The sequence below is a fragment of the Mirounga angustirostris genome, unplaced genomic scaffold (genome assembly GCF_029215605.1).
Source record: "Mirounga angustirostris isolate CCGP_5_RB_7025 unplaced genomic scaffold, mMirAng1.0.hap1 SCAF_16, whole genome shotgun sequence".
Lineage (NCBI taxonomy): Eukaryota > Metazoa > Chordata > Mammalia > Carnivora > Phocidae > Mirounga > Mirounga angustirostris.
Window position 1 is genome coordinate 26386911 of NW_026991724.1, and position 139818 is coordinate 26526728.

The 139818-nt window shown below is 52.2% G+C and overlaps 4 protein-coding genes across 8 annotated transcripts; 2 read left to right on the plus strand and 2 right to left on the minus strand.

Moving 5' to 3' along the window:
* Positions 1 to 7905: 7905 nt before the first annotated feature.
* Positions 7906 to 21652, minus strand: USB1 (U6 snRNA biogenesis phosphodiesterase 1). Of its 4 annotated transcripts, none has more exons than XM_064581118.1 (7): positions 21460 to 21649; positions 20422 to 20588; positions 17326 to 17509; positions 12655 to 12708; positions 11378 to 11483; positions 10046 to 10131; positions 7906 to 9001 (listed from the first exon to the last, which is right to left on the minus strand). In XM_064581118.1, exons 1-7 carry the CDS (start codon positions 21561 to 21563, stop codon positions 8983 to 8985), a joined length of 720 nt encoding a protein of 239 aa, XP_064437188.1. In that variant the 5' UTR covers positions 21564 to 21649; the 3' UTR covers positions 7906 to 8982. The 4 variants fall into 4 exon arrangements, with proteins under 4 accessions (XP_064437188.1, XP_045746987.1, XP_064437189.1 ...); XM_045891031.3 differs by having other exon boundaries at positions 7906 to 8996; positions 10048 to 10131; positions 21460 to 21645; XM_064581119.1 differs by having other exon boundaries at positions 8918 to 9055; positions 10048 to 10131.
* Positions 21562 to 26682, plus strand: ZNF319 (zinc finger protein 319). Its single transcript, XM_064581589.1, has 3 exons — positions 21562 to 21798; positions 22307 to 22397; positions 24641 to 26682. Exons 1-3 carry the CDS (start codon positions 21562 to 21564, stop codon positions 26680 to 26682), a joined length of 2370 nt encoding a protein of 789 aa, XP_064437659.1.
* Positions 26683 to 35059: 8377 nt separating this feature from the next.
* On the minus strand, positions 35060 to 41707 carry SPMIP8 (sperm microtubule inner protein 8). Of its 2 annotated transcripts, none has more exons than XM_045891036.2 (7): positions 41364 to 41707; positions 37801 to 37862; positions 37359 to 37533; positions 36875 to 36936; positions 36586 to 36650; positions 36198 to 36230; positions 35060 to 35090 (listed from the first exon to the last, which is right to left on the minus strand). In XM_045891036.2, the coding sequence occupies exons 1-7, from the start codon at positions 41584 to 41586 to the stop codon at positions 35060 to 35062; spliced, it is 651 nt and encodes a 216-aa protein (XP_045746992.1). In that variant the 5' UTR covers positions 41587 to 41707. The 2 variants fall into 2 exon arrangements, with proteins under 2 accessions (XP_045746992.1, XP_064437190.1); XM_064581120.1 differs by having other exon boundaries at positions 36586 to 36740.
* On the plus strand, positions 37408 to 111314 carry CNGB1 (cyclic nucleotide gated channel subunit beta 1). Its single transcript, XM_045891037.3, has 34 exons — positions 37408 to 37546; positions 38245 to 38313; positions 47585 to 47760; positions 49719 to 49776; positions 50070 to 50142; positions 50950 to 51070; positions 51160 to 51202; positions 51401 to 51437; positions 53218 to 53293; positions 53580 to 53619; positions 54009 to 54168; positions 54965 to 55040; positions 56490 to 56526; positions 62045 to 62204; positions 62986 to 63066; positions 68704 to 68791; positions 69692 to 69728; positions 74737 to 74896; positions 77646 to 77753; positions 79830 to 79987; positions 81058 to 81213; positions 82136 to 82344; positions 83373 to 83423; positions 83692 to 83778; positions 85599 to 85663; positions 86477 to 86599; positions 91347 to 91488; positions 92223 to 92382; positions 94341 to 94438; positions 94538 to 94621; positions 97986 to 98104; positions 98369 to 98515; positions 105083 to 105302; positions 107918 to 111314. The coding sequence occupies exons 3-34, from the start codon at positions 47593 to 47595 to the stop codon at positions 108158 to 108160; spliced, it is 3585 nt and encodes a 1194-aa protein (XP_045746993.1). The 5' UTR covers positions 37408 to 37546; positions 38245 to 38313; positions 47585 to 47592; the 3' UTR covers positions 108161 to 111314.
* Positions 111315 to 139818: the final 28504 nt, after the last annotated feature.

Below are 139818 nucleotides of genomic sequence, written 5' to 3' on the forward strand. Positions count from 1 at the left end.
GAGGCAAGGGGCAACGGCTTGGTCCAAATAAAAGCCAAAGAGTCCAAACTACCGTTTGTCTCCTATACTCTGCATTTTGTCCTTTTCCATGGGAGTCGTGTTGAATAAGCCCCACACTCTAGAGATGAACTTGGGGACTGTGGAGCAGCCATCTTGGTGTTTCCAAAGTCTATCTGAATGGCTTAAACCTCCAGCTTTCCCCATCCAGTTCTTCCTGAGTCTGAAGCTACCATTTGGGCCATGTGGATTTCTTTTATGATTGCCTGAGGAGTCGTCCTAAAATAGTGCTCTCTCAGGGGCAGGTGAATAATCTCACCAGGGGTCTAGGCCCTGAAAGCAGGATGCAAGGGCGTAGTCCCAAGGCTTGGAAACCCTTGGATTTCTGGGGTGGGCAGAGGGGAGCCTGCCGATGTAGCATACTTACCAGTCAGTTTGTTTCTTTAGGTCGCGTCTGAGTTTGTTGTGCCGTGTCCCTCAGTTTTTACCATAGTAGTCTTCTGGGATAATAACAGTGCCTCTAGAAGTTCTGCGATTTGGGGTCTGTTTTTGACTGGGGGGACTGGCTGCTGTCAGAATCCTCTCTGTTTTACGTGCCCAAGTCACGTTCTACCCCAAAGGCATAGCAGCTTCAGTATATACGTTAACCTTTATTCCTTCTGCTCTTACCGGAAGCCCAAGTAAGAGCAATTAACTCAGCAACCAGGGCTGATTTGACATTTGGCAGGACTCAATATTCTAGAGGGTTGTTTTGATCAGTGGTGGCATATCCATCCTAGAAGGCTCCACCCTCCTTTCAGAGGTAGGAGCCATTGACATGAAGAGTGAGGTCAGTATGTGGGGGGGTGAGGTGAGGTGAGGGGTGGGGGGTTCTGATGAATCTAGCCTAAGACAGGATCGTGGACTAGTGTTAGGGACACAATGGTGGGGCATCCCATTAGTGGGTAAGGGAAGCAAGGTGGCAGGGTTTTGACAGTGACATACGGCAATGTGAGGGGAGAGAGTAGTAAGATTTCATGAGAGGTAAGTCAAGATGCAGAAAAATACTATGTGTTTCCATCAAGCGATAGGGTCCGTACAGCAGATGACCTCTGCTAAAGCAGAGGCAGCTGGGACAAGTTTGGTGGTTGTAGCCATGACTCATGGGCAAGGGGGATTATGCCTTAGCCACTGGGCTGAGATCTCCAGTGAGCAATAAGTTTCTGAGAGCATGACCCTTGTGTTCATGCACAAAGAAAAAGGCAGGGAGTAATTGGTCAGTCTAAGTGTGGGAAGTGAAAGTGGAGAGAGAGCCCTTAAGGTTCTCAAAAGCATCTTTGGATAGGGGGCCCCAGATTCCCGCATCTGGGGAGGCCTCCTTAGTCATGGCACAGAGGGGTGAGGCAATCAGAGAGAATGTAGGTCTAGCCACATCCTACAGTATCCTCCAAGACCCAAATGCCTATCGGTCGTCCTCTTCTTTCAGGGAGGGGAAAATGTCAAACAGGGGAGCCTTGGTCTGTGAAGATAGTTTTATGTGCAGCCGAAGTACCGTGACCCAGATATCAGACATACAGCTTAGCTGAATTTTGTCTTCGGCCACTTTGTGGCCCTTTCTTGCTAAAAAGCCTTAGGAAGGTAGTCCGTGTCCAAGAGAAGTTGCCATAACTGTCAGAACATAGAAGAAGGTCATCTACGCATCAGATTAAAGTGGAGTCTCCTGGGAATTTTAAGCCCCTCAAGCTGACATTTAGGGTGTGTGGGAAGTGCCTCAGTGAAGCCTGGGGGTAGGGCAGTGCAGGTGTGTTGGTGGTTATCCCAGGGGAGGAGAACACGTACTGGGATTCCTTATGAAGGGGAATTCTACACAAGGTGAAACACAGATGGAGGACTGGGAGGTACTGGGGTTGGAAGGAGTGGCAGACAAGATAGTGTTAGGATTAGGTGCCAAGGCAAGTCTGGATTTAATAATTTTGTTAACAGGTTCTCAGATCTTGGGCTGATGTTTTTGCCTGTTTGGTTTTTTTAATGGCCAAAATGGGAGTATTGCATGGATTAGAAGTCTAATATCTAATCCATGTCTAATAAACCTTGGATTATCGGGTGGGGCCCCTCCAGTCCTGGCTTTAAATGATCCTGAGAAATCCTGGGGAGGCGCATGGAAACATCTATTTATACCTTAAGGGGTTCTGTATCTCTGTGTCCATATTAGTGGAGGGGTTTTTTGTCCATAAAGAAGAGGGAATCCTGTCTAATAGTTGATTTAAATATTCAGTGAGGAAGGTGTTAATTGAAGGGGGCAGAGGACCTCAGGGAAGTCAGAGCCGTTAGGGGAGGTAGATGTGGAGGGGAGGAGTCAGGGACCTGTAGAAGGAGACTTTCCAGGGCATGATAAACTTTTATCTCCTACTCATGGGAAGATTCCTTCCAAACAGGCTTCTGGATCAGCAGAACTGGCAAGGAAGTTGTGCTGAGCTTCAAGAGGTCCCATGGAAATATTAAGGGGTGGAAACAGAGGCAGGCAGATCATGAAGTAAATTATCGAAACTCACCACTGGTAAAGTTCAGTGATTCGAGGAAGGGGGCCAGGAAACAAGGTGGGACTAAGGGTAGAACACATTGCCCTGGAGTCAGTGAGAAGCGTGGTGGGGTGCCCTTGAAAAGTGTAAGGTTATTTCCCCTTGAGAATTTGGTGGCAGTTGAGGGCACCGGCCACTTATTCCTAGGAGGAGAGTCAAGAATTTTCTGGTGAGGACGCGACTCAGGATTTTTCCCTCCTCTTGAGGCCTGGCACTCCTAGGCCCAACATCCTTCTTTCTTCAATTTCAGCAAGTGTCTCGATTGATGGAAGACGGTGATTTTGGAATTTGCCATAGATGAAAATTCTCAGGTCCTCCTAGCTGTTTTAACTGCAACGCCATCAGCTTGCATTCTTTATTCCCAATGGTTTTGAAATACCATCTTCGTAACGCTGGGCTAATGTCTGGCGCTTAGACATGTCTGCGTTTTGCCAGTTAATATTATTTCTTTGGAATGTGTCAGGAAGCTCTGCTCTGAGACCATTTCCAAAGCTTGTGGCCAGAGCTGCGGCTGTTTGGAAGGTCAGTTCCAGCCCCGAGAGCTCCTTCCTGTTGTTTCTAATTGATGGTGATCATTAGACACATTTCATCTTTGTTTTTAATTTTGAATCCATGACCAATCAATTTTGGTGAGAGAGACCTAAAGAATGGCTTCTAGTCATTTTTCTTTTTTTCCTTATTTCCCTCATTTTCTAATGGGAGTTAGACGTAGTCTGATACCCTTGAGGGTCTTAAGGTATGGTGTTCCTTTGACCTTTCCAAACCGAAGGGACGCATCCCCAAGGCCAAACCATAGGTGGAGAAGTTGATCTAAATCAGGGAATCTGGAGAGCATGCTCCCAGAACAATCCTAGAGTATCTAATAAATCTTTTCCTTTTCTTTCAGGAGTCAGGAAAGTCCTCGATGGTGACCTGTTAATTCTGACTGAGACCAGGGTTTAAATGGCATCTCTTCTATCAGCCTGGCTTGAGAACGGGTAGGGGTCACACCCTGGGCTTCATCTGCAAGAAATGGGGGTCTGGTGCACCTTCCAGTTGCAGGGAGTTGAGGGGCTGGGCGTGGTGTTGGTGAAGGACATTTTGGGAGAGAGAGATGGATATGAAGGAGAACTGCGAGGGGAAAATGGGGTGCTATGAAGGGTTCTAGGGGGTTTACTGAGTCAGAACAGTTTCTCTGAAGACATTGTTTAAGAACTTCTATAGTTTGAATGAGGTTTGAATCATTTAGTTGCTTTTTGGTTTCTTCATACCGAGTGAACAAAGCAGAGCATTGTGCATCAGAGAATTTTGTTCCTTTTGGCCCGAGGGCTCCCCTTAGGTGGACTAATTTGGGCATATCCCAAGAGCCCCCCAAAGGGCCCACTGTAAAGAGAGTTTTTAGTAAAGTTTTGCTAATGAGAAAGAAAGTGGACAGCATTTGGCCTTAGAAGGATATAGTCAGCAGGAGTTTGAGGAGAGCTTTCAGTGGGTTGAAAAGCTCCCATGTTCTTGACTAACAGTACCTTTATACTTATGAATAGAAATATCTGGGACTCTAACCCAGCCTCTGTTCCTTACAGAGACTAGCCTCTTTGAATCAGAAAAGCCTAAGACTCACCTGGCCTCTGTTTACCCAGGACTCTAACACAGCTTCTTAAAAACAGCTGCTTGCTTGGGGCTCTGACCCAGCTTCTAGAGTATACTCAGAATCCTAAGGATCGAAATCCTCACTGTGTTTCAGGGGACATTTATTCAGAGCAATGGGCTCTGGAGTCGGATTCATCATCGGATACCCAAGCCCCAGCAAAGAGACTGGAGACAGAAGGTCTAGGTGCACACCGCGAAGCCTGGTTGTCATGTCGGTGAGTCCGATGGTGGTTCCGGTTCAGCTCTGGGTCTCAGCACCAAAAACCATTAAGGAGAAACAGAGTCAGAGAGAAGTTAAAGCAGTGAGGATAGATTTTACCGAAAACAAACAAACAAACAAACCCCACCAAAAAACAAAACAAAAACCCCCCCCAAACCCACACAAACTATTGCAATAGAGAAAGAGACTCCAGTAGAGACCTGGGCTCAATTCCCAATACAACCAGAGCAAGGGGGAATTTATAGCCAAGGAGCCGGCTAGGGGGTGGGGTGGGGGAGGCAGGCCAGGGCAGTTGGGTATCACCTGGGGGGAAGTGGGGATGGGGAGTTTGATCAGATTTATCAGGGGTGGGGATTTCTCGCTAAATTGATTTAGCAGGTTTCTTGCTAAAACTAGATTCTAGCAGCAAGTACGCAGAGGGGCCTCAGCTCTTCAGGGAAAAGGCTGGGACAATTTTATCCATTTCCACTACCTTTTCTGTGGGACCCCTCATTTGAGAAAGGGATTTCTAAATTTTTTTTAAAAATGGAAGTGTAGTTGACAACACAGTGTTATATTAGCCTAGGGTGTACAGCACAGGGATTCAACAATTCCATGCATTCACTGGTGCTCACTGTGATGAGCAGGGTAGACGACTTTTTTTTAATTTTTTATTTTATTTTATTTATTTTATTATTTTTTTTAGCGGGGTAGACTTCTAAAGTTTTTGTTTGTTTGTTTGTTTGTTTTTTAATTTATTTATTTTGAGAGAGAGAGAGAGAGCATGAGAGGGGGAGGGTCAGAGGGAGAAGCAGACTCCCTGCTGAGCAGGGAGCTCGATGCGGGACTCGATCCCGGGACTCCAGGATCATGACCTGAGCCGAAGGCAGTCGCTTAACCAACTGAGCCACCCAGGCGCCCGACTTCTAAAGTTTTTACTCTGAAATGCATACTGGGTGTCAGAAACGGACAACAGGCTCGTCTTGGCTTAACTGAACACACTGCAATATTTCACGATATTTAGCGCCAGTTGGTCAATTTAAAAAGAAGGATTTGAGGGGTGCCTGGCTGGCTCAGTCCGTAGAGCCTGGGACTCAGGGTTGTTAGTTCCAGCCCCACGTTGCGTGTAGAGATTACTTTAAAAAAAAAAAAAATCTTAAAAAAAAAAAAGAAGAGTTTGAGTTTAGGAGGTTTCTAGTCAAGAGAGGGACCCAGGAACCATGAGTAACGCTCTTAGAGGCCTGTGGTCAGCTTGGTAATTATTTTCTCTCTGTTAGAGGTTCCTCTTCTGGGGTAAATCCTACTTAAAGAGGAGGCATCCCTCGTGACCTGAAGTTGAAGCTCCCAATATTTGGGTTCTGGCCCCTGCAGGCACCTCTGGGCTCCCAGGTGGGCTTGTACACCCATCCATCACGGGGGTCTGTGGCTCTGGGGGTCTGGCCAGCACCCAAGGCCTCAGGGTACTGGCAGGACAGCTGCTGTGGGTCCTAGCCTTCAGCCACCCTGCATTAAACCTTACCCAGTTTCGCTAATGTCATTTCATCTAGAACCTCCCCCAACCCCGCCCCTCTTGTTTTCTTGGAGCCTTTTTGAATCAAAGCCCAGCTTCGCTCTGAGCCCCTGAAGTGTTGTGAGGGGTTGTAGAAACAGGTGGGGATTAGAAGCAGGCCTGGAGAGGGGGAGGGGGCCTGCCTTACAGGACAATCTGGAGCAAATTGTTTGCCCTCTTTGGGTTTGCCTCTTCATTGGTAAAAGGAGGGTTCTGGCTCAGGTAGGGGCCGAGGTCCCTCATAAAGGCCAGGCGCTGTGGGTTGGAACCAGGCCCAGGGCCCCCACCCCCATCCTTGGCTGCCACCCACCCACCCACCCCACCCCCATGGGCCCCTCAGGCTCCTGGTACCAAGACAAGGAATAAACAAACAAGCCTAGGGAATGTCCCTCTTCATTGGAAACAAAGCTGGGGTGGTCTGGAGAGGCGTGTGGAGAGTCAAGAGTGCCAGGTGGAAAGGTGCCAAGGCGGCCTCGGAGATCACTTCCCTGCCTTGCCGGGAACATCTGAGGACACCCGGGCCACAAGTGTGGATTTTGTGCTCTCTTTGGTGTGATAAAATCCCCATCAGGAGCATCTCTCTCTTCCGAGCCAAGCCTGCCAAGGGGTGGACCCCGGCCTGTGCTGGGCTTGTCTTCTGTCTTCTGATCACATCTCCTCTTATGGAAGAGCCCCAGCTGCTTCTGCTCTGTCAGCGGAGCGCTGGGGAACGGGCGGCCTGGCTCCGGCTGCACACTCAGGGTCTGGGCTCCCGCCAGGCCCCCGCCGCCCAGCCTGCCCAGCCTGCCCAGCCTGCCCAGCCTGCCCAGCCTCCCCCCTCAGCAACTCTCCGGCTTCCTTCCTCTGTCACCACCTGCCATTCCCCACTGATGAGCCCCTTATTGATCTTGGCCCATTTCTTAAAGTTGCCGCACTGTAATTCCATCCGGGCCACATCCTCCGCTGGGACTGGCCTGGCCAGTCCGCCTAGGTCTGTTCATGGTGGTGCTGCCCTCCTGGGGAGAGCCAGTGCCCCTGATGAGGAAAATCGGGTGGTCTGGGCCGACAGAGCGGGCCTTGGTGGAGGCTGGCTTCCCTGCTGAGGTTGGAACCTGCAGGAGATTGGGTGACGTTTTCTTGAGTCGGGGATGGGGATCCTTCTCTGCACGCCCTGCCTGCCCCCCCCGCCCCCGTCCCCAAGCATCCCGACACGGAGCTGGTGGCCCTCAGTGCTGGCTGCACGGCACATTTGCTGTGTTCCTTGCATGCTAGGAAGGAGGCCAGGCTTCCTTTCCCTTTCCAGCGTGACCTCAAAATCCATAGGCACCGCCGACTGCCCGGTTGGAGTTGAATCAGCAGATGTGTGCAGTGGGGCTGGGGAACAAGGTACAAACGTGATTTCCTGTGTCTTTGGGCGGTGACTGGGAGCTTGCCTCGGAGAGCGCAGAGGTGCGGGAAGCAGAAGTGGGAGCCAGAGTGACAGGTCCCCTTTCCTCAGGCCTGGGGTGAGGCGGGGGATGGCTGTCCTGACCGGGAGCCCCAGGGCAGGACTGAGGTCAGGGTGGACCAGAGAGAGAAGGCATTTAAACTGTTCTGCACAAGTGGAATACTCATTCCTCCCCGGTTTACTTTTCAGGGGGGGTTACTGGGAGGACAGATGAGATGGTTCTAGAAAGTGCTCTGGACGTGTTACAGCAGTGTCAGGTCTGAATGTCTGTGCTTACACCGATGAGGAGTCGGGGTTCCCCCCCACCCCCGCCACAGGCCCTGCCCTGGGCTAGGTGTGGTCTGTGCCACTTGTCTGGGGTGCAGGCCTGGCAGGCCGGTGACCCCACCGTCATTTTGCTGAGGCACCATTAATGCCACTCAAGGCCTCAGAAGCCATAACGGGGACTCCCAAGAGTCCCCCCCCTCCCCCCACTGTGAGGTATGCGGGAGAAGGTGCGGGCAGAGGACAGTCATCTTGTTACCTAGCTGAACAGCAGTCCCAAACAAAATCCAAAATTAAAACCACAATTTTTATTTGAACATAATTGAAACCTGTAACATAAAAATATCTTTCTGTCACTAGAGATGCAGATGACAACTGAACGGGACTGGTCTTTTGCTCTGGTGAAGGCCTGAGGCACCCCCTGGCCCGTCCTCCGAGCCCCGCTCAGAATGCCCTTGGCAGGCGGCTGGAGGCGGAGGAAAGAGAAGTGGGGGGAAGGCCTTGCCTCTCCGCCTCTTTGGGAAAGCCGATGAGGAGCCAGAGGTCACAGAGCATTGGAGGGCTGCCTTAGAGCCGCCACCAGCCAGGCCAAAATGAAACATCTGCTCCCGGCTCCCCAGGCACATGGCTGGGTGTGAGTGGGAGGCAGGGGTGGAGAAAACTGAGGCAGAAGCACAAATGAGCACTCTGCACCTTGGCCCTGAGATGGCCTCTGTTGGCACTGGAGGGGGAGACCAAAAATAAATAAATAAAAGCGATGCGCTTCAGGGAGGGAGGGTGACAGACCCATTAAAACACCGTATGTCCAGCGCGAGTGGGGAAGAGCCAGGGCATGAGGGTTTAAAGAACCCTGATGGAGGCCAATGGCCTCCAAATGCAAATAGCTGATGGGGGGAGGGTGTGGGGGAGGGGCAGTTTGTTGGAGGGGCTACAGTGGGGGTGCTGGCTGAGTCTGGGTGGGCTCGCTGGGGTGACCCTGACTTTTTTTTGTGTGTGGCATGACCACAGACCACAGATCTAGAAGTAGGAAGCCCAGGCTGCCCTCTACTGGTGATTCCTGACAATGACCACACACCGCAGGGCCGGACCTGCAACCCAAACCCGCCAGGAGCGAACCAGCCTGAACCAGCCCCCAGGGAGGACGGGCAGTGGCTGCGCTCCAGACCAGGCCTCCCAGTGCACTGGGAGGCTAAGAGCCTCCCCAGGGCTTGGGGCAGGCTTCTCCATCTCTGCCTCGCCTGCAGAGGGGCCTGGGCTGAGAGTCTCTGGTGCTCACTTCAAAGGCATCGAGAAGAACTTGTTCCCGGACTTGCAGCGGACCAGCTCGGCATGCGCGCGCAGCACCATCTCGGGGTCTTCAAACTCATCCACGATGTTCTTCCACCGGGAGCCGAGAAAGGACAGTCACATTAGGGGAATCAGGGACCCAGAGGGCGCTGCGAACAAGACCAGCCTACTAAAATCCTTCAGGGGTTAGGCACCATGCAGGGAGGCTGAGGGCCGGGCAGGCCCTAGACTCTGCGCTTAGGTGTCTTGTCTCATCAGCTCTGCCATCTGGGGAAGTGGGTCCTATCATCCCAACTTTGCAGAGGAGGAAATGGACACTCAGAACCCAATAAAACTGGGATGGGGTCTGCTGGAGCCCGAAACCAGGGCTCTTTGCCCCCATAGCATGATTAGGCCAAGAGCAGAAGTGGCTGCTTGCTAATGGCCCAGGGCCTCTATCCTCCTGCACACACTTTGCTTGGCTTGCAACATGTTTTAAAAAAAAATTCACATTAGTGCTAACATTTGAAAATGAGAGACTGCACATAAAAATCTGGATTTCTGGTCTCCCTTGAAAAACAGAAGTGCTAGCGACACTTGGTCCACAGTCCTACATGGCAACATTCCCCACGCTAAACTCTCCCAGCGGTGGAGGAGTATCAGCTCCTCGGAAGGCACTGACGGAAAAGTGAACCGTCTCATCTGCTTATCGGAACAGGAAGGCTACGGGGTGGATGCGCCTTACGCCTGGCATGTTTCACTCATTTACAACACCTGCCGGGCCCTGCTGGGCACCCGAGCCTTCGACCTCTGGGCGAAGGGCTAGGACTTCAAGAGAAGCCTACAGCATTCTCTCAGATCAGTGCTGTAGGGCAGTGCTTCTCAAATTTTAACGTGCACACAAATCCCTAGAGATCTTGTTAAAATGCAATTTTGATTTCTTAGGTCTGGGTTGGGGCCAAAGAGTCTGGATTGCTAATAGGCTCCCGGGGGCTGTGGCCATGGACCTGCCCTTTGAGTAGCAAGGTAAGGTGATAGGGGTCTCCTCCCCCAGATTCTGGTTTGCATGCATAATCCTCAGGGCCTGCCGGCATCCCTCCCCAACATGTGGCCCATCACTCCTGGCATTGGGCACCCTCCATGCTCCCGCCCGGGAATTTACCTGTAGTTCCCGTAGGCACCGCCCTTCTAGGGGGAGACGTGCGTCACCCACACACCAGGCCAGACTGACGTGGAATGAAGGGTCCTGCGGAGGAACAGCAGGGAGGCAGGCGGTCACCTGGATGCCTTGGCCCGTCCAGACGTGACAGGAGGTCTGTGATCCTTGTCACGGTATCCCTGCTGGAGCCCTGGCCTGCTCCAGGAGAGACTAGACCCTCAGTGCTGATCAGTGTCGATCCCAGGCACCCTCCGCAGGTAGAATAGCTCTGGGTTGGCCCCGGCTATGGACTGAATTGTGTCCATAACCTGTCCCCCTCCCCACCTGCCAGATGCCTATGTTGAGGCCTCAACTCCCAATGCAGTGGTATTTGGAGATGGGGCCTCTGGGAGATAATTAGGGTTAGAGGAGCTTATCAAAGCGGGGGCCCTCGTGTTGGGATTCATGGCTGTATAAGAGATGGCAGAAAGCTGGCTTCCTCTCTTTCCACCGTGAGGACACAGTCAGGAAGGGAGTCCGAGCCAGAAACGGACCATGATGGCACCTTGATCTTGGACTTCTAGGCTCCAGAACTGTGAGAAAAGAAATTTCTGCTGTTTAAAGCACTCCATCTAGGGTATTTCGTTATGGTGGACTCAGATGACTAAGACAGTCCTGCTTCCAGAGGCTTTCCCTTAACAGTCATTAAATCTGGGACATGGATGAGAACGCAGGCTCTATTTTCTGATCTAGAACATTTCAACAGATGACATACTTTCTAACATGAAATGAACAAAACCAAAATGTCTAAAATTATGAGTAATAATTTCCACTGAAACTCACACTCCTATGCCTCAGCAAGGCTTTAAAAGAATGTATCAAGCAAAACCAAGGGCCCTTTAAGGACCTGATACTCAGTTTGGAGTGAAATACCCCCGGAGGGCATGGGGCGGAGCGAGGTGCAGGAAGGTTTGGGATGCAGGAAGGTTTGGGAAGCTACCGCTCCTCTTGGTGTGTCAATTTTACTAAAAAAAATTTGGGAGAACTACTACTTCTTAAAAAAGAGATGAACATGGATCCATATGGAGCAGAATGGGTAAATCTTGTGCATACTGAAGATAAAATAAGATTTCTATGAAGCGTCGGACTTCCAATGGGCTGCACCTGACTCCACCACGGCCCCTCTACTCCCCTCTCTCCTGGAGGCCTGTGTCCTCCGAAGGCTGGCGTTCGGGACACTTCACGGGGGCAAGTTCTGGAGGGCTCTTCAGTTTGCCTCTAACAAGGGCTCCTTCGAGGATGGTTTGATTCCACTTTTAGGCGGGCCAATGGAGAGGAAGAGGCTGTTTGTTACCTGGTAGAAAGTGGTGAGGTCAAATTCCTCCATGACTCTGTCTACCTCCGAGACCAGGTCCAGGAACTGGGCGTGCCCAGAGGTGACCTCGAGCCCGACAAAGGTCCTGGGGAAGGCAGAAGTGGAGACAAGGTGAGCATGAGATGCAGCCCCTGAGAACCTAAACCATCTGCCCTGGGGGCAGGGGAGGACAAAGGAAGCAGTCAGGTCAGGGGGCCTTGGTTCTCTCGCTCTCCTGGTTGCCTCGCTTGCCTGCCCTCTGAGCTGGCTCTTTCCTCTGTCCCTAAACCTTCCTTCCCCAGTCCTAACCACACATCTCTCCTCCTTCCCGGGGGGCTTACGACCCTTGAGGAACTTCTTCATGTGCCCCTGCCACGTGTCTACAACCCCCAAGCTTCTGCGGCCCTGCTCTCCAGGGTCGCATGACTCCTGAGTCTGGACTGTTTCTCTCGGGGACGTGGCTCCTGGGCACCCGCCACCCTCCCCTCAGCTCTCAAACACACTCCCTCATCTTTAAAAACCCTCCCGTGAGCCCACATCTTCAGCCAGACACCCTCCTGGTCTCAGTGAAACTTATCAGATGACTTGCCCACTGTCACTATCTCTATTCCCTCACCTCCCAGCTTCAACCCACTCCACTACTTCTGGAACATGCTGGGCTCATTGGCGCCTCACGACTGCCCAGGGATGGACCTATCAAGGGCAGGCGTGTGACAGCGTGGAAATGAGAGGTCACGGAGGTGACAGTATGAGCTAAACGTTCAAGTGGGGACAGAGCTGGGCAGGGGCCCATGGTTTCTTCCAGTGGCAGGCTTTTGTTCACTTCGCTGGGATGTTTTTCTCTACCTCTGCCCCCCTCCCCCCATCTTCCTCTAGTTCTTTTTCTTTTTTTTTTTTTTTTAAAGATTTTATTTATTTATTTGATAGAGAGAGAGACAGCGAGAGAGGGAACACAAGCAGGGGTGTGGGAGAGGGAGAAGCAGGCCTCCTGCTGAGCAGGGAGCCTGATGCGGGGCTCGATCCCAGGACTCTGGGATCATGACCTGAGCCGAAGGCAGACGCTTAACGACTGAGCCACCCAGGCGCCCCTCTAGTTATTTTTCTTAACGAAAGGTTCAGATTTGGGAATAGCTGCTTTTGTAGCCATAGAGTTGTTTAAAACACAAAGAAAAAAAATGGGGCAGACAAGGCTGGAAGCAAAGCACCCTTTCAGTCTTTACTCCAGAGAATCTTCTGGAAGCAACTGGGGGCAGATGGGGGCAGATGGGGAGACTCACCTGGTTTTCTCTTGATTGGTATAAATCTTTACCCGGTTGGCAGTAAAGAAGAATCTGGAATTTAGAAGAGGAAAGACCACGTTTCAGGAAGAATAATAAGAGGAAAAAAATCCAAAAAAAGTTTATATTAAAAAGGAGGATTTTGAAAATACAGTTAACTCACTGCACACTTCATTTTGTTACCCTATTATACAGGTGGTATACCTGAACCCTAAAGTATTAGAGCTGGACAAGGCCTGACATAATCACCCAGTTGCAGTAACACATAGCTTCATTCAGATGCTAGCAAAATTTTTATTAATAGCAGTTCATCCCAATGAACAATTTGAGACTATTTCAATTTTACTGATGGGAACTGAGAAAGTCTTCTTCATCAAGGAGGTGATAACAGATGAACATTTCCCATGTGCCAGGGGCTGAGCTGAGGGCATCCTCATGTGACTCTGTGATGCAGACACTTTAACTATGCCCATTTTACAGACTCGGAAGCTGAGGTTTGGTGAAGTTGAATTTGGTGAGCCACAATCTTAACCTTCAGTCTGTCTGATTCCAAAGCCCTTGCTGTCACCTATGATGCTTTAATGAGGGGAAGTGGGTCTCTGTTGCTGTGGAAATGGGGCAGAAACACCTGCCCACCCAAGTACCCACCCATCCTCAGATCAGTTACACAGGGCCCATCAAGTTCAGTCAGGTAACTGCTTTCATTCTGGCTGGTTCCGGTTTGTGTTCTCTGAGACACTAGGAGATCTCAGAGGGACCAACTTGGCAAATCCCATTGCAGGAAATGATCATTGACGGCCTCTGGGCCAAGGTTCCGTATGATGGAACACAACACCCCAGCATGCTGGGTAGAATCTCACAACTTGTCCAGGGGCTCAGACTCAGTCAAATTGGGCTTCCCTGTCAGTCTTCGGCCTCCTAATGCATCCCTTTTGGGGAAAATGTAAGGGATGACAGAACCAGCAGGAGCTTGGTCAAGTGTCGAGTTTACCCAGAGTTCTGTAAGGGACCTGACAAACATCCTGAAGTGGACACTGGAGGTTTATGCCCAACTGTGAGGGTTAATTTTATGTGTCAACTTGACTGGGCTGAAGGATGCCCAAAGGGCTGGTAAAACATTATCTCTGGGTGTGTTTGTGAGGATGTTTCTGGAAAAGATTGGCATTTGAATTGGTGAACAGCATAAAGCAAATGGCCCTCCCCAATTTGGGTGGGCATCATTCAATCCATTGAGGGCCTGGACAGAACAAAAAGGTGAAGGGCAAGTTGGCACTCCTACTCTCTGCGTGAGCGGAGACATTCATCTTCTCCTGCCCTTGGACACTGGACGTTGACTTTCCTGGTTCTTAGGCTTTTAGGCTCTATTGGGACTTACACCATCAGTCTTCTCCCCCCCCACCCCCATTCTCAGGCTTTTGGACTCAGACTGAATGATACCACTGTCTTTCCTGGTTCCCCAGCTTGAGGATGGCAGATTGTAGGATTTCTCGACTTTCATTACTGTGTGAGCCAATTCCTATAATAAATCTCTCTGTATCTCTATCTCTGTCTCTATTTCTATCCTATTGGTTCTGTTTCTCTGGAGAACCCCAACACAGATTTTGGTACCGAGAGTGGTTCTAAACCAGGATTTTAAGATTGAGTCTTCTGAACTGGTTCTGGAAGCTTCTGGAATTGGCTCTCTGATTAGATTCAAAGATACTACTGACTCTGTTTCTAGTAGTAAAGTGAGCACTGGTAGTCCCCGTGGGAACCGATTATAGAGATGCACTGCATAATCCCAGTCAACCATTTATTAGAAGGAGATAAGTGACTGTATGATACTTTCAAACAATTTGGGGGAAACTATGGAATATAATGACATTGGTTGGTTGCTCTTAATGTCGCTGGACAAAGTGGTAAAAGAAAAACGTGAGCTTGGGGATTCGAATTCCCAATTCAAGCAGCATCAAGGACCTAGGAACCTTTAGATGTGCCCTAAGGGGGAGCCTCCTGCCCCATAGCCTCAGGGCTGTAACTGCAGAAACTCAAAGGCAGAAGCGCATCCTGTGATCCGCTGGAATCACAGCGGTGACAGTTCATCTTTCTCCTAGCCTTCTCAAAAGGGATCTTTGGCCTTTTGCCGGGTAATTGTGCATTAGAGAAAAGGAAATAATCAGGCCTGTTGGGAACTAGCAGATAATGGCTGTGAACTAATTCCAAGAGACCAAAACGTGACTGTGGCCCTCTAGTCAGGGTGGGGGCTCATGGAGGCCAGGTGACCAACGGAGTTTCAGCTTAGTCTCGGTGGGCCCCCACCCTGTGGTTATTTCTCCAGCTCTGAGTGTGTAACTGGGATATGCACCCAGCTGCTGGCAGAACCCCCACATCGCTTCCAACCCACGCAGCAAGGGTGATTATGGTAGGAGAGCCCACCAGAAGCCACCAGAACTGCCGCCACCTAGGAAAGTAGTGAATCAGAAGCAGTACTCTGTCCCTGGAGGGATCGCAGAGATCAGTGTCACCACCGAGGACTCGAAAGACGCAGGGGTGGGGATTCCCACATCTCCACTCTACTCTCGTATCTGGCCTTTGCGGAAGGCAGACGGTCTTGGAGAACGATGGCAGGTTAGAAGCAGTTTAACCAAGAGGTGACTCCAATTGCAGCTGGTGTTCTAGATGTGGTTTTATTGCTCAAGCGGGATCAACATAGCCCCTGGTTCCTGGAATGTGGCTACTGGCCTGGCAAATTCATTTTTCTCCAGCCCCGTCCACGAGGCCCAGGGTTAGTGGGCTTTCAGCAGGCAAGGCCAGCAACACGCTTTCACTGCCCTGCCTCTTGGGTAGATCATCTCCAGCCGTACGCCATCATTTATTTTACAGGGTCTCATCACCTTTTGCTTACACAAGACACTACACTGGCAGGGGAACATCAAGAAAGCCAGCTTGGTGATCTAGGCGCTGCTCTCTGGTCCCACAGAGAGCAAGAGCATGAGCTACATCTGCGCTCCCCAGGGACCATTATCTCTAGCAATGGCCCGTGGGCAAAGTTTACAGAGGTGCCAGCAAGGGACTTGTCCAGTCAAAGGACCACTGCACGCCGAGGAGCCCAGAGCCATGGCTTCCCGCCAGAGGTTTCGTTCTCGCATGGTCTTTGCAGCCCAGATGCATGCAGTGCAATGATAAGTCATTTTTACCAAAGTCAGGTGGCCCCCCACACAGCTGCCATCCCACTTTTACCCAGAGAACAGAGCTGGAAGCTGGTAACTGAAACATCCTCAAGGAAAGGGTTCTGCCAACTGGACTCACAGACGGAGAGCACATTAGCCAAGTCAGACCAATCAAAGTCGTTCCTGTGACTTTTGCTGAAGCTATTAGAAAAGAGGGCTGGCTTCCCAGGCTGGTGGACTGGCAGCCCCAAGTTGCCAGTGGCCTTCTTTGTCTTTGTGAGAAGGAAGCCCACACGGAGAGGCACCGAGCTAAGAGATGGTGAGAGTCAGGTGCCATCTATGGTCACCCCAATCCATTCATGCAGGAAGCCAGTGTGACTTCTGAACTTTTTAGTTATACCAGCCTATGGATTCCCCCTCAGTTTAAGCCACTTTGGGTTGGATCTCTGGTATCTGTGACCAAGGGAGTCCTGACTAATATACATATTGCTCAGTCAATTTGGTAGCAATGATAAAAAAACGGGAATGGTGGGGTGGGATGGGCACTGAATGAGGTGCAGAGATAAGTGTTAGTCCTGATTCTCCGGATGACTGAACTAGAGCAAATCCCTTCCTCTACTGGCCCCAGAAAGGGCTGAACCGAATGGGCAGTTCCCTACCTGGGCAGAGTGCGTCCATGGAATTCTTGGGCCTGAGGCCTCCTGCACTGGGAGTGGGGCTTGCGCTCTGGAAGACTTCCGTTTTTCTCCTACACATCTACACATCCAGGCTTTTGGGTAACACCTCATTTGAAGCAAGGGCTCTGCAAATAAAACCACCACCTGGATGGCTTCTTGGGCTCCTTCTGGAACTAACACTCAAAGGATCCCTCTCTCCTGCTCAATTGTTCAACAAACATCCATTTGATGCCTATAGTCAGCAAAGCATCTGGAGAAGACACGTGGGGTATTCAGAGAGAAGTCGCATTCCTGGGCCTGCGGGTGCTTGGCTCCAAAGGGGCCAAGGACTGGATATGAATGAAATGAGCACGGGGGTATAAACTGCCCCAGCATTGGATGATCCCCAGGACTGAGGAACTCTGGGGGAGATGCCAAATCAGAGAGCCTCAAGGAAGGGGCAGGGCTTTGATCTGGCCAAGTGTAGGAGGAAAGGCACTCTGGTAGGAAGGAGAAGTCCTAGGCTGGCAGACCAAGCCAGAGCCGGGGTCCAGTTCCCATCCTTCGCCAAGCAGGGGCCTGCATGACCTTATTTCACTCTCCAGAGGTCCCCTTGGAGGCGGCTACCATGACCTGCCCGCAGGTAAGGACGCGAGGTTTCCAGAGCTCTGTGGCCTGTCCAAAGTCGCCCAAGACGGGGTATACGGCAGGCAGGTCCAGGAGATGTTTGGTGTTCTAACCTCCAGGTCTGGCCTGCTGGCTGGCGAAGCACACCCCACACCTACACCCCCACAGTAGCTTAGGACAGGAAGAGGAGCCAAGGGGAGGAGAAGAGGGGAGAGGCAGAGGCAGAGCCAGGCACTCACCGTGGGAAGGAGGCCATGCGGTCTTTCAGAGCCTGCACGAACGGGAGGATCCAATGATGCCGCAGCACCACGCTCTGGGACAGGCTGAGGTGGAACGCCTCCATCTGCACCAGCCGGGGGACATAGGTCTGGGCGTGGGACAGCAGCATGTCCAGCAGGTCCAGGAACTCCTCCCTGGTCTCATCTGGAGGGGGAGTGGAGAGGGCGGGCCATTCTCTTAGCCAGGGCCGTGTGGCTGAATGAAGAACCCCAGGAGGCCGAGAAAGGCCTTCGCTACTCGGGATTTGGGGGGAAAATTAGTTTGAGAGCAGTCTAGCTCTATCTATTTTTTTTTTTTAAGATTTTATTTATTTATTTGAGAGAGAGAGAATGAGAGAGAGCACATGAGAGGGGGGAGGGTCAGAGGGAGAAGCAGACTCCCTGCCGAGCAGGGAGCCCGACGCGGGACTCGATCCAGGGACTCCAGGATCATGACCTGAGCCGAAGGCAGTCGCTTAACCAACTGAGCCACCCAGGCGCCCCTGTTTTTAAAGATTTTATTTATTTATTTGAGAGAGAGAATGAAAGAGAGCACAAGAGCGGGGAGGGTCAGAGGAAGAAGCAGGCTCCCCGCTGAGCAGGGAGCCCGACGCGGGACTCGATCCTGGGACTCCAGGATCATGACCTGAGCCGAAGGCAGTCGCTTAACCAACTGAGCCACCCAGGCGCCCCTAGCTCGATCTATTTTAACATGACTTTGTGGTTATAGAAGTAACACACGTATGCTCATTGTAAAGAATTCAAGTAAAAAAAGGAAATATGCCAAGGAGAGAGCAGGGCCCCCCAAATCCTATCACCTAGAGCATCGAGCAGTCTCCAAACTATTGTGATCACCTGGGCCATTAGTCAAACAAACTTGCACGCATATGTGCAACAAACGTGTATTTATTTATAAGTTACAAATGTGCATGTTACAAAATTATGTCCATTGTAAAAGGTACACTCTCGAGAATGGAAATTTTATTTTATTTAATTAATTAATTTATTTAAAGTCTATTTATTTTTTGGTAATCTCCACACCCTATGTGGGGCTCGAACTCCTCACCCCAAGATAGAGTCGCATGCCCTTACGACTGAGCCAGCCAGGCACTCCAAGAACAGAAACTTTAAAAAGATGAGATGGGGTGCCTGGGTGGCTCAGTCATTAAGCGTCTGCCTTCAGCTCAGGTCATGATCCCAGGTCCTGGGATTGAGCCCTCACATCGGGCTCCCTGCTCGGTGGGAAGCCTGCTTCTCCCTCTCCCACTCCACCTGCTTGTGTTCCCTCTCTCGCTGTGTCTCTCTCTGTCAAACAAATAAATAAAATCTCTAAAAAATAAAAAAATTAAAAAAAATTTAAAAGATGAGATAAAAAGGGATATATAAAGAAGTTCTAATACTTTTCTTCCAGATGGATCATCTTGACCTCTCCCCTAGGGGGCATACACCCCACTTCCAAGACTGTCAGAGATGGATGCCTATCTCCCCAGCCTCTTCTCGGTGCATATCCTCGTGTATACATTTTATTTGTTGAAAAAATGAGTGTACCATTCAAACTGTTCTTCCACTGGCTTTTTTCTTTTCTTTCTTTCTTTCTTTCTTTCTTTCTTTCTTTCTTTCTTTCTTTCTTTCTTTCTTTCTCTCTCTCTCTCTTTCTTTCTTTTTCTTTCTTTCTTCCTTCCTTCCTTTTTTTTAAAGATTTTATTTATTTATTGGTCAGAGACAGAGAGAGAGCATGAGCAGGGGGAGCAGCAGGCAGAGGGAGAAGCAGACTCCCCGCGGAGCAGGGAGCCCGATGCGGGGCTCGATCCCAGGACCCTGGGATCATGACCTGAGTCGAAGGCAGACGCTTAACCGACTGAGCCACCCAGGTGTCCCTTCCACTGGCTTTCTTTATGTAACACTACATGTTGGATAGCTTCCTCTCTGTGCAGAGGACAAGCTGATCACAGGTTCACAGTAATCCATAATCACCAACAGCACTTCCTTTATCAGTCAGCTATTAGACGTTTAGAATCTCCTGATAAATGTTTAGAATGCTCCCAATTTTTCACAAAGACGAAGAACACTACAATGACCACCACTGTATGTTCACATATTCTTCTTCTTTTTTTTTTTAACCAGATGTGGGACTGGAGCTGCATGGGTAACGGTCTGCTCACACCAAGTCTATTAGTCAATTTGTTCAAATGCCCTGGTGGGTAGGCAGTATAGAGAATCATTCTCATTCTGTGGATGGGGAATGGAGGCTCTAAGAGTTGACCTGATCGAACACAAAATACTAAGAGCCACCACCTACTCTGTGTATTGTGTTAAGAGCCTGACATAAATGATCTGATTTAATCTTCACAACAGTCCTAGGAGATAGGGATTTCTATAATCCCCATTTTAGAGATAAGGAAACTGAAGCTCTGGGAAGTCCAGTAACTTACTAAAGGGTGCCCAGAGTACTGGCTAGTGAAGTGAGGTCTGACTCCGACGCCTGGGCATTTTTTGCCTGCCACTTACTCATGGGGGCTGGTGGGGGCGGGAGGGGGACCTGCCCCAGCACATCCAGGGCCCTCTCAGGAATAAATTGCCAGCTGCAGCCACACTCCGGGATGGCCTTGACACTGCCCTAGACCCTCCCTTGGTCACCTCCTCATGAGTGGGAAAACATTATACCCAGGGTTAATTAAAAAAATATTTCAGGCAACGAATTCGAAACTTTTTTTTTTTAAAGATTTTTTTTTTTTAATTCATGAGAGACAGAGCGAGAGAGAAAGGCAGAGGGAGAAGCAGGCTCCCAAGGAGCAGGGAGCCCAATGCGGGACTCGATCCCAGGACCCTGAGATCATGACCTGAGCCGAAGGCAGCCGCTTAACCATCTGAGCCACCCAGGCGCCCTCGAAACTTTTTGAAAACAGGTTTACAGAAAAACTCCCCAATTCTTGAAACTCATTCTGTCGCTGCTAAGTCCATCTCTCTCCTACCATCCATGTCAGAGGTTTCTGGCTTGTTCCTCCTGGTTGGGGCCAGCTTCCTCCCATCAAGAGGCACCTATCAGTCTCAGTCACTTGCCCTTTACACGTTACTCACATGGCACATAGACGTGCGTGGCCCAGTTGCCCCGTTCGTGGGGGAAGGTGCGCACCCGGCCCCCATGTTTTTCCCGGTCATCCTCGGGCTCCTCCTCGGTGTCTAGGAACATGTGCAGCACACTGTCGGGTACCGGCAACCGCTGGCTGGGAAGGGGGCTCTGGGCACTGCAAGAGAGAAAGGAAACGAGCACACTTAGCCTCCTGGCATTCTCCACCTCTGCACCCACAGCAAAAGTCGTAACCCCTTATCCAGGGTGACTGTGCACATCAATTTCCCACCAGGGGCTGGAAGCAGCTTTTAGATAACCACAAAGCTCTTTCCCCAGTACTGTCTCACTGGGGTCTCCCCCCAGCCCTAGGAGGCCGACTTTAGCTGGGAGCATGGGAAACAACTGGGCAGGCAGCAGCGTGTGGTTCAGAGGTCACATTCCCTGAACAGTGGACAAGCCTGAACTGGAGTAGTGCTTCCTAGCTTTGGGGTCTTGAGCAGGTCATGTGTACGCTGTGGGCCTCAGGCTCCTCATCTGTAAAGTGCACTTCTACCTGACGGAGCTTGTTGTGAGATCAGCAGAGATACTACTGCTTGAAAGGCACTCTTCAAAGCACCAGGGGTGGCACTTGAGAACCGAAGCTCCACGAAGTGAGACTTCGACCGTTTCGTTCATTGCCGAGTGTCCCAGCCTGGCGCAGAGCGGGTGCTTCCATGAGCATTTACTGGATGGATGAAAACACTCTCCGTATGTGGAAACAGACCTAGGGTGGTGCTGTGGTGCGCGCCAGGAGATCCCGGCGGCGGCCAGCGCTGGAGGCTGGACCCGAGCCCACGTTTCCTGCCTCCTAACCTTGGCCTAGCCAGGTGGGGGCACTCGGGGGCTGTGTCCAGGGCTGTCCTCCGGACCCTCCTTTTCCATTGTGCCCCTCTTCCTTCCCTGGAGAGCCGCTCCGCACCATCGCCCCTTTCCCCCCAGACGCTCGGGTCCCGTCGGGGTGTCGCGCGAACCAGCACCCTCCCCAGAAAGATCTCCTCGCTCCTTACCGCCGGCAGCCTCCAGTCCCCGGCCGCGCCTGGGCCCCGGCCTCGGCCTCAGCCTCATCCTCCGAGCCGCTGCTGCTGTAGCCCACCAGGGGCGCCGCACTCATGGGGCCTCCTCCACGACTGCAGTCGGTATCCGCGAGCGATCGCACCCGGAATTCCGCCGTGCCGGAAGTGCCCTCCCGGGGGCGGGGCCCGGAGAAGCACCGCCTCGGGGCGGAGCCTGAAGGGGCGGGGCCCCGCCGGACTCGGGCGGGACTCTACGCCCAGACCACGCTGCCTGCCAGCTCGCAGCGCCTTGACGGCTACCTGGAGCCTCCCGGAATCCCACCCCTAGCCTCTGTGTGCCCATTTCACAGATCGCTCTGGGCCCTGACCTCTCTGTTCCCTCCTCTGTCAGCATCCATCCGAGACCAGACCTCCTAGCCACGGACGGTCCCTGGGTCAGCGGTCAGCGCCCTAGACCCAGCGGAGATCCCTGCCCTCGAGGCCCGGACGGGATCAGAGGTCCGGGAGCCCCCTCCTCAAGCCGGTCCAGAGCCCGAGCTCCAGGGGCCCGTCTCCTAAGAGCAAGCTGAGCAGTCAGAAGCGGGTCAGTTCCAGAAGATCAGAGGGTCTAGGAGGCCCCTCCTCTCAAGCGCGGGCGTCGGGTCGCAGGTCGGGTCGCGGGAGCCCCCTCCCCCAAGGCCGAGCAGGTTGGTCGGAAGCCGGGCGCCCTCCCTGGGTCCGCTGAGGCGTGCAGGTCAGGCAACTGGAGAGCCACCCCGCACGCCCGACTGTCCGACCCGGCCCGGCCGCGGGGTCCCCGGCAGGGGGCGGCCTCGCTCCGTGCCGCCCGCTCCTCCCGCAGCCGCCGCCGCCCCGGCTGCCGCTCCTCCCCCGGCCCCGCCTCCCTGGCCCCCGCGCCGCCCGCCTGTCCGCCGGTCTCTGCAAGGCCGTCGGTCCGTCCGCCCGCCCTCCCGGCGCTCCGCCGCCCTGGCCCCGCTATCCCGGCCACGCACGTCGCTTCCTCGGTTCCGGCCGCCGCTAGCCCGTTCCCCGCCCCCGGGCCGGCCGCCGCCGCTACTCGAGGCCGGGGATTGGCAGTGCGCGTAGGCCGCGCCGCCGCCGCCGGAGCCGGAATAAAGGGGCGGCCGAGAGAGCAGCCGGTCGCCACTCGCCCCGCGCCTGACCCCGCGGGCGGCCTGGAGCAGGTGAGCGGCGGGGCGCCCGGGGCTGCGTCTGGGGGCCACTCCCGCGCCCGCCGCACCCCTTCCCCAGCCGGCCCGCCCGCCACCACCACCACCTCCCCCCCCTTCCACCTCCCGCCCGACCCGGCGGCCTCCTGAGCTCTGGGGCGGCCCCAGGCCAGCCGGGGCGCGTAGCTACTAACCGGGCCCAGCCTGCGGCCCTGGGGCCTTCCTCGGGCCCAATCGCCCGCGGGGCCGGCGCTCTGGCCCGTAGCGGCCTGGCCGTTCCTGGTGAGGGCTGACAGGAGGCAGCCCAGCCGGGCTGGCGGGCAGTGCCGGCGGGGAGGTGATCGCCTTTCATTCGGGTTCCCAGGGAGGAGGAAGGGCTGGCGTGGGGCGCAGGTGGGGGCCTCCCTTTGCCTCCGTTACCCTAGTCTCTCCTCTTTGCGGAATGATCAGAGAGGCCTCCGGGTCGCACCTTCCTGGAAGTGGGCAGGGGTGGGCAGCTGAGCTGGGGGCCCAGGATGCGGGACCCTGGTTCTGGCAGCCATTCATGCCGGAAAAAAAAAAAAATTCATCTGGGTTGGCTCATCCGGACCTAGACTGCGCTCAGAGTAGCCCCTCTTCCCTCTTTCCTGGGGAGGCTTCCTACCTGCTTGTTCATGCAACCTGCTGCGTCCACCACAAGCAGCGGCTCCTTTCCTTCTTTCCTACCCGGAAGATGCTGTGGGTGACAGTTTTTCACCTGACTCTTAGGTTTCTTTGGCAGAACAGTTAGAGGCAGGGCTGGCCTGTGAAGGCATCCCCTTTTTTTCTCCTCTTTCCCTCAGGAGAAAACTTAGAAACTTTTCAATGTTTGAGGCAGAGGAGCTGGAAACCTGAAAGTGGGTTGCATGTAATTCTAAAAGTTCCTCCCTCTCGCTCTCATTACCTTCTGCTGCCACAAAGTGGTGAGTTAGAGATTTGCCTGGGCTGGGTGGTCTTTCCCTTCCATGGATTACCCAAAATGTTAGAGACTTGGAGCAAGGGAATGGGGTTGCCTCTGGAAAGGTTGTCTTTTCCAGGTTGTCCTGGGAAGAGGAGAAATGCTCTGTGCTTAGCATGCTACTTCCCACATTGCCGAGGCAAACTCCCGATTGCCCACTTTTTCCTGCGGGCCTTGGCACTGTCAGATTCAGAGGATTTAGGAGTTTTGGGTGCTCTGGGAGATAACCACAGCGGGGATGTTCTGCTGTGGAGCCCTCCAGGCTGGGTGGGTCTATGGACCTATCATCGTTACCCCATCATATATTGGCTCAGGTCTCTAACTGTTGGGTGGAGGAAGAACAGGCACGTGGTCAGGATAGAGGGCCTAGGGGATAGTTGACAGGGATGTGGGTCAGCCCCTCACAAAATCAGTTTTTTGAGATGGTCCTCGGTTCCTGTAGTTGTTTTAAATATTGGCTGCCTGAGGCCGTTTGCTCTTGGACCCTCAGGTCTGGGAGGCCTGGTTCTCGGTCTCAGCAGGCTGTTACCCTGAGCAGGGATGTCCTGGGTTGAGATTCAGGGCAGCCAGGGGAAAGGAGCTCGAAGGCCTCGGGGCGTCCTCCACCAGTGCCTCTCTGCTTTTATCTAATAACATATTGGGCTTCCAAGTAAGAATTTTGTTTACAAAAAAAGTTACGCTGCTGAAATCGGTTTGGACGCCATGGGCCTCCCTCTTCCTTTGGAGCATGAGCAGAATTTATGACTTCTTTGTATTATGCGCAGATCATCCCAGACCCTTATCTGTGAGACAGCTGGCTACAGAGGGCTGGCGGTAGGCTGGGGAGCCCGGAGGCTCTCTTTGCTGGAGGGGCTGAGCCGCCAGCAGACTTCTTTGGTCATGTGTGAAGAGAGCGGGTCTTCCAGCCCTGAACCCCTCTCTCTTCCCTGATGTGGCAGCAGTGTGGCGAGTGTGCACCGAACGGGGAGAGGGGCCCAGGGACCAGCCGCGGATCTCGGCGTCAAGCTGACCCTTTTTCTCTTCCCTCCAGAACCAGTCATCGGGGAAGGCAGAGCCCCTCTGGCCTCGCCCCCCGGCACCCTGCCCTCGAGAGCCCCGCGGCCCGTAGGCAGAGCCTGGCAGTCCGTCTTGGTTAATGCCGCCGGCCGTCTGACCAGTCCCCCTTGTGTGCCTCCTCTGAGGTTTTTGCCCATCCCTGATCCTGGGCAGCTTCTCTCTCTGGGCTGGATCACCTTCGGCGGGAAACTGAAGCCCTTACTCTCCAAGCCCTGTTTCGTCTTCCCAAGCATGTCAGAAAGCTGGCAGCAGCCCCCGCAGACGCAGCCCCAGCACCACGCCGAGCCACCACCCGCCCTGGCCGAGCACGCGCTGCCCCCGGGCTCGGCTGAGAACCCCCTGGGCTGTGCCGTCTACGGCATCCTCCTGCAGCCGGACCCGGGCCTCCAGCCCCCGCAGCACGCGCCCCTGCCGGCGGCCGGCGAGCCGGGCCCCAAGTGCGGCGTGTGTGGTCACGACCTGGCGCACCTGTCCAGCCCGCACGAGCACCAGTGCCTGGCGGGCCACGACCGCTCCTTCCAGTGCACGCAGTGTCTCAAGATCTTCCATCAGGCCACAGACCTGCTGGAACACCAGTGTGTGCAGGCCGAACAGAAGCCTTTCGTCTGCGGCGTCTGCAAGATGGGCTTCTCGCTGCTCACCTCGCTGGCGCAGCACCACAGCGCGCACAGCGGCGCCAGCGGCCTGGTGAAATGCTCCATTTGCGAGAAGACCTACAAGCCGGCCGAGGCGGCCGAGCCGGCAGCCACCGCCGCCGCCGCCGCCGCCGCTGCGGCCACCTCCCTGCCCCCGGCCCCCGCGCCGCCGCCGCCGCCGCCGCCCCCGCCGCCGCCGCCGGCCGTGGCCCCCGCGGAGCAGGCAGACAAGCCGTACAGCTGCCCCATCTGCCAGAAGCCCTTCAAGCACCTGTCGGAGCTGTCGCGGCACGAGCGCATCCACACCGGGGAGAAGCCGTACAAGTGCACGCTGTGTGACAAGAGCTTCAGCCAGTCCTCGCACCTGGTGCACCACAAGCGCACGCACAGCTCCGAGCGGCCGTACAAGTGCGCGGTCTGCGAGAAGACCTTCAAGCACCGCTCGCACCTGGTGCGCCACATGTACGCGCACTCGGGCGAGCACCACCTGTTCCGCTGCAACGTGTGCGAGCTGCACTTCAAGGAGTCCTCGGAGCTGCTGCAGCACCCGTGCACGCCGAGCGGGGAGCGGCCGTTCCGCTGCGGCGAGTGCCAGAAGGCCTTCAAGCGCCCGTCGGACCTGCGGCAGCACGAGCGCACGCACAGCGCCGAGCGGCCCTTCAAGTGCGACCTGTGCCCCATGGGCTTCAAGCAGCAGTACGCGCTCATGCGGCACCGGCGCACGCACAAGCCCGAGGAGCCCTTCAAGTGCGGCCTCTGCGAGAAGGGCTTCGGGCAGCCCAGCCACCTGCTCTACCACCAGCACGTGCACACCCTCGAGACCCTCTTCAAGTGCCCCGTGTGCCAGAAGGGCTTCGACCAGTCGGCCGAGCTGCTGCGGCACAAGTGCCTGCCCGGCGCGGCCGAGCGGCCCTTCAAGTGCCCCGTGTGCACCAAGGCCTACAAGCGGGCGTCGGCCCTGCAGAAGCACCAGCTGGCGCACTGCTCGGCCGCCGAGAAGCCCCTGCGCTGCACCCTGTGTGAGCGCCGCTTCTTCTCGTCCTCGGAGTTCGTGCAGCACCGCTGCGACCCGGCGCGCGAGAAGCCGCTCAAGTGCCCGGACTGCGAGAAGCGCTTCAAGTACGCGTCAGACCTGCAGCGGCACCGGCGGGTGCACACGGGCGAGAAGCCCTACAAGTGCCCCAGCTGTGACAAGGCCTTCAAGCAGCGCGAGCATCTCAACAAGCACCAGGGCGTGCACGCCCGCGAGCAGCAGTTCAAGTGCGTGTGGTGCGGCGAGCGCTTCCTGGACGTGGCCCTGCTGCAGGAGCACAGCGCCCAGCACAGCGCCGCCGCGGCCGCCACCGAGGGCGCCTACCAGGTGGCCGCCTGCCTGCCCTGAGTGCCGCCCTCAGTGCGGCCCTGAGTGCGCGCCTCCGAGCGGTCCCCACCGGGCCCTCCCCCGCCCGGCTGGGCGGTCTGAGGACCGAGGGCGCCGGGGCGGCCGCGGGGTGGGGCTGGGGGTGCCTGGCGCTCCCCATACCGGCCTGGAGGGAGGGGGTGGGGGGAGCCGGATCGCTGTGGCCGGCCCTGATCCCACAAACCTCTTTCCCATTACAGGATTCCTTTACTTGAGAGCCATCAGCCTCCCTTGTCTCTGGGGGCCCGGAACCAGGCTGGAAGTCAAGTGGCCTCCCTCGACCCCAAGGAGGGATTGTTGCCAGCCCTACCTTCCCAAACTTTTCAGCCTAATTAGAAACCAGATAGGTTAGGAAAGAGGATGGTCATGGTCGGGCCTGGGAGAAGGGCTGGATCCCACAGGTGGGCTGGATGTAGGGCATCTTCCTTCAGGTCGCCGTTTGAGGGAGCAGGCCAGCTTTGTGATGTAGTCCTGGGGACCAGGAGGGCAGCCGGTGAGCCTGAGCCGCAGGCCTCTCTGTCTGCTCCAGGTGGGGGCGGTGTGGCCTCCCGGCTTCCCCCAGGGAGACATGCAGGACGGCTGCACATCTGTGAGCTGGGTGTGCCTGCAGAGAATCGGCCCCGCTAGAAGGGAGGAGGCAGAGAAGCTCTCCCGTGACACACTCAGCCAGGGACAGTGCCCTCCACAGGGAAGGGAGGAAAGGCGGCTTTTGTTCTGAGGCCCAATCCTGCTGTTCGGAAAGTGCCCCTCCTACCTTTGCAGCATGGTTCCAAGCTCTGGGGAATGTGTTCTCGGCCAGACGAACTACTGATGAGAAAGAAGGGGACTGTTAGACCACCTTGGTGCCTGGGAGGAAGCAGGGCCAAGTCCACGGTCTTACCAGTGTCCTCCCCCTTGAACGTGTGAACCAAAGTGTCAAGGGCATGGCTCCAAACGGCTTGCGCCAGCTCTCCTTCAGGGCCAAGACCGGGCCTGGCACCCAGGGTGGGGGTGGGGGTGTGAAAGGACTCTGACTCCACAGTGCTCTCCCAGCCCCTGGGAACCTTCCCCGTCGGTCTGGCTCCTGGCCTGGACCCCGGGGGTCTTGTGCTGCCAAGATGCCCTGGACATTATCCAGTGACTTCCAAGGCCAGAGATTCTGGGGTCCCCCCGGGGTCCCTGTAGGTCTCTGCCTGCCCACCGGGGCTCATGGAGTCAAGGGTGTCCAGGGCAATAGGGAGCAGGCCAGGGCAGAGGGTTGTTAAGGGAGCTGGTAGGTGCCTGGAGTTGACTGAGATCACTGGCCAGTGGGGGCCCTCCTGGGGAAGCCCGAAGGACCTTTATTATCAAAATGATTCTTGTGAACCCAGCTGTGTCCCTGCCCTGCCCTCTTCCAGCCCTCCTTGGGCGTGGGTCTGGAAAGACTTTTAATCAGTGCTTGCACCAAGGGCCCAGAGGAGCAGGGAGGCCCGCCTTGTCTCGCTCCCACCTTGAGAAGGCTGAACAGCCCACATCCGCCTCCTCTATGGGACCAGGCTCCCTTCCTGTGCCTGCAGAGAGGGGCCGGTCCTTCCCCTCGGTGCTGGCTCTCAGTCACAATGCCTCAAAAGACATGGAACCCAGGCCGACAACAGGCCCAACTGCAAAATTTTCCCTTTCCTTTTGCTTTCTAAAAGCAGTTGTTATACTGTTCATAACATTGTATAGTTTAATTTCACATCATTTTGGATCTTATATAAAAATGTGAAAATTTGGATTTTTAAAAAGAATGACTCCATTTTAGATAGCCCCTTTTGATGTTAATATATAGTGAGTCCAATGTATGCTTTAGAAGTAAAGACATTGACCATCACAGACCAAAGCTCTGCTTGTTCTGGTCATTCTTCCCCTGGGGGATGATGGGGCATGGAGAGAGAGACAGAGGGGTGCAGGCTCGGGTGGCAGGCTTGGGATTGGGACATGAGGCTGGGTTCGAATCCTGAGTTTTGAATGTTCTGGTCATGTGACTTTGGGCAAGTCACTCAACCTCTTTGGGACTCCGTTGCCTCCCTTGCCTTGCTTAGTTGCTGTGAGGATTCATGACGTCCCATATGGAGGCCCTGGGCTTGGGGGGAGAGCTGTGAAGGTGCTGACAGTCCTCGGGGCCCTAAGGGATAGGCTTGCGGCCTCCTGACCTGCTGGAGGTCTAACTGCAGCCCCGGCGGAGGGAGCTGGGCTGGGAGGGACACGCAGCTTGTGGATGGTAAGAAGCCCTGGGAGCCCGGCCTGGTAAGCATGAGTGCTTGCTCCGCCCCCGTGGGAAACCAGGGCTTGCCTGAAGCAGCAGTGGCCCCAGCCAGGTGCCCTGCCGCAGAGGGCTGCCTGCTCTCAGCCCACTTGTACTCACCCCATCCTGTGGCCATCCATCTGCGTGTCCAGCCAGCTGCCTCCCTCCTTGGCCTTCCAACCCACCTTTCTGTTCCCTGCCCCAGGCCCCCAGTGGGCCAGCTGTGACTCAGGCTCCTTCCATTTTCTCAAAGGCAGGGGTGGAGGTGGGGAGAGAGGGAGAAACAGCCTCCCCAGGCTAGGGGAGGGTGGTCAGCACCTTGCCCCGGAGGTGGGGGTGGGGAGAGTAGAAAGTCAAGAGGACAAGGAGCTGCCCATGCCACAGGGGGGCTCAAAACTGGGGGCAGACAGCTAGTGGAAAGGCTAAGGAGGACCCCAGAGGTGACCCAGACCCCACACCCCTTACTTCCTCTGTGTGTGCCCCTGGGAGGTCCTCCCTTGAGGAGCCGAGTGGTCCCTTCCTGCAGGTGTCCATTTGTGAGCCGGAGGACGCCCAGGGCCCCTCGTGTCCGTGCCAGGCTTCGATTCTGCCTTCCTTGCTAGCTGAGTGACCTTAGGCAAAACCCACACACCTTGCAGAGACTCCTGGAAAGCACTGGCATGTGTTTGGTGCTTTATAGCTTCAGGTTGCCCTTCCTGAATGTTCGATGGTCTTCGTGTGCGTGGGCAGGAGGAGCCCCGACGGGGCTGAGCTCACACGGAGCCTACAGCGACGTGCTCTTGCTCTGTCTCCATCCTCTTCTTACAAAGCTACCTCCCCCGCCCCGGCCCTCTGCCTCTGGGCTCCAGCCTGCACCCAAAGCAGGGCAGTGAGTGGAGCCTGGATGTTCAGGTTTAAGTCCTAGCCTTTTAATAAAAAGTGACCCCAGGCACTTGTTATCTGCCCCTCTTGGGGGCCTCAGTTCCCTATCTGAAGCAGAGCTCTTGACCCTGATCTCTAAGGGCCCTTAGAGACCTGACACTCTGATTCTGGGAGGGTGACAGGATCAACCTCTGTCCTCTTCCTCTCCCTGCCTCTGCTGGCTTCCAGCCTGCAGTCTTCCTGTGTCAGTCTGGCTTCAGCTGTAAGCAACAGAAACGGCGCAGACAGGCTTGAGCAGCTGACCACACCGCCCACCCACCCGCCCAGGAGCCCCCACAACCTCCTGCGTCCCACGGCTGATGTGAGTCTCCCCCTCGTAGAGCAGAGCATTTTCACCAGGGGACCTGGGACACTGTGATGCAGGGCGTAAACTAATACTACCTCCTTCGGTCTGGGGAATCATGCGCTTTGCCCCAACCACTGACACGTAGGAAGAAGGTGGTACCTTGGGGTGAGCCGTGACAGCGGGACGACAGCCAGAGCTGGGGAGGATCAAGAGACAGAGGCGGACAGAAGCCTCCTGCTTCGGAGCTGGTAATTCGGGAGGGTGAGGGCGCAGTGCAGTGGCCTTTGTGGAGGGTTGGGCATGTTGTGGCCACTCGGGAGAGCAGAACAGTCGGAGGTCAGAGGCTGGAGGGGGCTGCCCTAACGCTTCCCCCTGAATGTTGGGGCTCTCCCCGCCCCCGCCCCGACACCCCATTCATAAGACCTGTCCCCTCTGCCTGCTGGTCAGAGCCTCCTACCAAGAGGGCAGGGCAGGGCAGACGTGAGTTTTCCCTTCGGGCTGACGCTTGAGAAGTCCTGGGGCTGCCCAAGGCCACGCATTTGGTGGTGAAGGAGGCCTGGAATCGGGGAGGCTGGCCTGGTGGGGAACAGACAGAGGGGATGGGTCAGCCCTGGGCTCTGAATGTCCCAGGCCCCCAGCTCCAGCCGCTGAGGCCTGGGGCTCTGGTTCCAACCCACTCTTTGCGGGCCAGGAAGCTGGGCACAATGGCTGGGCCCGGTGCCGGCACCCGGTCCAGCCAGGGGACAGGAAAGCCTTTCACCAGCTGGCAAAGGGGGCGGCTAGCCCTCCGGTGGGCCCTCTACTCATTGAGGGATTAAAGCCGCCAGGCTCTGTCTCCCCATCTGTGCAGAGGCGGCTCCAGGAAGAGCCTAGACCTCCTCAGACGCCTTTGTGGAAGTTTTCTATCTGTCTCCAGTCCTCCATCCTGACCTCCCGCCTCCCTACCTCATTCCCTCCTCCAGAGCAGGCCTCAGTCAGGCCCGCGGGCTGCTCCGGCCTTGGACGTTGGCCCGGGGCCTCCCAGGCTGGGCCAGGCTGGCCTGTGATAAGCTCCACATCCCATCCTCAAACGGGGGATTTCTTTGTTCCTTGAAGGTCATGCCTCCAGGAAAAGCCTTGGCTGCTATTGATTGTCACAAATGTACAAAGATTCCAGGCCCGGAATGCCCAGTCCTCCTCAGGTCCCTGAAAAGGAGGTCAACAGGAGGGGTGGGAATAGGGGGTGCCCGCGGGGGTCTCCCTCTTGCCTGTGTGTGTTTCCCCAACCTAGGTCTGCATTCCTGCCTTTGTTCATCCAGGAGCTGGTGCTGCGGGGCATGCAGCTAAAACTTCAGAGGAGAGAGGTTTGAGGTTTTCATGTATCAAAAGGTAAGGTCAGAAATGTCAAAGCTTCTGATTTTTAGCACAAAAGATTACATGTGAGTCCTCCCTGACCCTCACCTCACCCCTGATCCATCCCTGTTGCCAGTCCCAGGCCCTGGGTGAGGATGTATTTGGTGTGTTACTTTGTCGTGAACACAACTGTTACTTTGTAGTGAACACAACTGTTACTTTGTAGTAGTTGTTTCATTTAGTCTAGATCTGTGTGTGGGTTCTGCGCGGCCCCAGGCCCCATTCCTGAGCCCCTGTGTTCACTCAGAGAGGTAAAGGGAGCCTCCAAGTGCAGTATTTCCTTAGAGCCAGCTGTGGGCCAGAGGCTAGGAGTTTGTTCTGTAGTATCGGGGAAGATTGGGGGGCCGGGGGGAGGGAGCCCTTGAGAGAGGTCTGCCTGGGAGAAATGGTGGGATTTGGGTTGGAAGTGATGGGAAAGGCATTTCAGGTGGGAGGAAGGCTTTGAACAAAGGTGAGGAGGCAGACAAGAGCCTGGGTGTTCAGAACAGAGGGAGGCTGGTGGGGAGGTTTGTGTGGGGCAATGCATTGAGGCCCAGGGCCAGGGATGTGGATTGGGGCACTGACCAGGAAGACCTGTGGGTGAGGCCATGGAGGCTGGACTGTCCCCAAGGTAGTGGCCATAGGGAGGATTTCTAATGATCTATTTATGATGAGTAAAGAGTCCTCCCCTGAGGCTGAGGGGACTTTGAGGCCAGGAGACAGTGGCCCAGGCTAGGTGGGAGTGGGGCTTCTTCCCATCTCTTGGCCTCTGGGTGGGATTATCAGATGTCCCCACCGCCAGGAAGCCCCCTCTGGTTTCCTCCCCACTCTTGGCTTGTATCTCTCTCATAGCGGGAAGGCAGTAGAATGTGGTGGCTACGCAAGCTCAAGGTCAGGTAGGCTGGCTTCAATTCCCAGCTCTGCCAATCACCAGCAGTGTGACCTTGGGCCAGGCACTTAACCTCCATTTCATCACCCATAAAATGGGCCTAAAATGACCCACCTCATGGTGTCTGCAATGGTTAATACATTATCTTGCGCTTAAAAAATAGAAAGTGGTAGGGTGCCTGGCTGTCTCAGTCGGAAGAGCATGGGACTCTTGATCTTGGGGTCCTGAGTTCCAGCCCCGTTTTGGGCGTAGAGATTAATTAAAAATAAATTAATTAATAAAGAAAAAAAGAAGGTACATACTGAATCAGGCTTGTTAATGCTCATCCACTCTGCATTTCCTTTATTCTTGGACACACATTTTTAGGTCTATGGAATCAGGATTCAGTGTACAATTGGTGAGCAAGAACCTAATTACATTGCTGGTGTGGGTTACCATACCTTTCAGCGTCTTGGGCTCGAGGAACGTGGTCTAGGTGTGCCCACATTCTCACCTTCTGCTTTCAAGTTTGAATCAGCTGGGCCTGCCTTCCTCCTCCTGTCCTGGGCGCACCTCCCAGGCAGGGAGGGCTTCTGGTCTGTGTCCTTCCTGCACCCAGCATGGGGCTGGGTAAGCCTCAAATGTCCCCTGGGCCAAATTCCCGGAGGGCCTTGCCCAGTCATTTGGTGTCAAGGTAGCAGGGCCAGGAAAAAAGCCCCAGGCACTTGATTCCCTCTGGTACATTGAAGCATGCTCTCTGGCTGTCCCAGGCCCACACAGGCCAGGACTCCAGCATCCCTGCTGTGATGGGAGCCTTGGGCAGATCTATCCCTTCTCTGAGCTGTCATGTTGGGGGAGGCACTCAAGTTTGCAGAATGTGGCTCTGATACCCCAAGAGGTTCTGCCAGGGGCTTCCTGAGGTTCAAGCCAGGTGGACTGCCCGCTGGGCTTGGAGGAAAGGGTTTCTTCCTGCATGAAATGGCAGGAAGCTGGGTACCTTCTCGATAGGCCCCCAAGGAAGAAGGGGCTCCATGATCTGTTTACCACTCCCCGTCTGCTCCTCCCCATGCTCCTGCTCTGTTGTCAGCAGAACCCCACCCTTGAGGACAGACAGACAGACACCATGGTCCCTCACCTCCGTATTAGGATAGTAACCATCACCTCCACCCCTAAAAGAAATTAAAGTCAGCCTAGAGTCTGTAAGGCAGGCTCTGTCTGCATTATCAGATGACAATGACAAAGCTGTCTCCTTGTTTTTTATCCAAGATTGAACAAAAGACCTCCCATTCTGAGAAATAATTTATTCTACGACATTGAGCGCAAACTGTATGTGAACACTGTGTCGAGTGCTGGGACTTGCTTTGAGTCCTGAGTTCTGGGTGTGGCCGAAGTGAACTACTTCCTGATCTGGGCCTCAGTTTTCCCATCTGTGATATAGGATAGCATTCGTTCTGGTCACTTTTCCGAGTGTTTATGGGATTTGAGGCATGGAGGAGATAATAAGTCACATGACAGTGTGTTCTGAATAGTGTAACATAGAGTCCAGAAATAAGAGCCTGGTATTATTCTTTAAATCCCTTCCACCTGAGACCTAGCTTGTGTGCAGTAGGTGCTTAGTAATTATTAGTGGAAGGGGATGGGGAGGGTGTAGTCAGGGTTTCCTAACCTTTCTGGGCACTGACTCTCCTGAGAATCAGATGAAAACAAGGGGTCTCTCCATGGGAAAATGTATATGTGGGGGCACATACAGTTTTGCTCATGGTTTCAGAAGTTTCAAGGATCCCTGAGGCTCCAGACCCTAGCCGTAGGGCTCTTGTTCAGATAGTCTTAGAGCTTGGTGGCTATTTATCCTGGTTGGGATCTGTCCTTGCAGACTGCCCACAAGTGGGATGCGGGTGGGCTATCTGGAAGGGAGCTGTGCATTGATCCTGGCTCTCCCTAACCATGCCAGAGACACTCTTCCTTAGCCCTTTGAGTGCGGTTATTCCGGACCTGGCCCACGAGAGCCCATGGCTATCCCCAGGACATCATGCTTTCCTTTCTGTAGTTTGGTGGACAGATGTGAGGGCTAGTCCTGAAGCTACGTGGAGGGAGTAGGTGATTCTTGCTCCACGCCCAGAGGCGGCCTTGAGCCCACCAGAGCCTGCCAGACCCAGGGAAGCCCCCAGAGTATACTGGTATGGTAAAAGCTTCTGAGAGAGGTATCTAAAATTCCTTTTGAACCTCCTCTTTTCTTTTTAGGGCCCAAGTTCAAAGTCTGAGGTGGAGGGGGCCCGGTTGTTGGGCTGCAAGCAGGGGACAGGGGCACAGGGAAAACCCAGTTCCCAGGCTAACTCTACACCTCACCCCTGGCTGAGCCTTGGGGCTTAGACCCTGACTCTTTACCTGGGGTCACGAAACATCTTTCTCCAGCCCCCCACCAGTCCTCCAGGAGTTGGCAGGGGGCAGGTAAAGGTAAGACAGCATCCTGAGGTACTGACCTCTCTCCCAATCCCTGCAACACACACACACACACACACACACACAGACCTGGTTTATTATTACTAGATTTATTTCCAGTCAGGCTGACCTCGTAGGGAAATGAGTGGTGCCACCACACCCCCTGTCCTGCTGGAGAACCTGAGGTGCCAGAGTCCAGCAGCCTGAGGGTCGGTTTCCTTTTCACAGATTAATGCCAGGGGGTCAGATAGTTGACACGACTGTGGAGAGAAATAGGGTTGAGGCAGGGGCTTCCAGGGTGTCCTGGGGAAAATCAAGCTGTCCTTCTGTAGGCCTGCCCCCCAAACCCAACTTCCTGTCCTCAAAGCTCTGAAAACACAGCTTCCATCCTATCTCTCTATGGCTCAAGAGCCTTCAGTGGCTCCCTATTTCCTTTCAATTATATATTTTCAGAGACTCTGCTTGACTTTCAATCACCCCCTTCCAGTTTGCCTCATCTTTGTTTCTCATTGATCCCCAGTCCTGCCGTGCTTTACTCATTTTTCAAACATTTAGTGCACTTACCCTGGCAGGCATTATATAATAGTATATAATAGTAAAATATCAGAAAGCGTTCCCCTGTGTGTGGACAGGGTGGGTGAGAGAAGGCAAACTTTCCATCAGTAATTATAACGCAATAGTCTATGTGCTATCAGATAGGGATGCATCTGTGGTGACCAACCCGAGGGGGTTTGAGCTGGAGAGCAGAGGCTTCAAGGGAGCCTCAGGGAAGACCAAGGAGGATAGGACATCTAGGCTGGGCTTTCAAGAGTGAGGAGGAATTTTCCAGGTAGAGAAGGAAGGATCACCTAGGTCCTGAAAGAGCACCAGCAAAAGTGTGGCGTGCTTGGTTGTGCTGGTGCTTTGGGGGACACCCAGGATGTGGTACTGCTGCGGTGGAGGAAAGGGGGCCTGGTAGTTGGGAGACGGCTCAAAGATGAAGATGCTGGAATACCTTACACCTTCCTGCTGGAAACAGGAGCCTCAGCCCTTCCCACCTCTCCGGATCCTGGAAGGCAGACTCTTGGTTCTTTCCATCAGCCCTTGCTCTCCTCCCTGGTAAGCCCCCCTCCTTTTGGCCTAGTCTGAGCCAAATCGGGTGGGACATGCACTCTGCTCCCCCCATCTCCCAGTAGGCTGTGCTTTCTCCTGGCGCGGATCTCTCCCGAGGGAAGCAGATCGGGCCCGATATCACCCGGAGGGTACCAATCCCTTGGCTCGAGGCAGGGTGGAGAGGGGTCTGAGAGTCGCCTGAGCCCAGAGGCGGCCAGGACACAGCCCCATGGAGGAGTGGCCGGTTGTGGAGCAGGAGGGGGTCATTCCCCTACCTGTAGATTGAGCCGAAGTGTCGGAAGGCATTCCTGCCAAAAAGGGAGGAGGAAGGTGAGCCCGAGGTGGGGAAGGGTGACCCTCTCGGGGAACCTCACTCCCATCTCGGGAGGCGCTATCCCACCAGAAGGATTACATTCCACCCTGGTTCCACCTAATGCCTTCCCTCCAAAAGGTGGGGTTGCCAGGGACTGGAGGACAGGATGCTCCGTTTGATTAAACATCTGTTCAGTTTGGAACTGCAATTTCCTTGTGGTGTATTGGAACCCAGCAGTTTTCCCGGGTCTCACACTTTCAAGAGTCACTAAAGGTGCTCGGAGGAAAGCGGCCAAGACCCCATCCTCCCTCCTCCAGGTATGGGGTCCTGGGGCCTGTGGCGTCACTTACAAGGAGTCGAAAGGCAGGGGCTTCTGTCCGTAGCGGTCCAGGCTGGGGTTCTGGTTGAGACAGTACTGGCGCGGGCCAGAGGAATGGGGGATCCGTGAGCCGAGGGGGGGGGGACACTGACACCCCCCCCCCCCCCCCCGGCCCGCCACAGCGCTCTCTGCCAGAGATCTTGGTCCTGGGGACCGGGAAACCCTGCTCTGGGTGACCTCTCCCCACCCCACCCCCGTGTTAGCTTCTCCTCCCCGACCCCCTGGTCCCCAGGGACAGGTCAGCATGCAGCCCTCCTTACTCGCCAATTCTGGGTCACCTCCGGCTTCAAGTACCGCACCGCGTAGCCACTGAAACTCTCGACTGCGGAGAGACCGCCCTTCTCCAGCCCCCAGCCCGCCCCGAACAAGCCCCGCCCCTGCTCTTACCTGAGCCCCGCCCCTGGACCGAACCACGCCCACACCCGTTGGGTGAGCCCGTCCCCCGGCCCGGCCAGGACAAGCCCCGCTTCTAGACTCTGCTCCGCCCGTCCCAGAACCCGCCCCGCGCTCAGCCTCCGCCCAATGGCTCCCTCGGGCCGGGACCTGGCCCCTGCCCCCTCCCCAAGACGAGCCCCACGTCTTTGTCCCTCAGCCTCTCTCGGTCCTGCCCGCTCTAAGTGCCCCAGCTGCTCCTCGGTTTCCCCGCCGTCCTTGTCGCAGCCCCCCCTCCCCATGCCCCTCGCCCGCAGGTGGCGCTCCGGGTCTCTCCCGCCCTAGGGCATCCTCCGGGCCCAGTACACTGACCCCTCTTGCTCGGGCAGGGCAGCTTGAACTCGCCGGCGGAAGACACGAAGCGGGACCAGTCCTCAATGGCGCGTGTGAAGCAGGGCCAGTCGACCCGGTTGATGCCCGGCACGATGGGTACCAGCTTTCCCTCGCGGCACCTGTTGCGGAGTCTCTGGCCCGTCGCCGTGACGTCCTGCCAGGGTGATGTGAGTCAGGGCGTAGTGGTAGGTGCAGAAGCCTGGGGGGCCGACCCAGACCAGCCCGTAGCCTGGGCCTGACAACTTGGCCCTTCCGACCCAGGCGCTTGGTGGAGAGCCTGAAGCCCCCTAAAGGAGATGGGAAGGGGGCAGGGGCCCAAGCAGGCAGCTGAAGAACCCGAGGTACTTGGGGCTGGGAGCAGGCAGGACCTTCACACCCTCTCCCCTGAGCAAACCCGGGGCCAGGAGCAAAGGACACTCACCAAGCACTGCAGGGGTTTGTTGGGGACACCCAAAAGTGTGAAGTGGGCGTTGTCAAAGTCATCTGAAGAAGAGAGGGAGAAGAGGTGTCTCCTCCACCAGCCATCATGGGCCCCCTCAGGAGCCCTTTCTCCAAAAGTTCCTGGAAATATTTGACAACTTAAAACAAACCCAAGATAGAATAGATTTTTACTTTTACAACAGGATAAACTCCAAGTAGATCAAAGATTTCAATGTAAAAAACACAAAACCATAAAAACCCTAGAGGAAAACATGTAAATTCCCTTATAACCTTAGGGTGAGGAAGGCCATATCAATTCATTCACAATCTGATAGCTATAAAGGGAAGACTGATGACTTTGACTACAAAAAGCAAACTTCTGCTTGGCAAAACTGACAGGAGTCAAAGGGCAAATGGGAAAAAAATATTTCCACTTATTTTACAGATGAGGTGCAATTTCCCTGAAGAGTTCCTAGAAATCAAGACAAGAAGAATGAGCCAGCCGTATGCATAGGTAATTCACACACAAACACAAGGAATGCTGGTGGTCCCTAAAACATATGAAAAGATACTCAGCCTCATTCACAATAAGATGAATGCATCTTCAAACTACATTAAGATGCCAATATTTGCCTATCAGATTGGAAACAATCCAAAAGTTAGTGCAGTTATTGGAAACAGGGCCAGTGCTGTAATATGGCTGGTATTAATTGGTTCCAGCCTATGGAAAGCAATTGGCATTAACTATCAGAAGTATAAATACACATACCTTCGGACCCTCTGGTCCTACTTCTGGGAATTTATCCCACATTATAGGTGTACAACTGGGAAATGATGTGGGTAAAAGATCTGCCCATTTCAGCATTGCTGGGAGCAGAGAATGATGGAGCAGCTCAAGTGTCTGTCATTAAAGGACTGGTTAAATACACTGTGATATGTCCTCACTAGGCAGCTACTTAAAATAAATAGACGCAGTTCTCCATACGAAATCTCCAAGGTGTCCAAGAGTATATGCTGTATGCTCCCTTTTGCTTTAACACCTAAAACTGAGGCAATTGGAGGCAGAGAAGAAGATACATTCAGGTCACCACCTTAACCAAGTCATCAAACCTCACATCATGAACAGCAGGATAATGACATTACGTGTCTCCCACTGAAGCATTAGGGCAAACATGGCATCCATCCCCTGTGCAAGATTCTGGCCACCAATGTTTTATCTGGCTAACCAAGCCTCTACACCTAGTTTCTAATTTACAGAAAACAATCAAGGTAAACAACATTTTAAGGAAATACTCAGATTCACAACGTAGGACTATCTACAACATAAGTATTTTGAACTCTAAAAAGCCGATATTAAAATTGGAAATTTTCCAATTGGAAAACGGAAAGTGGGTGGACTATTTCAGACTAAAACAAGATACATAGCAACCAGTTACAATGTGCAATCCTAGATTGCAGCCTGGTTCTGGAAGGATTTTAAAACTCTGAGACATCTTTAGGGGTCATTTGGGACATTTCAATATAGACTGAAGAGTAGGTGTTATGGAATTATTGTTAACTTTCCTGGATGTGATCATATAGTATTGTGTCATATAGGAGGTTGGTGTCACTGGGAACTGTTTGCTGAAGTGTGTGTGAGAGAGTGTGAGTGTCTGTGTGTGTGTTAGAGAGAGAATAATCAAATATGGTAATGGATTAACTGAAGCAGGTGGAAGGCACTGGGTGTCCATAGTATTATCCTTTCAACTGTTCTCTATGTTTGAATATCTTCATAACAAAAAGTTGGGGAGCAAAAGAATTTATGTTTGTATTTGCATTAGTAAACAGTGGAAGGATACATTGGAAACTGGCAGGTTACCTGTAAGTCAGTAGAAGTGGGGGATGGCAGAGGGAGATGTTAAGATCTACATTGTTACAGCATTTGAATTTTGAACCTGTGACTCTATTACTTTTATTAAAGGCATAAGCTTGCAATAAAAATACATATCTAAATCAAGAGCTGTCCCTAAAAACCTAGATTCCTGGCTTCCAAGAGAACCCAGGAAATTGGGAGAAACATGCCGAGCCTGCCCACGCAGCAGTTAGCTGGAGCCCCATGGCGGCTGCCCCTTAGAGGGCCAGGTGTGGGGGCCTCCCTCCTCACTGCTTCCCCACCCACCTCCGGCATTTCCCATCTAGGCCCTACAGGGCTCTGCATGGGGCCTCTGGAAATTTCCATGCAATCTCTGACACCTTCGTCCCACTTGTCACCTGAGCTGGAAACTGGGTATCATTCCAGACTTCCCACTCTTGCCCCTCACCACACTGGTACCAAATCCTGTTACTTCATCTCCTAAATACCTTCCCAAACCCTCTCCAGTGGCTGAAACACTGTTACTCCTTCCTGAAGACTGTGGTCCCTCCCAGTGTCATACCCCCCCCAGCCCCCATCCACCTCTGGTCCCTCTGAGCCATCCTCCACCCCCTTCCCACCCCCAGAATCTCAGACCTCTTTTCTGCTTCAAGTCTTCAGAGGGTCCCCTTTGCCTCCAAAGCTCCCTGAGCTTAGTAACAGTGCCCTGGTCCCCAGCCCCAGCTCCTGCTGCTGCCCCAACCTTGTCCTTCAGCCCAACCAAACCCCTCAAGTTCCCCCAACACCTGGGGCAGTTTTTCCCCTCCAGGGCCCTGCACGTGCTATCTTCTCTGATTCCGTCCCTCTGGGGCAGCATCAGGCACAAAGCAAGTGCTTAATACATGTGCTGAAATGAACGTGTATTCATTCATTCATTCATTCATTCATTCATTCATTCATTCATTCATTCACAGGCACCCCCATCTCCACACCCAAGCTTCTCAATCGATGAAGAGCTATTCCTTGGGTGCATGTGGCCTTTTCACCCCAAAGACTCTCCTGTCCACCTCTCATTCATGGGGAGTGTGAGGAGGGTCTTTCTCTTCCTTTTCCACGTGGAGAGCAGATTGGGCAGAAGCTGTCACTGTCGCTTTATGATCGCTCCTACTACGTGACTTCTGCACACTTCTCTCTCCGTTAGTAACCACCGTTATGTTATTGTTGGGCACGTGCTCTGTGCTAGGCACAACTTTAAGTGCTTCTCTTAGCTTGTTATTTATTTATTTATTTAAATTCAATTAATTAACATAGAGTGTATTATTAGTCTCAGAGGTGGAGTTCAGTGATTCGTGGGTTGTATGTAACACCCAGTGCTCATCACATCAGGTGCCCTCCTCATTGCCCCTCACCCAGGTCCCCCACCCCCCACCTCCCTCCCCTCCAGCAACCCTCAGTTTGTTTCCTGTGATTAAGAGTCTCCTGTGGTTTGTCTCGCTCTCTGATTTCGCCTTGTTTTATTTTTCCCTCCCTTCCCCTATTCTCCCAGCTCGTTTTAATCTCAGCATAATATGAGGCAGGCCCTGTTACCCCATTTTCCTGATAAGGAAGCGGAGGCTTCCTTATCAGGAAACCCCCAACCCCGCCCCCCTCCTGGCTTTTCTCCCCCCCACCCCCACCCCCGCCCCCGCAAGGCCCGAGGGGCCCGGTGGCCAGCGGCAGCCTGGTGGCCGGACCTCTGCGGCAGTAGGTGGTGGACCGGCAGTGCTCGTCGGAAAGGCAGGCCCTGACCGAGTCCATGTCCATGCGGCGCAGGCTGGGCAGGGCCGGGTGGTAGAGCTGCTGCTTCACGCCCGCCAGCTGGTTGCGTGGCGGCTCCAGCGGCAGCAGGATGGCGGGGGACGCGAACGCGTGCGTGGAGCAGTCGTCCCAGGGCACCAGGTCAATGATGTGGGTCATGGCTGGGGGAGCAGAGACACCCCGACCCAACACCCTTTTATGGGGTGACACAACCTTGGCCGGGGCCGATTTCTCTATTCATCCAACACTACTACCCAGAGCTGGGGGCATTGCCTGCGGAGTCAGGGACATTCAGACTCACCCCCGCGCGCGTGCTCAGGGCTCTGACAGGTCAGGAGAGGGTGTGTGTGGCTCAGAATGGTCTAAAAGCGGCCGCATGGGAGTCTGTTCTTAAATCGGGATCGGGAAGCAGCCGCCGCAGATGGGTTCAGAAATGAGCTCCGTTTGCCTCTGGGTAGCTAATTATGGACTTCTGGCCTTAGCTAAAGTATCTGGCATTTACTCAAAATTCTACAGGGAGACACAGGCAAGTTTTAAAGAAGGGGTGAGGCATGAGAGATATGAACTAGAACAGCATTGCTGGTTGCTCGGTGCCTCCCTATAAAGAGTAGCTATTCCCACGGCTTGTCGGTCATTGAAACTTTAGGGAGAATTTGTTGAGTCTGCTTGCTTTCTGCGTGACCCCGTTAGACGTGCGAGGCGGAGGTGAGTGGGAGGTGAGTGGGAGGTGCGCAGGAGGAGCGAGAACCTTGGACCCTGGAGGAGCAGGGAGAGGCTAAGGGGACTGGCCCTAGGGAAGCTGTCTCAGGCTGTGGGCCTTCCCAGGGAGGACGGGGACGTGGGGCAGGGGGAAGAGGGGAGAAAGGACTCCTTGCTCCTTACCCTCCCCCCCCCCCCCCCCGACAGCGGCTACCTGGTCTGCAGGTACACAGGCCTGTGAGGGTTTCCTGCTCTTCTGACGGCTCAGTGGGGAGAAGAGGCAGGGAGATGGACTGACCCCAGTGCCTTATACAGTAGGAGAATAAAGGAACATTCTGCAGAGAGACAATGCCCATTGCCGCCTGATTGTGAGGGCGCCCACTCCTCGGCAACCCTGGCAACTGTCGGTTCTGAGGTGAGGAGCCAGCTACCTGGGGTGTTGCGCACTGGCTCCCACTTTTGGCTTTCCTGAAGGTTGCTGTCTCCCGGGCGTTAGCATAGGCCACCCTGGAGGTGGCCATGCCACGGCAAGCCAGGGCATGCTGTGTGATCCTGGGCTAGTCGCTGTCTCTCTCTGGGCCTCAAGGCTCTATGTTAGGCAAGACCCTAGGCCCTGCCATGTAGGGAGACCGTGAGCCGTCCTGCAGACTTGAGAGAAGAGGGCACTACCCTGCCTCCCAGACCTTGGGTCTCCAAGGGTGGCGATCAGCAGTTGGCTAGTATCCAGGGTCAGCATAAAGGGATCAGGGAGAGTGGTGGCCTCAGCAGGCTAGGGATTAGCAGGTGATATTCTAGCCCTGGCCCCCTGCAGGCCTGCAGCCTCCCTCCCTCCCTCCCAGGAAAGAGAGGTCATGAGTGCCTAAGCCCAGCACCCGAAAGCCCTGGGGCCTGCCCGCCACCCTGGTCACAACCACTGGCATTGGGCCCCACTGGTGAGGCGACCTGGGGAGAGTCTAACTTCTATGTCTGTACCGGCATATGCTTCACAGTCACCTGCCCAGGTACTGAGACTGCTGGGTCCTGGGAGACCTCCTGGGAGGCTCATGCAGGATCTGGCTCCCTCGCTGTTCCACCTCCAGGGCTCCAGACAGCCCCCCCAGACAGCACCCCTGAGCCCCACCCCTTAGAGAAAACTCTCCCAGAGTTGCCTCTACGCACCACCCCACCCCTGATTTGTTTTTAAGTCTTTTAAAGTTATAAAATACAACAAAATACAGCAAGTGCATAAATATACAATGTAACTAATAATTTCTAAGGCGAGAGCCCACGTTCTCTTATTCAGGCCAAGACAAGAGGTACTACTTTGCAAAACAGATTAGCAGTTTCTTAAAACACAGCACATAAAATTATCACAGAACGCAGCAATTTTATCCCTAGGAATCTTCCCAAGCATACTGAAAATATATATGTCCACACAAAAGCTGGCGCACAAATCTTCACAGCAGCATGATTTCAAATAGCCGATAGGTGGGAACAACCCAAGTGTCCACTGACTAGTGAGTAGATTCATAGATTGTGGTATATCCTCCCCCATGGAATACTCAGGAATTTAAAGGAAACGAAGTCCTGATACGTGGTTCCATGTGGGTGATTCTCAAAAACATTATGCTAAATGAAAGAAATCAGACACAAAAATACTCCACGTGTTGTATGATCCATTATAGAAAATGTCCAGAAAAGGCCCCTTTGGGGGGCCGGAGAGCATACCGGTGGTTGTCCGGAGCTATGGCTGAGGATGGGAGTGATTCCCACCAAGCACGACGGGTCTCATCGGGGCGATGGCAATGGTCTAAAACTGGGCGGTGCAAATTGCCTAGCTCAGTCACTTTATTAAAAATGGGTGAATTTTTTTTTTTTTTAAGATTTTATTTGTTTATTTGAGACAGAGAGAATGAGAGACAGAGAGCATGAGAGGGAGGAGGGTCAGAGGGAGAAGCAGACTCCCTGCCGAGCAGGGAGCCCGATGCGGGACTCGATCCCGGGACTCCAGGATCATGACCTGAGCCGAAGGCAGTCGCTTAACCAACTGAGCCACCCAGGCGCCCAAAAATGGGTGAATTTTATGGCGTAGAAATTATACCTTGTAAGGTGTTTTTAAAAATTGATGCCAGCTAAAGAAAGCAAGAAACAGGGAGGGCTCTGCCAGCCCCTAGAAGCTTTCACATACCCCTTCCCCAGCTCAACCCCTGCAGAGGTAACCGCCCTCTGGCTATAAAACATCACCACTGATTTGCCTGGTCGTTTTACTACGTACATTTGCAGCCAGAGACAAGACAGGCTAGTTTTGCCCCTTGTGAGCTTTGTCTATATGGCTCATCAGGGTCTTTTGAGTCTGGCTTCTTTCTCTCCATATATAAGCACATGAGGGTCATCCCAACTGGTGTATGGCCAAAGTTTGTTCATTTTCCTTGCCCTAGAACCCCTTCCTCTTCCCCCAGGCACATCTGACTTTGCCCACTCCCCAGGGGCTCTGCTACCTCCAGGCTGCTCAGCCCAGGGAGGGGGGCATAAGCCAAGTCTCACTCATGCAGGGCCCCATGTGATCACTCCCCCGCCAGCACCTCACTCCCCTCCCACAGGGACACGAAGCTGCTCTTCTCCCACCGGCCACTCTGTGGCTTGGCCAAGGTGTGTGGTACCCTGGGTCCCATGGCAACTCATTCTGCTCCAACCAGGGCCAAGTGGGGCTCCTGCCCTGGGACCTCGATCCCTGCTGGCCCCTGGACGGCCCAGGTTGCCCCTGGCCATGGAGCTCCTGTCTTCCACCGTCACCTCCCCACCCCTGTTGGGCACCTTCTAATCCCTTGCACACGGCCCGCTGCTGCCAGCTAATCCCCCCTTGTGTCTGAGAGACCAGCAGCCAGGGGCGGGGAGAAGGTGATTCCTGCCTGGTGGTCAGCATCTGAGCAGGTAAGTCAGGATGACGTGGTGGCTCGGTGGGACCTCTGGTGGGACCCCCATGCTCTCCTTCTAGCAAGGAAGGAGCCCTGGAGCCTCCCTCTCCGCCTGGGGGGCTCCTACCCCAGTGAATCCTCAAGGCAGCTTGTGACACGCAGATTCCAGGTCCCGCAGAGGGTTGAGAGGAGCCAGGAGCCTAGAAATCTGTTTTCACCAGCTGCCCAGAAGATTCTGAAAGGCTGGTGGTCCCAGCACCATAGTGACCCTAGGCTCTCAGCTCCCCCTTCTTGTCTTCGCCTCCCTTATCAATGTGGAATCAGCAGGGATGTGCAAATATATCCATGTGGGAGGAAATGATTGGGTCTGGGGGAAGAAGAAAAATTGGGAATGGGGAAGCCTTCCCTGGTCATTTCCAGAAGGTTCAGAACACAAACCAGAAGTGCTGCCCACTGGGAAAGGGTCTCAGGACTGGCCTGCAGAAGCCAACCTTGAGCACATGTGAATACCATGGGGAGAGATGAGGGACATCTGGAGGTCAGCAGACCTGAGTGTGACTCAGCTTGGCCACTTACCAGCTGTGTGGCGTTGGGCAAGTCTACTGATCTCTCTGTGCCTCTGTTTCCTTAGCTGTAAAGTGGCAGTGCTAATCTTCCTGAGGCTGGTGGCCCGTGGGGAGAATGAGGATGACTGTGATCTGGGGTGGAGGACACTTAGCTCTGTTTGGGCTCATGGGGCTGCCTGGGCTGGCCGCGTCGGTAGACTGCCTTCCTAAACATATGATCTTGTGCTCTCCCGACCTTGGCAATCACTGTGTCTCTGCCCCCACCCAACAGGGAATGGAAGACCCAAGGGGTTCACGTCTGGCTCAGGTTCACCTTTTTGGACGCTGAGTCAGGGATCTGATTTCCCACCGAGAGCTCTGCCCCTCACCACGGCCTCTCCCAGGAGAGCTGGGCGGCTGAGGCCTGAGCAGGGACAGAAGTCAGGGCTGTGATAGAAGGACAGGCAGCATGGCCGGGGGCTGTGGGGAGCTGGGCACTGGGGCAGGGATCCTGGGCCTTCTGCCTATCCTTTTCAGCGTGGGGCCAGGGCCCCTGGCAGAGGAGGGACAGAGAGACCCTCTGTCATGTTGGGCATCACCTCAGAAGGACCCTTTTGAGGGGGAGAGTTTGCACATACTAACCTGTGTGGCGCCCGCTGGGCCGGGCCAGCCTGCAAGGATTTAGTCAGAAGGGCAGAGGCCCCTCATCCCCAGAAGGAAAATGATGCCAGAAACTGGACCCAAATAAGGTAGGACAATACATCTTGAAAAGGGGATGTGACTGTCACCTTAAATGTTTTTAAATCATGAAAATGGGTTAATGTCTTTGTTAAAATATTTTCCATTCATATGCTATTCATAATGTATTTTTTAAAATTTATCTTGGGATCATGCTGAACATGATACATTCTACAATTGGTGTTTTTTGCTTGACACCAAATAATAGTCATAGCCAACATTTATTAAGCTTCCAGTGTGTGCCCGTCACGTTCGTATTGGTTTATTTTTTTTATTTTTTTTTAAGATTTTATTTATTTATTTGAGAGAGAGAGAATGAGAGAGAGCACATGAGAGGGGTTAGGGTCAGAGGGAGAAGCAGACTCCCTGCTGAGCAGGGAGCCTGTTGAGGGACTCGATCCCGGGACTCCAGGATCATGACCTGAGCCGAAGGCAGTCGCTTAATCAACTGAGCCACCCAGGCACCCTGGTATTGGTTTATTTTATCCTCACAATCCTCTCCACAAGATAGGTTCTGTAACATCCCCATTTTACAGACAAGCACACTGAGGCACAGAGAGTTTAATTGATTCGGTCATGACTGGCGTCCAGCGCATGTACATCTTCCCGGACTGGTTCAAATAGAGCCACTTTTTTTTTATGGCTCCATAATATTCCATTATTGGATGTATTGTAATTTAATACATGTCTCTCTTACAGATGAACATTTAGGTATTTTCTAATAACCAGGGTCCTACTGATGAATATTTGGACGCTTTTCATTTTTTGCTATAACACTGTGACGACCAGCCTCTTTATACACGTTTTTGGCTTGAGTATTTCTTTTCTCTTTTTTCTTTTCTTTTCTTTTTTTTTTTAAAGATTTTATTTATTTATTTGAGAGAGAGAGAATGAGAGAGAGAACACATGAGAGGGGATAGAGTCAGAGGATGAAGCAGACTCCCTGCCGAGCAGGGAGCCCGATGCGGGACTCGATCCCGGGACTCCAGGATCATGACCTGAGCCGAAGGCAGTCGCTTAACCGACTGAGCCACCCAGGCGCCCCTCTTTTCTTTTCTTTCCTTTCCTTTCCTTTCCTTTCCTTTCCTTTCCTTTCTTTTCTTTTCTTTTCTTTTTTGCCTGAGTATTTCTATCAAGTGAATTCCTGGAGGTATAATTTGTAGAAATGTTTTGAAAGATGAATGAGAGAAAAGGGAAATGTGTGACCCACAAAAGTGGCCCCCCAGTGGTGGGATCAAATGTGGGTGCTCTGGGGAGGCCTAAGGACTCTGTCTCCTGCAGGTGTCAGGATGTTGAGCTGGGTCCAGAGGGTGCTGCCTCAGCCCCCAGGGACCCCTCAGAAGACCAAGATGGAGGAGGAGGAGGAGGGGGCAGAACCAGAGCCAGAGGTGGTACCGGAACCAGAGCCGGAGACTGAAACCGCCCCCAAGGAGGCTGAGCGAGGCGACGAATCCCTGGTAAGAGACTGAGGCTGAGGGAGGGCATGCGGGCCTAGCGGCTCAGGGGATTCTCACTGTGGGTCAGCTGCCCCCCAGGGACTTTCCACGGGGGGGACTCCAGCTCATCCAAACTCGCCAGTTCTGCATCCCATCCATTCAGGAGCCTGATGACAACTAATCCAGAAGCTCAATTACACAGATTTGATTTAGGTTCTAATTGATGCCAGGCCTGGGTGCTGTGCTGGGAGCATGATGATGAATAAGGCATCGCCCCCAGGGCTTAGCAGACAAGTACCGGCCAGGTCATTCTACCAGCAGACAGGGGTGATGAGGAAATGCAGGGACCTCCAACACTGGGCTCAGCTCTACCCTCCCGGGAGGGCCAAACAAGTGTATCAGACAGAACTATGGGAGCTCAGAGGAGAGAGAGAATCATCTTAAGTTTGGAGAGTGGAAGCTGGTGGGGGAGTGCCTCCCAGACACGGTGGGCTGGGCCCGGTGTTACTGGAGATGAAGCAGTGGGGCGTGCCTGGCAGAGGAAGGGTGAGTCCTGGGCAGCGAGGGCACGTTCAGGAAACAGTGACTACCCCGGTATGGGGTTTGTGTGCATAGTGTTCGCATGCACACACATGTGTGCACGTATGTGCATGCCCTGGGTCCTTAGTGATATGTCTGCATGTGCATACGCAGTAGCAAACTGTGTGCACGCGAACACACACGGTTTGCATGCATGTGTGTGCATGCACATACACATACATGTACATACGTGTGCACACATGCATTGGTGTCCCTGTAGTTCCATGTACATGTGGGGCATGCTGTGTGTGTGTATGCAAATGTTTCTGAGTCTGTGAATGTATTCATGTGTTTGTGCGTGCACATGTTTGTGTATCTGTGCATGTAAGTGTGTATGGACACACTTGTATGTGTCTGCATGTTTGGGTATGTACATATTTTGGACATCCGTGCGTGTCTGCTCGTCGGTGCATGTTCGCATGCAGAACTGCGTGTGCAGGCGTACATGCATATGTATGTTCGTCTGTGTGTGTGCTCGTGTGTTGATGCACACATGAAAGGATGTGCTCGTGAATACGTGTGTGTGTGTGTACGTGTGAGTATGTCTATGTGAGGGAGCATATATATGCACGTGTGTGTACACGCAGGCATCTGTATGTATATGCAAGTGTGTGTGTGCATATGCACACGTTTGTGTGTGTCTGATACTTGCAGGTATCTGCGTGTGTACGTCTGCATGTGTGCACATGTCCGTATGAATACGTCTGCATGTGCCCGTGTGCATGGGGTGTGCATGCACAAGCAAGTGCACACGCACGTGTGTTTTGTGTCTTGCACGTACACATGCACGGGTGGGCATACACTGGTTTCTGTCTGTTTATGTGTGTACACACCATCTCCGGGTTACTGCACATGTGTGCGCGTGCATGCACGCGTCTGTGCGTATGGGGAAATTTACGTGAGCTCGTACACGTCACGCTGAGCGTGCACGTACGCACACGTGTGCGCACGTGGCCGGAGCGGCAGGTGCTGCGCTGAATGCCCTCCCAGCTGCTGGAGGGGGATGGCAGGTCCGGCCCAGAGGAGAGGGAGAGCTCTGGCGGGGGCTAGGTGTGGGGGGTCCTCTCACCTCCCTCTCCCCGTCAGTTTGCTCCAGTCTTCCTCCCTGTTCTCAGCCCACTGGAGTGGGGCAGTTTCCTGGGGGGTGTGATAGGCCCAGGGGCTACCTTGGTGGGGGGTGCAGTGAGGGCCCAACCCTGGAGGAGGGATCCCTGGGGTCGTGAGGAAGGGAGCGTCCCAAGCCGAAGGTGAGCTGCCGGGATTTACAGGGACGGTTGTGAGAACAGAGCTGCTTGGTCCTGTGGGGCGAGGGGGTCCGTCACAGGGGGGTCAGGCGCTGCCCCTGCCTGAACCAGGCTGGGCTCGCTGAGGGCTTACGTGGTCCTGCTTGAACCTTCCAGCCACCTGAAGAGCCGTTGGAGGGGAAGGAATTGGCTGCAGCTGACCCAGACTCTCAGGGTGAGTGCCGGAAGCCCAGGTTGGCGGGCAGGGTGCCGGGGAGGAGTGTGTTCCCCTCAGGACCTTGCCGCGTCCACAGGCTGGCGGGCCCATTTCACAGACAAGAAACCGAGGCTCAGAGAAGTTGAGGCCTGGGCTCCTGGGGAATTTTTAGCTGAGCTGAGCTGGAACCCTGGCCTTCTGACTCCCTTGGGGCTCTCCCCTTGCCCCTGCCTCTGCCTTGACTTTCCTAGCAGGGTAGAAATGGGCAACTCTGAGGTTCCAGATCTAAAGTAGGAGGGACTCTTTTCCAGAAATCGGGGAGGCTGTCCCTACTCTGCCTACATCCCTCCAGGCCCAGGTCGCCGTGGTTCCCGAAGTGAACAGGTACTACACCACCCTCCCCTCTCCAGGGGCCAGCCCCCCTACCCCCAAAAACTAGGGAGCCACTTGGGGGTGGGGACTAGCCTCGCTCTCAGGTCACTAGTCATTCACAGACAACTGCCCAGATGCCCAGAACATCCTGGGAACTGGCTGAAGGGAGCCTCATGCAATGGACAGGGATCTCCTGGGCCAAATGGACAATGGGACCAAGAGAAACAGCGAGTGGGGGCCAGAGTGTTCTCAGTGCTTGGGAGAAATGCAGATCCAGTGTGGCCAGAGCTTCCCATTTTCCTAACTGAGCCAGAAATCCAAACTTTTAGATGCCATCTCAAAGTTGGCTCATTTTAGACCATTAGTGCTTATCCAAGTGAGCCTACCTGTGGGGGGCTAGCCTCAGGCAGTGAGTCTGTGACCCTCCCATTGAGGCTGCCCAGCCTCAGCCACAAGGAAACACCCCACAGTAAACCCTCAACCCTTCTGGAGCACAGGATGTGTGCCAAGTATAAGAGGGGACCCCTGGAGCCAGGCTCAGGGGGAAGCAGGATGCTTCCCTGGCTGCTTTATACCCAGCATCTGATGGGGGTGGGCTCAGGATAGCCCTGGACATACCTGGCCTCTCCAAGGGTTGGTGTTCCCCATTTTCCAGAGTTGAACACAAGACTCGGGGGGAAAGTGGCATATCTTAAGTCTCACAGTGAGGAGATAGACGTTTGGGATTCAAACCGATTTCTTTAGGACACTGGGGAGGGCCCCCTTGGACCAGGGAGGGGCTGGGGACCTTGCGGGTGAGTCTGTATCTCTGTCCCTCAGCAGTTCCAGCGGGTGGGTGCTGAGCTGGCTCAAGAAGGGCATGGAGAAGGTCATCCCACAGCCCGTCCCCAGCAGCGGGCCAGCCCAGGGCACTGCTGCCGGCTCGGAGGCCCCTGCTCAGGTACTTCCGGGGCCGGGAGCCGAGGTGGGCGGGGTGGGAGGCCATTGCATCTGGGCTCTCTGTCCTCATCTGCCCATCTGTCCTGGCAGGCAGGAGCACAGACGTCTGGGCAATGCAGCGCTGGGGGCTCAGGTAAGGCCAGGAGGCAGGACCGCTTTTCGGGGATGGGACTGGGGGAGCTTGGGATGGGCCCTGCCCCTGCAGAGAGCCCACAGGCGGGGGACTCTCATCAGACTGGCCCCGGATTCCAGGCTGGGTTTGAGTGAGGCTGACCGGAGGAGCGGGTCCAGGCGGGCTTCTTGCTGCTGACCACCCTCCTTTCTCCTGCAGGTGGACTCGGGGAGGCCCCTGGGGCCCAGGACACCAGGTGAGTCCTCATCCCTGAGCACTGGTTTGGGAAACATGTGTAGTGTGTGAGCTGGGGGGAGCAGTGTGCCCAGAGCTGAGGGTCTTGGGTTCAGAAGCAGGTTCCACTACCACCTCAGTGTGTGACATTGGACTTGCCTCTCATCTCTTCTGGACCTCCCTGTTCCCATCCATAAAATGGAGCCAAAGGGCCCTATGCGTCCCATGGTTTGTTGTGCTGATTTCTGGGAGATCCCAGAAGCAATAGCTTCGGACTTCTCAGACTTGACCAAGGTGGGCAGCTGCCTTGCCAGGGAGGGAAGCGAGCTGGGTGAGAGCTATGGCAAACAGGGGAGCCCATGTCCTTGTCCAGGACGGTCCCTGCTCAGCTCCCGCTGCCTCTGCCTCAGAGGAGTTCAGGCCCAAAGTGGCCAATCCTCCAGTTTTTCAAGAGAAGCTAGAAATTTAGGTTTTTATGTAATCCTTGATTTTTAGCTGTTGCCAACTAATTGAAAAGTTTTTTGAACCCTGTGGACCCCCAAAATAAACCCGAAGCCTCCAGTTTGCAGTCTCTGCATTCATCTTTATTCACCCCATTCATTCCTGCCTTCCCTTATTCATTCGTTAGACTGTTGGGTTCTTGAGGGCAGAAGTTTTTGTCTCATCGCTGTTGAACCCCCCGGCACCCAGCACAGTGCCTGCCATAAGAAGAGGACTCAGCACGGAAGGGATGAATGAATGAATGTACTCTATTCATTCACTCATTGTTCTAGCTCACAGTCTATTTCTTTTTGTCCCCTGGAGACAAATCCCCAGAAGATTTGCCAGCTTTCTTTTGGGCCAAACCTGGGGGGATGGGTTCCCCTGGGAACATGGAGCTTCCCTGAAGACGGAGGGGCTGCCTGGAGGCCAGATGGAACTGGGACCCATTTGCCCCAGGACCAGCTATGTAATTTGTGGTCAAAATTAAAAGGCAGGGGCGCCTGGGTGGCTCAGTTGGTTGACCGACTGCCTTCGGCTCAGGTCATGATCCTGGAGTCCCAGGATCGAGTCCCGCATCGGGCTCCCTGCTCGGCGGGGAGTCTGCTTCTCCCTCTGACCCTCCCCCCTCTCATGTGCTCTCTCTCTCTCTCTCAAATAAATAAATAAAATCTTAAAAAAAAAAAATTAAAAGGCAGGACTCCTTTAAAAAAATTAATAAGAGTTTGGGGTGCCTGGGTAGCAGAGTTGGTTGAGCGTCCAACTCTTAGTTTTGGCTCAGGTCGTGATCTCAGGTTTGTAGGATCGAGCCCTGCGTCAGGCTCCACACTTAGAGGGGAGTTTGCTTGAGAGTCTCTCTCCTTCTGCCTCTGCCCCTCATGCTTATGCTCTCTCTCTCTCAAATAAATAAATAAATCTTTTTAAAAAATTTAAGTTTAAGATTGTGATAAGAGCATGAAACCCAAACTGGGCCCTTCTAAGTATCGGGCCCTGTGTGACTGCCCTGCTCCCAGACCCATGGAGCCAGACACGGGGAGCCCCCCATGCTGCATTCACGTTCCCAGGCAGCCCCTATTCCTCACCTGCTGCCCAGGTGGCCAGGGCTGGGCCTGTAGTTCTGGCCTGGTCCAGCCATGGGTCAGAATTTGAGGCTGGCTGAAGTTCCCCCCCTTACCTGAGGCCCTTCCAGAGTATCCAATACAAGGTCTCCACTATGCACAATGGGACCAGAGGTGAGGAAGGGCTGATTGAAGCCTGGGACTCCAACAGACGTTCAGGTCAGTGTGACTAGGCTGTTCCACTGACCGCTGGCCCCTTTGCAGGTCTGGGCCCTGGCTGCTCAGGTGGCTTGAGCAGAATCTGGAGAAAGTGCTGCCTCAGCCCCCAGAAACCTCCAAGGTAAGTCGAGGGTAAGGGGAAGCAGGCAGATGACCACCTGGGAGGCTTTCTGGGGCCCCAGGAAGGACCCAGCAGGCTATCCCCACCCCCTGGGACACATAGAGGGGGTATTATCCTCCCTGGAGGGTTCTTGATGGAGAGGAGTGACTGCAAAAAGTAAGGGGGCTCATAGGGACAGATGAAGCCCTCTGTCACCTGCCCCACCTGCCCTGGGCACAGCCGGCCAGGAGAGGGAATGCACAGGGCTCGCTTTGTTCCATGACCCCACTCCCTGTTTCTGCTCTAGGACTGGAGAGATGAGCCTACAGATGCTGCCTTGGGCCCAGGTACAGGGAGGGGAACTGGGAAGGGCTGCCCGGCATGGTCACAGGCTGGGCTGGGGGTGCAACTGGGGCCTGAGGGATCCTGGGGGAGGACCTTAGCCGTCACCCAGGCTCACTGGGAGTGGGCTGTTGTGGTGGGCCTTGGAACCCCTCCCCAGTCCAGGTTGGAAAGCCAGTGGTGTGGGACGGTCTTGTGAGGTCTTAGATAAGCGCCTTGAGCTTCCTGGGTCTCGATTCCATGTCTGTCTGATGAGAGGGGTTGTTGGAGTGGGCTCAAGGGGCTCCCTACTCAGTCATGTGTTGGTGCCTCGAATCTGGCCCCCAGTGCCCATGAGGGGTCGCATGGAGCCCTGCCTTGTCCTCTTTAGACTCTTGCTCTCCCCGCTGCGTAGAGCCCCCAGAACCCACCTTGGAAACGGAGACTGTGCTGCAGGCCCCGGAGAGCCCCTGCCTCCCCACGACTGGCCCCCCGGAAGCCAAGGAGGAGCTGACCTCAGAACCCCAGCCCAGCTCCCAGGCTTCCTCCCTGCTGCCCCCCGGCGACCCCGCCAGGTGAGCTCCCCAAATGCTATACCTTTCCTGGGGAGCAGGATCAGTACTTTGCCCCAGCCCCACACCCAACACTTCACCAAGCTAGTTTTTAAAAAATTAAACATATGCCCCCAGGGGGAAATTTAAAGGGATTCCCAGTGGCCCTTCCCCGGGCAGCCCCGTCAGCCACTGTCCCCCCACATGTTCTGTATGCACACACGAGCCGGGGAATCCATTTCTCCTTTAGCCAAACACATGTATCAGACAACAGCAAGATCTCTATACTGCTCCGCAGCTTGTTTTTTTCACCAAAAAGTGTCTCTTAGAGGTGGTTTTATACACATGGGCCTGCTTCATTCTTTCAGCAGCTGCCAAGTGCCCCATGATGTGGCTGCACCAGCTTTTCCTTAGCCATTTGCTGGCCATTTAGGTTCGTTTCTACTCTTGCTATGCTCGGTGGCCTTGTGCAGTAAATCTGTGGGGGTAAATCCGAGGAACTGGAGTTGCAGAGCCAAAAGATGCTGCCTTAAAAATCAGGATACGTGTCCCCAAATGCTCCTGGCCTGGCAATGTGGGAGAGACCTGCATGCACCTCCAGGGTTGGGGGGCCGCTGAGCTACCTGCTGGGGTCTGAGCGGTACCCAGAGGTTGGCCTAGGGAGGCCAGGGAGGAGGGCAATGGTCTTTGGGGCTGGAGACCTGGGTTCTGGTCTGCCTTCCGGTGGGCTTGCTGTCTGCCGTGGGAGGGACCTGACTCTGGTCTCAGTTTCCCCACAAGCCCCGCTGCTTAGACATGGCCTGTTCTCTCCCACATGCAGGTTGATGGCTTGGCTCCTGCACAGGCTGGAGATGGCCTTGCCGCAGCCCGTGCTCCACGGGAAGGCTGGGGAGCAGGTCTGTGCTGGGCTGGGGGAGTGGGGCATTGGTCTTGGAGCTCAGACAAGGATGGGTGGTCTGGGGGTAGAGCACAGAAGGAAGAAGGGAGCCTGTCGTGGGAGCATAGCCTGCCCACCTGCTCAGCTCACATTTCTTCCACACACTCTCTGAGGCACCTTGGCCACAGGGCTGCATGGGCTTGTTAACCGGGGGTCACAGTCAGTGGGGGAGATGCTTCCATGGAGGGAAGAGAGGATGTGGGGTGCAGAGGAGGAGCTCCCCAGGAGCATGAAGGAAGGCTTCCCGATGGAAGTGGCTTGCAAGCTGAGACCTGAGGGAGAAGTAGGATGGGGGTGGGTAAAAGTGAAGGGGGGTGGTATAGGAAGAGCCCTTCAGGCAAAGGATCAGCATATGCAAAGGCCCAGAGATAAGAGAGGCCTGGAATGTTCTGGAAAGAAGTGGGGCTTGCAGGAAAGCAGAGGGCCCTGTGTGCATTTCTGAGAACCTAGAACTTAAGGGTGGGTGAGGGAGCAAGACCTCTGTCACCTCTTTCTCTCCTTCTCCAAGAACCTGGCACCTGGGGGTGCCTGGGTGGCTTATTTGGTTTAGCGGCCAACTCTTGATTTCGGCTGGGGTCATGATCTCAGGGTCATGGGATTGAGCCCCGCTTCACTTCGGGCTCTGAGCTCAGCAGGTAGTCTGCTTCAGATTCTCTTTCTCCCTCCCCCCTGCTCATGCTCTCTCTAAATAAATAAATAAATAAAATCTTTATAAAAAAAAAAAAGGACCTGGCACCTGGCCGTTCTCCCTTGGAGACAATTGTATATCTTGACAGTAGCACCTGGAACTGGGAGGCGGGAGGCCTGGGGCCCAGTCCTGGCTGCAACAGGAGGTGGACAAGAAGCCTCAGGGCCCCCTTCTCTGCAGGCCGAGCCCTCAGGCTCTGTGTCCAAGTGGCCTCTGCGGGTGGCAGAGGAAACGCAGCTTTGGAGTTTTCCAAGACGAGGAAAGAGGGGCCTGGTGGCAGGAACACTGTGTCTATGAACATGCCCTCACAGAGGGGAGGGGCTCCTGAGGACGGGGCTGGGGCAGGGGAAGGTGTGGTGCTGGTGGGGAGAGGCCTCGCCTGAGCTTTGAGGCAACCCCCCAGGAAGGCTGGGAGGAGGTTTTCCCCACACAGAGAGTGGTAGGTAGGCAGGCCTCTCAGGCAGGGGGCCCAGCCCAGGCAGAGGAGCTGGGTGGGGGGACCCAATGGTGATCCAGGGAGGGGAGAGCCTGGAGCAGGGGGTAAGCTCTGAGGCAGGAGGGGAGAAACAGGCCAGAGAGGAGCTGGGAGCATTGGGACCTTCTGTGGGTGTCCTGGTAGGGGATGAGGAAAACCCTCTTGCTTCTGTGTGTGCTGGGGGGGTGGTGGGAGGAGGGAGGCTGGTGAGGAGACACGTCATTTCCCCCTTTTTCCCCATGCAGGAGCCTGACTCCCCTGGAACATGTGACGTGCAGACGAGTAAGTGACAACTTAGTGGATCCTCATGGGCATCTCGGGGAGGGTTGCTTGGTCTGAGTGCACAGTGGGCCGGTCCCTGGCCAGGCCTGGACTTGCTTGGGGGGTTCAGTCAGGGCCTCCTGACCTGGAGCTGAGAGAGCCCATGCCCTGCAGACTTCCCCTCAGGTCAGCCTGGCCCAGGGCCAGATGGTGGCTGGAGGCCCCTCCTAGGGGCTGAGGAGAGACGTGGTGGGGGACCAGGCTTGCAGAGAAAACAGTTCTGAGGCCAAGTTGGATGGACCCCCTTACTCTGAGAGCACCCAGAGAGAGCCCCCCACTGCTTCCCTGGGCCAGTGGGTTGGGCTAAGCAGAGTCCCTGGGTGAGGGGGGAGGGGAGAGGCATGGGGTTTCCTGGGGGAACTAGGTCCCATAAACTCTGGCTGTCTTGAGCCAGGAGGGTTCCCCTCATCTATGGGTGGGATGGGGAGCTATGTGCTGCCTTTTATCCTAGCCCCGCACTAGTATCAGGGGACGGACGGAGGCCGGGAGGGGAAGGCCAGGGTCCCAAATCTGCCCTCCCTTCATTTCATGGCCTCAGGAAAAGCATGTGGCATGCAGGGCTTTTATTCATTCACAGAGGTCACAGAGGGCCTGCTATGTGCCAGGCCCGTGATACGTTCTAGAAGTGAGCAGAGCAGAGTTCAGGGCCTGTGGGCGGTGGCCCTCCTCCACCCTGGACATGGGCCCTCAGACCCTGGGCCTTAGGTGTCCTCTGGCTGTCCACCCTAGCTCCACTAGGCTGATGGTGGTCTTTCCAAGCGCCCTGCGGGTGAGGATGGCCACCGCAGCCTGGAGCGCAGCCGGGCCGGCCACCGCGGAGCTGGGGTCTGGCCGCAGGGCCACGGGGCCGCGGGAAGAGATGGGATTTGTATGATGCTGAGATGTTGTGGGGGGCAGGCCTCAGCGCAGGGCTTGCTTGCTCTCGTGGAGACCCTGCGTAGAGCAGTGAGCCCCATATGGCTGTTGGGCTGGCAGAAACACAGGGATGTGCCCAAGGTCACAGAACGAGTTGTCACAGTGTGGCGACGAGCATCCATGTGGCCTGGTAGCCATTGTGGAGAAAACGTTCCCTGGAGCAGGGGCCCCGGAGAGCTCTAAAGACAGAAGCCCTGGCCCCCTCTTCTCCTCCTCTCTGCTCCCCTGGAAGGAGTTCGGGTGCTCAGCCAGCTGTCAACGGGGCCTCCCCGCGAGCGCAGAGCGTGTGGGGCGTGGGTGGGCGCGGGGCTCCAGGGCCAGGAACCCTGTGTGTTGGCGCCCCAGGGCTGCGGAGCAAAGGACTGCAAACCCGGCGCCTGCAAACAGCAGAAACGCGTTCTCCCAGCGCTCAGGACCCAGAGGCCCAAACTCGAAGCCTTGGCTGGGTTGGTTCCTGCTGCCCTGGGGAGAAACCATCCCGGGCCTCTCTCCTGGCTTCTGGTGGCAATGCTCCGTGTCCTACTGGCTTCCGGCTGGCCTCTGGTCTCTGCCTTTTCCTATCTGTCCAATCTCCTCTCCTTTCTCTTGTAAAGACCCCAGCCAGGGATGTAAGGCCCACCCTAAATCCAGGCTGAGCTCATCTTGAGATGCTTAACTAATGACATCTGCAAAGACCCTGTTTCTAAACGAGGTCACCTTCACATGTCACAGGGAGTAGGACTGAATATATGTTTTTTGGGGGGACACTGTTCAACCCATGCTACAGGATGAGACCAAGGGGCTGGGGGCCGAGTGCCCTCCCCCGCTGCCGGCTCTGCCCCCAGCCTCCCTCCCCATTCCCTCACTCACGTACCTGCTCATTCATTCCCTCCGCCTGCCCACCCAGCCCCCCACCTTTCTGTCTTGTTTCAGGCGTGGCGGCAGCGGGTGGCCTCTGAAACAAGACAGAAGGGTCCTGGGAGAGCGCAGATGGACAAACGGATGGATGGATGGAAGGAAAGAAGGGTGCCCTGAAGACCCGCAGGGGAGGGGAAGAGGAGGCTGTCGACCCCGCGCCCCGCTTGAACAGTGACCCCCCGGCTGCTCCCCACGCTCTCAGGCAAGGCGAGGGGAGCCAGTCCCAGAGCCGCCTCTCCGAGACAAAGGCCGGCCCCTTTCCACGGAAGCAAGGAGAAGGATGGCCAAGGGCAGCCGGTGGGATTCAGGCTAGACAGCAGGAGGACTTCCCACCAGAAGGCTGTGGGAAAGCCTGCGGAGGACTCTCTTTGAGAGGTCGCTGGCACAGCCTTCAGCGTGGGGCCGGGCACCCAGCTGGTGCCCCCACGGGACACACTTTTTCCCAGCAGAGGATCCCCTTAGGCTTGGCTGTGTTCTCTCCCTTGAAGAGTTGGAGTCCACCAGTGGACAGCAACGCATGCCTTTGCTGACATTAAAAAGCATAAATTGGCACATCACAGCTGTGATTGCATGATGTCCTTGCTTCGGGTGAAGCTAATATGAGTACTCAGGTTCGAAAGATGGGCGGGTTAATGTGGCAGATGGTGCAGGGGGAGCAGGGAGGAGGAGTTTGCTAGGGATCCCGAGCCGATTGCCCTGGGCCCTAGCGGGTTCACAGATGTCTATGTTTGGGGCATGGAAGGATTTTCAATATTAGAATTAGTTGCCAACATCTAAAAATCAGGTGGCGTTGCAGAGGAAAAGTCTGGTTTCTCTCAAAAACGGGGACTATCCAGCTATGATGGACCCGCGCCATGCTTGTGAGGACAGTCTGATCAGCAGCTGCCTCCTGACGGCGGGAAGCACGCTCCCCCTCACCCACATACACTGTCTCCCTGGCCACACGGGCCTTTGACTTGGAGACCCCTGAGGTCCCAAACTGGCGGCGAGGGGAGGGCAATGCGGGAGAGGGAATAAAGTGAGCAAATGCCTGGAGGTGGGAGAAGGAGAGTGGTGGGTACTTCCATGAATCCTGAGTTCTTGATGCAGAAGGTAAAACTAGAAAAGCTGGGCCCTGATTTTAGGGGACTAGGTTGTAGGCATTGGGGAGCCTTTGAAGGTGGTTGAGCAGGGGAAGGACTTCAAAGAGACTACTCTGAGGCTGAGCAAGCGTTGGAGGCAGAGGAAGCAATCGAAGCAAAGGTTCTTGATCTTTGGGCCACATCCAAAGCATCTAGGACCCAGGCCTGCCAGAGAGGATAAGCCAGAGCTTGGGCTTTGCCAGCAACCCAGGCCTTGGCCTAAGATCCATGCCCCCAGCCTCCCTGTTTGCTGATCCTGGGAACAGGAGCTCCTTCCCCAGATGCACCTGATGACCTGCACTGCTGGAATCAGAACCCTATTCAGTTGCCCTGAGGGACATCCGAAGCTGGCAGAGAGGATGCCGGCCAGGAGGTGGTGTGCCAATGAGGGACTTCAGGAGCAAAGTTTCAGCCCAGGATGGAGCAGGAGTTTCCCCATGGGAGCTTGAGCACCCACAGTGCTTCGGTGGCCCCATCTGTGACCCAAGGGTGGGGCCCTGGAAAAGCCAGGAGAGCTATGAATCAATCGGATGCCTACAGAGAGGGTCTTGGAACCCCGCCCCCGGGTCAGCATGGCAGAGAACCCTGTGCCCGCCCCTCCTGCCCAGTGCCGTGGCCACCGTCCTCTTCCCAGAGCCACAGAATCTTTGGCTGTAACATGGGGACAGTATAGGGCACGGCTCACAGGCCTGGCACAGCCACGGAAGGAGGAAAATCTTGTAAAATGCTTACTCACTAAAGAGTACCCAAAAAGAAAGGGTTGAAAAAGAAAGCAAGGATGTAAACAAAGATGGCATTGACTCTTCAGAACCCAAATGCTGGGCTCATCCAGTGCCCGTTACAGAGAGGCCCCCATGCCAGGGAGACACTCATGGGACATATTTATCGCCTGGGATAGCACACCAGGGAATCAGCAGTCAGGAGACTTGGCAATGCCTCTGATATCCCGTGTGGCCTTGGACAAGTCACTCAGCCTCTCTGAGCTGGCCCTGTGGTTTATCAAATGGCGAGAGTACTGTTCTCCCCATGCAGGGTTGCTGTGAAAGCTAATGAGCTCACGGGCCAGAGGTTGTCCTGTCCCCTGGATGTTCCCTGCTATGTCAGGTGGGGACTTGCACCCCAAGTGGCTGCTCAAGGCAGAGATGCTGCACCATGACCGGACGATGTTCTAGAATGACGTGTATGGTGTGCCTCCCACTGGATTCAGGGCCACGCTTGGAAGACCCTCCCTGGTCAGACCCCAGGGGTGTTTGTCGGGCTGGAGGAGCCAGGACCAGCATGGAAAAGGCTAGTTAGTTCAAGATGTGTGGCTGGGGGGTGGGGGGGACTCTCCTGGAGGGCAGGCTGACCCTTCCTCTGTGAGGCAGGATAATGTCTGTACTTGGGAGCTAGAGGTGGGAGCAGGAGGATGCAGCTCTCAGAAAACAGACAACCCTGAGCCGGGCACAGGGGAAGCACCCTGCAAAGGAAGGTGTTAACCTGGGTCTCAGTTTGCTCGTCTGTAAAATGGGGAATAACATAAAAGAGGGAAAATAAAATGGGGAGTAACAATTATTCCCAACTCAAAAGGTTGGTGTGAGGACTCATTGAGTTAATCCATGTATGTCACTAAGTACAGGGCCAGGCACATAGTAAGTGCTCAATAAATGTAGCTGCCATTATATTATTATTATTATTATTATTATTTCTACACCATGAGCAATAATTCCCAGTCACAGAATAAGGTGTGAGACCAACTCGCATTTAAAGTCGCTGTTCATAATTTCATGCTTGGTTGAAGGGCCAGCCAAGACCTGGAGCTTTTTGGGAATGCCTGGGATCCAGGCAAATCTCCCCACTTCCCCCCTTTCTCTTGCTTGTCGGGGGGCTTAGGTTCCTGATGAGACTCCCCTATGCCCACTTCTGGCGAGCTCACAGCCCCACACTGTTTGCATTGTCAGGGACCTGGGTACATGGAGAAATAGTGAAAATGACCAATTCCTATCTGAAGGTTGGACCACCTCTACCAGAAAGTCAATCCCCTTAGAAGCTGGAGCCTCTAGGCCCAGGAGGGAAAGACTCCTGGAAGCGGGAGCTGAGGTTAGGAGCCTGTAGTATGCTGTCACCAGTGGGCGGCATCTAGAGAACAGTCCGGGGGCAGGCTCTCTCTGCATCCCCCGGGACAGTCCAGGCCACCTTGCACCTGCACGTGCCAAGGCGGACCCCGAGCCTGGATCTTTCATATCACCCGCAATGCTGTGGTTCTGCTTTTGCACAAAACTCCAAGAAGGAGGCCCAAGGGGACACAGAGGCTAACCGTAATTGAAGCTCTATCTCAGGAGGAAAAAGAGGGGGAAGACGGCTGGAAGGAGACAAGGTGAATGATCATGCGCTTCAGCCTGTCACTTTAGCACTGGTCTGGTTGCTGAGGTTCCCCGGATAATGGTGGTGTTTCTGCTGCTTGGCTGAGAGCTGGCTCATGGCGGTTGATGGCCAAGGCCCCCCATGCGGTCCCTGGGACTCAGAGGCCCAAGCCCACTCTCCCCCGTGCCCTGTGTCCCCTGCAGTCTGCATCCTCCCCGGAGGCCAAGAGGAGCCTGATCTCATCCTAGAAGAGGTTGACCCTCACTGGGAGGAGGACGAGCATCAGGACGGTGGCATCAGCCCGCAGGGCTCAGAGGCAGCTCCAGCTTATGAAGAGGAGAACGAGGCTGTGGAGATGCCCAGGTGGGAGCCAGAGAAAGCCCCGGAAAAAATGACTGGGGAGATGACAGGCACACGGTAGAGAATCCCAAAGGTACCAAAGGCCATAGAACAGGATTCAAACCTGCCTCCACTCCTTCTCCTAGCTGCACTTTGCTCTATTCTTTCAACAACATACCTTGAGTTCTTTCCACCTTCAGTGCATAGAGAGATCTTCCATTGTGTGAATGTGCCAGAATTGATCTAATCTGCCCACTGTGGGTGGACATTTATGATTGTGAAATTGTGTTATAGACAATTTTGCAGCGCTCTGGCACGGATGTCCTTACACAGCCATGTGAGTAGATGTGCAGGAGAAATTTCCAGAAGGGGGGCTACAGGGTCATGGGTCACTGGAACGTGTGACAGTGGTATGATTGCCCACTTGCCCTCCATAGGGACATCACGATCTTTGTTCCCACTAGTGATCTTGGTGATAGCCTCTCGAGCTGGGAGGTCTCAGGTCCTCAGGCCCATGGCCTACGTTGTAAAGGTGGGGAAACTGAGGCCCAGAGAGGCTCAGGGGCTGACCCAGGGTTGCCACTAGGACGGCGGGGGCTGGGCCGGGCCCCTGGTGCCGTGAAGAGGCCTTGCTGCCGGAGGGAGCCCAAGGCTGCTCAGGTGGGGTTCCCCGGGTCAAGTCTTGGTTGAGAAGTTCAGCTCTGGTGTCAGGGGTTGCAGGACATCTTCCTGAAAATGGGGACAGGAGCTGGACTCGGGGTGGATCTGCAGGTGGGCTTACTTTCTGCTTCTGACCTCAACTCAGGGAACTGCCCCGGATTCAAGAGGAGAGAGAAGCTGAGGAGGAGGATGGAGAGGAGGAGGAGGAAGAAGAGGAGGAGCCAAAGTAAGGCGCTGTGTGTTCTCCGTCTTCCCCCCAAGGATGACCTGGGGAGGGGTTACAGTGAGGGGCAGGGGCTTCTGGGGTGGGGGTACTCCTTCCTTTGTTCTGTGATTTGTGTTGCTGGGCACTGACCAAAGAGGCTGGGGAGGCTGGGGGTCCCCCCGTGCTCAAAATGACCTGGGACTCATATGGCCCACCACTTTACAGCCTCCCACACCCCTACACACCCCTACACACACACACACACTAGAACGCAGCCTCCTTGGGGGTGGGGGTTTTGTCTGTTGTGCTCACTCCCATGTCCCTAGATCCTAGGTGCCAAGTAAATGTCGACTGAATGCATGGCTGGAGGAGTGAAGGGGCCCCTGCAGTGGGCTCACAGCCCTGTCAGGAACAGAGCCAGGGCATAGGGCTGTGTCCCCCTCCACCCCACCCACAGCGGTCCCATGGGGGCTTTTGACACCATGTAGGCCACCCTGGATTCTGTCCTGCTCATGAATGGTTGATTCTCCACCCCGATCCATAAGGATTTCACATGAACGCACAGAGAAGTCAGTTAAGATAATGGTTAAAGAATGGCGATCAGAAACCACTAAAAGTTATAATCATCAAACTTGCTAAAAGACTAGATATTAATTATTCCAACCACTAAAAAGAAATGATAATTATGTGACATGATAGATTGTCACCATGGTGGCAATCATATTATAATCAATAAACGCATCAAATCAATGTGTTGCACGTCTAAAATTTACACAATGTTCTATGTCAAACATTTCAATAATAATACAAAAGACCACTAAGAGGGAGAAGATTTTTAGCAATGTGGGATGGACAGAAGGACAGACAGAGAGGGGGACCCACAGGGAGATGGAGAGCAGGCAGCTGGACCTGAGTGTGGAGCTGGGGGTGAGAGGTTGGAGATGTAAAGGCAGGAGTCTGGTCGCGTAGACAGAACTGGAAACCAGGGGGCTGGAGGAGATCCTGGGGGAGCCACCGTGGAGAGAGGAGAGGCCCAAAAGCCAGATCAGAGCCAGGGAGTTTTGAGGAACCAGAAAGGCCCGAGGAGGAGGTGCCAATGAGGGGAGTGGGAGACAAGAACAGCGTAGAGCCTGGGGGTTTCGAAGAGAGCCTCAAAAGCAGCCCTCATGTCCGGGGACAGTGGCAATGCACCTGGTGGACATGGAGGGAGATGGTGCTTCAGAGGCAGGGGGCCAGGTTGTGAAGGCCTTGGACTTGCTTTCCCGGGAGCAATGGGGAGCCACTGAAGGTTCATGAGCAGGGGAGTGGTGTGATCTGGCAGCTGCACTGTGGGGGGACTGCGGCAGGGAGAGCTCGAGGAGGCTGTTATCAGGGGCAGGCCAGACTGATTTAATCTGTCCCTTGCTTTATTCCCTGTCCGTGTCACTGGGCCCTCTGTGGTGTCCCCTGGCCCACACCCTTCCTCCCTGGCCTGAGACACGGGCTCTGCTCCTCCTGGCAGAGTGACCTGGGCAGGTGTATACCACACAGAGCTTCTGCCTCCACGTCTGAGGAATGGGGACACTCACAGCCCCTGCAGGGTGGTGGCAGGGCCAGCTGTGTAATGGGCATATTAGGGCCTGGCCTGCAGTGGGCGCCCCATCAAAGGTCGTTGATGTTCTCATCTGCACTGAGGGTCACTTCCAGTCCCAGGCAGGAAATCGTTACACCATGAGACCAACACAGGACTTCCGGGCCGGAGGCCTGCTCAATGGCTTCTGCTTTTAGTCTAACTTTCCCTAGTTCACATACAATTTTTTTCATCCTTAGCAGGAGGCCACACAATTACTTGCTTGCCTCCAGTGACGGGGAGCTCACAACCTCCTGAGGGCTGTCCATCCCATCCTGATACACCTCTGACTTATGAAAGTATTTCTTCCACCAAAAATAAGCATGTTTCCTTATGGTTTCTGTAACACAGTCCGATTCTGCCCTGTGGGTCCCCCAGAGCCAGGCTGCTCTCGCTGACAGGTGACACCCCTTCTCCTGGGTGAAGACTTAGGTGCGGCCCAGCCTTGTTAGTGCAGCCCCATCTGCCGTCTGCTTTCCACCTCGGAGGCCAGCGAGTTAGTGTGCTCACGCACATGCACACGCACCGCCTGCACACGTGTTCTCTGCACGGTACACGCATCTGCACCATACGTACACACCAGCACACAGTTACACCCACACGCAGCCTGCACACATGCACATGCACACACCACACATGCATCCACACGTGCACACACGTGCACACACAGGCACGCTGATACACACTTGCACGTGCTCATGCTACGCCCTACGCACATGCTCACGCACACGGCACATGTATTTAGTTACAAATGCTGCAGACACACACATATTCACATACATGTTTATCCAGAGTTTCAAACTCAGGGAACTTCTGGGCCCGGGGCCCTCGGTCAGGACGAGGGCCCCGGGTAAGAGAGTGAGAGATGCCCGGGTCGGGGCCAGAGGGCGTCAGGCGTGGGCAGGTGGACTGGGCTGTCACTGGCTCCGGGGGGAGGCTCTTGGCCGGCTTGGGGTTACTGATGACGTGCGCGGGCCCTGGTAACAGGCAGACGGTCGCCTAGCGACCTGGTCTCTGCCGGCAACAGCTCGGCTTTTCCTAGCAACCGCAGCCTTTTGGTCCCCACCTGGCCTCCCTGGGGACATTTCTGCAGAGTTCCCTGCACATCTCCTCAATCTGATTAGAAGCAGGAAGGATCAGTGGCTCATTGGTGACCCGAGCCACACTGGCTCCAGAACTGGCCTGGCAGCCTTGGGGCTGGGCTGGGGCTCTCCCAATTGTCTCCCTGTGTGCACCCGACCTGGGGCTTGGGATGAATGTCACCGCCCCCAGCTGACCTCTTGCATCATGGGCGTTCTTGTCGGCAAAGACGGCGAGACCCAAGTAGGTGGCTGCTTCTTCCTAAGGGCTCCCCTTCTTTCTTTCAGGGTTGGGGTGCCTGGTGAGGAGCATGCTGAGGACCTTAGCTTAGGGGTGTAGCCTGCTAGGTGACCTGGGGGACAAGGAGTGGGATGGCCAACTCTTGGCTACTCCCTGCACCTTTAACTCGGATAGCCAGCTGGGGAGATCCTCCGGGATGCCCACGTCAGCCCATCCGTCTGATCCTCCGCTTGGAAATCCCTGGAATTGGGGAGGTTTCCAGAAGTGGCTGGCCTGCAACTTCTGGGCTGGGCAAGACGGGGCCTTGGGCACATTGCCGACCAGGGGCAACATGACGTTGGGTACGCAGCTCCCAAAGCAGCCCCTGGTGTTGCTGACAGGGCCATGGTAGGGCTCGTTAGGTGTCTTGATAGCTGGAGATGTTTGTGCAAGATGTTCCCCAATCCACTTGGGTGATTCATAACCCGGCAGGATGCTACCTCTTCTACTATGAGTAGTAATAATGATGAGAGCAATCATGACAACAGTGGCCATTTGCGTAGCACTCAGTGTCCATGCCAGCCTCTGGGCACCGGTTATTCATCCCGTTTCACAGACGAGAGAACTGGGGCTCAGACACGGTCCCCTGCACATCCAGGGCTGCGCGGCCGGCAAGCGCGGACCTGGGAGTAAAGCAAACCCTCGGTGCCCCACACAAGGAGAACTGCTTCTCAGTGTCGAGAGATGGAGGATCAAGAATGACACCAGACATGGGAAGTCTTTTTTGACTTTTTCATGAGATTCTCACCGGCCCTTCTGACCTCCCTCAAATAAGTCCGGCTGGACAGGCTGAGCAAGTCCCACCCATTTGACAGATGGGCAAACAGAGACAGCCCGAGGGCTTCCCAGTGACGTGATCAGGGCCATCCAGAGATGTCGTGGCCTGATTCTGGAACGAGCAAGGCCCTAGGCAGCCCCAGACGGGGCTGCAGATGTTCATGCCCTGGGCCTTTGTGCTTTGAGAACCGGGAAGGGCCTTCAAGCACATTTTAATTTCTTTTAACGTCAGACCCCAAAATGAACTTTTCGATGGAAGAGAATATATATACTATTGAATCTTATATAAATGCAGTCACAAAATCTAATATTTATTTTTAAGGACGAAGGGGCCCACGGAGGCTAAAGCACGCAGGCCCCTGGAAAGTCATCATGTGCCCTTGCTTTTGTGACTTGAATCTCTTTATGAAAATCTGTTTCTTCCTGGGCAGGGTGGGGACTGTGATCCTGACAGCTAAGGCCCCTTACAATGGAAATAGCTACGTGATGATGAAGGGAAATGAAGAAGGTTGGGTGCTCGGGTCCTCAGGACACTTGCCTCACTCCCCCGTGTCACATGGGGCCGTGTAGATGCTTGGAGACAGGAAGCCAAGTATTGTGGACATGGCCTTGGGGTCAGAGATACCCGTGTTTTATCCAGGCTTGCCTTGTGCCATCCGTGTGACCGTGGCCGGGCCATCTATGCCTTCGATCGCTGAGATGGAATGGGACCGGCCGCAGCCCCAGGCTCTCAGGGTGGTTTAGGTGAGGATGGGGCCTGCTGTGACCATGTGATCACCAACCAAGTCCCGCTCCCAGGCCAGTAGCTCCACACTGACCAGGGCTGCAATTCTGTCCCCACCTCCTCACCCACCTTGGGAGGGCTGAAGCTTGGCCCTCTGGGTAGGAGATGGTGAATCCAGGTTTTCTGGACAGTAGACACTGCGGAGCACCCTCCGTGAGCCTCGCTGACAGGGGTCTATGGGGCAGGGTGGGCCACTAGGACCCAGGATCCAATTCTAACTACATAAGTCCCATTGGCCCCTGGTTCTGAGTCACCATTTTAACCCAGAGGCTGCACACGGGCATCGAAGGGCCCAATTTAACCTATAGACAGGCTCTTTTGATTATCTACATATTGCTATGAGTCTATTAACTTGGATTAATTATCAGCATCTAAAGATTGGAGATTCCACCTTTAAAACATGTAGTTCAGGCTCCTCTTGAAAATCAGATTTTTCCAAGCCAAGTGGGGTTGCCGACTCAGATGGGTACATGTTCTCTAATTGGCCATAGTCCTCTCTGTACCTCTGGTCCCTGTCACCCGTGTATGTCTGCAGCCTGGGCCAGGGACCCCTGAAACCTTCAGCAGCCGAAGCGTGGCTCTGATCTTGTGGCCTGGAAAGAACCAGGGTCTGCATTCGAGATCTGTGTGGTGTCAGACAATCTGCTGTGTGACTTTGGCCAGGTCAGATCACCTCTCTGGGCCTCATTTTTCTCGTACTCCCTGCCCTGACTGTGTCACAAACGTCGCCTAGAGGCTCACAGAGGGGAAATGCTGGAAGTACATTTTGAACACTATCCAGTGCTTTTTGGTCCCACCCCCCAGAGGACGGTTCCTCGAACCATCCACCACACTTTCCTTTGTACATGCTGTTCCCTTGTCCTGGACACCATTCCTCACCTAATGCCTCATGGTCAACTCATCTTCCCTGAGGTCCTGCCCAGAGGCCACCTCCTCTGGGCAGGCCTTCTTCCTAGACACAGTTGTGGTCTGCCTGCCCCTGCAAGGAGCCTCCTGAGGGTGAGGACCTATTCTTGGCCACCTTTGTGCACCAGCTCCCAACACATGGGCTGGCTCTCGGCAGACGGGGCTCAGGAAATGTCTAACACCCTTAACACTAGCCCTTTCCTCCTCCCCCTTGGGGTCACAGTGTCCTGCTGGATAGCTGTCTGGTGGCGCAGGCTGGCGAGGACCTGAGCGAAGTAGGCAGGAGCCAGCCCCAGAGGGCCTCGCCCCAGGTATGAGCAGACTACCTCTGAGGCCTGGGTAGGCTTTGTGTACTTTGTTTACAGGGGGATTTTCAGCTGGCGAGATGCCCACTGGACAGAGGAGAGTAGCGTGGTGGGTACTGTAGGACCTGGCTTATACCAGGGGTCAGGTGGGCTCAGGGAGGGCCTGGGGTGACAGGGCTATTGCGGGGTGGAGCAGCTTGTCCTGCAGGCCAGTCTTCACGTGGCTGTGTGGCCCTGGATGAGTCACCTCCCCACTCTGGGCCTCTGTGGCCACCTTTGTAAAATGGGGCTGAAAACCCCTCCCCAGGGTGTCCCACAGTTATGCACAGCGCCCAGGTGGGGAGAGTTACATGAGAACACACCCCCCTTTATCTGTGTCAAGTCCGGGCGCTGGGCTCCTGGGTGTCCTCCCCTCTACATGGTGGGGGCCACCTCCCTGGATGCCCCAGCAGGTGGTGGGGGGAGGGCCTGAGCAGTCAGGCAGGGCAAGGAGTAGAATTGGGGTCCGGGAGGACTCTTGAAGACAGATCTCCCAACAGGGTCCGGGCTGGCCTGGGGCGAGGAGGAGCCTTGATGGTCCAGCTTCTGTTTCCACCTTCCTGTCTGCAGGAGCTGCAGGAGCTGCAGGACCTGCAGGACCTGCAGGAGGTGCAGGAGCTGCAGGACCTGCAGGAGGTGCAGGAGCTGCAGGACCTGCAGGAGGTGCAGGAGCTGCAGGACCTGCAGGAGCTGCAGGAGGTACGGGAGCTGCAGGACCTGCAGGAGCTGCAGGAGCTGCAGGAGCTGCAGGAGCTGCAGGAGGTGCAGGAGCTGCAGGAGCTGCAGGAGGTGCAGGAGGTGCAGGAGCTGCAGGAGGTGCAGGAGGTACGGGAGCTGCAGGAGCTGCAGGAGGTACGGGAGCTGCAGGAGCTGCAGGAGGAGGCCGTGACTGTCAGCCCAGAAGGTAAGTGTGTGGTGGCGGGGGGAGCACAGAGCGTTGAGGATACTTTCAGGCTGGGGGCAGCCTGGGGACAAGGGCACTCAGCCCATCTCCCTTCCTCCCTACCATCCCCACACCCCTACACCTGCCTCATCCTCGGGCGAAACCCATCCTCTGCATCTTGGGGCCACATTATCAGAGCTTGGTGATGTATCTCAAGGCCCCAGGGGAATTACGGGAGGCTCCTGGGATTCCATTAGGCCTGTGGAAACCCCACTCCCGGTCAGCCCCTCCTGCCACTCCTCTCTGGGAATGCAGCTCTCTGGACTACCATCTGGAGATGGTTTGGCTGAAATGTAGCATCTCTGAGTGAAAATTGGAACCCGAGCTTGCTAAGGGCCCATCCTAGACCCCACGTGTCGTAATGAGCTTTTCCTTACTGCCCAGATCCCCACGCTGTACCCAGCACACGCACTTTGCTGTTATTTACCACCTCCAACCCCAAGCCCGAGAACTCCATGGTTGGTGCGGCCGAGGCTGGGGGAGCCGAGGATAGCCAGGCTGGGGAGCCTGAGCCAGACAGACACGGGGCCCTGGCCTTTTGGGCCTCCATGTCCCTCAAGCCACCCTCTGAGGCGGGCAGACCATTTTATAGTGGAGAAACCTGAGGCTCCAAGTGGGCAGGATGTGGCTGAGCGGTCAAGGGCACAGGCCTGCATTTCACTCTTGGTTCCTCCCTCCTCCTTCCTGTGGGACCTGGAGCCAGGCGTGTGACCTCTCTTAATTGTGCCTCCCAAATCCAGAAAGACAGGGCAATAGTCGTGCCTGCCGCATAGGGCATGGGCCAGAGTAGGAGGGGACAGTGTGTCAAAGGTACCCAATATACCGCGTGGCACTGAGGCAGGAGGCCATAATAGGGACCATGATGCTCATGTCCCAGCCAGCCGGTGACTGACACGGGACTGGATGCAGGTGTCCTGACCCCAGGTGTCCCAACCTTGCTCCCCACCTGGTCTTTGAAAAGCACCTTTTTTTTTTTTTAAAGATTTTTATTTATTTGTCAGAGAGAGAGAGAGAGAGAGAGCGCACAAGCAGGGGGAGTGGCAGGCAGAGGGAGAAGCAGACTCCCCACTGAGCAGGGAGCCCAACGCGGGGCTTGATCCCAGGACCCTGGGATCATGACCTGAGCCGAAGGCAGATGCTAAACCAACTGAGCCACCCAGGCATCCCTGATTCTAACTTTTTCCGTCTGAGGTGGGAAATGCCACCGGTGGTTGGTTAACAGAGAAAGCACAAGAAGTTGGGGGGCCCGGTGCTGTCCCTCAGAGCTGCCAAGTAGACCAGCCAACATGACGTGATGATGCTTTCGATGTTGACCCCAGGGACACAAATGATGTTTGGGCTTTGGGTGCAGCTGCCGCGAGTGCGGGCGGGCACCGGGCTGGTCCGAGTTGGTGCTAGTGGGGAGGAGCCCACTTCCCCTGCCTCCCCCCAACCCTCTGTTCCTGGTTGCAGTCCCCAGGATCCCACATCTGCCTGACCCCCACTGGCCCCAGCAGCATGGCTCAACCAGGCCAGGACGTGGAGCTGAATCGCCTGGTCCAGGACCAGCCACCTGGCCAGGTGACCCCAGGGCTTGCTCCCCCAGCTCTGGCGGAGCACCTCCCCAATGTGCCCAGCTACCGCCCCTCAATCACCCGCATCCCTGTCCTCATCTCCCGGAGGACGGCCTTGTCCAACTCCAGCTTCGCCAAGGAGACCAGAAGTTCCATCCGTCGCCTAGGTAGTGTGATCTTGTGCACCCAACATGCTTGTGCCTGTGGTGTGGACTTCTGCATGGCTCGGGCTGCTCCTCGCATGGGTGCCATGGTCAAGGTGTGGGACCACCAGTTGAACTCCTGGAAAACCAACCCCCTTCCTCTGTTGGTCAATGCCTTCATCTTGCTTTGTGGTGACTTAAGGGATATTAGTCCCCTTATCTCTGTGCCTAAAATCCCACAATTAGCAATTAATTTCTTTGGGTAAAACATTGCATTCTGCAGATCATCTTTTTTTTTTTTTTTTTACAGGTAGTCAATCACACCCTAGCTTAAACAAATTACTAAGATCACTAGGCCAAGAGACTTGGGTGGGGGGAAGAGAATAAATTGAGGGGAATGGGGCAGAAGAGGAATGTGGGGACCCATTTCAGACAGAATCCTAGACCTTGAGGATTTTCTGGGAGCTGGACTTTGTGGGGATTGTCGATATCTGCCCAGCAAATCCCATTTCAGGAAAGGAGAGGCCCCCAGGTGTCTGCAGGCAGACCAGGAAGAGGGATAGTCTTAGGGACCAGTGAAGAAGGAGGGCCTGTCTGGATCCATTTAGTTGTGACAAGGTCCCTGTGACAGTCTTTGGGTTCCTGCTGCTTGCTTCCTGATGACAAAGTACTCGGGGACAGCGGAGTGGCTCTGGACTAACCCCTATCACTATCTGCCTTAACTCAAGCCAGACCCACTCACTTTCCCATTTCATTTGTTTATTTTGGCGGGTAGTGGGCAAGGGTGCTTGTGAAGTCAGTAGACGGGCAGAACTGAACGTTTCATAAGAACAGATCCACCGCTGTCCTCTCTTCCCAGCTTGCAATAGGCACAGAGTGGGGGTGATCGGCCCTACCACAAGGGTGGACACCCCCAGGCCCGGTCTTCTGGGAAGCCCTACATCTACTCACTCCCAAGCATCCCCCAATTTCCACCCCCCACGGATCCCTTCTCAAGTTTTGCTATATCCTATACCGATTCTACCTTTATTGGCTTGCCATTTTTCTTTCCGTGGATTCATTTTTTACATTTAATTAAGTTTATTCAATCAGGAAGCTTTACCATACTATTCCAGTGGGAAACCAGCATCACTTGCCATAAATAGAAGGCATGAATAGAGATAACCGCAAATGAACTGAAAACGAAGCTGTGCTGATCGTTTCAGCGAAGGGTGAGGACCTGCTGAAGGCTCCCAGCGGAGACCTGCCCTCTTAGCCCCAAAGGGGAATTAGGCTGTGTCCGAGACGTGTTAGGGCCCGGGGAGCACCAGGCTGCGACTTCGTCTCTGTGCATTCAGGATCTAGAGAGGATTGAAATGGGAGGAATGTTCTCGTCCCACGTTTCCTTTGCCTTATCTGTGCCATCTTGTGTCCTCCCAGGTCCCCAGGAACCCCACACTTGGGGAAATAGTCCCACGGCCACGTTGGGACAGTGGGCTGATCCAGCCGCGGTGGTATGACCAGCGGTGATGTGAGATGCTGCGGATAAGGCAGGGCAGCATGTAGGAAGAACACCATCCCATTTCAGTGATGCTGCTTGGCCCCGAGTGAGGTTTTGTTTAAACGGAGGCCCTTTGTGAGCCGGTCAGCAACCTCAGGACGAAGGAAGAGGCTAAGTGCTAGAGCTGGGCTGCCTGGGTCCAAATCCTGGCTCTGCAGCCGGTTCCTTCATCTTTCTGTGCTTCAGTTTATCCACAAAATGGGGACAGTGATAACAGCGGCCTTCTAGAAGGGCCGGGAAGGGGGGACGACTTAATCTATATAAAGCACTAAGAGTTTGGTGAAACGAATGGAAGGCAGGCACACAGGACATGCTCTACGTAAATATGACTCTTCTCTCAGCCAATGTAGTCATGCCATGTTATTCGATTTTTCATAATATTATTCTCATTCTATAGAAATGAAACACCAGGCTTAGGGGTTTTCCTTCTTTCCTGGGGGGATGGAGGTTGCAGAGTCTTGCTCAGGGTGAGGCAGGGTGGGGGAGCACCTGCCCCCTCGCAGCCTCCCTAAGACGGCCTCACCGAGGCTCCGGGGGCTACAGTGGGGACAGTCTGGGGCGCTGAGCTCACCCTGCCGGGGGAAGCAGGGTGAGGGCCCCGGTGCCTCACGCTCTCTCCTGCTTTCCACAGCCTGGGGGTATCTCTCTTGTTAGTCTGGCAACACTTGTTCCTTAAATGTTTAGAAGCTTCTCCATTCCTGCTCATCCTCTTCCTCTGCGGGCTTAAGGCTTAGTACAACAAATGCTCAAAGGTCTTGCTTAGGTTCCCTCTGCCACATTTTGCGAAGTGCTGGCTTTTTCCCCATGGTGGCCCTTTAAAAAGAAAGTCGCATCTCCAAGGGCTTCAGAATGCTCCCTCTCCTCATTTTGGGTGCGTTGGGCCCGGCTCTTAGCGAGTGGTCCCACCCCGGTGTGGCCGGGAGAGGGAGCCCTGTCTCGGCCCCTCAGCATCCTCTGAGCGTCGCCTCAGGCAGGCCTGTCCCCACAGCCCCTGGGGTGGGTGATGAAGCCTGAGGCAGGACCACCCCAGACTGGCCAGGGAGGACCTGGTCCTTGGGACGTGGGACCCGGCACCAGGCTTCTCAGAGGTCAGGAGAGGAGTTGAGTTGATGGATTTGAGGGGCTCCCAGCAGGTCCAGAAATAAGGAGACACCCAAACAGATTCCCAAACAGGGGTGACACACACTCCAAGGACAGGCTGTTATCCTTGGTTGCAAGAAACTGCCCAATGTCTCCATTCGAGGCCCTTCAAGAGTGTGAGGCCGTGTGCCTTTGTCACCCCTGCCTTGGGATGGGGAAACTGAGGCCCAGCGAGGGGACGCAGCTGAGGCTGTGCTAGGCCAGGCCCTCGGACTTGCGCTCTCCCAGCCTCCCCCCACCCCCACTCCCATCAAACCCCAGGTCCTTGAGGCTTCACTAGGCCTGGGCAGACCAGAGCTTGGGCAAGCTGGACTCCAGGCTGTGCTCAGGAGCTTCCGTGGCCTCAGTGGTGTGATGGCTTCTTTTGCAGCCCTTGGGCTGGGGTCTGGGGCAGCCGAGGCCCTCAGAGGCCCCCGGGCTCTGCATTCTTGCACCCCCTGCATGGAGCTCTCCCGTGGGGCCCACTGGGAGGTGGGGCTGCCAGAGGCCCCTCCAGACATGCTTTCTGTGGCTTTATCAAGAACGGAGCAAGGCCCTTGGGACCCGGCTTCTCTCTCTCTCTCTCTGACTGTCCTCTCCTTCCTCTCTCCAAGTGCCTGCTACAAAAGAGCATCCGGAAGTGCAGGTGGAAGATGCTGATGTGGACAGCCACCCCCTCATTGTGGAGAATCCACCCTCACCCGAGCTGCCACCACCTTCTCCTGCCAAATCCGACACCTTTGCAGTCCTGGGATCTGCTGCAGAGACTGAAAGGTCACCTTTTATGCTTCTCTTGGGCTTTTCACAGCACCGTGCCATCTGTCCATTTGCCCGAAGGGGAGCCTGAGGCCAGAGTGGGAAAGCAGCTGGCCCAAGGTCACTCAGCGACCTGGTGTCAGTCAGATCTGGGACTATGGCCCCACTTCCTGGTCCTCAACTCTGGTTTAGGACTCTATAAAGAGTTCTCCAAGGAAGTCCTCTCCCAAGTACCCTCAACTATAGGATAGGAGGGGGGTAGTAAATGTGAAAAGGCTAATTTCCACCCCCTTGTTTTATTATTAAAATAATGGAATGGAGATACCAAAAAACACTAGAAAAATAAGCATCCCTTTTCCCAGCACACTAGGTAGTGATTTCATTTTACTGCCTTCTCTTATACACCTTGTCTATGGGCCCATGCTTTTGTGTGGTTTTAACTGGAGGGGTGATTTGGATCACATTTCATTTGAGACCACATCCTCCAGCTCCATGTGCCAGAATGAACTTAACAAATACTTTCTTTTTGGGCACTGTCCATAATGGAGCTATGGACATCTCTTTGGGCTTCTCTCTGTCCTTGGGCTCCTTTCTCGAAAGTGGGAATCCTGGTCAAGGTTGTGCACATTTTTATGCTTCTTGATATAAATTTGTTGCATGATTAGAGTTGGTTTTGAACAACCTGAGCCAGGTAACAGAGAGGTCTTGCATACAGCTGTAGGCAAACTGTGAAGTGTGGTGCATTGCTTTGTGAATGACTGCATTTAAGCTGCAGGGGAGCTGCCAGTGCTTCTCCTGAGGTGGTTGGATTAGGAGATAGTTCCTTTTTCTTGATTAATCTTTGCTTTCATCCATGTGTCCTTGAGGACTTTCTCAGCCAAGGTAAAAAGGCTATTGTAACAGAGATAGCTAGATGTGGCCAACTGAAGGCTCTCTGATTTTAATGTGAAGAAAAGAGTCATAATCTCATCTAGCCTTGCAACATAGCTCACTATTCCATCAATCCTCTTGTTTCATTCATTGAACCATGCAGAACACAGCAGAAAAAACAGAGCCAATATTGTTGTAGACATCTGGTCTACCTCTCTCTGTTCTCTTTATACAGGCTGGGTTGGGGGTGGATATCTGGGCACAGAGAGGGGGAGTAGGCTCCCTTGGGGATAGAATCAAACCCTCTGCCTTCTGTTTATGGGCAAGGCTCCTCTTGTCCTTATCATTCATTCACTCACTCACTCACTGACTCATTCACTCATTCACTCATTCACAAACATTTCTTGAACAACTTTATGTGTCAGACTCTGCTCTGGGTGCTGGGGATACATCAAGGAGAAGTCTGACAGGGACCTACTCTCATGGAGCTGATGTTCTCATGGGGCTGAGGCAGACAATGAACAAGGAATTAAATAAACAAACAAGACTGTCCCAGAGAGCTCTAAGTTGAACATGACTTTGAGAAACCAGGGGAACCTCTACCTGAGCCTCCTTAGCCCTGAGAGGGGAAAATTCTGATACCTGACTTGGGAAGCCAATGGGGCTGCCTATGGTCAGGGTTGGAATGAGCATTGTGAGCAACTGATAGGCACCAAAAAGCCATGGAAACCACAGACCCTGACAGAGGGGCATATGGGCTAGGTTTGCTTAAACCTTAAAAAGCTTAAAGCCTTGGTTTGAGGTGAATCCCAGCTCACCACTTACCGATGTGAGGCTCGAGGCAAGCCAATGAACACTCCTAGTCCTCCATGTTCCTACTGTAAGATGGGGATAGACACACCACCTGTTACTAGACTGCTAGAAGAATTCAATGAGCTAATTCGTGCAAGGTGCTCAGCACAGGGCTGCACGCGAAGCAGGGCTGCAGGAGTCTAGCTGCTGATGGAGTTCCACATTCTGGTGTCGGGCAGGAGATGGCACCTGACTCAGGAGAGGGCACCAGGCTGGGCGCAAGAGGACTGAGTTGGGTCCTCCACCTGTGCAGATTCTGGTCTCCGTGTTCATGGTGGGAATTTTAATTAGAGTGTGAAGGAGGTGAATCTGCGAGTGTTGCCATCCTCAGCGAGCAGGCAGGAGGTCATAGGGATAGTTTCAGAGCCTTCTGGAATAAAGGCTACACATCCCTCCATCTGTATCCTTCTAGAAGCCTCTGGGATCCTGAGTTGCGATGGTTGAGGATGGGAAGAATGACAAGTGGATTCCCACCCAGACATCATCAGCCAGGACTCCAAACACACAGCCCTGGGGCAGACATGCACTGAGTGACAGGGGAGCCTGGGGAGGATTTGGTCTTCCTTCCTCAGATAGGGAGCCTGGAGGGGTGTGCTGGGGACTGGGAGGGGAAAGCAGAACATTTAAGCTGAGGCCCACTGAGTCCTGAGTATCTCATTGAGTTGAGTAAATCTAGTTCCATTTTACAGACGGGAAAACTGAGGTGGCTCAGAGCGTTTAAGTCACTTGCCAAGATCATACACTAGTAGGAAGTAGGACTGGGATGCAAACTCCGGTTTGCCTGATACCAAGTCAGTGTTGTTACTTTTACACTAGGCCATTGAACAGATGTGGAGACTGAGGTCCAGAGAGTGGTTGTGTCCCTCTCTTCTCCCTTTTTGTCTCCCTGCAGGCAAGTGAGGACCCTTTGCAGCACCAACACCCCCTGCCCCATTCCCCACCCCCAGGGTTCAGCTCTGAGTGATCTGCAGGGGTCAAGGTCGGCTCACTTCCCCCTGTGGCCTCTGCCCTCGCTGAAGGTCCCTCCATGTCTGTGTCCTTGCAGGAAGAGGCTGCCCTCCCAAGATGATGAGGCTGAAGAGCTCAAGGCACTGTCACCAGCTGAGTCCCCCATGGTCCCCTGGTTGGACCCGGCCAGCCCACAGGGCGCTGAGTGAGTGGGGACCACCTCTGGGGTCTCAGAGAGTTGGAAGTCTGGGTGGAGATGAGCAGGCAAGGGGAGGGGGTTGGGGTTGAGGGGGAGAGCATGGACGTTTCTAGAACCCTCTGCCACAACTTTGCCAGCAGCCTCTGAGCATTAAGACAGGGCTGGGTCTCCTGTCCAGGCTGCTTCTGGCTGGCCTAGGAGTTCTGTACAGTCTGCAGAATGCACAGAGGCTTTGTTGTAAAGGAGAGGCTCCTGGCCCATAGGCAGAGGTTGGCTCCTGGCTCTAAACCCCTGAGAGGGTCAGCAGGGGGAGTGAGGAAAACAAGGATCACCAGGGGTCTGAACCCAGGGAGCTTGTTAAAAATACAGATTCCCATCTGCCAGCCCAGACCCGCTGGATCAGGACTTCAGACAGTGGGCCCTGGGGGATTCACACCTTTACAAGCCTCTGGCTGGTTCTGATGCAACTGGTCTGTGGGACAATGTTTAGAGGCCACAGTGAGGGCATTGGGACCTGGAGCTCTGACATCTAACTATTCCAAGGGCTGGGCCAATGGAAGATGTTTTCCAGAAGAGTCTGAGATGTTTGGTTGATGGTGACTCCCTGGCCCCAGGCTCTGGCCTGGGATCCTCATCCTATTCTCAGCCTCAGCTCCTGGAGTGGTCACAGGAGGCACTGGGCTTTCCTTCCAGCCTTTTTTCCCCCCTACCCATAATTTTATGGAGTTTGTTTTACAGAGTTGTGGAAAGTCCAGAAAAGTTGAAGGAGAAAGAAAAAAATCCAAACCTCACCCCTAGTTCGTTGGTCCATTTGACTATATAGTGGAATCCCATCTTATACAGTAGGGTAGGGATAGGGTCAGAGTTTAGTATCAGAAAACAAGGCAGAAGTCAGTTATAATAATAAAAATTACCCTTGAAGCCTCTTAAGGAGTTCAGCATGGGCGTCCATGCATCAGCGAGGTAGGCTCAGCTGCTGTAACAAATAGACCCCACAGATTCAGTGGCTTAAGCAACAAGATGTCTCATGTATCACAGTCATGTCACTGTTTCAGGTCAGTGGAGGGTTCTGCTCTATGCAGTCACTTAGGGACCCTGCGGACAGCAGCTCTGCCACCTTTGTGTGGCTTCCAAGCCCCCGCTGGTCACCCCTAGAAGGGGAGAATGCCAGACAAGGGGCCCAGAGATGCATGTAGCAAGTCCACTCATGTTCCCCTGCTGGGAGCCCACCCGGCCACCCTCGCTGGGTGTCTGAATCCCAGCAGCCACTCCCCATGGGAGGGAGCAGATGTGGGTAAGCGGCTAGCGTCTCCACCGTATCTGTGCGCCCTTTCTTGTTGGGACCCCCATACTGCTTGTCTCCAGCCCACTTCGTCAAGTGAGCACCAGGGGAGTAGCTGGCTTGAGTTCCGCTGCCCCCGTGTCTGAAAACAAACAGATGTGAAAACACTACTATGCACTCCTCTCAGCACGATGGTCAGAGAGATGCTGCTCAGAGGACAGCCTGTCCCAGCCCACCCAGGGCACTTGCCCTATGAGTGGAGCGCCGGGCAGACTCACATTCATTCTCTCTCTCTGTCCGTCTCTCTGTCCATCTGTCTCTCTCGCTGCGAGTGCATGCGGTTTAAATTCCTATAATTTAAAAGGATATAGAATGTATCTGCACTATTTTTTTCCATCAGCTATTTCCTGAGCCAGAAGCGTAGCCCTGTCTGCTCTTTGATCTGTCCCAGACACGAATCTCATGGGAACCCCAAACTGGGGCTAACAGTCCTGACCTGAGTTCCAAGAGTTTCCCCCTAAATCGCAAGTGGGATCAAAGTTTTCTCAGAACTGCCCATCTGAATCAGATCCTGCGTGGTACATTTTCTAAAAGCTGGGCCCCCAGGTGTGAGCCGCAGACTGAATTTCCTCCTAGGAGCTATTAAAGTGGGTTTGATGTTTCTGGTGTCCGAAGGAAACTGGGGCAGCTTTTGCCTCCTTCGGACCGGGTGGGATACGGATGCTGTTCGGTTCTGGCCCGGGGGGCACAGGGGTCCCGTCCCATCCAGCCCCCCGCAGCGCCGGGTGGTGTGTCCACAGTGGCCAAGACCGCGCAGTGTCCGTGGCCAGCCAGAACAGCACCATCATCAACAACCGGCTCCAGGAGCTGGTGAAGCTTTTCAAGGAACGGACAGAGAAGGTGAAGGAGAAGCTCATCGACCCTGACATCACCTCCGATGAGGAGAGCCCTAAGCCCTGTGAGTTCAGAGCTGGGATGATTCACCCCGCCTGAAATGGGTCCCCTAAAGCCCCTTGTAAACTCATGGTGAGGGTACCCCCAAGGAAATGGTTGGGGTATTTGGGAAAAGCCCAGATCCCCACTGTCTGGATTTTTGAGTCCTGTATGTACAGGTTTAGCTATGGAACCAGGGAAGGGAATAAGGTCAAAGTTCTGGCTGATGATCCGATCTTACTTGGCTCCCGCTCCCATAGGGCACGTACCCTCCTCGACCCTTCCGGCCCTTTCCCACTAGCAGGCAGGTGGTCCAGCCTGGGAGGCATCTCATGGCCTTACACACAGATGGCGTCCACACCCCACTTTTTTTTTAGTCTTATTTTTCGGAGGCCTCATTTGCCATAGTCTCATGGGGCTACCTGACAGTTTCCTGCTTTCAAGATTCCAAGAGGAAATGAGAGAAGTGCTCTCCTGCCAGGGAGGGTTTCCAGAGGAGGACTGTGCCTCAGAGTCCAGGGCGCCAACAATGGACCTAGCAGGGTCTGGATCCACAGTCCTCAAGCTAGAAACACAACCGTATTGAACCTACAAAAGTCAATCTGTAGGTCACCAACACCATCGCCTTTGATGCACAGAGAGGCTGTGGTCCCCTTCAGTGTCTTGTTTCAGAGATGAAGGAGCTCAGGTTCCTGCTCTGAGAAACCCAGAGCAAGATTTCCCTGGTTTCTGGCCCTCGGTGGCAGGGGTCTGGGGTAGGAAACGCCCCCAGCCCTCCCAAGAGAACCAAGGGGGTCCAAACACAGACACACAAACAGACTTTTGGAAACACCTAACTCGCCCAGAGACACTTCATTCTGGGCAGCTCCTGAGAAACAGTTCCAGACCAGTAGCTGGTAAGAGTGTCCAGCCGGGTGCCGTGGGGTTTGCTGCGGAGAGTACCCCGGTTTCCGCATGCAGAGCTGACTGCAGCTTTGGGGGTGGCGCCAGGGTCCCCTCGGCTCCAGCTGCAGAGTCTGTAGTTGGTTGGCCTCTCTCTGTAGCCTCTGCCCGAGCCTCAGGGCTGGGTCAGATGGTCACCATGTCATCCCGCAGCCCCGGCCAAGAAAGCCCCAGAGCCGGCCCTGGCAGTGAAGCCGGCCGGGCCGGACCAGGCGGAGGAGGAGCACTATTGCGACATGCTCTGCTGCAAGTTCAAGCGCCGCCCGTGGAAGACGTACCGGTTTCCCCAGAGCATCGACCCGCTGACCAGTGAGTCCTGGGTGGGCCCGGGCCTTGCCCCCGCCACATACTGTTGCGAGGGCAGGAGAACGAGCGGGAGAAGCGGGGGGAGTGCAAGGGCACGTCAGGAGCGAACAAACCAAAAGCCCTGACTAGGAACCTACCATCACCCCCACCTTACAGACAAGGAAACTGAGGCACGACTAGTTAGTGGCAGACCCGGGAGCCCTGTCTCTTGGCCAAGGCTGCCTTCTACTCTGCTCTTGACGGCCCCTTCCTGGAGCTGCTGCTCTGAGCAGAAAAGGGCAGAAATTCTTGTGACATCTAAAGTGAATTCCCCTCACACGTTCTATTCCTCGGGAACGACAACCCGTCCTATGGGCACGGCACTTTACAGGTGACGAAGAACCTCCCCGCCTTTCTTAGCTGACCTCTCCTGTGCCTTCCCCAGGGAGGCAGGGTAGGTGCCAGAGAGAGACCTTCCTGTGGTCACACAAGTCCTGGGGGGACAGGACGCCAACCCTGGTGTCCACTGGGCCTCTGAAATGACCACGTGACCCACGACATCCACCCATCCATCCCTCCACCCGTCTGTGTGTCCATGTTCTATGCGTTATTTACTATTGCGTATTTACTAAAGCAGGAAAGACATTGTTGGAACTATTTCAATAAGAATGAGAGCAAAAGTGTTTTCTAGTTAGCTGCCTATTATCTAATAATGCCCCCATTGTGCCCCCTGCTGAGGACTCTGGTTTATTAGGGCCTGGCAGGAATTTGTTTTTATATCAGAGATAGTTTTACACACACGCACAAGCACACGCACACTCACAGGCACACACACGTCTAGGAAGAGACGAGCGGAAAGAAGGAAGCCCTACCCTGATGCTCCTGAGAGGAGCCCTCCTCCAACGGCCGTTCTAGCGCGTTCCTGCCCCTTCGCTCCCCTCCGCAGACCTGATGTACATCCTGTGGCTGTTCTTCGTGGTGCTGGCCTGGAACTGGAACTGCTGGCTGATTCCTGTGCGCTGGGCCTTCCCCTACCAGACGCCAGACAACATCCTCCTCTGGCTGCTGATGGACTATCTGTGTGACCTCATCTACCTCCTGGACATCACCGTGTTCCAGCCTCGCCTGCAGTTTGTCAGAGGGGGAGACATCATTGTGAGTCCCGGGCAGGTGGCGGGGCCGGGGGGGCAGGCCCTGCAGCAGGGCCTTCGGGAGTCTGACCCCAGCTGCTGCTCTGATAGACAAGACAAGGGAACAAGATCTCGGGCACGTGTGCCCGTCCTTGTTCAAATTACACCCACGAATATTGCTCATGGGTCAAATGGCTCCTGCAGGACCTGACAGAATTAAAGATGGAAAGAGGACCAGAGAACAACCCTTAGATGGACCTGGTTCAAATCCCAGCTCTACCACCACTAGCTGCAGCCCTCCCGCCCCGAGCCTCAGTTTTCTCATCTGTAAAATGGGGGAAGTCATTGTTCCTACCTCATAGCGTTGCAGTGAGGGTGGATTGAGATGGTGTCCACAGAGCGGTCAGCACGGGAGCTGTGGGTGAACGGCATTTCCTGGGGCAGGGGGTCCTGCAAAGAGCACGCTGCTTGGACCGGCATCGGACCCTGTGCCCTGGTGCAGACCCCACCTCCCAGGGAGGAAACTGAGTCCGGATTTTGACTTGGCGAAGGCAGAGGGCCCAGTCCCTATCTCTCTGTGCAGGTCACTTTCCAAAATGCCACGCTGGTGGGGCCTGCTCCTCTGTGTGCAGGAGGGCTGGGGTTGTGTCTCTTAAACAATTTAAAGGAAAAAGAGTTCCCTGGGCAGCCTCTTTCCCCAGCCTGATCAGAGCAGGAGGCGGTTCCTCAGTAAGCCAGGTTGCAAATGGTCCAGGTAAGACACACGTGCTAAGAGAATGAGCCTAATATTGACTTTCCAGCTAGGAAACCGGAATCTAGCCAGATGACCTTGGACAACTCCCCCCCTCGCCCAGGAGGTCCAGCCTCCTCTCCCAGAGGTCCAGCCTCACTGCCTGCAGACCCTGAGTCTTTCTTTCCCCAAAGCTCCGCTGGTCCCCAGGGCTGTTACTCTGATAGGAAGGTGGAAACTCTGCAGGGATGTCCATGCTGCTCCCACGGGGTCAGGGATTAAGCTCTCAGGCCGTTTCATGGTCAGTATTCCATTTCTTTCAGATGGACAAGAAGGAGATGCGCAATAACTACCTGAAATCTCATCGCTTTAAGGTGTGTGCCAAGGGTGCAAGCTTCCGCCGGGGCTTGGAAGGTGGTGTTGCTGGGGGCCCTGGGTGCTTTGGGGCCGGTGCGATGTGATTCCCCCCAGAATGACACTGGGTAGGCAAACGGAGGCTTGTGGGTAAAATGCTCTCTGCCCACTGCTGGGGCATTCTGACCTCACCCTTCCAGGGAAGGTAGAGACCCTGTCACTCCCCTTACCTCCCAACTCCCTGGGGCGGCCTGTTTTATACATTGCGGTGTCCCACTGGGATTTCAGATGGACATGCTCTGCCTCCTGCCCTTGGACTTGCTCTACCTGAAGTTCGGTGTGAATCCCCTCTTGCGCTTGCCCCGCTGTTTGAAGGTAGGCTTCCCATCCAGGGCCTTCAGCTCTCCCGTGCTCTGCACTGGCATCTTGATGTCTGCCCTGAGCAGCACTGGGGAGCGGGGGCGGGGTGGGAGGGCATCAGGGTGGCCCCAGGGGGCATGGGAAGTTCCTTAAAAGTGTTAGAGATTCTTCGTTGTGCTGTGTGTTAGGGATTATTCCAGAAGCTTTAAAAAGTACGTACTCCTCAACCCCACAGTTTAACAGAGATGAGTGTTGTTAATAGCAGCATTTTACCAGAGAGGTTAAGTAACTTGCCTTAGGTCACACAGGTAGGAAGGAATGGAGTCTGGGTTTGAACCCAGGCAGTCTGCCTCCACGGTCTATGCTTTCAGTAATTATAGAAACACAACAGAGGGACTTCTGCTTTATGATGGTCTGCGTCTAAAAGATGGGGACATGGAGGCTTGAAAAGCTTGGGTGACTTGCCCAAGGTCACAGGAGCCAGGAAGTACCCGGGATAGATTTGGACGTGCAGCCCGATACCTGTTCTCATTGTTGGTTGTTGCTCAGTGTCATGACAGCTATCTTTCCTGCCGCTGGGGCAGAGCCGGTGTCCCCGTGAAGGTGACACAGGGTAAAGGAGAGACCAGGCAGTGGTCCTTTTAATGTGGCCAGGGTCGACAGCCAGTCAGAGCACTTGGGATCCCCCAAATGGGTTTTCCTGGCAGACCAATTGTGGACCCACAAGCCGAGTTTTACCACCGCCCCCCCCCACCGCCCCCCCCCCATAGCAATGGGATCCATATCTGGTGTTTAGCATGACTCAGGACACAACTCTGAGCCTTAGTGGAGGGAGATCCAAGCCCACAGCCCCCTGCATCCGATGTAAACCCTGGAGAGACTTCAGAAGGACCCCCTGGAGGACGACCAGCCCATGGCTCAGGGAACTTCCCTCACGGTCGTTCTCCAATGTCCAACAACACGTGTGCGGCATGTTGCCGCTTTGAGTGTCCTCTGGGTTCGAATCCTGCCTCTGTCACTTAGCAGCTGTGTGCTTTGAGCAGGTGACTCAACGTCACGAAGTGCCAGTGTCCTCTCTGTAAAAGGAGAATGCTACCACGTACCTCACGTGTAAATAAGCAAGAAGGTAATGAATATAAAGTGCAGTCATCAAAGGTGTTCAGTAAAGAAGAGCAGCTACTATTGGGGTGCCTGGGTGGCTCAGTCGTTGGGCGTCTGCCTTCGGCTCAGGTCGTGATCCCAGGGTCCTGGGATCGAGCCCCACGTCGGGCTCCCTGCTCAGCGGGAAGCCTGCTTCTCCCTCTCCCACTCCCCCTGCTTGTGTTCCCTCTCTCGCTATGTCTCTCTCTGACAAATAAATAAATAAAATCTTTAAAAAAAAAAAAAAAAGAGCAGCTACTATTATACTTTTATTATTATAGACAAGCCTTTGAAGGATCCAAGTAAGGGATGGTAGGGATGCTGTTTCTTTATAAAATGGTTTCCTTTATAAGTAAACGTTGCAAACAGGGTCCTTAACCTGAGATGTGTGTACCCCTGAAAATGTCATGCTAGGCTTCAGGAGGTCTAGGAGTCCCCTTACACATCGGCAAGCTGCGAGAACAGGACTAGGTGTAATTTCTATGGGAAGAGGGGTCACGGTTTCCCGCGGATTGGTAAATGGAGTTTCTGGCCCCCACCCCTCAGAGGGCTACGGACCTCTGATGTTGAATGCTCACTGTCCAGCCTCCTCTGGGGGGCGCTGCAGAAAGAGCCCTCTGCACTGGGGGACAGGGAAGGGTAGCACCCCACCCCACCGACGGCGGGCTGTCCTGATGCTTTGCTCTTCCTCCCAGTACATGGCCTTCTTCGAGTTTAACAGCCGCCTGGAATCCATCCTCAGCAAAGCCTATATTTACAGGTGAGAAACACACGCACACGACATGGGCCTTTCGCAGTAACAGAGCAAGGCGTTCTCTACTCATATTTCTTCCCCTTTCAAGCTCCTCTGGCCCCGCAGGCCCCAGTGCTACCGGAAGCCAGGCCTCTTCCTGGCCCTTCTCTGAAGGGATGTTTGTTTTTTTAGAGAGCCAGGAATGTCCCATTTCCCCCAATTGTGCGGAGGGCACACAGAGGTTCGTATGCATGGCTCACCGCTATTTCCAGGGAGCCGGGTGTCATTTTGATCTCAGCGCAGGGAACTGGGCCCCTCAATCCAGCTCGAACACAGGGGGGTGTTGGTAAGGACAGTGGGCCATCTCTTGATGTCGGAGAGTGGGGCACAAGCCCAGCCAGGCCACACGCAGGGACAAAGCTTCTCCATGTCGCTCACAGAGGGGCCCTTCCCTGCACGCGTCCGTCCCTTCCCCGCCCCTTTCCAAGGATACAGCCTCCGCTGTCCTTCCCTGTCCTTCACTCCCCCAGCACTGTCTGCACACAGAACTCAGGGCCATCCCAGCCCCTGGCCTGGACAACTCGCTGTTCACATGCCACCATCCCTAGCTGGCGAAGTCTCCGAAGAGCATGCGGTTGGCCCAGTCCATCCGGCCAGGTGTCTGCCAGGTGTCCATCCTGCCAGGCAGCGGGCCAGGGCTGTGACGCTCCACCAGGGGCATGTCCAAGGCGGGTGTCAGGGGAGGTGAAGGTGGGCTTATTCCCTGCAGTTCCTACCCTTGGGGTGAGAGGTCATGGCCGCCCCCCTGCCGCTCTATTCATGCGTTTCCTTCTCCTGCAGGGTGATCAGGACTACGGCTTACCTGCTGTACAGCCTACACATGAACTCATGTCTGTATTACTGGGCGTCAGCCTATGAGGGCATCGGCTCCACTCACTGGGTTTACGATGGCGTGGGAAACAGGTGAGCCACACTCTTCTTCCTGGGGCTATGATTCACGGAGAGTCCTAGAAAGAGATGCCGTTGCTGCCATGTTGTTGAGGCTGTCTTGCTCCCGAGGAAGTTTGAGGACCATGTCTCTGCGTCCTCACTGAGCTAACATTTCCTGAGCCCCCGCCGTGTGCCAGGCACAGAGGGGCACAGACAGGAACAAGACTTGCTAGAGAGATCCTTTCAGCCTCCTAAAGTGTAGTAGAGTTGGCACCTTCGCTTCCCATGTGCCTCTACTCCTCTCTCCCATGGACACGGCCAAGTGGGAAGGAGGCCAGAACACACTTCTCAGCATAGCTCCCTGGGCATCACTAGCCATGCGGGAGCTGGAAAACAAGGTGAAACCTGCTTGCCAACCCAGACAGCTGCCATACATTGTGGACATGCTCGAGTAAGGACAATGACAATGGTATTACTACTGATCATAGCAGCAAGCACTTAGAGCAGAGAACGCTTATTCTGTACTAGCCCTGCTTTAACTACTTAACACAGTAACTTAATCCTTCCAGTCATCACTCGAGATAGGCACTATCATCATTCCCATCGTATAGAGGAGGTAACAGATGGGAAGTCACTTCCCAGGGTCACACAGTTAGCTCATAAGTTCCAGAGCTGGGATTTGAACCCAGGGCTGCATTCTTTTTTTTTTTTTTTTTTAAAGATTTTTATTTATTTATTTGAGAGAGAGAGAATGAGAGAGAGCACATGAGAGGGGGGAGGGTCAGAGGGAGAAGCAGACTCCCTGCCGAGCAGGGAGCCCGATGCGGGACTCGATCCAGGGACTCCAGGATCATGACCTGAGCCAAAGGCAGTTGCTTAACCAACTGAGCCACCCAGGCGCCCCCCAGGGCTGCATTCTTAACCAGCATAAGCTCTGCCTGGTGCTGGAGAGGCATGGGGAAGGTAGCACTGGACAGTCAATTCCAAAAAGCCACGTTTGATTTTGGCCTTGGTCGGTGGAGAGAAGGGGCAGAGAAAGCTGTGGGGGAGGGAGCAGCCGGAAGAAAGGCGCAGAGTTGCAAAATGGCGGAGTCAGGGCTCTGGGAGCCATCGTGGATGGTGGTGGGGACTATCCGATACGGTGGCACTAGCCACAGGGGGCCACCAAGTGCTTGAAACGCAGCGTGACTGAGATGTGAAATACAGGTTCAGAAGATATGAAGAAACATGTCAACTGCCTTATTACTGATGCCTAAAATACTGGTTACATGTTGAAATGATATTAATGTTGATATTTTGGGTCACTAAAAAGTGATTGTTTTTGAGATAAATTTCACCTGTTTCTTTTGACTTTGCGAAAATGTAGCAACTAGAAGATTTTAAATTACGTAGGTGGGTCGCATCGTATTTTTATGGGATAACAGCGTTGTTCTAGGCAATGGGGAGCCAGCATGGAGTTCTTTTTTGCTGTTCTTTGTTTCATATCTATTTATTCTGATTACTGAAGAAGTATCAGAAACATTCTTCACTATATTTCTTTGCTTCTAAGATGCAGTTCCTTCTATGACACATTGAGTCAATGCAGCTTTTTGGGAAAAAAAAAGAAATATTACAATAAATGGACACATAGATTGTAAGATCCATCCCAATGTTCGAAATGTGAAAATGTGGAAAAATATGTCACCCACAGGGATATAGAATAACATGATATCGTGCATATTTGCCCATCATTAATTTTTTTTAAAAAACCATGATACTGATGCCCTCTCCATGCAGAGAGGCCAGTGTTTATTTAATTATGGCCTCATCCCTGGGCACTGAAGGGTCTCCAGTTCCTCAGTCCGGCGCGTGACACTGCAGTGAACATCTTTGTATCTGAATCTTTGTCCTCTGGCCTGATTGTTTCCTCACGATAAATTCCTAAAGGGGGATGGCCTGGCCAAGGATATGAACGTTTTTAAGATTTAAAAAAAATTATTATTCTTATCATTAGTACACTATTTTTTTAGAGCAGTTCCAGGTTTCCAGAAGAGTCGGTGGGAAAGTGCAGGACGTTCCCGTAGGCTGCCATAATTTTAAAGGTCGGTTGGGTATGGAAAGATAACCCAGCTCCCCTCTGACCTCTTGCCTCCAAACCTTGGAAGCAGGAAGATGACAGGACCCAGAGGGATCTCAGAAAGATGACTCTGCTGGGGAGGAGAGGGGAGGAGGGCCTGGGGGGACGGGGGCGGGGGGGAGGGGGGGAAGCCGAGGAACCAGTTACGGGGAGCAACAGACAAAGGGTTGGTGTGGTCAGGGGGAGGGAGGGCAGTGCGGGAAGGGCAGCAGAAGCACCTGGGGTCCAGGTCAGGGGTGTGAGCCTGGAGAGCCAGGGCATAGGCTTAAGGGACAGGAGTCCTGGGAAGGGAAGAACTTGCTCTGTGACCTTGGCTGAGGCCCTTCCCCTTTCTGAGACTTAGTTTCTCCTCTACAACCTGAGCATAGTATTACATTCAGATTTCTTGCGAGGAATGAGAAACTCATGTATGTAGCATGTGGACAGGAGTCAGTGACCATTTCCTAGCTATGGTCATTCTTATGGGGAAGCCAGCATACCAGGAGAGGGGTTCCTAAGCCGGGATCCAGAGATGGACGGGGGTCCCACCACCACCCTCCTGGAAATTGGAGCTAAATTTTGAGGACATGCTGGCTTCCCTAAGGAGAAGGTTTCTAGCTTTCCTTAGATTCTCAAAGAGGTTTGTGCCCAACAAGCTGAGAACCCTGGTCCCAGGACTGGGCCTGGCACACCCATCACGGGCAGGCCTGCGGTGGAAGGGCAAGCAGGGAAGGGGAGGACAGGGACTCCCTTCTGCAGCGACTTGGAAGGGGGACGCTGTCTTAGCAGTCTTATTCTTCTCCAGATGAAAATCCTACAGGGAACCCCCAATATGTGCAAAAAAGCACAAAGAGTGAAGGATCCATCCAGAAGTCCAGTATCACGGGTAATAATCACTTTCAAAATAGAGACCATTTGTTGAGTGTTTGCTCTGGCCCAGGGGCTTGAGGACCCAAGTTCCCACATACCTGGGTCCCTCATCCTGTTCTGCTTCTGCCTGGCCTGGAGCATGCAGGGGGTCCCCACAGGCCCAGTAACATGGAAGACACGAGGACTTCAGGGAGACCCCTAAGACGTGCCATGCCAATAGAATATCTCCAATCAGAAAGAGTTTGGGGGAAGGTTTGGGGACATTGTTCCTGTCCCCTTTCTCTTGGGGGTCCAGGAGCACCCACTCTGCTCCCCAGACAGCGCTCAGCTCAGTCCCTGCTTAGGGCTGCTTTGCACGCCCTCTGGTGGCCAGGAACAGCATGATGGGGGTCTTTATGGGGGAGGCCCATGTTGTCCTGTTTCTATGCACCAGGTGGGAATGAGGTGCAGGGTGGTCCAGCGCCCAGCCCCAGGCCTCCCAGCTAGTAGTCAGGGGCAGAGCCCCAACAACCTCTGCCTCCCCCTCCCAGTGCTCTCTGCACGATTTCTTGCCTGTCCCCACTAGATGGTGAGCTTCTTGAGGACACAGGTGAGTCTGATGTTCCCTAACCGCAGACATGTGGCAGGTACCAGCGACAGAGAAGGTGGTGGCTGACATTGATTGAGAGCCCGTCATGTCCCAGGCATTCTTCTAGGACCTCATTTTGTCCTCACGATCCCCCATGAAGGATGTGCTACTGCCATGTCCATTTTAGGAGAAAGAAGCCGAGGCTTGCTGAGATTAGTAATTTGTCCACGTTAGGTGGTGAATAAGTGGCAGAGCTGAGTGTGAGCCCAGGCAGTCCCATCTAGAGCCCATGTTCTAACTATGACTCTGCATAAATAGCGGTGAACAGAGCCCAGGCGAGGACCCGTTTGGGGTCGTCCCCAGACTAGATGATTTGCCAGCCGGATGATGGTCTTGATTTTGGAGCTGAGCAAGGACCTCAGAAGTGCGGGTGTATCAGGACACTGGGGCCAGCGCAGGCTCTGGACGCCTCCTGCGTGCCCAGGTAGGAAGACAGGAAGGCACAGGAAAGCCAGCTGGGATTGTCCTGTCGTTGAGCCCTGGTGACGTCACTCATTGCTGACCCCTGGGAGGGCCCAGCCTCAAGGTGTGAACAGATGTATGAGGGACTCTTACTTCTCTGTGATAATGAGATGAGCTCGGGGCATCTCCTGTGCCCATACCTCCCTTCCCTGGTTCTTGCGTCCATGGAGCGACATTACCAACTGTGGGTGACAACTCAGAGAAGCAGATGACAGACTGAATTCTAATCCCAGCTCTGGACCTGGCCTACTGGTGACCATGAGTGCTTCCTTTGCCTTCTGGGGCCTCAGTTTCCCTGTCTGGGAAAGGGATGGGCAAGGGAGAGGGTCAGAAAACGTAGTCCTCGAGATGTCTTCCAAGTTCAATGTCACTCTTGCTTCCCATGAACCAACATGGTGGGATGACAAAGGGAAGTTAGTGGAAATTGAAAGAATATTGAGGGAGCCCAGACATCAGAAGTCAGAAGACCCTGGTCTTCCCTCCTGCCAAGTCTTTCTAGCAATCTCCTGGAGCCTTGATTTCCACATCTGTAAATGGAGGTGACAACATGTCTCTGCATCTGTGAATACAGTCTGCAGACCGCATGCTCTGTGGGTGGGAGGCTGTTTTCCTTGCACGTAGAAACAGATGTGCATATTGCACATCTGTTAGAGCAGGCCACCCAGGCTCACCGGGCGGGGGGGGGGGCTTTGCTGACTGAGGTCTCTTTCCTATTCCCTCTCTAGTTACATTCGCTGTTACTACTGGGCTGTGAAGACCCTCATCACCATTGGTGGGCTGCCTGACCCCAGAACGGTCTTTGAAATCATCTTCCAGGGGCTGAACTATTTCACGGGTGTCTTCGCTTTCTCTGTGATGATCGGACAGGTAGCTGGGTCACTAGTCTGACTTGCCCCCCACCAGCCTGCAGGACCCCCTCCCTCCCGCTGCTGCCAGAAATGTCATCATCTGTGGCCATTCGTTTCGGACTAAGTCCAGGAAACACCACGGGACCTGGACTCAGGAGCCTGGAGCTCTGGGACCTGCTGGGTGAAGGGGATGGGGGTGGAGGTCTAGGTCCCATTCTTCTCTACGGTTGCTTCCACTGGAAAGGTTGGTCCCTTTGGGATGTCTTTGGAGAGCTGGGCTGAATGGCTTTCTGCAAAGGCTGGGGATTTGGGCTGTTCCCTCGGAGAGAAACCCCTGAGGATGTCTAACGTGCAGGGGTGCGTCTCCTATTTTAATCAGTGCATGAGGCCACGGTCAGGGGGCCTCAGAATTGGGTCCTGCCCTGAGGAGTAGTACACCGGGTTCACATTTCCTGCAGTGATGTCAAAGTGGCCTCTGGCACCGAGGGGCCAGGTCGTACCAGACTCAGCCCAGCCCAGCGAGGCATTTCCTCCTAGCGGGTCTGCACTCAGCAGCCTCACTCCTCCCGTCCCGTGTTCACTCTGGGGGCAGAATTTCTCCCATCGGCAACCTTCTCTGTGTGTGGACATGGGTCTCCCTCTCTCCTGATCCCCCTTCTCGCACACCTCCGGTCTGAATAGAGTCCATGTGCTTGTGACACCCCGTCCCCCAAAGCCCCACTCTGCCCTTCGATGCTTCCTCCTTGCGCCTAGATGAGAGACGTGGTGGGGGCCGCCACAGCTGGGCAGACCTACTACCGGAGCTGCATGGACAGCACCGTGAAGTACATGAACTTCTACAAGATCCCCAGGTCCGTGCAGAACCGGGTCAAGACCTGGTACGAGTACACCTGGCAGTCCCAAGGCATGCTGGGTAAGACAAGTGCCCACGGCTGCCACCAGCTATCCTCTGGCCCCCTCCTCCCAGGGCCCTGCCTCTGACCCATGTCCCTGAGGTCCTGAGCACTGGGGCCTCTTGGCTGTGGCCCCAACATATTCAAGTGAGGGGCACCCAGGGAGGCCCATGCGGTGCCCCAAGCTGGGCCGTCAGGAGACCCCTGAAGGCTTGAGAGCCTTGTCTTCTGGACACCCTGCCTCCCCTCCCTTCCCCTGCCTTGAAATGCATCCCCATCAGAGATGGAAGTACAGCTGAAATCAGGACAGAAGGAAGACCCTCTCTCTCCTCTTTCCATAGACACACATACACACACACATATATTTAAAGATCTTATTTATTTATTTGAGAGAGAGAGAGAACACAAGCAGGAGAGTGGCAGGCAGAGGGAGAAGCAGGCTCCCCACTGAGCAAGGAGCCCGATGTGCGACTCCATCCCAGGACCCTGGGATCATGATGTGAGCTGAAGGCAGACACTTAACTGACTGAGCCACTCACGTGCCCATACACATAAAGTTTTTGTAAATTTGTTGATGTTATGCTTTTCTTCTGAAATTCTTTGGCCGCAACAATGCGTTTAACTCCCCACTGTTTCTGCTTTCTTGTCAATGATGGGGTGCGCTCAGTAATTCCTGCGAAGTGGGAGAATCTTACCTGTGCACTGTTTTCAAATGTAGTGACGTTTTCCTGAATTCTAAATGGAACCCTTAATGAAATGGGAATATGCTACTTATATGTTAATTAAGTCACAATTCCCGCCCCCCCCCCCCAGTCTCTCTCTTTTTTCTGTCTTTGGGAGCTAGTACTTTTGTTTTCAGAATTTAGACATCATTCTGGGGGCCCCTGACAAGCCGGCGGCCACTGGCACTGTGTCTTAGGACCCCTCAATGCTCTCAGCTAGTTCAAGGGCCCCCCTGCTTCCAGGGGTTCCCTCTGGCCTCAAAGAAGCCACACTTCAGCTCCAGGTTCTCCTGAGCTGAGGGTGCTGTCACAACTGTGGACAGCCAAGTGGTCGAGGTGTCCTTGGTATCCTTTGCTGGCTCACTCACTCTGTACAAGGCATGGTCCCCATCCAGCACCTCATTCCATTCCAGGAACAGACCTGTGACATCCGAATCATTGCCCCCTTCCACAGAGGCACACATGAAGGGCCAGAGAGGGCTTCCACCTGCCCAGGGCCGTGCAGATCCACACTTGAGCCCACAAACGATTGTGGTGCAGTGGGAGGGGCATTGGGATTGGGGGTCAAGTTAGTGCATTTCCTGTCCCTAGTACCGACATTCATTCCATGCCAGGCTCTCTGCTGGGCACTGCAGACTCCATCATGGACAAAACAGACTCAGCCCCTGCTATTCTGGGACAGGCCCTGGAGCCCCACGGCCCGGGTGGAATACCGACTCCATTCCCCTTGGGCTGTGAGGCTATGGGCAGGTCCCTGCCCTCCCGAGCCTCCCTTTCCGTAAAGTGGGCATTACAGTAGTGGGCACCTGTCGGGTTGTTGGGAGGATTTAATACAACCATCTTTGTAAAGCGCTCTGTAAAAACAGTGTTCGATATACCCTCGTCCCTGCTAACATTCTGAGAGTGTGAGAAGCGTGGACTAGCATGAACGAACCATTGCCATACAGGGTGTGATCAGCACAGAGACTGCTGAACCTAATAGCTGGTGTGCGGGTCTCAAGGGAAGGCTTCTTGGAGGAGGTGACAGTAGTCCTGGGTTCTGAAGCATGGGTAGAAGTTAACCAGGGAAGTACACGAGGGTGTTCCCTGGCAGAGGGAATAGCATCCGAAAAGCCCGGAGCGGGGGACTCTCGCAATACAGCGTGGCTCTGGAGGGACAGAAGAGTGGTGTGGCCAGGGCCCCGTGTGTGCGTGTGTAGGGGTGGCAGGTGGAGGCCGGGATGTGCCTCTGATCATTGTCAGTGTCTCCTTTGCAGACGAGTCAGAGTTGATGGTGCAGCTTCCAGACAAGATGCGTTTGGACCTCGCCATCGACGTGAACTATAACATCGTCAGCAAAGTGGCTCTCTTCCAGGTACGGCGCACCCAGCACCCCTGCCCCCGGGGTTCTGGGGAGCCCCAAGCCCCCACCCTCCTCTAAACGGGCATTCTTTCCCCCTCCTCTTGGGGACAGGGCTGTGACCGACAGTTGATCTTTGACATGCTGAAGAGGCTCCGTTCTGTCGTCTACCTGCCCAACGACTACGTGTGCAAGAAGGTGGGTGGCCCCAGGCAGCTGCAAGGCCGTCTGGGATTTGCAGTGCACCTGCCAGCCAGGAGCTGGGCCGAAGCAGGTGCCTCTGAAGGCCCAGGGAGAGCAGACTTGCTGAGGAGGGAGAGGAGATGCTGCCCCCGTGAGCTGCCCCCAGGGCTCCCGGCTTGTTCGGCACGAGGAGCTTTGTCCAGCTCCAGGCATTGCACTCGGGTGCGCATCAGGCTTTGTTCCCTTGACACAGGACCAGGGGAGCCAGGGTGAGGAGCCCCACTTTCCAGAAGAGGAAAGTGAGGAGCCTCGCGAGAGGTGGGGCCTTGACTGTGTTGATGGAACTGTTTCCAGGGTCTTGGTCTTCCTATCAGGAAAATGGAGCGGAGGAAGGGCTGGGATAGGTCAGAGGTTGCAAACTGATGGCCTTCGCATAGGCGCCAGCCCGTGCACTGTTTCGTGGTTTTTTAGGTGTTTTTCTTTTTTTCCTAATCTTAAAAAAAATGTTGAAGTAGTCCCCAACCTTTAAAAATTTGAAGGTTTCACGTAAAAATCCAGATTTCTGGTTGAAAACAGAGCTCCACTTTCCCAAATAGCAAGAGTGGGTGGAGAAGGGGCTGCCCCCGAAGGGGGACGTCGCCCTCCCTCCTGATGCCACAGGCCCCACCCCTCCCCACTGCACCATACCAGGCTCCCTTCAGTCTTTAAACTGCCCATCTGATCCTGGAAAACATTTGCATTTGAACCTGGCGCTACAAAGTGTCAAAGGCCCTTTCTGCTCCCATTCCCTGGGACTCAAGGTGAGACCACGGTCACCTGGAGTGAGTGGTTTGGGCGGAACATCAAGAACTCAGATTTCAGTCCCCTTGTTACTGAGCTGTTGAGGCTGGGTGTGTGTATAGGGGTGAAAATAATGCCCAAGCAACCCCTGTGAGACTCAGGAATGTTCAGCCCAAGAAGGCCCCCATCTCCAAGTTGTATGCTATACAGCAGTGAAGTTTCTGGAAGCAGAGAGCCCAGAGAAGTGGGGAAACAAGGCTACAGATGCTTGAAAACTTAAAGCTGCATTCCTAGAGGCCAAGAGGGGTTTAGGAGCAATAGAACGATTTGTCTGACACTGGGGCTTTTTCCTCGCTGTGCAGCCTTGAGGCAGTGGCTTGCCCTCTCTGAGTCTCTTCTCATGGGTAAAGTTGGGATGTTGCTGGTACTTCCTCATGGGGTGGTTGTGAAAACTGAATCAGCTGTGCCTACAGAGTCAGGTGCCATTGTTGCTGTTACTATCCCTGGGGGTACGTAGAACTTGCTGGCAAATGAGGAAGACTGGACCAGGTGGTGGGAGTTGGCAGGGGGATGTTGAAGTGAGCACTTGATGAGCAACTGTGAATGGCGCCCTCTGCTGTCCAGTTTTGCTCAGCAGTGATCTTGCTGAGACACCCTTGGGACGCCCTCCGCCGCCCACCCCAAGGCTGCTTAGTGAGGCAAGGGTGAGCTCTCTAGACCCTTCAGCCCCGTGTCAAATTGGACACAGAAACAGGGGCATGGAACTTTCTTCCTGTTTGTTAAGAAGCTCATGCCTGTGTGAGGTGCCCAGGAAACGTTTGTCAAATGAATCCAGTGTCATCAATTTACCTATCCTTGCTCTTTCTCCTTTTAAACATGCCAGATATGGGGCACCTGGGTGGCTCAGTTGGTTAAGCGGCTGCCTTCAGCTCAGGTCATGATCCCAGGGTCCTGGGATTCAGTCCCTGCATCGGGCTCCTTGCTCGGGGCTCTTTGCTTAGCGGGGAGCCTGCTTCTCCCTCTCCCTCTGCCTGCCACTCCCCCTGCTTGTGCTCTCTCTCTCTCTCACTATCTCTCAGTCTGTGTCAAATAGATAAATAAAATCTTAAAAAAAAAAAACCAACATAAACATGCCAGATGTGATGGACAGGGAGCCGGGGGCTTGTGAGGGCACAAGGATTGGAAGGTGCATGGCAGACTGGGTATTTTTTTTCTTTCTCTTTTTCTTTTTTAAAAGATTTTATTTATTTATTTAAAATTTTTTATTTATTTTATTTATTTTTAAAAGAAAGAGTGAGAGAGAGGGCATGAGCAAGGGGCAGAGGGAGAGGGAGAAGCAGACTCTGCGCTGAGCAGGAGTGAGATGCGGGGCTCGGTCCCAGGACTCTGGGATCATGACCTGAGCTGAAGGCAGACGCTTAACCGACTGAGCCACCAGGCGCCCCAGATTGGGTATTTCTGATTGCAGTCCAAAGCAAGCCATTCATACATGCATGCATGCATGCATTCATTCATTCGTTTGCTTTAACTTGGGATTAAGACCATTGCATTAGTCTACTGCAGCTGCTCTGACAAAGGACCAGAGACTGAGCGGCTTAAGCACCAGAAATGCATGGTCTCTCAGTTCTGGAGGCTGGAAGTCCAAGATCAAGGTGTTGGTAGGGTTGGTTCCTTCTCGGGGCTGTGAGGGAAGGATGTGCTCCTCTCTCCTGGGCGTATGGATGGCTGTCCTCTCCCTGTGTCACTTCATCTCGTCTTCTCGGTATGCCCGTCTCTGTGTCCAAATGTCCCTTTAATAGGGACACCAGTCATATTGCATTAGGGGCTCACCCAAATCCAGTACAACCTCATCTTAATTTAACGAATGACATCTACAGTGACCCTATTTCCAAAGAAGGTCACATTCTGAGCACCTGGGGGTGAGGACTTCAACATATGGGTTTGGGAGGGACAGCATTCAACCCACAGCAACCATGAGGTCTGGAACCAGACTGTCTGGGCTCAAATCCCTGCTCTCCCGTGGCCTAGCTTTGCGACCTCGGGCCAAGAGTTCCTACCCCAGAGCTGTGGAGGATTAAGCAGGCCCAGCACTTAGAGTAATGCCTCGCACAGAAAAATGTCGCACAACAGCTGGACTTCATTATCGACGTTGTCACCACTCCTATTTCAGCTAGCAAATGCTTACCGAGCTCCTGAAGTGACATGTGCTAGGCACAGGTATCAATTTATCGTATGAACCATTGTTAATTTTTTCCATGCCCCCGGCCCTCCATTGGCATGTATAATTGGGAATTTCCAGAATGCCATTACAACTGTGCCTTCTAGCTTACCTAGTACTTTCTTCTCCATCACACCACTAACTCCCCACAGAATCCTGTCAGTTAGGCAGGCCAGGGGTGGCCACTCTCCCCAATCCACAGATGGGGAGACTGAGGCCCCAGAGGGGAAGTGACGGCTCCACACCACACACCGTGTCGGTGGTGGGGCGGGACACCAGCCCAGGTTCCTCTGAGCTGTGCCAGCAGCCTCTGGGCCCAGCCCTGCCACCTTTGTGGTCACTTTTGGCGATGGCAGGGGGCTCACCCCCTCTCTGTTTCAGGGGGAGATAGGCCGAGAGATGTACATCATCCAGGCGGGACAGGTGCAGGTCTTGGGTGGCCCCGATGGGAAGGCTGTGCTGGTGACGCTGAAGCCTGGATCTGTGTTTGGAGAAATAAGGTCAGGGGGGAGCTGGGGTGAAATGAGCGGACCTGGGCCCAAGCTGGGGGGGAGGTGGCCAGTGGGGGAGGGGACGACCTCATCCTCAAGGGCCCTTTGGTGGGTCTGAGTGAGCCGCTGTGGATGCTGACATATGCAGGGTGGGCCCCGGCTCTTGCCCATGTGGGGCTGCCACTGTGCTCTGGGCAAGGGGTGGAAAGGGACATTTTAGTGGGATCCCAACCCCAGCCTGCCAGCTCTCACCTCCTCCCTTCCCTGCCCCAGCTTGCTGGCTGTTGGGGGCGGGAATCGGCGCACGGCCAACGTGGTCGCCCACGGGTTTACCAACCTCTTCATTCTGGACAAGAAGGACCTCAGTGAAATTTTGGTGCATTATCCCGAGTCTCAGAAGTTACTCCGGAAGAAGGCCAGGTACATTTTTTTATTTAAAAAAAAAAAAAATCCACATGTATGTCAGTGCACATTTCTTAAGGACTAAAGCTTTATCTTATCTACCATAGTACCTTTATCACAATCAGGAAATTCAGTATTGAAATGATGCTATTATTCCCAGTCCATCTTCAAATTTGGCCAGTTGTCCCAATCATGCCTTTTATAGCCTTTCCTGTCTTCTTTTCCACTCCTGGATCCAGTGTCGGACCCCCTGTTTCATTACATAGCCTCGTATCTTCAGTCGCCTTGGATCTGGGATGGCGCCTCAGCCTTTTTCTATCTTCAGTGACTTGGATTTCTTTGAAGAGGACTGGCCAGTTATTTTGTAGAATGTCCCTTCACTTAGGGTTAGCTGATGTTCTGATGTTTTCTCATGATTACCTTCAGGTTCTGCATGGGGGCAGGAATTTCTCAGAAGTGATGTTGGGGGGGCGCCTGGCTGGCTCTGTTGGTAGGGCATGCAACTCGCTATCTCAGGGTTGTGAGTTCAAGCCCCACGTTGGGCATGGAGCCTACTTTTAAAAAAAAAGTGATGTTGTGTTCTTCTTAGTACAGCGTACCGAGAGGCACGGGATGCTGGCTTCTCCTAGGATTGATGATTTTCCCTTTGATCACTTGGTTTAGGTTTTTGCATGCTGAAGTTAACATTTTTCTCCTTGTAATTAATAAGTAATAAGCAGGGAGTCAGTCTGAGGCTATCTAGACCTCCTGTTTCCCATCAAACCTTCACTTGCTATGTCCAGCATCTGAGGGCCCCTTGCTAAATCAGTGATTGCCATCATGGTTGCAAAATGGTGATTTTTCTGAGTTCATCATGCCTTCTACATTTATTAGGAGCATTCTACTGTGAGGAAGAGCTTTCTCTTCTCTCCCATGTATTTGTTTATTCATTTATCTATATCAATATGGATTTGTTTTGTTCCATAATAATGTTGTTATCATTATTTTGATGCTCAAATTGTTCCAGATTCAGCCAGCAGGGACCTCTTTAGGCTGGCCCTGTGGCTCTTTGTTATGTACCCAGACCATTTTAGCACTTCCTTGCTTACAAGCACAATAAGATGTTCTGGGCTCATCTTGTGACTTTCCTGCCACATCCCTGGGAATGGCCGTTTCTCCAAGGAGCCCGATTCCTTGCAGGGGGGAATGGTTTTTAGAAACCAACATCTGAGCACTATGTGTGCTCATGGGTACTAGGGTGCTATTAGGCTCCCAAGTGGACAGAGCTGGGAAACACACCTGCATGCCCCTCTATATATACAAATGCAAATATACATATATACACTCATATAAGTATATATATCTCAACATCTATTTTTTCCATCTGTATCTATCTAACAATTTCAGTCTAATACCACAGAGTTCTTTCAAATCTTTTCCTTTTCCCTATTTTGTAAATTCCTTCTCCAACACTGAGAGATTTGGATCTCTTTGCCCTCATTTGCATTCACTCATTTATTCAGTCCTACAATACAGACAAAGCAATTTCAGAATTGCTATCCCAAAGCACTGGGGTGGTGGGGAAGCCTTCTCAGCAGAATTTAATATTTGGTGCTGTTCTTTTTGTCTTTAGCCTAAGTACCTATGAGGTAAGTGTGTGTTCAGAGTTAATTGGATTCGTTTTCTTTTGCCTCCCTTGAGTGTGGTTGGTTGTTCATTTGAAATGTACCCAGGCTCATGTGTTTTGGTTTGCGCTCCATTTTTTTAATGATTCCTCCTGCCTCAATCCTTGTTGATTTTTTGTTGTTTTGAATATGTCATGCATTAACATGGCACCAAAAGTCATAATGCAACAGAATGGTGTGCCCGGAGAAGTGTCCCAGCTTCCCCCACTTGCTACCCCCGGCTCTACAAGAGCCCAGTCTCATTAGTTTCTGCTGCTTCCTTAATGTGTTTCCTTTTGCAAAAATAGGCAGATTGGTGAATATTTTATTTTCCCTGTCTTACACAAAACGTAGCATACTGTAGATTTTCTTTTGCACTTTGCTTTTTTTCACATGACAACCATCCTGGAAAACATTCTCTCTCAGTCCATAGACCCATCAGTTTCCTCATTCCTCTGACAGTTGCAGAGTGTTCCTGTGAATGGGCAGTTAGATTTCTAATATTTTGCAATTATAAACAGTGCCACAGCGAATAACCTTGTGCATCTGTATTTTGTACTGTTGAAGAATGGGTAACTTTTTAGAGAAGCAGGCTTTTGCTTTCTGACCCTTAGGATCAGGTTTCAAGCTGAGTGACAGAGGCAGCATGGTTGTGGTAGAAAATGCACAACAGGCTCGGGAAGCTGATGGGGCTCACACCCTATCTGTGAGGTACTGGCTGTGTGGCTTTGGAAAAGTTACTTAACTTCTCTTGTCTCAGTTTTCTGCAATTCTGTAAAATAAGGGTATGTTAACCCCTTACTTTGTTGTTGGGAAAATTAAATAAAATAGCGTGTGTGCGAATGTCTTCAGCAGGGTACCGGCAGGTGGGAGAGCTCAATGAATATTCACAATCATAATTGTTCCTCTTTATCCGTTAAATCCTCTCTGTAATTTTCCCACTGGATGAAGCCTTTTAAATCTACATATCTGGATTTTCCTCCATGCCTTTTACCCCATATTCCTATCTTCTACCTCATTCTATGAAATGACACCATAAATAAACTGCACAGAGAGAGGTCATGATAAAGGGCACAAACTTACAACATCCACTCATCGCGCACAATCATTTATTGAGTACATAGTTCTAGGCCCCAGGGACACAGCAGGGACCAAATAAAGCTGGCATTCTAATAGGGGAGGCCGACCGTGGAGAGATGAATGATTCTGTGATGTGTCAGCTGGGGACAGGGCTACAAGGAAACAAAAAGCCACATTGAGGAGACGGAGGTGATGGAGGGAGTTCCTTGAGAGAGGTTGGTCAGGAAAAGCCATTCTTAGGACGTGGCATTTCAGCTGAGACCTGCACAGAATGAAGAGTGAGTGGGGGCGCCTGGGTGGCTCAGTTGGTTAAGCAACTGCCTTCGGCTCAGGTCATGATCCAGGAGTCCTGGGATCGAGTCCCGCATCGGGCTCCCCGCTCGGCGGGGAGCCTGCTTCTCCCTCTGACCCTCCCCCCTCTCATGTGCTCTCTGGCTCTCTCATTCTCTCTGTCTCAAAAAAAAAAAAAAAAAAAAAAAAAGAGTGAGTGGGACTGCTTGCGGGGAAGAGCATTCCAGCCAGAGGGAACAGCAGGTGGAAAGGCTCTGTGGGGGAGTAGGCTCAGTGTGTGTGTGCAGACCAGCCAGAAAATAAGTGTAGCTTGATTTGGGATGGGAGAAGTCAAGGGAATAAGAGTGGGCAGGGCCTTGTAGGTAAAGCCTTGCAGTGACTTTGGGTTTTGCTCTGAGGGAGATTGAAGCTATGTAGGGTTTTACACAGACTGGTGACCTGAGGTGACTTAGGTTTTCACAGGATCCCTTTGGCAACCCCAGGTGAGTGGATGCTGTGTTGAGGTTAGAGCATAATACACACAGGATGCTGGGGTCCCCTGAGGAAGGAAGCTGCCCCATAACTCAATTTACCTGTTTGCTCTTAAGGAAGCTACTGGGCCCTTCCAAAGACTGGTCTGTTCTGAACTTCTCCCACAAACTCTGCCCACTTCCCCTGACTCTCCCGAGGAGCAGGGAAGTATTGTCAATCCTCATGATTCACATAGTTGCAATTCTGTATCTGCAATTCACCTACTCACTAAAATGTATTTGGAACCCCAAAATCAGCACTCCTGGGCATCCCCAGTAATTCGCGGACGTGCACAGAGACAGCAGTGGGAAGTCTGAGTTGCCCTAAGTGCACGTTCCCAGCAGATGTTGACCAAGGTGACGCTCCACTTTATTGTTTCAGCTCAGAAGCATCTGAACACTTGTCAACAAGAATCTGTTCGTGGTCTATTTATTACCGCATTTTTCACATTTCTGTGATTGTCACTGACGATTTCCCTATTTAAAATGGCCCTGAAGTGTGGTGCTGAGGTGCTGTGTATGTTCCCGAGGGCCAGGAGGCTGGAATGTCCCTTACAGAGAAGACATGTGGCTTAGATAAGCTTTGCTCAGGCATGACTCATAGAGCTGTGGGTCCTGAGTTCCATGTCAATGAATCAACTGTATATTAAATCAGATGTCTTTAAACAGAAACACACACAAGTATTGATCAGTAGCTGAAATGTTGTCAGTGAGAGGCTCACCAGAAACCTAACTCTCTATTTCCGCCAGAAGCAATGGTTTCGGTACTCACTAATTCAGTATTTGCAGGGACTCTATAGAACGACACTACCACGAGTACTGAGAATTGACTGTTTCTGTCTGAGAGCACGGGCCCGTTTTCCCTGCCCTCCCTTCCTCCCCCTGCATGAGGAGCGAGGCCCAAGAAAGCCACGCTTGTAGCCACCACCCACTCCTTTGGCTAGGTTAGGTGACGGGTTGGCAAATCAGCTGGGATCCCGCGGAGGCTGCTGACCATGCTAGGCGAGCTGGCAGCCAGGCGCTGGAGAAGGTGAGGAAAGAGGAGGAGCCCCCGGGTCCTGCAGCACAGAGGCCCTGAGGCCAGCGCTCTAGCATGATTCATCAGAGAGCCAGGTTCCCTGGACAAGCAAGCTTCAGGACAGAGGCAGGGGAATATGCGGGAGCTCTGCCCATCAAAGGGAAGACGTGGTCTGAGAACCACAGGGCCTGGGGACGTCTGAGCTGGTGAAAGCCACGTGCGGGATTCTGTCTCAACTCCTCACTTTACAGATGGGGGACCTGGGGCCCCAGAGACGTGAAGGGCTCAGCTCTCTGTCTTGGCCACTCCAAGAAATGGGGCAAAAAGGTTCCACGCATGCCACTCTCTTCAGGGATGAACGTGCGATCCTGCTTATAGGAAACCACGTCATCTGAAAGTGAGGCTGCATTTCCTGAATCTGGAAATGTCCCAGAAGCCAGCACAATGTTTCAGAAGAGGGATGGCCATTAGCCATCAGCCAAGGTCCCACAGAGAGTTCTTTTGTGTCATTTTTGTACCACGCTGAGCCTTCCCACAGACTGTCATGCTGTGAATTACGGACTGAATAACACAGGTGATGGTGCCAGGCATGAAGAGGCCTCTGATGAATTATCATGTTTGTGCTCTCCTGGGGGAGCCCCAGCCAAAAAATGCAAGTCTTGGCCAATTAATATCAATATGCACAATTTAAATCCATTGCCTCTGATTAGATAAGCAGCCAATAATGTCCTCATTTTTAAACAAACAAGTTTTGTTGGAGCCCTGATGAATGAATTTGCCAATTAGGAGTCTAGGCCCACCAGCCTGCAGACGAAATTCATTTGTTCTTGAGCCAAACCACGCATCACATATCTGTAGCATGAACAATTCACTATCAAAGGCTGGGGCTCTGTTTGATGGAAGATTCTAGCTTTATTTACAGAGCAGCATGGCGTACTGCCTTTAGATCTGAGTTTTAATTCTGCACCCACCACTTCCTAACTGTGTAACCTTGGGAAAACTACTTACCCCTTCTGGTCTTCCATATCTTTATTTGAAATGAGGGAGAAAAATAGGGGCCTCCCTGTAAGGATTCTGTGGGATTTAAATGACAAAGTGTGTATCTGTTGTCTGTTGCATAATAATATTACTACATGTTAGGTAGCTTCTATGGGTCAGAAGTCTGGGATGGCTTAGGTGGGTCTGCTCCAAAGCCATCATCAAGGTGCTGGCCAGAGCTGAGTCTCATCTCAAGTCTCCCCTGGGGAAGGACCTGCTTCCAAGGTCACATGGTGGTCACCCAAATTCAGTTCCCTATGGTTGTAGGACTGGGGGCCTCCATTCCCAACTAATTGTTGACTGGTGGCTGCCCTTGGTTCTTGCGACGTGGGCCGCCCCCAACATGGCCCCTGGTTGCATCAGAGCCAGGAAGGGAGAGTCTCCTTGCAAGACAGAGATCACAATCCCATGTGACATGTTCGCAAAGGGGATAGCTCATCACCCTTGCTGTATTCTACTGGTCGAAAGCAAGTCACACGTCCCCCTCACCCCCGAGGGGAGAGGATCACACGGAGGCACAGACACTAGGAAGAGGGACCCCCAGGGGCCACCAGACTGCCTGTAAAGGACCGAGCCCAGGGCCTGACATGTATAGACACTCATTAAGTGTTGACAGAGGTGATGGTGAGGATAGTGACATGACAAGAAAGCAAAAGGAAGAGAAGAAAAGCTTTGGGTCTTTTTTCATCTGGGCATCCCGTTTCTGAGTCCATCTGTTATAGTATCATTCAGTATTTCCTGTGTGACCTCACAGAAGTGACTCAACCCCTCTGAGCCTCCGTTCCCTCCTCTATAAGGGTCCAGACAGTAAGACCCATGTCATTGGTGTTGTTCCGATCCGTCACTGAGATGCTGTGCATAAAGCACCCAACGCTGTGCTTGCTCACAGCCTGTTAGCCAGAACGACCACCCCCTGCAGCAGCTCCGGCAGAGGGTCCTCCACAGACAGGCCCCTCTTCTCTCCCAGAGCATGCTTGTGACGTGCACGGGCACTGCTTTCTTTCAGGCAAATGCTGAGAAATAACAACAAGCCCAGGGAGTCGAAGAGCGTGCTCATCCTGCCTCCCCGGACAGGCACGCCCAAGCTCTTCAATGCCGCCCTGGCCGTAGCAGGAAAGGTAGGCGGCAAGGGGACCAAAGCCAGCAAGCTTGCCCACCTGAGGGCCCGGCTCAAGGAGCTCGCTGTGCTGGAGGCAGCTGCGAGGGAGCAACAATTGCTGGAACAGGTAACGCGGTGGGGAACCGGCCCCCCCACCATTTCAACTTCATGCCAGAGCCCGGACTGTGCACCTTTCATTGCAGGGAACGTCTCCCCCTCCTTCCTACTGGTCGGGACGCCTTTGGTGGCAAGTGACAAATGCAGGTCTCCGTGCCAGCTCAAGTTAGCTTAAGGGAACAGGGAATCGATTGGGCCAAGTAGCTGCAAAGTCCAGGCAAGGCTGGATCCAAAAGCTCAGATATTGCCAGTGGGACTCGTTTTGCCATCCTGCCATGTCCACTTCCCTCGAGGATGGCTTCAGATCGCAAGAGCACTAGGACTGCCGCCTCCTGGTTGAGCAACTCCCACCGGAAGCCCCTCTTGCCCCATGATTCCAGCAAAAGTCCCAGGGCTCACCGTCATTGGACAGAATCGGATCTCATGTCACTTCCAGAGCCATTCACTGTGGAGCCCTGGGAGACGCCAGGCTCCCATGCCCGTCCCTGGGCTGAGGGGGGCCAGTCCCCCGAGGGGAGTCCGTGCTGTTGCAGAGGTGGGAGCAGCGGGCGTGGGCAGGGAAGGTCTCTCCCCAGATGGCCGTGATGTTCTCATATTTAATCTTTGTGTCTGTGACAATTTAGGAGATTTGAAGAGAAGAAACCCTGCCGGCTGGCACAGTGCCGCCTGTCCCCGCCCTCGGAAATCTGAAGGGAATTTTAAAATTAGTTCTGGGACTCTTTTCTGTGACTAATGCCAAAAATGCCAATTAGAATGATTGCACTAATTATGACTATTCATGACTGTCCTTCAGGGAGGCTGCTAGGAAGGGGGGCGGTGGGTGGGCAGGAGCTCAGTGGCAGGTTGGGTGCTGCAGACTACACGACAGAATTCAAAGGAGCCCAGGGAACTCAGTCCAAATCCAGGCTGGTGTCAGAGTCCAGGGGACCCATCTGATCGTTTGACATCTGGAGTCTGGGAGGTGACATCAAAGCTACCCGGGGTTCCAAGATATTCTCAAGATACAGCCACCCGTGGCCCCAGACAGAGGACAGACAGGATTGCCTGGCTCACTTGAGGCCAAGAGCTCGCAAGTGCCAGGGTCAAGGTCGAGCCAGCAAGCTGGGGTCTTTAGTGCCGGCTGCTACATGGGAATCAGCATACATGAATTCCAAGACTGTTCTCAGGACGGTGAAAGGCTTTATCTGAAATGGGGCTTATTTCTCCTGAGTATTAGCTCTCCACCCAGGCAGCTTGGAGAGGTGAATTAAATTTGCATGAGAGTTCTAATAAAAAGCAATTTCAGAACAATCAGGGCAGAATGGCAGAGTGCAAGGAGCTCTGAAATAACAATCCAAAGACACGGTTCTAAATCCCAGCTCTGTCACGGCCAGCTCTGTGACCTGGGGAAGCTCCTCATGCTTTCTGAGACCCAGATTACTCATGGTTGCCCCATGGGGTTGTAGAGATGAAACAGGATACCTTGGATATCTTTTTAAAAGCCTTTTGAACTTGGCAAAGCCCCTGACCAACCTCCCCATGATTCTTCTGGTTCTGTTAATAGCAGGATGCTTCTGGAAGTCCCATAATGGGCACCTGCCCTGGAAGTGTGTTGTCAGAGTTTAGGACAGACAGGGAAAGGCAGAACAGGTGCGCCAGAACATGCAGGAACACAGAAACAGAGGGAGGGACAGGTCCCCAGAGTTGCCCTGGGTTCTATGAGTGGGGTTCCCCACCCCACTTCCCTTCCTTCAACACCCTATGATTTGAGCAGACTTCAGGGGGTCTTTGGTCCTCAGAAGCATGCTGACCGCTCTCATTTTAAATTCACTACCACTATCTCAAGTGGGTCTCGGATAGTTATGGACCATTCAGATCTCCTCCTCTGGGGGCCACTCCCTCCCATTTATGTCCAGGCAGAGGTGGGTCAGACAGGGCAGGACAGGCCACGGGTATCCACGAAGGCTTGGGTTTTTACTGATACACAGACTACAGCCAGTGTCCACAGGAACCCAGAAGCCTGCAGGCTGGAAGTCCCCACCAAGTCCACAAGCATGGGGGCTCAGCCCAGCCGAATGCCAGTGGTACCCTGCCCATTCTCCTGGGGCATGGGGGTAGGCGTGGCAGTCTCCACCTTTGAGACCTTCCAGAAAGGGCGCCAGGCTGCTTCTGCCATCTCAGCCTTTGTCTTGTTTGCTTAGAATGTTTCTATTCACCCAGGAGCATCCAGCCCTGGTATCCAGGGCGGACGGGGCAGCCCGGGTGGACCCGGCAGCTGGCTCAGCTTTGCAAAGTCCTCGCTGGCGCCCCCTCCTGGTCACAGCCGCTCCTCTCTCCATAGCTCAGGGGCAGGCTTGAACCTGCAACTTCACTTGGTTTCTAGCCCCGCCAATCAACGGAGACCGAAAATATCCACCAAATCCAACCCTAAACTTTTAATCCCTAAACTTCCCCATAATATACTCTGTTTCTACCGAATAATCCTGATGCCGCTCTGATCCCCCGCTTCCCATCCGTTAGCTTGCACCCCTGGGCCCTCTGCCATCCTCCTCGGGGGTCCGAGAAAGGGAATGGGAAGGTGTTCAAGACCCCTCCAAGATCTCTCAGACGTTCTTTGCCTCACCAATCACCCTTTCCGGATTTCAGGCCAAGAGCTCGCAAGACGCTGCGGGAGAGGCGGGCCCGGCCGCCCCCGAGCAGCCCCCATCGCCTGAGCCCCCGGCCCCGCGCTCTCCGCCACCTGCCTCCCCTGGGAAGCCCGAGGAAGGCGGGGAGGGGGAGGCCAGGCCCGAGGAGCCCTCGATGCGGATCTGCATGAGCCCGGGCCCGGATCCCGGTGAGCAGATCCTGTCGGTGGAGATCCCGAAGGAGAAGAAGGAGGCCGAGTGAGGAGGCCCCCAGCGCGCCACTCCCGGCAGGGCGGGTGCAGGCGCGTCCTCCCCGCGCCCCAGGCCGGTCCCCAGCCCCGCGCCGGCTTGCGCAGGCCCAGACTCCCCGGGCACAGAGAGTCTGTCATTCCTGCCCCCCGACATCGGCTTCTGCCGGGGCTGGTCTTGAAGTCTACAAATGTAGTGTTCCTGTCCCTAAGTTCCCACCGTCATCTGAGAACCCTACCTCTCCCAACTATGATTTTTAAGAACAAAATTCTTTTCTGTTTTAAAAGTTTATAGGCAGAGCAGAGAACGGGGCTCCAGCACCTGGGAAGCTCTGTTGGCGGCTAAGGGGTTATTACTGGATGTTTGAATTTCATCTCCCACATTTCAAGGATAGAAAACTTGCTAGCAGATGGGGCACCTGGCTGGCTCAGTCCCATGGGGAATACGACTCTTGATTGCACGGTCCTGAGTGCAAGCCCCACGTTCGGTGTAGAGATTACTTTTTTTTTTTTTTTAAGATTTTTTATTTATTTATTTGACAGAGAGAGACACAGCGAGAGAGGGAACACAAACAGGGGGAGTGGGAGAGGGAGAAGCAGGCTTCCCGCTGAGCAAGGAGCCCGATGCAGGGCTCGATCCCAGGACCCCGGGATCATGACCTGAGCCCAAGGCAGACGCTTAACGACTGAGCCACCCAGGCGCCCCGAGATTACTTTTTTAAAAAACCTTGTCAGCCAAAAGGACAGTTGTGCCGTTCATTTGACTAAATGGGAATTACGGCTCACCTGACCTGATGATCCATGCTGGGCAGTCACATTAGGGATCTTGTGCTGGTTGGGGTGGTTAGCAAGGATCTTCCCCAGGCTGTTCCGAGTCGGATGCCAGTATGGAAGTGGGCTTCCTGGCCACCGTAACTGTGAGCGATTCTGGGCACCCCTACGGGTCCCTCAGGTCTGGTCTGCGGGGCTTGATGCTTGCTTGCTTTTGACACCCCTGCTATAGAGATGAGGGTAGCAACTTCCATTACTCCTAGGAGACAGAAATCACCGCTGACACCACTGACAGTCCTGAAGGTTCTCCAGATCAAGTCATGTTGCTGTAATGATTCAAGATAAAAGGGGGGTGGGGTGGGGAGGAGTCATTCCGTCACTGAATATTGGGAGGATTTTATTTGCATACCTATTGGCTCTTGGGGCAGTGGGTGATTAACAACAAAAACTAGTGTTGGACTATTTGTTTCCACCAGCAACAATGAACACAAAAGGCCCGGAATTCCAATAGATACTGCCCACTTTATATAAAATCACAGGACCTTGCGCCACTGCACCAGGGGCCTTTGAGGGCTTGCAAATGTTGTGTATTTGTCCATCAGACTAAAAGCAGAACATTCATTTCCTCTGTGAAAAAATGACACAATATGGGAGTTGCCAGGCTGCTCTAAACATTTCCAAATCCCAGGGTAATAGATTTATCTAGTTGATGACATGCCACATGATCTGAGTAATCACCACATTGAATATAATGATGAGCGGCATGATTATAGCCGCTTAAAAAGCTTTTATTAATTTACTTTAATAGCTAATAACATATTTTCATAGGTACAAAAGGCTACCCAGTTAAAATGATCTCTCCTACCCCTGGTGCCCAACGTCCGTGGTCCCCTTCCTGGAGGCAAACCACTACATCAGTTCCTTGTACCCTTCCTTTTTTCTTTTTTTTTTTTTTCTTTACACAAATAGTAACATACTAGAGCTGCTGTTGTTTTGCATTTGATTTAATTTGAAGATCCTCCCTTAGTACATCAAGGGCGTGCTGATTTTTCATGCCTGCAATCTGGTCCATTGTATGCAAAGACCATAATGTTGAATTGCTCTCCACGGACAGGCATTTGCAATGTTTCCAGTCTCATGCTGTTAAAAAAAAAAAAAATAATAATGCTGCAATACACAAAAATCTTATACATACTTTCATACAGTAAGCACTGTTTTTAAATAGGGGAAGTCTGGAAGTTTGGGCTAATTTTTGTCTTCACCATCTCCATTTAGCATACTCATATTTGCACTACGTATTCTAAGATCCAAGCATAGAGAATGCTTCCATCTTTAGCCAAGGATTTCAGATATATCAATAAAGTTCATGTATTACCCTGCAGTAGATGGCACAATATTTCAAAGGCACCTTTACTGTGAGATCCTATTTTATAAGGAATCTTTTTTTTATATGAACACACTCATTCTTTTAGATATCAACCCTTGAATATATACTGCTTATTATATGAAGCGAGAGATTCTTGAGGCTCCCAAGAATTGTCCCAGAAAGAAAATTGATTTTGAAATGAGATTAGTGGTGTCTTAATTTCACTGTGATATTTCATTAAACTTGATGCTTTTGCGAAAGTTGGACTGTAGATAAATTGAATTTGAGGCTAGCGTTATTCTCCAAATAGAATTGGACTGGTTAGTCACCAAGGTACGGATGGGACAGCTCAGAATACTGTAATTTTGCAGTATCTGAAACAGAATCTTTATTTATGTGTTTGAATCTGTACCGATTTCAAATGTCTCCACGTTTCCTGTACTGTGGCAGAAAATGAATAGCAAACTATTTTTTTTAACTATACAGATATTTTAAATAAGATGAAAACCAAGAAGCTGTGTAAAATTTCATTATCAAAATGTGTTTGGCTACCTGGAATATTTTCATCTGTTTTCTTAGCAAACATGAACACTGTTCTTAGATGCTGGCTTTCATCCTATTACAATGCATTTTAATTAAAGTGTTTAGACAAATGTTCCTGGCTTGTGGATTCACTTCAGAAGTTGACCATGTGTGACAGACCCTTTGGTGAGGAAAACTAGGTTTGTTTCCTGGTTCGGGCTCCTCTTATCTGCAAGTGACGTCCTTGGGGCTGTCATCCATCCTGCATTCCTGTTGCTGGAAGGACATCCTTGTGGCACACCTCTCCATGGGCCCTAGGACTCGAAGACCCTCAAAAACAGCCCCCTTATGTCTGGCCAAACCCTATTGGTCTCACCAAGCCAACTGCTTATGATGACCCAACTCCATTAGACTTGTCCAATGATGTAGTGTGCTGATGAACATGGACTCTGGATTCAGACTGCCCAGCTTCCAATCCTAGCTTGACCATGGACCCCAGATGACCATGAACCTCTCTGAGCCCCAGCAACCTCATCTAGAAGACCCAGATGATACACTGCACTGCACATGGCCACAGCTAGGCACATTGGCTCTTTCCAGGGGATCTGAATCATGAGAACTCCTGCCCCTTCCTCCTGGCTAACAGAGCCCTGATTTAGTTTTGTGCAGCAATATGCCCAACCCCAGGAGATGAAGCCCTGGTGTAAGCCAGTCACTGCTCTTCTGATCACTTATGCCAGAAGCTGACATTCCCAGCATTCCTTGTGGCTAGGGGTGGCCATGGGACCCAGTTCCAACCAAAGAATTATAAAGGGAAGGGTGATGGGAGGCCTCCTTAATAAAAAGGGACATCCCTATTTCTGCTACACATCTTTCTTCCTGCTTGCAATACTGGGGGGAGAATGTATTTGTAGCGGTAGCAGCCATTTTGTGATAGAACAGCCAAAGAATCAGCGATGTAGACCATGACATCAACCCCAGACCACTCATCTCCAGAATACTTGTTCCGTAAGACAATGAAATACCTTTTTTTCTTTAAGATTTTATTTATTTTTTGACAGAGAGAGACACAGCGAGAGAGGGAACACAAGCAGGGGGAGTGGGAGAGGGAGAAGCAGGCCTCCTGCGGAGCAGGGAGCCTGATGCGGGGCTCGATCCCAGGACCCTGAGATCATGACCTGAGCCGAAGGCAGACGCTTAACGACTGAGCCACCCAGGCGCCCCTGAAATACCTTTTTTAAAAAAGATTTTACTTATTTGTCAGAGAGAGAGAGAGAATGAGCAGGGGGAGAAGCAAGACAGAGGGAGAGGGAGAAGCAGGCTTCCCGCTGAGCAGGGAACCTGATGCAGGACTCGATCCCAGGACTCCGGGATCATGACCTGAGCCGAAGGCAGATGCTTAACCGACTGAGCTACCCAGGTGTCCCTGCAATACCTTTATTATTAAGCCATTCTTAGCCGTGATCTCTTGCCTGCAGCTGAAAACAACCAGCTGGGAGGGTGATGAGATGGGGAGGGAAAGAAAGAAAGTGGGAGCAGATGCATCACAGCCCCGGCACCCTGGCCGCACCTGTTCGTTCCTGTTGCTCAGGTCTTTGTGACTATCTGCGTTCCTGTCCTTTCTGGCCCGCTCTTCAGCTCTTCCTTAATTACACGGGCTACCTTGTTTTTTTTTAAATAAATTCACCTGAAGTCGGCCCGAGTTAGCTTCTGTTGTTCACTGAGGCAGACAAAAGCACTTCTGGGAGTTACCTGGTTGTTTAAAATTCAAGATCTAGGCCACCCACTCTGGGTGTGATTCTTTGGTCCCCGAACCTGTGGTTTCTAAATTCAAACATCGGGAAGAGAACTTCAGAGGAAGAAACGGAGGACAGAGGAGGCCGTTTGGACCAAGATCAAATTCAAATGTTTCTCTGGGGATGGGAAACCCAGTGGGAGGCAGTGGTTTACCCCACAAGGAGCACGTGGGCCTCGAGGGGCATTTCCCCACAGGCTCATCCAGCGTCTTCCCCTGTCCTGCAGAAGGACACAACAGCAAAGATCTCTGGGACAGACCCTCCTCTTGAATGATCCTCTAGACTGGACTGCCTCTCACTGCTTTCTTTTACAGGTAAGGCTCAGAACACAGGTGATCGGGCTCTGTGGTTTTCAGAGAGCTTTCCCCATTCAACTAGTTGCATCCACCGTCCTGCTGTGAGCTGATCAGGACGGGAATTAGTAAACCCAGATTAGAGACGAGGAAATCCAAACTACACTGGCAAAGGGACTTATCCTCAGGGACTCGGCATCCCTGGGTTAGAGACAAAAACAGGCAAGAGAAAGGAGCCCGGAGGCCACTGTCCCGCCTCGGCCACAGACGCATGCATGGTGCCACCTCAGCTGGGTAACTTTCCTTCATTAAATATTTCTTTTTTTAAGATTTTATTTACTTATTTTGACAGAGACACAGCGAGAGAGGGAACACAAGCAGGGGGAGTGGGAGAGGGAGAAGCAGGCTTCCCGCGGAGCAGGGAGCCCCATGTGGGGCTCGATCCCAAGACCCTGGGACCATGACCTGAGCCGAAGGCAGACGCTTAATGACTGAGCCACCCAGGCGCCCCTCATTAAATATTAAAAAAATTTTTTTCTATGTGCTGAGCACCGTTCTACCGTTTCCCAGGCCCTGGGAGTTGTGTCTCTGAGCCGGGAGAAATAACCACCCCACCCACCACCCCCCCCCCGCCGCCCAGGGTGGTTGTGGGAAGATTCAGTGGAGGCTTCAGAAGCTAACTGTGGCCATGGTGCTTTAGTCGGCTCAGGCCGCCATAACAAACGCGGACTGGGCGGCTTACAGGACAGACATTATTTTCTCACAGCTCTGGCAGCTGGAAAGTCTGAGATCACAGGGTTGGTTTCTGGTGAGAGCTGTCTTTCTAGCGTGCAGGTAGCTGCTTTCCCGCCGTCCTTGCGAGGCCTTTCTTCTGTGCGTGTGGAGAGAGAGCTCGAGCCCTCTGCTGTCTCTTCTTGGAAGGTCACTCCTCCTATTGGCTCAGGGGGCCACCCACATGGCCTCATTTAGCCTGAATTATGTCCCCAGAGGCCTCCTCTCCAAACACAGCCACACGGGGCGGGGTTAGGCCTTCACAGGAACTGGTGGGGAGACACATTCAGCCCATAATTCTGGATGTCAACATTGACCAGATTCAGTATCTGAGCGCAATGTCCTCTAACATCCCTTCAGAAACGAAGAGAAAGGCCCCCTTCGTGAAAAGGGCCCTTTTAAATTTATTCTTTTAATGGACATGAGTTGTTGGCAACTCTAGGAGGTCACTGTCATCATGGTAGAGTGCGAAATTTAGCAAATAAAAGTACAGGATGTCCAGTTAAATTTCAATTTCAGATGAAGAATGAATGATTTTTTTTAAAGCGTACGTATGGCCCATGCAGTATTTGGGATATACTTATGCTATTATTTGTTATTTATCCAAAATTCCCATTTAACCAGGGGTCCTATATCTTATCTGGCAATCCACTCAGTGCAGACCAAATGCACCAGAGGGCTGCAGGCTCTGCTGCTGACCTCGGGCACCCGCCAGCCTGGAAAGGCAGGACTAGGCTTTTGACTGGACACCTTACTCCCTCCCTTCTCCACAGCTGGTCGTGACTGGTAGAGAAGGAGGGAAAGGACCCACCCCAGTCTGATCACCCAGTCTGTCAGTGTTTGGTTTTTCATGTTCATTATTATCAATTGTATCTTGAATGTACAGACAAGGTGTTCTGGATCGGAGACAGATTTCTTATTAACTGCCTTAAATAGAAATAAGTATATCACCTCCACCCCCACATCCCTCAGATCTTACTGCTGGCCAGGGGTCAAATGTCCTATGCAAGGAAAAAACAATGCTGCTTTGCTAATAAAGAGGAAGGAGGCAGATAGTCCCCTTCCTTCTTGAAAGACTGCTTGGATACCAAATGGGTTTGAAACCTAACTCCATCCTTTTGCTATGTAAATAGTCTCTCCAAGAGCTAGACGGCCCCCAGGGTCTCTGCTTTTACCCCCTCATAGAGTCTGCAAGTTCAGGGACTTCATTCCTTCTGATATGAATACCTACCTACAGAGAGCACTGCAGAGTTCCGGCACCTTGGGGCTTCACCTAGGGCCCTAGGTCCAGCTGGAGCCATTTGAGATAAGAGGAACTTCATGTCCTTTCAGAGAAGAGCAATTAGGTAAATAAATGACCACAGATCTAACTATCATGGAGTGTGAAGGGTCTCCGGAGGCGAGGGCTTTTACCAGAGCACGGAGAAATCCAGGGAAGTTGAATTCCCCCATAGGCAATGTATATAGAAATGTGCATATAGACTGCGGGGGTCAACCCCACCTTTCACCAAATTTCTGAAACCAAAACGTTTCGCTCATTAAAGAAGGGGAAAAAAAGAACTTGAAGTGTTTCCAGATAGGTCCCAAAGAATAATTTAGGTAAGACTGAAAACTTCCACAGATAAGCCTAAATTGTTTAAAAGGTTTTAAAATCAGATTGACCTCAGTTCTACGGAGAAAAATGTATTGCTGACTTTGGGCAAATTTATAATGAACAGCACTTACCAGGGAAGAAAGCTGCCAGGAAGGAGTACGGGCCACAAATGTTTGTACCAAAAAATAATACCTTGCATTCTCTCAGAAACTACATTTACTTGAAAGGCCAGAACTGAAGATACAGCTAGATCCCCTTTTAAATTACCCCTCAGGAACATTACATGATAGCCATGGAGAAGAAATTTTTGAAGACTAACAAGGAGATTAGAAACTTTGTATGATTCAGGTTTGAATTATCCATTGTAACCTGGGGTAATTCTTCCAGGTGTGAGTAATGCCCCCGAAGACAGTAAGCTGAAACCAGGAATAAGGCTTACTGAATCACAGAATTTCTCAGGCCGGCTTGCCAGGAAACCAAAGGGCACCCACCCACTGGAAACAGCAGGAGCCTAACAGTATCTGCATGAGGTTGCTAATATGAAAGAAAATAAGAATATTCCTCTTAATTTGTCAGCAAACGGTAGGACACTGAATGGCACAACTTAGCAAGAAGTACTCAGTGCTCTGTGTGCTTGTAGATTTGGAGTTGTTCTCCTTGGCAATTTCTTTCTGGTGCTTGTGGAATATCTAGCAGAAGAGACAGTTACTCTTTTAGAACAGTGTAACAAAATAACAAAGTGGTCAGCTACAGAGACTTTATGGATTTCTCTAAGGTTTTATTTTAGCATAAACTTTGGTTACTGCCGAAAGCATGTGTAAATCTCTTCACACCCCCTGTAAGCTGTGTATTTGCAGTAACTTCAAGGACTATTCTTCTATTGTATTCAGTTGAGGGTCTTATTACTTATACTTAGTGCAGAACCGTTATACTCGAAGTCATTCGAATGTCTGTGAATGACATCCTCGACGCCCCTATGCTGTCCTCAGTTCTTTATTGGGTTTTTTGACTGTTAGTCTTGATGTTGCTCAAATTTGGTATGTATAGGACCTAGATGTCCCTGCTGCATCCCAGTCCTCTAGCCCTTGAGCTTGGCTGGGCTGATCCAGCCTCCACCAGCCCTGTGTTTACTTTCCATGAGATGTTGTGTCTAGCTGTCTTGGCTCAAGGCTAACATTCCCTTTCTTATTATTTAAGAACATTTTAGATTTTTATAGTTATGTACCCTACTCTACTCCTTGTTTCTTTTGAGACCTACATTTTATATTTCTATCCCCTAGACATAGAAAGTTTTTTTTTTTTTGCTTTCCTTCTTTCATTGGGGCGCAGCATGGCATCTGGTACTTTTTTTTACTTATAGGGTGGAAAACATTTAGTCCACTGTTTTATAACTTGGGGACTGCTGGTTTTCATAATCCCCTTGAAATTTATTCTACCCAGACAGTTACATAATTTTTCAAGAATATTGTCTATCTAGGTATGCCTGGCTGGTTCAGTCATTAGAGCATGTGACTCTTGATCATGTTGGGTATAGAGATTACTTAAAAATAAAATCTTTTAGGGGCGCCTGGGTGGCTCAGTCATTAAGAGTCTGCCTTCGGCTCAGGTCATGATCCCAGGGTCTGGGGATTGAGTCCAGACTCTTTGCTCAGCGGGAAGCCTGCTTCTCCCTCTCCCACACCCCCTGCTTGTGTTCCCTCTCTTGCTGTGTTTCCCTCTGTCAAATAAATAAATAAAATCTTTTTAAAAAATAAAATCTTTTAGAAAAAATAAAAATATTGTCTATCTAGAAATGGAGTTGCCCATACTTCTGCTCCTTTATAATGCGAGAGCTCTGATTCCTGCACTGAAATGGAATCCAACAACAGAAAAGCACATGGAAAAATCGACTTTCAAAGCATACAGCCTTAATTTTAACTGATTCCATGTCTTTGACTTACTAAGCAGAATAATTTCATTTAAGGACTTGATTTCCTTTTTCCTCCCAAGCAACTCTGTTCTTGCAAGACTTTAACTCCAGGCAGAATGGAGGAAATAAAAAAAGAAAAATGAATGTTGTTTATGTTGATCTATACATTGATTTAAATGGTTAGGTAGCAGTTCAGCCGACAGGAGTGAAAAAATAGAAAAAGAAACCCCCCCCCGTCCTATGAAGCCCATTGTTGGAACAAAAGAAATTTTTCCTATTGCATTAAATAATTCAATTATCTACTTTAACGTAACTTCCCTCATGATTAACCAAACCCAAAATGAAATCCTAGGGACGTCCGGTTGGTGCACAAATGCTTATACACCAGAAGTGCTTGGACAACCAGGATAAGAAGTGACATTTTTCAGGCTGAGCCTTTGTGGTATGATAGCCGCTGATTGAGCTGACAGGTCCATTAATCAAGGGACACTTACATCCAGCAAGCTGAAAAGACAGGCTTGAATCGCTGAGAATTCATTACAGGAAAGATAACTCTTATAAAAACCTCTAAGCAGAGCATGCTTATCAACAACAAAGAAAGAGGTAATGACGGTGACGTCTGAGGATATACACTGTTTCCAAATGGAATATCCCGAGGAAAACAATGGGGGCGTTTGGAGAATAAAGAACACATTTACATTTCAAAGGGTGCCGGTTCGGAAGGTAACATTCACAATCCCCTAATATATGTTAAATCCCCATGCAATTAATTGCAAGGGTTTCCCTTATTTGGAATTTATGAGGAAGCTGATGATGGCACCGAGCTAATGGACCTTCCTCCCTCCTTCCCATGCTCTGGGCACCCATTTGGGCACTATTAGAATTTAAAATATTTATTTGGAGTCTGTCGTCCAAGCCTCTATGTGTGAAACTCTTTTTGAATGTCAGGTAAACTTGAGCTGATCCAAGTAGAACACATCCCCTTTAATGCAACTGTATTAGAAATAAAGGAGGTACTTCTAGTGAGCTTACAGGTTAGGGCGTATGTTCAATGGCAGGTAGAATACAAAAGTCAGGCCCAGACCTGCCTCCTGAGTCCATCACTCCTGTTACATTCCTTTATGTTGCTAATGCCTGAACAAGCTGCGCCCAGCCACTCACCCCTTTACTTCAAAGTTGCCTCCAAATCCTACCGGTTTCATCCTGATTCCTGTCAGAAGGCCAGCTCGGTTTTCTGTGTGCCATTTTTGCCTTTTCCAGACACTTCTAGATGATACATTTCCCAAGGAGGGATCCAGAGGTGAGATGTACCCGCAGCCCCGGCTTCCCCTCTGCATCTGTGTGCACACATGTCCCTGTCCTTGCTAGTGGCCTTAGTTTGGGTTTGGAAAGTACGGTCACCACGGTGGAATGGCCAGGGTTCAACGTCATACGACGATATGGATCCTGGGGGTCATGTAATACTCATCACTGCGTATCCGTGAGGTAAGGAGGTACCAGTCAATAAGCAGTGAGTGGGGGGCGCCTGGGTGGCTCAGTCGTTAAGCGTCTGCCTTTGGCTCAGGTCATGATCCCAGGGTCCTGGGATCGAGCCCCGCATCGGGCTCCCTGCTCCGCGGGAAGCCTGCTTCTCCCTCTCCCACTCCCCCTGCTTGTGTTCCCTCTCTCGCTGTCTCTCTCTCTGTCAAATAAATAAATAAATCTTTATAAAAATAAAACTGGGGAAAACACACATTAGGAGTAAAGAAAAAATCTCCCTAGGTAATTAATTACCTAAGAAACAGTTTAATTCTGGGGCGCCTGGGTGGCTCAGTCGTTAAGCGTCTGCCTTCGGCTCAGGTCATGATCCCAGGGTCCTGGGATCGAGCCCCGCATCGGGCTCCCTGCTCGGCGGGAAGCCTGCTTCTCCCCATCCCACTCCCCCTGCTTGAGTTCCCTCAAGTGTTCCCTCAAGTGTTCCCTCTCTCGCTGTGTCTCTCTCTGTCAAATAAATAAATAAAATTAAAAAAAAGCAGTGAGTGGGCTTCCACCAAACCCCATTGAGGGAAGATGTGTAAGAACAGGCTTCTAGAATCAGGCGCTCTGCAGATGTTGGTTATTTTTTGCTAATGTGATTACGCCCTCCGATGGGCTCTGCCTTCAGAGCTGTTTTAAATGTAGGGCTGATGAGACTTGCTCCCCACTCAAAGGCCCTGTTTCCCTCACGTGCCCATAAAGCAGCTTTATACGGTTTGCTTTGCCCCGAAGGCTGTCTAGGGAGTCCAGCCGCGGGACAGAGCCTACAGCAAAGATACAGCGTCATCTTCCATCAGTCAGGTTTCTTTCTTTTTTTCTTTTTAACTGTGTTTATTTATTCAGTTGGTTGGTTGAGTCTTGCTTTTGATGACCAGGAGGTAATTTGGAAAACAAAGATCAGGTTGGTGAAATGCTGTGGTGAGTTCTAAGGGAATTTGTGCACGAGCATGACATCCATACTGTTGTTCTTGTGATTGTTTCGCTGCTCTCAGAATTGTCTTTAATATTTTCTATAATGTTAGTTGGCCATATTTGGATTTTTAACTTTTTTTTTTTGAGATTTTATTCGTTAGAACGCGTGCATGCACGTGCACACACAAGCAGGGGGAGTATCAGGCAGAGGGAGAGGGAGAAGCAGGCTCCCTGCTGAGCAGGGAGCCCAATGTGGGGCTCGATCCCAGGACCCCGGGATCATGACCTGAGCCGAAGGCAGTCGCTTAACCGACTGAGCCACCCAGGCGCCCCTCACATTTCTTATCACACTCTGATGAAGGTAAAACACATCTGAAAAATACATGCAAACTCTTAATTGAATAATTTGTATTTTTATTGGGGTTTTTAGAGTTCCACACCATAGGTTCTTCAAAAGTACTTTTCCTGCCAAGGCAAAGATTTAATTGGGACAGCAAGCAGTAACTTAATAAAAAGAACAAGAGGACCCTAGCCCACAGGAGTTGTTTTGTTGCCTTGTTCATGTTTTAAGGATCCTGATTGGCTGCTTCTCACATGTTCCGAGGCTTATTGATGATCCCATCACCAGGGGAAAGGACTCAAAGTTAGGCCTCTTGGTTTAACTCCACATTTGACCTAATTTCTTGCTGCGTCCTAAAATATTTAAGCTCGGGGTTTCCTTCTCGTGCCTGTATGGTCCCCATTCCTCAGCCTTCCTCCCCACTGCTACTGGGCCTGTTTATCACTAGATGGTGCTAAGACTCGGGTTATAGCTGCCAGGACTCAGGGAAACTGTGGTTCCTGGAGCCCCGCCAGCTGGAATTTGAGAACTGGAAGGTTCCTTCAGAGCTCACCCGGACAACACTTGTGTTTCACAAATGAGGAAACGGAAACTCAGTGCACATAAGTAATTTGTCAGAGTCCCCTCGACGTCTCCCCTTCTGCGGCTACTTCGTTTTTGTTTGTTTTGTTTGCTGCTTGTTTGTTAGAAACTCCCTTGTAAACTCATCACCAGAGGAGGAGCCCGGGCTCAGAGAGAGAGGCGGTCGCGTTCGCTTTGCAGAAAGAGCACTGTGGCCCCTGCAGGGTTCCATCCACTCCCTCACTCGTTCATCCAGGACGAAGCTACTGCATACTTACCTTTTGCTTTGCACAGTGCTAGGCACTGGGAATTAAAAAAAAAAAAGACAAGGTTTCTAGGAACTCACATTCTCTTACGAAATACAGAAATGAAATAAAAAAAGCATACCCTAAATCTAAGATGCTATAATAGAGGGGATTGTAGTACACTCGGGTCACTTGGAGGAATTTGCAACCAGCTGCTTAAGGAATTTAAAGGGAAGATTTGGGGGGTGCCTGGGTGGCTGAGTCCGTTAAGCCTCTGCCTTCAGCTCAGGTCATGATCTCAGGGTCCTGGGATCGAGCCCCATGGAGGGTAGGGGGTGCTCCCTGCTCAGCGGGGAGTCTGCTTCTCCCTCTCCCTCTGCCCCTCCCGCCTGCTCATCTCTCTCTCTCAAGTAAATAAATAAACTCTTAAAAAAAAAAAAAGAAGATTTTGGTGACATTACCTTTGAGGCTGAAGGACGCGGGGGCTTGTAGGCTGAGAAAACGGGAGGCAGAACCTTCCAGACAGGGAAGAGCATGGGGGAAGGTGGAGAGGCTTGCTGGAGAGCTGCAGGTTGTGGCTGAGCCCAGAGGGCATGGGGCAATGGCTGGCAATCCTGGAAGCAGGGGACACACTCTGAAGGCCTTGTCCCAGGTGTTATGCTTAGAATGTGCCCTTGATCCTGGAGGCGGTGGGACAGCCCAGGAAGGAGTATAGCCCAGGGAATGGCTGGGACAGATCTGCTTTTCACAAGGAGCCCCCTGGCAGCTGCATGGGGGATCGGAGGCCAGGAAACCCGGAGTCACAGGGCAGTGCCAGGTGGTGGCCTGACTGGGGACCGCAGCAAGGACCGGAGGGGAAGGCGTGTTGGAGAGAGGTCTTGGGCGTGGAACCCACGGTCTTCTCTTTGGAAAATGGTGATCCAGTTTGTAACCAATATCCTTAGAGGGTTGTTACAAGTCTGGTGCTTGAATTACTTACAGAGCATTGACAAAATTAAGTTTTAATTAAATGCACGTACTACTTAGATGACATCTTTGAAATTATTTTTAAAATGCAATTTATTTAGGGGCACCTGGGTGGCTCAGTTGGTTAAGGGTCTGCCTTCGGCTCAGGTTATGATCTCAGGGTCCTGGGATTGAGCCCCACGGGGGCAGGAGCAGGCTCCCTGCTCAGCAGGGAGTCTGCTCCTCCCTCTCCTTCTACCCCTCCCCCCTGCTCATGCTCTCTCTCTCTCTCTCAAATAAAATCTTTTTAAAAATACAATTTATTTAAAAATTTAATTTTTCTTTCTTTCTTTTTTTTAATAATCTATATACCCAACGTGGGGCTTGAACTCCCAACCCTGAGATCAAGAGTCACATGCTTTTCCAACTGAGCCAGCCAGGTGCCCCTGAAAGGCAATTTAATGGCATTCCAAGTTAAAGCACAGAAAATCTTCCTGTAGAGAGTCCCCCCACCCCCAATAAAAGGGATCAAGAACCCCATCCCCCCCTCCCAACACTGCCTGATTAGAATTAGGGACAAACAGACTTCTCCAGGCCACCTTTGTCCTCTCCTTCCTTTTCTGGAACATGCCACTGATGTTTTCCTTTTAGTTGTCCAAATTCTGCTTCCACCAAAGCTTTTTTCTTCTGGCTACCACCACCAATGGCTGAGGACATTATTTCTCTCTCCTGGACCCATGGCCACCAAGACCAGCCTGAACTGGCCCACTTGGTGGGTTGCAGGGCCTTTCCCTGTAGCTGGAAGGGCAGAACTTTTGGGGCAATTGATGGGGACTGCTCTGAGGAGGCTCTGAGCTGCCGCTTTCTCCCAGAGGGGCTTTTTAAAGACTCTTTTTTAAAAGAGTATCTCCATGTCCAGAACCGTCCTGTTTTCCTTTTGTCCTCCTCCAGCACTAATTATATTTATTATTACTATTAACATCACTTGGCACCCCAAATTAGAAGTTTTGTGAACGGAATTGTATCTCAAGTGTGTCCAGGGGGTGAGAATGGGGGTGGGAGATGCAGTGCGTAGAAAGAGGAGAAGCAGAGTCCTGGGTAAAATGAGGACCCTTGAGATATTCTAATCACAAGATAATTTCTTTGTTTCAGTTGCATAGATTTCCAAGCTCAGGGTTTCCTTTAAGAGGTAATAAAGGCTCCTATTAATCTTATCAAGGGCTTATTCCATGTCAGGTATTTTTAGTATTTTGTCTCTAATCCTCTCGGATCCTCTCCTGCCAGGAAAGTTCACCTCGGCTCCCCTCTTTGGCTCCCCACTGCACCCCCCCAGAGCCCTTCTCTGAGCCAGCACATCATGGGGGCTCAGTGAAAGTCTGTGGAGAACATTGGCTCTCCCCATGACAAAGGAGGAAACTCAACTCAGGTGTGGGCTCTGTTTCTTTATTCCTGCGTACATTAACGAAGCTCTTAGTTTAGAAAGAGAGGTTAAGGAAGGACTCTCTGAGAAGGTGACACAGAAGGAATAACAGAAGAGCTCCCAGACACAGGCCCTCGGAGAAAACCCAACCTGCGAGGATTTGCACCCAAGAAGCTCGTCCTCACTCTTTGATGGTCTGTACATGCCACTGACCAGTACTCCAATGCCCCAAGCTTGAGACGATTTTACCTGTAGGAAAAGGTTATGTTGCTCACACGGCACCCTTCTGCTCTCCCGCCCCCCCAGACCACATGATTGCTGCGTTATCAGCATCCACTGGGGAAGTGCCAACTCCCTGGTCCACAGTTCTTTGAGCTTCCAGGCCAGGTCAACCCCATGTGATGTAGGAGACTGACAAACGAGTTGTGGGAGGTTTCATGGTGATAGAATCAGAGGGAGGGGCATTGAGATAGAAGGTGGATCATGGTGATGAGTGCCAATGCCTAGCTGATTTTCTACACTTTCCTCTGTCTTTATGTAATTTTCTTGGAAGGCATGAGGAGCCCTCATCTGCCACACTCGTGGCTGGTTTGTTTGTTGTTTTGTGGGTCATGTGTTTTGAAATGAAACCAGTAGTTCAGGGTTTTTAGTTACCTAAACAGTTTCCCTCCCATCATCACTGTCTATTACTCAGGGGGTGTGGGAGGGGAACTGGATGAGGGGATTTCTAAGGCCAGCGTAGACCACATAATCTTGGGGTCTATGGCAGCTCAGTAGGGAGGGATGAGCCCTCTGGTGGAGTTTCTGAAAGCTTGGTGAGAAGATAATTTGTACCTCTTTCACTACTACCCTTTTTACTCCCAACTAAAATCATTCATGCCATTTTAACAGCAAAACCGAATTTTGGGGGAAGGGAGGGCAAGACTTTTCTCAAACTTGGAAGTGGAAGCAGGGAAAATGAGCAGAGAGAATACATTAGTAAACTATTTTGGGTGTGTGGAAAGTGTCTTCAGTGAAGACCTTTCTGGAAAGGCTTTGTCTCTCCTCTTTGGATCTTTCCTGCCCACCGCAGTAGAAAATTGTAGTGTAGCCATGGCTTGAAGGAAATCTAACTGGGAGGTGGTCATGGTCCTATATATTATTTTAAAACTGTAAGAACGCGAAGTAAAAGTGTCTTTTTGTTATCTTCTTTTTCATAAAACCAAAGAATACTTTGTAAATTTTTTAATGCATTTGTTTGTCTTGATACAAATGGACATGAAGTCTGTTTTGAGAATCCAATTATATTTTTTTCTTAAAATTTTCAAGGGAGTGAGAGGTAAAAAAAGGTGTGCTTGTGAACTAGTAAACAATAGAAAATAAGCGGCAGAACCCCAGAGAAAGACAAGGCTGGCTGTCATGTTGTGCACTTTATTTTTCGATGAGCAGTGCACAAAACTTACATTGCATATCTTTCTACTATTGAAGTGGGACAGGAAGTGAAAAATAAAAACAAATGAGACAAAAACAAAAACCTAAAATCTGTTCAGCGGCTTCTGAATTCTGGGGAAAAGAAAGCTTTACTAAGGGGTAAAGTGCTCTTCATCTTGGGGACATTTTATTGAGGGACCTTCAGGTTGTGCAATGAGGCTCCGAGATTCAAATAAACTAAATTTCTCTGCTTGTTAAGTATTAGGAAATTTGAAAAGGGAGAGAAAGGAAGTTTGTTTGGGCGGAGAATCTCCTAGGAGATTCTGGGAAGTGAAAAATGAGAGAAGAATCTCAGGAGGCCAGGCTGAAGTCAGGGGACCAGGAGCAAGGTTTAGAAATAAGCTCTCCCCGGGAGCCTGGGTGGCTCAGTTGGTTGGATGTCGGACTCTTGATTTTGGCTCAGGTCATGATCTCAGGGTTGTGAGATGGAGCCCCAGAGTCTCTGGCTCCACACTCAGCAGGGAGTCTGCTGGAGATTCTCTCCCTCTCTCTCTGTCCCCCCCCCCCCAACACTGCTCATGCTCTCTCTCTCTAAAATAAGGAAAGAAAGAAGAAGAGAGGGAGAGAGAAAGAGCTAGAAAGAGAGAAAGAAAAGGAAGGAAGGAAGGAAACTTTCCCAAGGAGGGAGGGGTGGCATCTTAGGGATGGTGATGCCTGACCTTGAAGTTCACTCTGTTTGCGGGGAGGCTGGCAACAACCAAGGATCATATGTGCTTCCCTCTAGAGTTCCTGAGAAAGATACATAGTACACAGGGAGGGTGGGCCTTTGCCATTCCACCTGGGAAGTAAAGCTTTGACATATCTTTAGGAAATGGATTTTATGATAAATGAAAATTTACTGGCATTACTAATACCATAATCTTGGGCTCATTGGTATCAGTGATGCTGGTCTCATAACAGGAAGTGGGAGGTATCTCTGGTCTATTTTCTGGAAGAGATTATAAAGAGCTGGTGTTATATCTTCTCTAAATGTTTGGTAGAATTCACCAGTGAAACCATCTGGGCCTGGAGTTTTGTTTTGTTTTTCCAGAAGGATTTGACTATAAATTCAATTTCTTTTTTTTTTTTTTTTAAGATTTTATTTATTTATGAGAGGGAGAGAGAGAGAAAGCAGGGCAGGGGGAGCAGAAAGAGGAGCAGAGGGAGAGGGACAAGCAGACTCTGCAATGAGTGCAGAGCCCAATGTGGGGCTCAATTCCACAACCCTGAGATCATGACCTGAGCAGAAACCAAGAGTTGGACACTTACTCAACTGAGTCACTCAGGTGCCCCTATAAATTCAATTTCTTGTAACAGATATAGAACTATTTAGTCTGTCCATTTCTTCTTGGGTCAGTTTTGGTAGTTTGTGGCTTTAAGGAATCGGTCCATTTCATCTAAGTTGTCAAACTTATGTGTGTGTAGAGTTGTTTGTAATATTTCCTTAATATTATCCCTTAAATGTCAGTGAAAGTCTTTCATTATATTTACTCTTTCATTTCAGATATTCATGATTTCTGTCTTCTCTCTTTTTTTCTTTGTCCATCTGGCTAGAGGTTTACCAGTTTTATTCATATTTTCAAAGAACTAGTTTTTGGTTTTATTCTTTCTCTATCCCTTCTCCATTTTAAATTGTATTGATTTCTGCTCTTTACTATTTTCTGGCTTCTGCTTGCTTTGGATTTATTTTATTCTTATTCTAGTTTCTTAAGGTGGAAGCTTAGCTTTTTGGGTTGAGACCTTTTCTTTTTTAATTTTTTTAATTTATTTATTCATGAAAGTCAGAGAGAGAGAGAGAGAGGCAGAGGGAGAGAAGCAGGCTCCCCGCCTAGCAGGGAGCCCGATATGGGACTCGATCCCAGGACCCTGGGATCATGACCCAAGCCGAAGGCAGACGGTTAACCATCTGAGCCACCCAGGCGCCCCAGAGACCTTTTCTAATATAAGGATTTAATGCTATACATTTTCCTCTAAGCGCTTCTTACTTACATCCCACAAAATTTTCATATGTTGTATTTCCATTTTCTTTTTTTTTTTTAAGATTTTATTTATTTATGTATTAGAGCACGAATGGGGGAAGGGGCAGAGGGAGAGGGAGAAACCGATTCCTCACTGAGCAGGGAGCCCAATACGATGCAGGGCACAATCCTAGGACCCTGAGATCATGATCTGAGCCCAAAGCTGCTTTACCGGCTGAGCCACCCAGGCACCCCTGTTGTATTTCCATTTTCACTCAGTTTAAAATATTTTCTAATTTCTGTGGAGACTTCCATTTTGATTCATGTATTATTTAGAAATGTGTTGTTTAGTTTCCAAATACTTGGAGATCTTCCAGGTATTTTTCTATTGACTTCTACTTTAATTCCTATATGGTCAGAGAACATACTTTATGGGATTTAAATTCTTTTACAATTATTAGGGTTTGCTTTATGACCCAGAATATGGTCTATCATGGTGAATGTTCTATGTACATTTGAAAAGAATATGTGTTCTGCTGTTACTGGGTGGAATATTCTATAAATGTTCATTAGATTCATTTGAATGATGGTAATATTCACTTCTACATCTTTGATGATTTTCTGCCTACTTGTTCTACTAATTCCTGAGAGAGGCATGTTGAAATCTCCAACTATAATTGTGGATGTGTCTATTTTTTTTCTTTTATTTCTACCAGTTTTTGCTGCATGCATTTCAAAGCTCTGTTCTTAGATGCCTATACATTTAGGATTGTTATGTCTTTTTGGTGAGTTGACCCTCTTATCATTATGCAATGTCCATCTTCTTTATCCCTGGTAATTTCCTTGCTCTGAAATTTACTTTGTCTGATATTGTTATAGCCACTCCAGCTTTTTATTAGCATGGTATATATTTTTCCGTCTTGATGCTTTTCATATACCCATACCACTATATATAAGATTTTATTTATTTATTTTTTAGAGAGCGAGCGAGAGAGAAACAGCATGAGAGGGGAGAGGGTCAGAGGGAGAAGCAGGCTCCCCGCTGAGCCAGGAGCCCGATGCGGGGCTCGATCCCGGGACCCTGGGATCATGACCTGAGCCGAAGGCAGACACTTAACCATCTGAGCCACCCAGGCACCCCCCATACCACTATACATAAAGTACGTTTTTATAGGCAGCATATCACTGGATCTTTTTAAAACTCCAATTTAGCAATTTCTGTTTTTTAATCGGTATGTTGAGACTATTTACATTTAAGATAATTATTAATATCTTTGAATTTAGGTCTACCATTTTATTACCTGCTTTCTGTTTGTCCTCTCCATTTTTTCTTTATTTGCCCTTCCTTGCCTTCTTTTAGGTTATTTGGACATTTTTCTTATACTATTTCAATTTATCTATTGGGTATTTCATTATATTTCTTTGTATAGTTCTTCCATACAAAGAGATTTTTTTATTTATATACTAGGACATACTAGTTTTAGTTCTATACAAAAAAGTTCTAGTTTTCTATTCAAGGAACTATTCTACAAATTTTTTAAAAAATTGCTCTGGGACTACAATATATTTATCTAACTTAGTGCAGTCTACTTAGAATCGCTATTCCACACTCCAAGTGGAATGTAGACATCTTTTTGGCACATGTGTTTTCTTTACTCTTTCCCACTTGGGCTCACTGGAGCTGATGGAGCAATTATTGCTCCTAATATATGTGCTTTGCACTAATCCTCTCAAAGTAAAATAGGAATGTGTCGGACTTCTAGTTAAGCATGAAGTCTTCAGCATACACATTTATTTTCATCCCTTCCTGAACCCGAATGAAATGACTGTAAAGGGGACACCTGGGTGGGTCAGTCGGCTAAGCGTCTGCCTTCGGCTCAGGTCATGATCCCAGGGACACGGGATCGAGCCCACATCAGGCTCCCTGCTCCGTGGGGAGCTTGCTTCTCCTTCTCCCTCTCCATTCCGCCCGCTTGTGCTCACTGACTCTATCAAATAAATAAAATCTTTGGAAAAAAAAAAAAGAAAGAAATGACTGTAAAGGGTTTAAAAAGTAAAAACCGATAAGGATAAAAATAATAGAAGAGGAAAAACATCAGACAAAAGGCGTCAAAAAATCTGGACGTAGAAAGACCTGGTGCGGAGGTGTGGGCTGATGAGGCTTGGAACCCCAAACGGGGACTAAGTCCAACTCTGACTCAGAGCAATGAGACCTCTGGCCTCTTTCTCTCTTGTAGGTCTCTAAATATTGGCAGCCGGGATTATACCCAACCTTAGTGGGAGAGAGGACTATTCACTTGTGGGGAAACTGACCAGTTCAAGAGAAAGGACCTAGTAAAACCTGAAGTGAAGGCTTTCCAGTGAAATGTCTGGGTCCCACTCCATCCCCTGGGCAGGAAATCCACCACAAGCTCCACCCACACAAGCAATTTCCAATTGCCTTTGTAGTGCCCCATCCTTAAATATGAACAGAAAGTCAAGAATAATAGGAAGGCTCTAGCTGAAAAATAGATACCAACACAAAGCAAACAGGGAAAAAGAAAGAGAAAACAGGCAATTCAGACAGCAGAAGAGAAAGGAAGAAAAAAACCCAGACCCTATCATTAGTAGTCCCAGAGAGATGAGATGCAATTGCACGCTTGGAATGCTGTTTAATAAATATATATTCAAAAACCAGAAAAATCTCTGGGGAATTAAAAATATAATGTGAGGGGGGAAATCAATAGGTGGGACTGGAAGGTACAGTTGAGGAAATTTCTCAGGAGCTAGAACAAAAAGATAGAAATGATACCTAGAAGAGAAAAGAAAGAGAATCAAATTAGGAATTCCAAAAAACAGATCCAAAGGAATTCCGGAGAGAACCAAGACAATGGAGGGAAGGACAATATCAGAGAAATAACAGGAAATTTCCCGAAACCAAAGCACATGAATTTCTAGATCAAAAATGCCTTGCTGCGTGCCCGCACAACAGATGACTTATTCTTAAAAGAAGTCACGAATCCCAGGTATTTTCCCAGGGTGTTTTACTCCGAGATTTTCATCACTAAGCGAAGGAGGAAAATAAATTTCTCTCTCCTTTAATGAAATTTCCCCCTTTAAAAATTGCCCATTACAAACAAGAGTGAATCATTGGAAATCTTTGGAATTTTAACATCGTGCCGTGAAGGAACATGAAAACCTCATTCCACCCACCTCTACCCAGCATCTTCTATTCCAGAAGCATCAATTTTGTGTCCTTCACAAAACAAAGGGTAGTAACTGTAATTTAAAAGACTATACTGACTTTCAGATTTTTGAAGTACCACCACGTACCCACTGAGCATGTTAGTAAGTGCTTTAAAATAATTCCCTCAGTAACCGAAAAGTCAATGCCTTCACAGATACACACAGAGAAATTTATCTCAGTTGATCGGGTGTAAGTTTGCATTGTCGTTATTTATAAGGTAATTTATCTCAATGAAACTGATCTGTAGGGCATCACTTGATGAGTGAAAACGGGGTTTCATTTCTGTGCTTATTTACAATTTATCCTTTCTGCTGGGACCACCAATTACCAAGGAAATGTCACAGTAGTTGCCTTGAATTGGTTAACCGGGTTCCTGTCTCCACCGATAAGGGACCCCGTTTCAGACTAATGGAGGTACAGGTATAAACCTCTCAAGCTCATGGCTAACCTCTCTGCTAATCCCTTGTACCATTTGATCACTCAGTACTATTGCTTTCTGCTTGTTACAAAGCAGATAAAAAGTGGCTTACTTATCATGCCATCTGAGGGGAGAACAATTTGGGATTTGGGGATTAGTGTTTCATCGAGGGGAAAAAAAAAGAAGCGAAATGAAATCCTCACAGAACCTCTCTCACAGAGCTTAATTTTATGTGACTGTTTTCCTCACACAAAACAAAAGTTTAAGATCACTGCCTCCAGGGAATCTAAATTCTTTAGATTTTTTCTTTTTTTTTTTTTTAAGATTTATTTATTTGAGAGAGCAATAGTGAGAGGGGGTAGAGACAAAGGGAGAGGGAGAAGCAGGCTCACTGCTGAGCAGGGGGGGTGCCCCCCATGAAGGGCTTAATCCCAGGACCCTGAGATCATGACCTGAGCCGAAGGCAGACACTTAACAGACTGAACCACCCAGGTGCCCCTAGATTTTTTTCTTTTCTAACCGAATTTTCACAAACTTGAAAAATTGCGTCTGAACCTCCATAGATTTTTTTTTTTTTAAGCCTGCCTGAAAATATCACAAGCATAAAGTTCTAAGGTATGGTACATATTTTTGTTAAAAATGCTACGGAGTGACACTTAGGGCTTCTGTTTAGTAAGAGAGATGCTTTGGTCGTCTGCACACAGAATAGAAAATGAGATTCACGAGGCGTCTTGACACTGGTCCTGAATTTCATCTCTCTGTGTGCTCCTGCTTCAATCAGATAAATCACACCTTGTTTACTTCCAGCTTTATACTAAAGAAAACAATGACTAAGTAACAATGACTCCAAGACACCTCTTACTTCCCAAGGGCGTCATAATAACACATGAACACCCAAGTGGACAAAATGAGCTGATAGCTTTAATCGACTCCCCCAAATGCATGGCTATTTCAAGCCATTAGATATAAAATAATGACTTAATATTAAAACTTTGGCTTCCGGTTTTTTTTTAATCCTTTTCCAGAGTATTTCAAAATTGCTTTGCCAAGGACTCTTCTAGCATCTGGCCTTAATCTAAAAGTATATACTCTTGAACGATAAGATGAAGGAAAGAAGCCTTTCATCTTCTCTCATACACTCATATCTTCGGCAGACCCCCTTACAGGACGCACCTCCCCTGCCTACAACAGAAAATTGGGCAAGTCCTGTGTGAGTTGGACACGCACAGACTATCTGGATTCACAAAGGAGAACAAACTCATTCTTGTCATTTCTTTGTTTTGCTCATAAAAGAGTACCCCAGGTCATAGTCGGGCTCATGAAATTCATCTAAGTAGAAGATTTCTCAAAACCCCACACCTGAGTGTCTGGGGAAGGAAATTGGACCGGTCGGCACAGAACGACGGTGGACCGATGGTGCAGCTTTGAGCCAGCCACAGGAGTGACATTTCTAATCTGCTTTTCGACTTAACACCCAGACCGAGAGGGAGAGAGAGGAGGGAGCCCGGCTGTCTGTGACCAGATTAATTAAAGAGTTGGGACCAGGCTGGGTTTGACAAGAGAAGGGGCTGCACCGTCTTGGATGGCTACGATTCCCAGCAGGACACTGCCTTCCAGCATCTGCTGAGGGCTCACTTCTCTTAGGATCACTCTGTATCATTCTCTTTCTTCAGCAATCAACATTTTTATTTAGAAAGCTGAGCGCCTGGAAGGCCTGGTGTCCAGGTTGGAGGCGGCCGGGAGGCCACAGGTAGGGAAAGATGAACCCTACAGCTCTGTCTGCTTCTCCCAGCCTGATCTGGGGTTGGAGCCAGGAGTCCGGCCAGCTGAGGACCCAGTGAGTGGGGTGGGGGTCTTCCACTGCCCAGCCCCACCCAGGGACAGGGATGAAGCTCTCCCTGCACCTAGCCGGGGGGGGGGGGGGGCGGGGGGCCCTCTAGAGGTCAAGGGCCTCCCTTCTCTGTTGGGGTAGGGGTAGGCATAGGCTTGCAAGTCGCTGTGTATGGGGGAGGGTCCCTGCCTGGTCTCCAGCCCCTCCCCCACTCCCTCTACCCCTTCTAAGCTCCGTGAGGGGCTGGAAAACCAAAACATTTCGTCTGTGCTTTCTCATCCTGGTTTGACAAATTCTGTGCCTCGAAGGGTCTCCCCTTCATTTCCCATCTTTCCTGAGCCCCCTCCACGTGCCAGGCTCTGTCCAGCTGTCTGACTTACACGGGCAAACAAAATAGATCAAGATCCCCACCCGGTAGGGCTTACTCCCCTCATAGAGGAGAACAGATATGGAATAATAGGCACAACCAATAAGTACATCATTTAGCATGCTGGGGGTGTGGAGTGCTAGGCAGGGGGAAAGAAAAACTAGGGCACGGTGGGGAGGGCAGAGGTGGAAGATGGGGGGCGGGGTGAGGAATGAGCTGTCCTTTTCAATAAGGCGGTCAGGGTGCACCTCCTTGAGAAAAGACATCTGAGCAAGTGTGAAGGTGGGGAGAGTGGGAGCCATGTGGGTATCTGGGGAAAGAGCATCCAGGTCATGGAAACAGCCATTGCAAAGGCCTGAAGGGAGCCTGGCCTGTGGTGGCAGGTTCGGAGCAGAGAGGCCTCGAGAGCCGCTGTAAGACTGGGGCTTTGACTCCGAGGGCTTTGGAAGTCACCAGAGGCTCTGCGCAGGACAGAGTTGATTCAACTCTGACATAAGCAGGACGTGCTGGCGGCTGAGTTGAGAAGTGACCGTAGCTGGTCAGAGTCAGGGGCTGGAGCAGGGAGACTGCTGGAAGCTCCTACTGCAGGTGCCTGGCAGAGATGGTGGGAGCCGTCCGAGGCCGTGCATACAGCCAGATTCTGGAGAATACTCGAAGGTGGGGCCCACAGGAGGTGTGGCAGATAGGATGTGGGGTGTGCAAGAGAGGAAGAGTCCACAAGTCATGAGAGGGATGCGGCTACTCTTAGCTGGGACTGGAAGGCTGGGGGTGAAGCAGGATTTGGGGGGAGAGGAAAATCAAGGTTCAGTTGTGGACATCTTGAGGTCCCACCTGGAAGCCAGGAGAGCCTAATTAATTTTATTCTTGCCCCCTATTCTGTCACAATGCCAACTCTGCTCAAAATCGAAAGGACCGCAGAGGAGACACACAGGCTAGAAAACCCAGAAGACCGTATTTCTAGCTGACGACCTGGAAGCCGAAGGAGAGCCTGCCCTCAAAGCCTTTTAATTGCTGGACTACAGACTGAACGGCCGCCTTGTTCAGCACCAAAGCCACGTCTGGACCAGCTAGGAATTGGTGAACCAAGCAGAAAATTCCAGGGCACCGGCCATTACAGGCTCCGGTTTGGAGGCTTCTTCTCCCACAGCCTGACTGAGGGAGCTGGGCCACAGGCTGCCATGTTTGTGGTTCCGGTCCTGGTGTGGCTGAGCTCCAACAGCTGGGTCCTGCGGAGGGGGCAGCGAGGAGAGGGGGAGAGAGACCCCAGCCCAGGCCAGGAGGAGGCCCCTGGCTGTCACGGCGGGCACTGGCCTGGCCCCCACATCTCCAACAGAGTTCTTGCCAAACTCCAAGCCCTCTCCCTAGGAAGTAAGACTCTCTTGGTCTCAGAGACAACGGGCCACAGCTTACAGGTAAGGAACAAAGGGATGACTACCAGACATTGCCGAGGGGCTTATTTCTTTAGATAAAGGCAAGAACCTTCTCCAGGAAGGAGTAGGGATGTTTTCCTTCCAGTCCTGCAAACATGTCTCAAGGTTGCCAGATTCAGGCATTTCTAGTATCTTCTGTACTCAGAAACTCCTGCCAACTGACCAGATTTAACACAGAGTACTAGGTGTTTCCTGTGGTGAGCATCTCCGAAGTTAGCATTGCCTTCAGCACCCAGCTCCGTCACTTCCTGGCCATAGGACCTTGAGCAAGTTCCTTGCTCACTCCAAGCCTCAGTTTACTCATTTGTAAAGTGGGGATAATAATACATAGTGATGAGGTCATGCATGTGAGGTCATAGCCTGGTTGAGAGGGAGCACTCAATAAAGTGGTTTATATCACATTCTGACACACTATGGTTGGATCTCTGCCAAGTAGTTCAGAATTCATTGAAAAACCTTTTATCTGAAACAACTCCGTTTGCCTCTGAGATTATCTTTGAAACTTTTTCTTACAGGGTTTCTTGTACACAATAAGTGCCCTATGATGTTTATTTGAGAGGAATTTGAATACGATTGTGTGGCCTGGTTGTGAAGGCATTGGCTCTGCCCTTTACTGGCTGTGTGACCTTGGGCAAGTCACAAAACCTCTCTGACACCTCAGTGATTGGACCTTTTCAAATGAGAAGAATGGACCATCTCTCACTGGGTTGTCACGAGATGAAGAGAGATGGTAAATGCTGAGGGCTTTGAATAAATGCCCAAGTATAAGTGTTATTGCACTGTTTTTAGGGAATCGAATTATGAGATGGAATTATTGAATTGTTTTTATTACTATTGTTGTTGTTGTCTTAATGATGATAAAATGGCAGAGCTTGAGACGGGGGTTGATTAGTTTTTGAGTGATGCCCTATTTGCTGCCCTGATCACATTAATTATTTATAAGTTCGTTAACTAGTTCTACTTGGTTGATTGATTGCTTCATTCAGCAAATATGTATTGAATGTTTGCTCTGAACCAGGCCCCGTTCCAGGCTGTGAATGGGCCGGCATGATTCTTTCTTGGAGCTTGCATTCCCCATAGCTGAGGCAGACAGGAAAGAGTTTCAGATGGTGACAAGAGCCTTGATGAGAATAAAACACAGGAAGAAGGTGGGTAATGGGAGTCTGGAGTGGTCAGGGAAGGCCTCTCCAAGGAAGTGACATCTCCAAGCCCTGGGGATGGGCAGGAGCCAGGCTTGAGAAAAGGAGAATGAGGGACAGGCGTGTGTGCAGGGCAGGGGGAGGTGGTGGCCCGGATGGGAGAGAACCCAGAGCAAATTTCCACATTTCACTCTTTAATTTGGGTGCTTGTCCCCTGCAAGTTCTAGCAAGGTCAAGAAATTGCTAGAACTGTGCTGGCCCAGAGTAAGTGTGCAAATATTTGTCAAATGCGAGTCTGAATAAAGTGACATGTTGTAGGTTATGTTTTTACCAGGTCACTCTGGCTGCCTCGTGGAGGGAGGCCTGGGGACACAGGGGGCTGGTGAGGGGACTTTGGGAGCCCTCTAGGATGAGGATGGTGGGAGGTGGTCCGGTTTGACATTATCTGGCATGCAGGTCCCACTGGACTTGCTAACAGCTGGGGTGTGGGTTTGAGTAATGATGACTTGCTTCAGGACATGGATGAGGGGACATAGATCCAGGAGGGGGCATCTGGCCAGGGAAGTCAAATTGAGGCATCTGTAAGACAGTTAAGAGGACGTTGTGGGTGGAATAAGAGGGTGAGGAGCAAGAAAGTGCTTAAAACCGTGGAGAAACTGCCCAACGGACAAATGGGTGTTACTCAAGTATCAGGCAATTTTAGATCCAAAAAAAAAAAAAAAAATCCCAAACCTAGATCTAAGTAAGTTTGGGTACATAAACCTGACACTTTGATCACATTCGAGTACAAAGCATCAAATAATAATATTAGCCAAAATGTCTACATTTTCCAGTCACAGGAAGTGCTTAAAATACATTTCAATGGAATTTAAGATAAAATAAGGGAATGTTAAGGGAGAGGTCTCCAATTTACAGTGTTTCTTTCTTTCTTTTTTTTTTTTTGCCTTTCGGTTATAGAGACAATTACAAATAACCTGTAATATTTTAGGAGAGGGGTACCACCCAGAATAAGGGTTATTTCCCAGAATGCTCCTCTTAGTTTTTAGGTAAGCTCTAGGCCGGATGTGGGGCTTGAACTCACGACCCTGAGATCAAGAGTCACGTGCTCTACCAACTGGGCCAGCCAGGCACCCGTGCTCTCAGTTTTTAGGAGGAGCCTCACTGAGTTTTTCAGGCCACCCCCACATTTCCCAGGGGCCACTTTAACTGAAGTCACCCATCCCGCCAAGTGCTTCACGCATCTGCCTGCCGCGGTGCCTTTTTGTTGTTTGGTTTTCAAACAACAGTATCTACGCTACAGATCTCTTTATGATGAGATTTTGCAGTAACTATAAAGTGCAGGAGTGGTTCCAGCGGCCGGGAAAATGACGCCAAAGGAAGAATGAATTAAGCCAAGGAATGGATTAAGCCAAGGTACAATGCCGTCCAACCTGGAGGGGCTTCTCGAAAACATTTTGCTTTTTTGGAAAATGGAAGCCACAGCAACCTTGGCAATTTCAGCCGGTTCTTTCCTTACGGGGAAGTCATCAGAGCAATATTTTCCACCTGAAGATGTTCCTGCCCCCACGAAGATGATCTGCTGACGGCTTCTCTTTTCCCACAAGGAGCTGAGCTTTGCGAACACTGTCTCCAGATGCTCGGGAACAGATCGGCGTGAAGCCTCGCCCCGGAGAGCAATTGCTGCAGACAGGCGCGGGCAGGGCCGGAGCCAGGTGGCCGCGTCGGAACTCCCGGGTGTGTTTAGTATTCCGCGTGCGTGGAGGCTGCGAGGACCCAGCCGGGGCCGCCTCGAGGATTGCTATGTGCAGCTTGCAGAGCACGTGCAATCCGCATCTCACAGCCTGCCGGGAGGAGGTTTGTAGGCAAAACAGCAGCTGCTCTTGCAGGTGAATCCGCCTTTCACTCTGTCTCCGATGGCTGAGCTCAAGGATGCTCCCATGTCTGCGTTCTTTGTTCCCTGGCAGCGATTTCTGGTAATGCATCATCTGGTGCGGAAAATACATAAAAGGTGGTCCTGTTCTGTCGATGGGTTTAGGCTGTGCGGGGCTGCCTCCTTGCCTTGCATTTCCCCCCAACCCCTCCTAATTGACCCTGCTTCAGCAAGCCAATGTGGAACAGCCACCAGGGGTCGGTGGACCTTGAGTCTGCACCAGGCTCTGCGTCCACCGCTCTGTGTGATCCTCCGTCTGAGCCTCAACGTCTCATCCACGCAACGAAGAACTTCGAGTACCATCGCCTCCACCTTTGTGACACGGTGATGATGCTCTGCCTGGCATGGATGCTCAGAGATACAGGGTTCTCTGTGTACGGACTGTCCAAGACCCCAATGCCAAGGACCTTATCTGGGGGCAGTACCAGCCCCCCAGTTATGAACCCTGACCTCGGCAAATGGGCACACCCTCATCCTCGCCCATCCCCGAGGACACCTGTCTGCCCACACCTGCCCAGAACAAATGCTGGGAAAAGGAAAATGTCCATTTTTCAGTGTTGTGACGGTTTCTTTCCTACGGAGTTGAGCGAAGTCCTCACTTGTTGCCTGCTTCCCTGACTCTGTCACCCTCTCCAAACACGCACACACTCACAAGTACTCACACACCATGCACACCCAGATGACGTATCTTTAAAGGGCTAAGAGGAAAGCCGGGAGAATGCTTTTGGAGCAAGAGTACACATTTTTGTGAACTTTCTGTGCCTTTTTGGGGTAGTTTAATGAGATAGAGTTTTCAGCCCAAGAATAGAAAACTACCACGAATTCCTTTTTTGACTTTGCATGAATTCAACTGTTTGAGCGGGAGGTTTAGCTCTATATCAAGAAAAAAGAGTGCTCGGGGCGCCTGGGTGGCTCAGTTGGTTAAGCAACTCCTTCGGCTCAGGTCATGATCCTGGAGTCCCGGGATCGGGCTCCCTGCTCAGCAGGGAGTCTGCTTCTCCCTCTGACCCTTCCCCCTCTCATGTGCTCTCTCTCTCATTCTCTCTCTCAAATAAATAAATAAAATCTTTAAAAAAAGAAAAAAGAGTGCTCTTAGCCCTACCAGGGGGGCTCTGTCCACAACCTTGGTGTTCCCCAGGGAGGAGTGACCTGCCCATGGGTCTGGGCTGGGTCGCACCCTGGTGTCCAGAGCGGCCCTGGTGCCTGGGTTGGAATCGTGTTTTATTAGCCACAAAACTTTGAGCTTGGGCACTTCATTCATTCATTCATTTATTTTACTTATTTGACAGAGAGAGACACAGTGAGAAAGGGAACACAAGCAGGGGGAGTGGGAGATGGAGAAGCAGGCTTCCCGCGGAGCAAGGAGCCCGATGCGGGGCTAGATCCCAGGACCCTGGGACCATGACCTGAGCCGAAGGCAGACGCTTAACGACGGAGCCACCCAGGCGCCCCGAGCTTGGGCACTTCTTCTGTTAGCATAAAACAGGCGAGTAGTGCCACCTCATTGGACTGTTCTCAGAATTTAAGGAAAGGCCATGGAAAATGCTGGCATGTAGTCAGTACCCAGCCGATGATCGTTCTTATTACATTCATGCTGGGGACTTCAGAAAATCCACTGTCATCGTTGGAAGATATGCACTTTGACTTTCCATACGCGTGTTCTTCACTGCTCTGTGGGATGTGTTCAGCGTCCTCTTTCAGAACAGGCTGGGATGCAATAAACACTTTTCCCCCCCTCCCTCCTTGTGGATAAAGCAGCTCATGTGATTTTGATAATTTTAAATTTTGTTTTGTTTTTAAAAGATGTGGGTTGTTTTTTTTCTGTTGCCAAAACCTTCTGATGATGAAATTGCCTATCATCTACTCAGATACTGATGCGAGAGTGCCTTCGGGAAAGAGGCAGTATTTCTCCCATGACTGTGTGGCTAGAACAAAAGAGGGAATCTTCCTCTATCTTACTCACAGGACGGAGGGGCCCTGCAGGGATCCGGTCAGTCAGTCCTGGCAAAGAGGAGAGGAAAGAGGATGCTTTTCTGTTGCCCCCCCCCCCCCTTTTTTTTTAATCCTCCTGAGCTTTACTATCACAGGCAGGTACCTCCTACTGTTTCCTAGATGGACTTCCTTGGGGAAGTACAGGAGGCTGTGGAGGCCCAAGCATTGCTAATTAACTCTGCTGTTTGTGCGGAGTGCAGTGCCGTCCGGAGACACCAGAAGGGAACGGCCCGACTCGATGGCACCTTAGGGGTATTCTGATGTCATGGGGATTTCAGAATTTTAACCCTTAAACAAAAAAGGATCGAGGTGATTGCTTCACTGAATAATGAATGAACTGTATAGTGTGTATAACCTTTGCTTTATTCATTGCCTCATTCACTCTTTCATTCACTCATTCGTTCCTATGTTTATATAATGTCAGGGAGTGCAGTTTGCTCAGCGAGCAACTAAACTGGTGGTGTAGAATAGTTGAAATGAGGAGAGCTCCACCGAGAGACGGCGCTGAGAGATTAGTTTAACAGATGGTAACCTTTAGCGATTTTTTTTTTAATCAAACGGTATAGTCAATAATAGGTTTCTAAGCCACAGTTCACTTCTCACTTTAAAAAGTAAAATGGTAACTGCTTTCTTAAATATTGAGTATCATTAAACTAAGTCTGTGCCGGGGGGTATGAAACCACTTTAAAAATTATACACAGGGGCACCCGGCTGGCTTAGCTGGAAGAGCATGCAACTCTTGATCTCCGGGTCCTGAGTTTGAGTCCCACGTTGGGTGTAGAGATTACTAGAAAAAATAGATACATTTTTAAAAAAAGAATTGAACATTGTCATTGATGGTTTCTAATTCTGTCCCCCAGCTCCCTTGGAGAGGGGTGGCCTTAAATTCCTTTCCAATAACTTTAGAAGCCCTCCCTCGTCCAGGTGTCTCCAGAGCAGGAACTCCACCAGAGCCAAGGGCAGGGGCTCTGT

Coding starts and splice junctions, on each gene's coding strand:
- ZNF319 (XM_064581589.1), top strand. CDS start 21,562: ATGGGGCCTCCTCCACGACTGCAGTCGGTATCCGCGAGCGATCGCACC. Junction 21,799..22,306: donor GAATCCCACCCCTAGCCTCT/GTGTGCCCATTT, acceptor CTCCTCCCGCAG/CCGCCGCCGCCCCGGCTGCC. Junction 22,398..24,640: donor CGGTCTCTGCAAGGCCGTCG/GTCCGTCCGCCC, acceptor TCTTCCCTCCAG/AACCAGTCATCGGGGAAGGC.
- USB1 (XM_045891031.3), bottom strand. CDS start 21,563: ATGAGTGCGGCGCCCCTGGTGGGCTACAGCAGCAGCGGCTCGGAGGAT. Junction 20,589..21,459: donor GGGACTGGAGGCTGCCGGCG/GTAAGGAGCGAG, acceptor TCTCTCTTGCAG/TGCCCAGAGCCCCCTTCCCA. Junction 10,132..11,377: donor ACCTCACCACTTTCTACCAG/GTAACAAACAGC, acceptor GTTCCTCCGCAG/GACCCTTCATTCCACGTCAG.
- SPMIP8 (XM_064581120.1), bottom strand. CDS start 41,586: ATGACCCACATCATTGACCTGGTGCCCTGGGACGACTGCTCCACGCAC. Junction 36,741..36,874: donor AGGTGACCCAGAATTGGCGA/GTAAGGAGGGCT, acceptor TCTCTGGCAGAG/AGCGCTGTGGCGGGCCGGGG. Junction 36,231..36,585: donor CCCCTGCCTTTCGACTCCTT/GTAAGTGACGCC, acceptor CCTTTTTGGCAG/GAATGCCTTCCGACACTTCG.
- CNGB1 (XM_045891037.3), top strand. CDS start 47,593: ATGTTGAGCTGGGTCCAGAGGGTGCTGCCTCAGCCCCCAGGGACCCCT. Junction 82,345..83,372: donor TCAGAGGGGGAGACATCATT/GTGAGTCCCGGG, acceptor CATTTCTTTCAG/ATGGACAAGAAGGAGATGCG. Junction 86,600..91,346: donor TACGATGGCGTGGGAAACAG/GTGAGCCACACT, acceptor TTCCCTCTCTAG/TTACATTCGCTGTTACTACT.